Source organism: Poecilia reticulata, chromosome 10, assembly GCF_904066995.2.
Source record: "Poecilia reticulata chromosome 10, P_reticulata-male-v2, whole genome shotgun sequence".
Lineage (NCBI taxonomy): Eukaryota > Metazoa > Chordata > Actinopteri > Cyprinodontiformes > Poeciliidae > Poecilia > Poecilia reticulata.
In genome coordinates, this window is record NC_088839.1 from 13,132,506 (window position 1) to 13,276,684 (window position 144,179).

General features: G+C 39.3%; 1 protein-coding gene and 1 long non-coding RNA gene across 9 annotated transcripts; both read right to left on the reverse strand.

The window, feature by feature from the left end:
* Nucleotides 1-14,566: 14,566 nt before the first annotated feature.
* On the reverse strand, nucleotides 14,567-116,608 carry gria3b (glutamate receptor, ionotropic, AMPA 3b). Of its 8 annotated transcripts, XM_081611916.1 has the most exons (18): nucleotides 115,884-116,431; nucleotides 115,241-115,399; nucleotides 83,566-83,805; nucleotides 62,856-63,043; nucleotides 49,459-49,512; nucleotides 47,208-47,369; nucleotides 46,323-46,490; nucleotides 45,858-45,962; nucleotides 42,231-42,329; nucleotides 38,965-39,171; nucleotides 36,564-36,937; nucleotides 34,965-35,163; nucleotides 24,318-24,565; nucleotides 23,421-23,561; nucleotides 21,275-21,295; nucleotides 20,303-20,417; nucleotides 18,658-18,905; nucleotides 14,567-16,286 (listed from the first exon to the last, which is right to left on the reverse strand). In XM_081611916.1, the coding sequence occupies exons 1-17, from the start codon at nucleotides 115,960-115,962 to the stop codon at nucleotides 18,660-18,662; spliced, it is 2,805 nt and encodes a 934-aa protein (XP_081468042.1). In that variant the 5' UTR covers nucleotides 115,963-116,431; the 3' UTR covers nucleotides 14,567-16,286; nucleotides 18,658-18,659. The 8 variants fall into 8 exon arrangements, 6 of the variants coding, with proteins under 6 accessions (XP_081468042.1, XP_008418114.1, XP_008418115.1 ...); XM_008419892.3 differs by lacking the exons at nucleotides 21,275-21,295; nucleotides 23,421-23,561 and having other exon boundaries at nucleotides 115,884-116,428; XM_008419893.3 differs by lacking the exons at nucleotides 20,303-20,417; nucleotides 21,275-21,295 and having other exon boundaries at nucleotides 23,447-23,561; nucleotides 115,884-116,428.
* On the reverse strand, nucleotides 84,808-89,749 carry LOC108166648 (uncharacterized). The gene is made up of 2 exons (XR_014089472.1): nucleotides 88,870-89,749; nucleotides 84,808-85,472 (listed from the first exon to the last, which is right to left on the reverse strand). It is a non-coding gene; the product is annotated as an uncharacterized LOC108166648 (long non-coding RNA).
* Nucleotides 116,609-144,179: the final 27,571 nt, after the last annotated feature.

Below are 144,179 nucleotides of genomic sequence, written 5' to 3' on the forward strand. Positions count from 1 at the left end.
TTTCCTGAAGCGCTCCGCCTTTGAAGTTTCTCTTCTCGTCATTACCCGCCGAGTGAATGAAACGCCTCGCGTTGAGGGAAACGTCCGCGCCGTGCAAGGTGTTTAAGAGTTTTACCCCATGTAGAAACCCACGCCTCCGTGTTTCGTATTTTGATGCGAATTTGTTGGGCAAACCAATTTCTTTTGTTCCCGAATTTGCGCGGTGTCATTTTTGGGGAGCGACATCTCTCCTCTCGCTCAGACTGGTGCCACTGTCCACTACCTGTGATTGGATGTGGCTGTCTTGCAGCCTTGGCACTTTTATTGAACTGATCCCTGTTGAATAGCCCCCCTTGTCAGCGGGGGAGAAGCCGATGAAGTGGTTTTTTTTTGCCTTTATGGTCAACGCTGGAAACGACAGTCAATTTGGAAATAAGCTGATGAGTTCACTTGAAACAGCAATTCCCCTGAATTTAGATGAGAAAGCGTTTACATGACACGCACCCTTCTTTTATTTTATTTTTCTCCTCTTGATGTCGCCGGTAGTTTCACTTTAAACTACCGGCGAAACCTTTCAGTGATGTGAAAGGTTTCGGTTCAGGACAACACATGCGAAGCGTAACTCTTAGACTGTTTTTACTCTTGTTTCAGACAGGTATCACCACTTTGGGAGAATACGTTACCATAAAAATAGATTTTACCTTATGTGCTGGCATCAGCGACATGAAATGCATAGATCTAAGCACTTTTTAGACTCGATTTTTTGCATTCAGGCATGCATCCAAGTAAGTTTCCATGATTGCAAATACAATCAGTGTAAAACTGGGATATAACAGGGAAGGTGGGAAAACTAGATTTGTCTGTAGTGGAAAAAGATTTTTCACTAAAGGAAAACTTTTAAAACTTTCGCCCAATGCACCCCCCCAAAAAAACTTAATTCTCTACTCACCTTACATACCACATTAACTACTAAAGTTTCTGAGAAGAAATTCAGAAAAAAAACTGAACCAGTGTGGCTTGTTTGAAAGAGTTGACAGTACAAAAAGAAAATAAAACAACTATTGTCTCCGCAGCAAATAAGAGAGCATGATTTAGGTTTGCAAAGCTGCAGCTAAATGAACAACATGATCTATGCAACAATAGACAGATGTGACCAAAGTAGAGATGCTTGTCTATAACGCAAAGTGACATGTTGGTTAAACTTTAATCATAGGGTAATCAAGAATACTTCATTCCAGCTGCCAGCTACGTTGGATCAGGGTTGATAATTCGGTCTAGGATCTGCCCCCCCTCTAAGTAAGCAGTTAATTCCTCTGTAAATATCCCAATAATGGATCATGAACAGAACGATGATCCTGAACACAGAAACAAAACAAATCGACCAAAACAGACTAGATCACGACTCAACTTGACTGAAAGCAGAGAAAAAGCTGCAAAGCTTTTCAAATATCTATGAAATGAAGAAACTCTTAAAAAAAATTAACTTATTGTCACAATAATTGTTTAGTAATCATAAATCTGTTTCTCTTAAGATTAGGGCTCAGCTATACTTGAGCAAAACGTTCGGAGAAAATAAAAAAAAAAATAATAAAAATAAAGCATTACTCTTTGTTGGTGTGGAATAATTTTAATAGTAATTAGTATCAGTATTTATTTAGAGGATAATGTCTATTCGAAAGGCTACTGAAATTCATACAAACTTCAACTTTCAAGAGTTGAAGCCATCGAAATCTACATGCATTTCTGATCCAAGACTGAGATCAATTAGAGTGACAACTGTTGTGCTCAAGACTTCGGTTTGCGCACACAAAGCGTGACTACACCTCGTGTTTTATATATCTTGTGACTGTAACCTTGCACGTGTAATTAAAAAAGATTTGTAGAGAAACATTTTACAGTCAGGCATGTAAATAAGTTTGAGTGAATAACGCGTATTTTGCGACGCGTCCTGACCACATAAGCGGACCACACACACATGAAGTGTTGTGGAGGTAGCAGCAGTGGCAGGAACATCACTTCCTGTTCAAAGACCCGCACTGTGTCACTCATCGACTGTACCCTTGCTCCTACTTCAACCATAATGAGCACGCTGCGTCCGCTCTGTTTGTCTCATATAGGTTTGTTTTCTTTTTTTCTTTTTTCTTTTCCCCTTCTCCCGTCCTCTTGTTTAGAAGGTACATTTTATTTATCAGCTCAAGGGCTTGTCAAATTTAAAAAGCCGTGCTTTTATGCTACTGTCATTTGTGAATAGAGACATCAAACAAGCAACGCATTACATACTCTCTTCTTCTTACCTTTCATATTTGCTTACAAATGCACAAGTGAGGTGTTTTTCTCTTTAGATGTCTCTGTGACTGAAGAAAATTACTTCTCCCACTCTTTCTCTCTCTCGTACTGTCTTGGCCTGCCCCTCTTTTGATTTCATTGCCGGAGTAGCGCCAGCGTAGCATATTAAAACAGTGACAAGATGGGAGTTTCAGAAACGTAGAGCTGCGAATGAGCGATTTACAAACTCTGATACACAGCCCACACAAAATCAGAACAAATAAAGTAGTTATCTTCTACAAGGATGCATTTAGTTAATTGATTAGTCACATAAGTTTAAGATTTTTTAATTTTTAAAGAATTGCTCCTCCAATGCTGAGTGTTTATTTATTTTTTCTTCCAAATACATATTTTTTTCAGGGAGTTAAAACTGTGTCCGCTATACATGCATCTGAGCTCTTAAAATAGAACAGTACGAACTTTAAATAAAACTTTATTTAATTATGTTGCATCTTAAAGACAGTTAAGATTGGTATGGCTCATTGTTAAGGCCTGATAAAAAAAAAAAAAACGCACACATATTGTTCACAACTTACACACGCGCGCTCACACTGCGTAAGTTTCAAATATCTCTCCGCTTTGAAGAGTCTTCATTTCGAGTCTTAATATTTCTCCTTGGGTGCAGGATAGACATAACTAAGTAATTACACTAGTGAAACAAGTTTTCATCAACAATATCAGATTTATTTGTCTGCATCTGTTCACGGTTATGGTGTTTGCAATTAATACAAGACGAATGCCACCCTCACTCGACCAGCACGACCACATCCCAGGCTAACAAATGCGTCCCACCACGGCCATGTTGATCCCTAAAATATTAGCATTTCCTCTCTGTCACAACCAGATTTTCTTTCCCTTTCTGAAGAGCAAACAAGTTTGTGTTGTGAAACCATGTCATCGGTGAGACTTTCGGGAAAACGGTCTTCTGGATCCTTTCCCTCAACATTTACTTTCCAGTCTCTAAGCAAATGAGCCAAGTTTCCGTCAAGGTCATTGTCTTGGAATTTACAAACATTTCTGCTCGCCTGAGTGTGGCCTGGTACGCTCTGCACATCTTCAATAGCTTTATGAAGGAGTTTACAATGTCCACATGTCCTTTAATATTTAAGTAAAAACTTGAATATTACAAAGCTCCAAGAACCAAGTCGAGCATGAACTGGATTATCCTACACTTATTCGATTGAAAATAAAGTGTGTGCTTTCTGAAAACTATATCCTAGGAAGACAATAGGGAGACTCACTTTTCCTTCTCATCTTGCTCCTGTGAAAACCAATTTCATTTATTACAATTACCAATAAGATGTTAACCCGTGAATTGAAATTTAAAGGTTCCTAAACATTCTGATTAAACCAAACTTGGCTACTAAAAAGCTCCAGTTTGTTTATGCAAAGTATCTGTAGAAGCCAATAACTGTAGCACCAGAGATTATGTTTAAAACCGTTTCTTACCATGAGAATTTTACACACACCCTTACGAGTACTACCAATAATTATGCTGGGTGCTGTAAATGACTCTCATATGCTTGATAACTGTACTGTGTTTGTTTTAGTCATGCAATTTTTCTCATGTAAAATAACATTTACATTATTAGGCAATTTTATTACTGTAATATCACAGTAGTGGCGCTTCCATTCACCTGTCACTTTGCTGCTGGACCACCTAAATACCCCCTAAGGAACAACAAAGGAGATTTTTATTAAATCCCGATACTAAACCATATGCAGCATCACTGCAAAGCAATTCAACCAGCTTGTTTGTTTATTTATTTTTTTTAATGTTAATTGTTGAACAAGAAAACTTCATGAAATGGTACAAGGCTTTAACAGCCACACGCTGATACCCGAACATCTGAGTTACGATGTTAGAGAACATTAGTCTGTTTCAGTCGATCCTGAAAACTAGACGGGAAAAGAGCTTAAATGACCTCAACACATTCCTACAGCATGTTCTGGAGATTTAGTGTAAGCTAGAGAGACAAGTACTGTGTTTTATAGAGTCATAATATTTCAATCTCATTTTCATCTCTTCACCTTTACCAGTCAGTCTTCTATCGATTTAGATCTACAGATCTAGAGATATAGATTCTGCAAGCGTGCTAAAGACTTGATCCGCGCATCAAATATGTCGCAAGAATTAAAGTTATGACTCTGTAGCTCATGTTGGTGAAATAATAGTGTTCTTTTTCTTAGACTCCAAAAGTTTGAGGTCCAAAGTTTACCTAAAGACAGCGTGGGGTTCGCATAGTCTGCCTTCGTCCGCCTTTGTTTGCGCTTCTTACATCGCATATGTGTAAATGTATGTTTTTTTTTCTTCATCTCCGTCTGTGATCCTCCAGTGATCTCCCCAAGCTGTTCCTTACATCTCTCTCTCCTCGACAGTTGGGACTGGCTCTGTCCTCTGTGTCCCCGAACAGAATGAATTCAGTATGAGGAAAAGGATTCATTTAAAGTGATGATGTTTGATCAGTGCTTTAGCCTCGGCTTGGCTGAAAAAAAAAAAAAAAAAAACTCATTCAAAGTACTGAGCAATTACATTGTCGCAGAAGGAAAAGTTCTAAAAATGCATACATTTTTAAAAAGGTCTTTTTTTTACTTGCTTTCCGAAACTATGTGATATGCCTGAACTATTTATTTTTTTTAAATTACACTTTCTTCAGTAATTTTTACCTTCTGCACCGTGAAACTAAAAATTGCCCCGGGGCCAGTGAATGTGACTTGGAAAGTTTTACTCTGAAATGATGCTGACAGTGAAATGCATGACATCAGTTTAGCGAACGGTGCTAAAGTCCCTGGAGACCGAGGCCCAGCTGTTCAAGTTTTTAAGGTTCTAAATTGTTAACTTGCTTTCACTCACACAGAGGAGCCGTGTAGTGCAAAGGCCACATACCTCATGGAAGATAAAAGCTGCCTAGCATCATTTACGTCTCCATCCATCATACCACCATCTTAGCTCAAGGACACGAGGGAGAAATTGACATATTCAGCACAAAAACAAAACACAATGCACAATAATCCAACAAGAACCATAGAGCTGTGTTTAAAAAAAAAACCTCTGTAATTAGAGAAAATCTGTGAAGACCACCACTTCAGTAAATACTACATTTTCCAACATTACAACGACATTTTTTCAGTTTGTAAAGTGATAAAAACAGAACATGGTAAATCCATGGCAGCACGCAACTAATATGCAATTTTATTATGAACAAAATTAGCAGTGAAGTGAAAATTTATTCTGGAAGGCTTTAGGTTTCTCTCCAACCTCATTCTCAAAATCCAAGATGGCTGCCTTGTTTATTCTATTTAAAACACCCACAAAAAAATGTTTACCTACAATTCTGACAATTTGTGTCTCAAAAGAAAATTTACCCACATCATTCAATCTTCACTACTGTAGACAGCAGCCAAGTCTGATGTGAGGAACGTATTGGCAGCACAAATTGTTTCTGTTCTCTGCATTGCACCAAAAGCTGCTCCCACAATTATCCGAAAGTTGTCGGAGCTTTGAATGCTGTTGGCCAACCTTTTCAACATGGTAAATCCATGGCAGCACGCAACTAATATACTGTGATTCAACATTATCAACACAGTAGAAAGACTCAGGAACAACTTCCTGTTAAAAATGCGAACCTTAAATGACATCAGAAGTTACAGAACACGCATTTTCCTTTCTAGGGTTGTGATGATTTGTGCTCGTTTTGTGAGACAACGCTACACACTGGCCAGAATTGGACGAAGTTTTATGATATAGATTTTCATTTTTACGATATTTTCAAGACTTGTGCCACAAGATGCTATTGCACCTCTTATCGAAGGTGTGTAATGCCATAATAACAGGCTAAGTTGGTCTGATATCTTCTGCTGTGTATTGCAGAAGAGCGTGACGGTAAAATCCTTAGGCTGACTGTGGCAGCCACGTTGTGTCTACCAGAGTTCAGTTTAGTCTGGAGAGATGAACCCAAGATTTCCCAAAATAAAATTCTACTGTCCTGATATAATCATTGATATAATCATTATCTCATTTCAGCTGTCATGGAATACTTATTTTATTTCTAAGATATTATTTTTTTCCAGAAAATGAAACGTGGTTTCAATACTGTACACCCACTTTACCACCAAACCTGTATCAAAAGTCCACTGGTATCCAACTGTAGTCCTGCAAAGCTAAAATCTGGCAACTTTTAGGTTCCAAGAAACCTGAATCAAATGGCTTAATTCCCTCATCAGCACGTCATTCAGCTCTGCAGAGAAGCCGAATCATCTAAAAGCCGAAGCATGCGGCGCTCCACCGCCAAGTAGCCCAGTAAGCTGGTTCGATTTGTCATTGTGCTTCCTTTGTTGAGTAAACCCAACGATTGACGCTCATTAAAGTGAAGTAACCTAGATTATTCTAATTTCCCAACAGAAGTAGGCCGTGTTTTGGTTTGCGTGCAAACGCTATAATTCAACATTTCTCATAACGTTTAAATGTATATTGCAATGCATTTCATTGTATGCTTCTTCTCTTGTCCATTAGTGTGTGAGATTTGCTTGGTTGGTTCGGAAAGGGACAATCTGTTTGCAATGTTCTCAATTCTGTACGCCATCTTGCACTAAAGTCTGAATAAACAAAATTAAAAGAAAAGAAAAAGCCACAGGATGCAGCTCTGGGGAGCTGGACGTCGGCACGCCTCTGTCAGCTGTCTATTGAGCTCTGATGTGCTGCGGTGCCTTTTTTGTGCTCTATTTGAATGTTGTTTACCATTTTAGCTAAAAGCATATTCTGCGAGGAAAGGCTTCACTATATCAAACTAATTCTTCAGGGTAAGATTATCATAATATTTAAGACATTTTTGGGAAGCTTATGGATATTACATCGTGTGACTCACAGATGAAACAAGTTAGGAAGTGTCATTTCAAAGGGATCATCTGTTTATTGATGTAAAAAATGAGAATGTTATTTTCTCGCTGTTTAGCAACATTCTGGCAGAGGAAAAACAAGAGACTTAGAAAATACTTCAGTCTGAGTCTATATACAGAGTTGAACTTTCATCGTCGGCCAATTAGTGTTTTGTTAAAAGAAGAACCGCAGTGGACTCGTGTTTCCTTCTGTTATGATCGTAATAACATACAAAAAATATTATATTATGATGATTGGATTACACATTGGACTTTAAATGCTAACACTGGAGAAAAATGACCAGCGGTATTTAAACAAGTAGACATTAAGACAATAGATTACTTTTCAGAAACGCTACAGCTCACTGCAGCGCGGGAGCCGATGACTGATGATCATTTCACTTGTAAATATTAACCGAAGTCTGCAATATATCTGGGTCAGTTTGGAATCCTGTTGAAAGCTTGTGTTTTTGTGCCCGTCAGCCGTGTGCCAAAAAAATGTTTCTGTAAAAGCAGCCCTAAGCTGCAATGAACAAGTGCAACGTCCAGATGTGCTGTCACACCAAGCTACTTGTCAGCTCTACTGGAGCCATTAACAAGGCTCTGCAGACCATAGACCACTCCCTGTTTTCTTTTTTTTTTTTTATCTCTCTCATCCAACACTGCAAATCTTCTCAATGCCTCTCTCTCTCTCTCTGCCCCCCACATGCACAGTGAAAGTAGAAAACTACACACATGAACAATCAAAGCTGGAGTAAATCAATTCAATGCGCTCCAAAGCTCACGCACATTTGTCCAGAAGTTACACTTACCCCCCCCCCAGAACAGAGAAATTCATCAAAGGAGGGATTTAGCATGATGCTAACAGCGCACTGCAGGAGCATGCGCTCGCTGCTTTCCTGTAGCACCTGCAGATTTTTCATCCACGTTACCTGATCCGTGCTGCGAACCTCCATGGTGTGTTTGAGGAAAGATTCACCTGGCTGAACCCCTGAGGAGAAGATTGATGCCCTGCCTCATTTCTTTTTGAACAACCAGCCTGGTGGTGTTCTGCAGCTGCTTTTTTTCCCCCTGAAAATGTGAAGCAAACCATGTGAAAACTGTGTTGGTTCATAAAATGTAGGAATAAGAGGTGCCAATTTGCAGCCTCAATTAGGCTAGAAAAGAGATCATGAAGCTATTTTGTACTAATATGTTAGATACCGTGAACTACAAACAAAACAAACAAAAAAAATCAGCAAGAATTAAAGTGATGATTCACCAAAATGAGGCCAATTGCAAAGAAAATTTCAACATGATTACTATAACTGTGTCATCATCTTCAGAAAGCTTTTCAACACCATTAATCTTTTATTATGCTGCTGTTTGCATCAAGAAAGGTCAATATTTTATTCTGGATTGTACCAAATACTGGCAACTGGACGTGTCAACACGATCCTGTCCTAAAGGAAGACACAAAAAAAAGTCAAAACTTGACAAAAACAAAAACATTAACTATTTAGCAGGTGCATCGCTGAGTTGAGGCCCTAAATAATACAAAGACAGTTCTCCGAATGTGGTTCTGAACAAAACAATGAATCTTTTCAAGTCTAAAACGAGACTCGATGCCTAAGAGCCATTGGAGATTGGCGGACTGAGTCAGCGACCTTTCATCTCAGCGATGTAGTACTCCTCATCTTCATCATCCGCTGTCCCAGAAGCCGTAAACGCCTGTGAATCAGTTACAACTAACTGAACTATTACTGGCTTTGATAATGTCTTGTTAAAACAACATTATACATAGATTTATAGATTTTACAAGCACCAACACAAGAGTAGATGAGTAGATGAGGAGGATACTGTGTCTCCACAGAGCTTCACCAATCAATAATGCGCCACAGCTGCAGGTTATTTTATGGTTTGTGCAATGGATTTGACATCTGTTGTAAAATCTCCCTTTACATAACTTTTGATTCTGATACCAAATGAAAGTTATGCGCTATGACTTGAGGTATCATGCTGATGAAAACAATGCCCAGGGCATCTTGTGGGATTATGGGAAACTCAGAAGGAAGAACAATTTGTGATCCGTCGCTTATTCTCCTGATTCTACGGGAGACTTTTGATGCCTAGATGCGAACAGAGGGTTTCATCTCTGTGTGTGTTTTTTACCCAGTCAACATGACTTTCAACACGCTTAAGAATAAGAGGAAATGCAAAGAAATGATAAAGAATTAGAAATAATTCAAGTATAATTGGTACAGCAATTTATCTTTTTATTTTTGGACAATAAAAGAAAAAAAAATCCAAGTAGCTTAGACTAATTATGCTTTATTCGTGTCTTTATTGGGACCAGAAATAGATATATTTTTCAAAATAGAAGAAACCTTTCTGTGCAGAAGAACGCACAGAGATGTTCCATGAACAATTACACGTCCTTTGTATGCAATTAATTTTCTACTGTGGTATAAATGTAGGGAGCCGGCTTCATTTTTTCCCGTTTGTATTTCATAGTTACTTTGTCTTTTAGCCATGCTCTGCTTAGTTAATATGTACCTAATATTTTTTTTTCTTGTGCCATTTGTCCACTTGGCGGTTACTTAGTCTCACCTGTTCCCACCCTGGTAATCATTGTTTCAGTATTAACACTCTCCGTCTTTAGCCACTCCTTGCTGTTCCCCTCCATGTCTCTCACTGGGTTTTCCCCCAGTTGTCTTCTCCTCTCTGATGCTGTTAGTTTTTTTTTTGTGTGTGTATTTTGCTTTCACTTCTCATTAAATCACTTCTAATATATTCCTGCTTGCCTCTTTGTGCGTGGCTCCTTTTAAAACACAGTTCATTGCAAACAGATGTAAAAAACCAGAATGTCGTCAAAAGGTTCGATATTTTTTTCTTACTTCGAGCCTTTTAGTTCTCTCTTGATGAATATTTGCCTTTGAGATAATGAAAACCCAAAATTCAGTGACTCAGAAATGGAGAACATTACAAAAGATCAGTAATAATAATAAAAAAGATATTTTAAAGATCAACATGAGACTTTTCTAAGATATAATTTCTACCAGCATCTTTATAAAATTTGTCAGCAGAAGGAATGATGAAGTACTGAAGAATTATGTGTTCACTGGACTTCAGAAACCGCAGCGAACCAACACCAGCAGATGCCATGGCACAACAAATCATCGCCGTGGAAACTTCCCACTGGACTTGGAGCAATGTGGATTTTGTGCCTATTTGCTCTTCCTCCAGACTCTTAGCTTTCATCTTAGAAAAAAGACTTTAAGCCAATGAGCAAGCATCCAGTTCTTTTTCTTCTCAGCCAAGGTAAGATGCTTCTGACACAGTCTCTGATTTAGGACTGGATTCACACAAGGAATGCACCGTTTGTATCCCATGACTCAGACTCGGGTACATGGTGGTTCTTGATGTTCTGCCTCACTTCGCTCTTTGTGAAGCTCAACCAAATTCTTGAATTGGATTTTGCTTGACAATCCTCTCAGGAATGTAATTGCTGGTGCACTTTTTTTTTTTTTTTGCCACAATACTTTTTCCTCCCATTCAACTTTTTTATGGATATGCTAAAACATTACCCCATGAGCCTTTACTATGAAATTTCTAGTGTACACGCAATCTTTTTTTTTTTTTTACCCCTTTCAAGACTGACTAGAAACTTCAAAAATACGTAGTTACATTTTTGACGTGTTGTCGTAATGTTTAGGTTTTAATGTTTTACGAACTAGAACTTTATTACAAACTGGTAAAATACTTTTTAGTGTTTAGAACTATAGCATTTTGTTGTATTTATTAACAATTTACTTACAAATTGTGTTGGATTGGAAGGTTTATTCTCAGTCACTTCCTCACTCACTCTCCTTTTCCCTTTCAAAAGTCTGAATCCTGAATTTTGAGCCAGCTTAGGCTGAAGTGGGCATGAATATTTTTTCTATCCTTTACAGTCAGTGGCCACATGTGTTAAAACAAAGCACTACTGGAGGCCCCCATGTGGCCCTTCTGTATGTTTAGGCAGCCTTTGTCTGTCCCGTCTGACCCGCTCGCTTTGTTGGTGTTTTTTTGATGTCAACAGTGCTGCGTGTCTTCTGCCCTGCAGCCTGCACTCTTTTATTAGTCGCAGACCCCGAGTGTCAAACGCACAGGACTCCAACGAGGGCGGCTGTCGCATTAAATGCTGAAGCAGACACAACCGTTGCCAGTAATCACAACTTTTGTGCAGAGTTGTATTATGAGTCCTGACTGCTCGCATTCAGACAAGCACTTTCTGGATTTCTTATAGCTGTTTGCGCGGGACTCCAAGTCACAACAGAACTCCTTCATTGTCTGCAGACGAGTTTTTTTTTTTTTTTTTTTTTGGCGTACACTAGAATCATATTTGCTGTCAAATTACAAAACACTTTTATGCAAAGCAGCACATTTGAAATTTCTTGTGTGCTGGCGTAAATCACTACACTGATATAAGTATATGCCTGTAATGCTGGTGTGCTGGCGGTTTCTCTTCTAATATTCCTTTAATGTCATTTGCCAGTGCTGCCCCGGAGGCTTCACGCATGATCTATACGTGTTATCTCTCGCTACATCTCTGCCGACTATGAATTCAATTAAAAAAAATACAAAAAAAAAAGTTCTTCAGGAGCTTTAATGAAATCCAATGAGAGATCGTCGACGCTCAAAACAAAGTGCTGAAGCAGTCGGAGTCTGTTGAAAGGCTGAGCGCCTATTTATTCCGGTAAATTTGAACTATTTTTCTAAATAATAGAGCGCCCGCTCGGAAAGGCTGTTAAATGTCAGCGGAGGCTGTCGAGTGCAGGTCTCTTCAGGTGCACTTGAAAATAGCCGGAAAGCTAAAGTGGAGAAAGGAGGAAAATGGAACAAGTGAGTTGGAATGTGATTTATTTATCGTGTCCTTCAGAGGAGAGAGGAGGCGAACGGCTGCAGCGAGCAGCAAAGTGAGGAGGAACAATGAAGGCAGATATTTTTTTCTGCAGTGGTAATCAAATTGTACTTCCCAGGTCGGGTCCTTCTGCGGCCTTTTGTCTTCTCCTTCCTTTTACGCAGAGAAATATCTGACCCTCTTCTCACTTGTGAGTGAACCCGAGTTAGATCGGATTGTTTCACTGCCACAGTTCCACCGCTGGTTTCACAGTTCAAAGTGTGTTACGATTATCTGTCCTCTGGTCAGAGGAAAACGTGCTCTCGTGATCAGTTTATCTTTTACCCCTCACCTGTGTTACTTTCCAGACGCCTTATCCAAATATCTGCTTTACCCTCATTCTTCTAGGTTAGTATCTGCTGCATGTTGTCGCCGTCATTGACAGGTGAGCAAACTAATTCTGGAGAACTAGTCTCATGAGCCTCGTGTGTCGCTGCGCCATTCTTGACCGCCCCCACATTGTCTTATTCCTAGCTGGTAGCGATCCAGGCACAGCAAAGGGGGTAAAAAAAGAAAAAGGAAAGGGAAAGCGGTGAAGCAAATGAAAGAACAAAAAAAAGGTAATATCCTTTCCTCCTTTGTCAGTAATGGCTTGTTTGGTTTGCAATGTTTCATACAGCCCAGGCTGGTTCCACAGGAAGTGAATGAATCCTGAATCGCAGCAGCAGCAGCTTCCAAAAATGAAAAATAAGAACAAAAGGAACATTGTTTTTATCATGTTTGGTGGATTTGTTATTTGAGCTTTGGCAGATTGGATCTCTGGAAGGAGGCTTTCATTTCACCTGGGACGCAGACCCTGAAACCACTGACACGGTCAGTAAAAACCTTCAGATTTAGTTCAGGTCAACCATATACAAGACTCCAAAAACGGGAAGCTCGTGAAACAACTACAAACCTACCAAGATATGGCTGTTCAGCTAAACGGAAAGACCAGGTTAGGAGGGAATTAATCAGGAAAAACGGCTCAAAGTGGCCAGTAGTCACTGGAGGAGCTGCAGAGATCCACAACCCTGACAAGACGGCTATTAGTTGCAGCCTAAACAAATTGAGTGTTTATGGTAGACTGTCCAACAGTCATCCTCGTAAGAAAGAAAAAAAACTATCTAGAGTGTAGAGGTCACTGCAAAGATTTTGAACAAGGTGTTCTGGTCTGTTGAGAACCAAACTGAACTATTTTGCTACCACTGCATGGAGAACAACCAACACTGGACATCACCTTGAACACCACGCCCATGGTAAGAAATGCCAGTGGCAGCATCATGTTGTGGGAATACATCTCTCCAGGACTAATGAATGGGAAGATAAATAAAGCTAAATTTATGGGAATGGTGGAAGAAAACCTGGCTGCGAAACATTTGAGGCTGGCGTGGAAGTTCACTGTGGAGCAGAGGAATTTAGATCAGTTTATTAATGTGACAGACTGTTGCGAAAACAAACAGAATCTCAAACAAGAATGGAAAAACTGAAGCTTACAGTGCCACCATCCAGTCTGATGAAGCTTTAATTATTTTATGGTGTATATATAATGGACAAATGTTTAAGTTTGTAGGTGTGAAAAGCTGGTAGAGAATAGAGACATGACTTGCTGGTTAGGATATGCATCATCACTTTAGGTGTGGGACTGAAAACAAATGCGTAATATACTTATGATCTTTATTTTTAAGACCGAAAACCAAAACTCCACAATCGTTTGCCATTTTGCAATGATCTATCTCAATCGCTTCCAACACTAGTCCTCAAACGCCCCCATTTTTTAAGTCCTCTCCTTTCTGCCACACACCTGACTTAAATAACCGGGTGATTGACAGGATTAAACAGCAGCAGATGGCTTGCAGAGGAGGTCATGCAATCATTCGGATCAGGTGTGCCGGAACGGAGACACATCTATAACATGTAGGACAAGGGGGCTGGGAGCTGCTGATGCATCACATAAAACAGTTAAAGACACTCATGTATTTAACTGGGGCAAAAGAAGAACAGGTTTGACGGGTGTGAAGGTTTTTGGAAGACACTATATTTCAAAATTTACCCTGCGACAAAAACTTACAGAGCAGGCGGTATGCTTCCATAAAGTTTTGGGGGTTATAATGCATTATTGATTATGTCACAAAGGCTTTCGTGAAGAGTGAGGAGGGAAGAAAAAGCACACGTCAGATGAAGCTGTCAATGTAGCCCTCAATCAGTGGATACAAGGCAAGATACCAGGATTAAAGCGGATAGTGCTTACTATTGATCCAATGCGAAGACTTTTACTGACTAACAGCTCAATACTGTACTATTACAGCCAAACCTCATCCTTTTATGTGTTCATCCGTTCGAGCTCTGCTCAGGCTATTGATACACCGACAGAGGTTGCAGCGCGGTTCACCTGATGTGAGAACCGCCACTACGGCGCTCTCTGCAATCCACATGTTTTAACCTCAGAACATTTTATTCAACAGAAGGAAATAAGCACAAAGACACAAGGACCTTTCTGTACATTTTATTTACAAAAATGTATTAAAATTCTTTGTACAGCGCCTCCTTCGACGAGGTTCAGCAATTTTACGCATGCATCTTTTGTAACCACTACGACGCTTGGTGATTTCATTTGTTTGTTTTGTTTTGTTTTTTTTCTGGTTATTTCTGCAGGAGGTGACGCCTACTAAAAACCAAAACAAATTCAAACAAGTGTAAAAAAAAAAAAAAAAAAAAAAAAAAGAATTACCAGGACTTTATTTCTAGCATTAAACCTAGGATCAGTTTGTGCGTAGCAGGGCTCATCAAGCATCACTGATTTTCACATGCAGTTCTTTAGAAAAAAACAAAGTAAGGGAAAACCCAATCTCATAAAGTTAATGTAAGTAATTTTCATTTGTCTAAATGTACACATCTCTCCTGCTTACTCTTTATTTGTCTTCACATTGTCTCTTTTTTAATATAAAACTATCTGCCCATAGCTTTAGGTAATTAGATAAATATCCTCCTAAATCCTATGGAATCACAGTCTTTATGAAAGAACACAATTGATTACAGCAGTATGGAAATGTGCTAAGCTCCAGGGAGATGCCCTAGTGTCATCTTATAAAAAGTCTATTTTTTGTTGTTGTTGTATTTATATATTTTTCATTTACTAAGTAAAATCACTAAACACTTTAATTTTCATGGAAGAAAATCATTTTTGAAAGCAAACCACACAGCTCATTGGAAAATGTGCAATTTGACAAACAAAAATACAGAAAAAAAAAAAACTTTACCGCGAGCCTTTAATCAGACTAAAGTTAATCCACAACTGAAGTACCCATGTGTTTGGTTTTACTCTGGTGTAAAGAAGACTTGAATTGATCAAGGTTTCAGGGAAAGACTTTTCAGAGCATCAAAACCTCCTCGATATTTTACAAATCGTATATATTTCTTTAGCCAGACTACATAATCATTGTCATACAAAACACACTCTTGGCAGTATTGGAAGTGGGAATCGGGTCCTGCTTCATGTCGTCCTCTTCCGATGTCTTCTGGATTCCTGTCAGACTTTCCCGAAGACGACGTTGGCAGCAGCACCAGAGTTCTGAGTACAAACGACACGCATCTTTGTTTCGAGCTTGACAAGCAACAGGTCTTTCCTCTTCAAGTTCATGGTCATTTGAAGGGATTCACAGCAGCATAAAAAGCTATTATCTAAGAACCAGTGTCCTACGGTGCACTGAGTAGATCTAGTAAAATAAATTCAGCACATTGAACCAGTGGAAATCTGGCAGCAGAAGGATGAAGAGTAATCTGATCATATTGATTACAAGAAAACCAATTGGACACTTGTCATGTATTATACATTGTCTTTCTGGCACTTCAAAATGTGCTTAGAGTTGCAAATGATGGCTTTATTCTCTCCTTTATATATATATATATATATATATATATATATATATATATAATATGTGTGTGTGTGTTTTAACTCTGCATCATTCTTCTGTTTCGTATGAGTTTCAAGCAAAAAAGCATTATCGTTGTGATCGAGTTGCATTGTTTAGACTCGGAGTTCCATAAGGCACTGAGAGGCGGAGGAAACCTCATCGGCTTTTCCCATGACCAGTCAAGTCGTGTCGTCAATGCAGATTATCATGTCATGAAGCACAAACCCCGTGTGGTCCTGTGCCTTTCACAGATGTTTAGTCACAGTTGTAGATGACGGCTCAAACGTTTCGTAAACCTGCGTCAACGAACAGAGCAGAGGCAGAGATGGGAGGAGTTAAGAACGCTGCAGCAGAAGTCTGTGAAGAAGTGTTGCACCTTAACACCTCGAAGTCTTTGACCTGCTATGGCATGTGATGGTTTGCAGTGACAATGACGGCATCAATCGCCTGCGAATATTTTCGACAATTTTGACGTCAAAAGACGCGATCGGCGTGCTTCCTCACGGCTGCCCCGCTTTAATTCAGACACATCGGCCTGACAGCAACAGAAGCCAAAAATCTCTTCGCCTGCCATCAAATTTGGACCATTTGATGTAAACGACGTGTTCTGTTATACAGCTAACTTCTTGTCTAATCAGATAAAAAGAACACGGTGTGAAAAGAAATCATTGCAGAAGTCTTGGGTACACATGATGGAAAAGTTTTTCTTTTCGGGAACAAAACGGCGTATCTGTGGATTCCATTTCTCACAGCAATAAGATGTTTGGGAAAATGGTGTTCTTTTGGCATTTGAAACATTTGACATGTCACACACTGCGTGTAATGAGAACGCCCATGCAATCAATGTAATCAAAACCAAAGCACATGCAATTTTGTATTTTTAAGCGGACTGTTCCTTGTAGACGTTTTCTGGTTCCCACTCATCTGTGGTGGCTTTTAGTTGGAAATCTTAATAGCATTTTTTACATTAGGAACTTCTTTAGAAAGTCCTCAGCATGCTTCATGTGATGTGGTTTCTGTGTCTACTAAGAGAAGGGTTTCACAAAGCTGCGCTCCACATGATTAGCATTTATATTAGCATTTGGAAGAGCGACTGGGTGCAACGTGTCGGGAGGGGTTCACAATCATAGAAGTGTGGCTGCAGATTTACTCGGCCTTACAAGGCAGTTTAGTGGTTTTGAGTTCATTTTATTTGCATTCATGTTGTGCAACTTCACAGCTTTAGTCTGTTCTGGTCTACTCCAACGCTTCCAGGTATTTTCTATCAAATTGAACAAGTTATCAGCTGGCTGGTGAGCCTAAGTTTCAGCCAGCATTTTAACCGCAACGTACTTAATTATTAGCAAACGTAATCACAGTTTTAAGGATCCTAAAAACCTACTGATAATGAGATATACAGTTGATCAATAGATATTTATACTGACAGATCATAATTGGACTTGCTTACAAAACAGTTAAACATCAACAAGCCATAGATTTCAAACATTGTAATACACGAGGTCAAGTAATTAGCATCTGAAATTTTCAATTTTAAGATGTCTAACAAAAGTAGGGCAACATGTTATTTTACAGACTGAGCTATTTCATTTGTTTCCTTGGGTAAATTCTTCAAAATGCATAATTTTCAGAGGGATGTTTACAGAATAATACTCTCTTTTCTTACAAGCTGCACGTCCTTCGGAGGAGTGAGAAACATGAAACAAACGGCTGAGAAGTGAAGTGGCTAAAATTGGCTAAACAGAGCCACACCAAGATTGAATGATGAATCTTCGAACTTCAGTGTTAGAGCATGTCAAGGGACTTCTGCAGACTCGCTTATACAGTGGCAAAACTACAAAAGTCTACACACGTTTGCTAATGTTAAAATGCCACCTTTTAATGATGACCATAAAATATGAAAGGCCTCTGAAAAGTAATTTAATTCAGGTGTGCTGGATCACGGATTCATCTAAAGGCTTCCAGGGTCACTCCTGGGGGGGGGGGGGGGGGGACCCCTGATAGCGATTCAGGAGCCTGACAGCTGAGGGCCGTGGCAGTGGCATCCTCTGTCTGCATGTCTGATGTTTCGTGAAACGTCACCCTGTGACAGTCTTTCAACGAGACAGTACCAGTCCACACGGCATGCGTGACTGCAGACAGAATGGGTTACGCTGAGGGGCTTCTGTGGCCAGCCAAGTTCTGCAGTCTCGTGTAATCTGATAAAAGTGTGGAATCAGTTTAGATATCAACTCTACTGACCCGGGGGCAGAGGAAGAGGACTCACAGCAGCTGCATTCAGACCCAAAGGGCTGCCACACTTTACAGGCTCGGGTCCGTCAGGCTGTCCATACTGCTGACTGACTTATCTATTCGATGTGATACTATGATAATTCATCTCCCATTTACTGTAACATGTGTGGTTTCATTTATTGCCACCACTCCTCCATCCTGTTGCTCAACTGCTTTCCAGTTTGTGTAGCAGTTTTGTTTTTTTTTTGTTTTTTTTGTTTTTTTGTCTGTGGAAATAATTGGGTTTTGTCCAACATGACAACCATGAACAATTTCACTGGCAGCATACACACAGCTGAATAATTCACTCTGACTGCTATGGGGGAAAAAAACCCCATAAATGATTCATCTCTCCTGACGCACGGGGGACTCTGTGGAAGGTAAAGAGAGCCAACATACCTCTAGATCTTAACGCTCTCGGTTCCGTACACGTTGTAGCCTTCTCTGTATGTGGCAAAGTTCTGGGTGTTGGTCGGGGGAGCCGGCTTAAAATTCTGGGTATTCTTGGCCAATTTTAGCCGTTTGGTTTCTTGTCGTGATTTATAACAGAACTCTATCAGAGCCACCATCATAGCCAGCCCCAGCCCTCCAACCAGAATATAGAAGACTCCTGCCACATTGCTTAGGCTGAGAGCACTTGTCTTGTCCTGGGGGAAAGTGAATACCAAAGTTAAGCGTTTTGCAGTGAAACAACGTCAGCAGAGCAGAATGTAATTCTGAAACTATGCCTTAAACTACTCAAAGCTATCAACTACATCGGTATCAGCAGCTAAGCAACAAAATCCTATATAATCAGAAGCCAAGACTATTGCTTTTTGGTGAAAATATTCCCTAATAGTAGCAAAAAAAAAAAATTGATAAGGACCCTAATTATCGCTAGAAGGAGCCAGTGTGTTTTACTCTGCTGGTGAATGTAGAGCTTTTCCTGTTGTGAGCTACTTGTACGTAAAAATGGCTTCTGCACTTAACCATAAAAAGGAAGCCGGTCAGTATCGCATAGGTCGATAGCTCTAAAAAAAAAAAAAAAATTAAATAAAATTCCTGTCTTTTTAATTCTCTGAGACATGTACGTATAACTCTCACGGTAGCAATGTCATACAGTACAGTCAAGTTGATAGCATATAAATGATAGCTCAGTTAAAAGTAAAAAGTAAAAAAAAAAAAAAAACGATCTACTGTACGTGAAACCATTTTGCTGCTGTTTGCCAACCAAATGTATTTACGAAAAATTTGTTTATTAGAGTTTTACTATTTGCATTTTAACCTTATGAGCATGGAGCTATATAAAGACCTTATATTACCATGTCATTTGGATCTCAGAGGGTTAAATATCAGGTTTATTACATTCTTCGACTTGTTGTAATGCTCAAGCAAAGCATGTTAAGTCTCCTCTGTGAGTCACCACAAAATTTGGAGGACGCCCTGCGGCGCTCCCGCTGCTCAGAGAGGTCGAATTTGTGTAACTCATCACAATAAGAGGGTTTTGCTTGTTCATCACACCACAGGAGGCCGCAGAATCTAACAGACGCGTCTCGATGCAAAGTAGTAAGAACACAAACAAATCAATTTTTCATTAACAGTTTGGTAAATAGAAACAGCAGCATAATGGTCGAAGTATCATGAATGTCAAGAATGGAAATGAGCAAAAAAAGAAACAGCATTTATCAACATGTGTTAACTGCTGTCATTCTGGATCTAAAAAAAGAGGCACTTGCTTAGTTTCCCCTTAACGTTATCATTACAGTTTTCATAAAACAGTGTCATGGGTTATACTGCTTAAAAAGTGTCTAATTAAAAGTTTCATAAAAGAAAAAAAAAATCATTTGGGGATGCAGTGCCTAAAGCCACACAGAAACTGGGTTACAGTGTGTGGCAGAAATTGCAAAGTACTCTTAAAAAAAAAAAAGAAAAAAAAGAAAGGTGTGTGTGTGTGTGTGGCAAATAAACAAAATGCAAACTTCAAATGTAAAAGTTTTAGTCTTGCATATGAACAGTACGTCAAAATGCAATTTGGAATCAGTACAAAAGACCTGCAGCGACTGACCTTACTTCCAGAGTCCTTGGTTCCACATTCACCCTTATCGTACCACCATTTGTTTTTCAGCTTGTCTAAGATGCCTTGTTCACTGAGTTTCAATACTGCAAGGTTTACAGGAGTTCTTCACGTGGGAAATAACATAAATAACATTATATTATGTTATTTTATGTTATTCAACTTTTAAACTACTACATACTTTACAAAGCGATAAAGCAGGACACCTGGCTGTAGTCAACATCACAAAGAGCAGGCATTCTACCTATCACCTGTGTAACCCCTAGTGTATAGCCAGGACCTACCTAATCGCTTCGAGTAATCGGCAGATGCTGCTAACATGGCGACGAGCAGGTACTGACGGTACGATCTGCAAGTCTGTGACCATCAACCAGAGAAATTCACGGGCAGGGAGAACCAGAGGCTTATCAGCTGCAGGTCATTCTGTCAGGAGCTTTGTCTTCACTAAGCAGAAAAATCAGATTCAGACCTTAGGTTCTTCAACAAAACGCTTTTTGTCTTGGCGTAATACCGACAAGAATAAATTCTGGAAGTAAATGAGGCCCAAAAATGAAGGCGGAATTATGCGGTACGAGGTTTGCTGCCGTTTATCACGGAGGAAACCTTTGTGTTTTGACAGATAAGTAACAGACGATAGCCGCAGGACGAAAATCAAGAGTAGTGGCATATCTGTCTCATGTTTGCCTGCAGCTGCATAACCAAGTGTATTATTTGCCTTGTCTGGGATCTAAGTGATCAGACGTAAGAGAGAAGAAAGAAAAAAAAAATCTAATCTAGATAAAAGCACACATCTAGGAGCCACTTCATGATTTTTAGTCATTTGTAGTTCAGCTATATTTTTCATCAGATGTAAAAGTTCAATTAGAAGCAAAAACAGAGAACATTGATAAATGAGTGACCTGACTACTACCTCGAAACAATGTGCCCCCCCCCCCCAAATGCACTGAAAGAAGATTACACCACTGTATATCCTTCATAGCCAATCTGGAGAAACAGAGTGTGAAGACCAAACCATTGTCTTGACTTGGAAAGACATTGATTAACAATGCAATTACCCAGCAACATGCTCTGTGTCTGAAAGTCAATCTGGGCTGCGGTGTGTTGGGCCTGAGGGTGAGGGGGAACTCAGCATGTGTGTGTGCGTGTGTGTGTGCGTGTGTGTGTGTGTGTGTGTGTGTGTGTGCATGCTGCTGGGTGAAAACAAATCCGTGCATCTCTTCATGTCTGCTAACGGGACTTCATAGCCGTCCCAGACCAGGTGATTGGATGTTCCAGACACATCTAGCTCCAGGCTAGTTTAGTCTACCTTTCCAATCTTCCCTGAGGAGAAACCATGAAACAGACAGGTCGTACATTTCTTGGACTTCTGTAGCGCATCAGAGAAGAGTGATGGAAACTGCTGTATGTGGCAAGAGGGGCTTCTTGAAACAAGCAACTTAAAAAGTTAGCAGCTGCTTGGCAAAAAGAAAAAAAAAAAAAACAAAGTGTAAAAGATGAAGATTACATTGAGGAGTTTTCTTGTAGAAGGTGAGACTTCCAAGTAAAGAAATTCAAAAATTCAGCTATGGTCAGAGATTTACTTATATCAGTATAAATATGGCAAAGTAATGTTGGTCTTTTATTGAAGCATTCTGTTTTTGCAAGCTGGAATGATGATACAAAAAAAAAACAACACAAATTTAAAGATTGAATTTAAACTGGATTTTGTCAGAACCCAACAATCCTTCACTCATTCCATCAGAAGCTGCTTGTGGTTTCACACTTTGGACTACTGGCACTGGAAAAAGGTTGGAGAGATCTGGTGGTCTGAGGGGTCGCAGTTGGAAGGGATTCAAACCACAGGTAGCTTTTATAAAAAAACAAAACAAAAACAAAAGAAAAACAAAAGTGTTGTCTTTAATTAGAGTTCTCACGTTTGCCTGTAATGCTTAGTCCCCTCAAGACACCGCTGTTCCCCTTGCTTTATGGTCTGCCTCTGTCTGGCAGCCATTTTCCATTTGAGAAGAACTGGTTCCTCTTAACCTGAGCTGTTAATGTGAAGCAGCTGTGTACCCAAGTACAGCAAAGCCACTTTTACCAAATCTCCAAAACCGCACTTATGTTGACTTTTATAAAGCAGTATTGCTGACAAGCTCTTTTTTTATCTGAGTAAACTGACTTTATCAGCTATTATAACTTAATATGCACTGTGAAATCAGATGGTGATCAAAATAAGATGAACTTATGCCAAAAACTCCGTTATATTTTTCCCAATCAGTGAAAACACCAAACATTTGTGTGTGTATGGTGTGTCCGCTGACAACAACACTCTTTGGTGTGGTGTACTGTTACTGACTGAAGCCTGAAAGCAACTACTTTCAATAGTCGTAGTTTGTGTGAAAGCACAGGGAAATTGAACAAGCTATAGTAAATTTGGTCAGTTTTATCAAGAACTGCATAATGGAGCATTTTGGATTTCAAAGAGTTTAGCATTTTAAACATTTCAGATTAATACCTTTTAATTTTAATAGAAAGAGTAAATTTTTTTTGTAACATTAACTACATTAACTGTGTAAATTGCGACTAGAGAATGCTAAAGCCAGGTTAAAATGTCAACCCTGTAATTATTTTTGTCTTCGAAAATAGTAAATTATTAATCGCAATGCTATTCTTATATTTTTTTGTACAACACAGTTCTTAAAGAGAAACCAGAATCAGGTAAAAGTGTTAATGACATGCCAAAGCTTTACAAAAAACAGAATATAAATTGGCCAGAAAAGTCTGATCAATGCATCTCTATTACTCCCTCATATTGATTGACTTGCCCTTTACATCAGGGTGAGTGAACACATTTAATCCTTTCACAACTATAGAGCAGCCACATTCACCTCCAGAAGCCTCAGAGGCCGTGTACGTCTCAGCATTGTAACTCTACAAGTGATGTTTTTCAGCTAGTTAAGGCAAAAGCTCCTTATCTGCCAAATAAGCCACTACACCATCTGGTCAACCTAACACTTTTATCATCTGCCTCAGTGTGGCAGGTTGGGTTGGGTTGGTTTGGTCCGGATCGGGCTGGATTTCGGTTGCGTTCTTTGCCAACAGCTTTGCCGATTACTCTGAACTATGGTACCCGATTGTGGTGACATCGAGGCTGACCTTGGAGTCACCTCCCCCGCTGCCGCACTCTCCCTTGTCGTACCACCATTTGTTTTTCAATTTGTCCAAGAGGCCTTGCTCATTCAGTTTTAAAACTGCCAGGTTAACAGCATTTCTTGAAACGATAAAACATAACTTGTAAGAAAATGCACAGGTCCGTGAGAAATCTAATGCAAAGTGAGAATGATAATAAGTCATATTAGGAAGCAATGGTAGAGAAACTACCAGTGTCAAAGAAGGGGCTTACGCACAGACTACCGTTAATCAGAATGGTCGAGGAAAAGGACAAATTGTTTAAGAATTTAAAGAATACGGAGAGATAAAATAAGGCAGAGACAGTGTTAAATCTTGGAAAAAGGTGGCATGAAGGGTCACGTAGTTAAAGAACTGAAGTGTGCGGGATGGGGACACTTGTCATTGAGAAGAAAAAGTAACAACAACAAACATCATGCAATTAACATTCGTCACAAGTGACAGCGCAGCTTTTAAAGGCTAAATTGAAAAACCATTGAACTGTTAAATTAAAAGTGACAACACAACAGTCAGGTAGGACAGCACACGGGACAGAAGGAGAGATCGAAGGAGAGAAAAAAACAGCAGTAAGAAAGACATAAATATGAAATGATTGTTAGCGTTTACCTTTTCATCTGGATTAGATTTTTTTTTTTTTACATAAAACAGCAATTTTATGCAGGAAAAAAAAAAAAGAAACATCAAAGAACCTTTGAATCCAAGTACAGTTAGAAAGGCATGACTACCATTACCTCTGCTTCCATACAAAACAAGAGAAGAAAATGACAACAGGGGGACATCAGGGTAGGTGGAATACTATAACAACATGGGGGGGATATTGTTATAATATTCCACCCACCTTAATGCCGAGCCTTTGGGCGTCGCTATGCCGTAGCCTTTGGAGTCGAGGTTCCCTCCCACCTTCATGGTGTCGCACGGCTTCCGCTGCTCGATGTACTCGTTCATCGTGGACTCAAGGAGAAAGGCAAACTTGCCCTTTGACTTTCGCACTCGGGCGACGCCGTCTGGCGTGGTCTTAACAAACACATTGGGTTCTGCGGATTTCATGTAAGACCACATCTTCTCGTACACCGCTATTTTGGATCGCTGTGCGGAGGAGAAAAGGGAGAAAAGACTTCAGAAGTTTCAACGACTGGCGTCCACACAGGAGGATTTTGCTGGATTTTCGTGCTTCGTGATCACTTGATCTAAAGAGGCGCTGCGAAGTAGTCATAGACATCTGGGAAAGGGCGTGCGATATCTTTGAATACTTCCAGAAAATATGACCACGACCAACGGTTACGTGATCACGAGGTACAAAAATAAACAAAATCCATCTTCTCTCTGCAGAGCTAACGCACCGAAAATAATTAACATCCCAAAGTCCCTGCATGTACATATGAGCATCACACATCAACATTATTCCACTGAAAAGTTGTGCAAAAAAATTACCTGGCTCTAAAAATACTTCAATAAATAATTCAACAGGCAGTAAACAGCAGGTAATGATCTTTTTATTAAAAAACATGCACAAGTTCAGCATAATATCCTTGACGGATGTTCAGCCTCAGTGAGTGAAATAAGGTTTTGTTTGTAGTTCGTCTCCAACTTGTGGAGCTTATTACACTTGTACAGCGACATGGTTAATGAAATATCTTGAGTGTGACTCAGAGGCGTCGCGCAGAGGAAGCCGGGGAAGTGAACAACAAAGCGCCCGTGACAAAGTGACAGAGACGAGTGCTTCTCCAGCGCCGCAGGTCAGGCTTAGTGAGACTGTGAAATCGGGGAGAGTTGGACGCTATCTATAATAAGCATCAATTAAAATATTCAGCTGCTGCTGGACTTGACTTTGGCACAGCCATGTCACACATCTTGTTGTGATCGCTGTCCATGCAGAGATGAGCTGCGGTTCAAAAACGGTCCCATAAAGACTTAAAGTAAAGACGCATTCACGCTGTATAAATGCAGTAAAAATAAAATGAAAACAATCTAAGGAAGCCGAGTTAACTAGAAATTTGCTTTTGTCACATAGAGCTGTAGAATTATTTATTTTAATTATTGTCATTTAAAAAAATTGTTGAATGAAACAAAAAAATCTATGATTTAGCTTTTTTTTATTATTATTCATTTAGTTGTACAACTACATGAATCTGCACCGGATTAACTCCATTGATCAGAACTTAATGAACTTATTTACCTTCAGTAGGTTGATTTAACTGGTTTCAAACATTTTTTTTTTTAAATAACACAACCATTTCCTCTCATTTGACATGATTTCTTGCTGTTGGTGAATTGTTTCTAACATACAACCAATATTATGTCACATATAAACCAACATGCCATAATTTTTTTATTATTATTTCCACTATTGCAATGTTATTTCACAGAGAAGAGTAAGGTTTTATGATTTGTAAGTTTTCAGTGTTTTTTTTTTTCTTTTCATCTTGTACATCTTTTTAATAAAATTGTTACTAGTTGGCTAGTTGATGCTATGCGAGCAAAATATGTCATTTTCAAGAAGCAAACAACTTCAGGAATCAGCCACAATTAAATAGAAATGTGTAGATTTGTTTTTAGAACTCAAGAGGTTAAAATCTGCAACACTCTGTAAAAAAAGTTCTGACACAACCACCGTCTTCATCCCAGGTTGCTATGGCGTCGGCTGTCAATAGCATGCACCATGGCTTGCTGTTTGTGGGAGTCTAACTGAAATCAGTAGTGCCGAAACCCATGCATCTTGAACTCTTGCTCCGACTGGTATTTATTATATTCTTCTTCATCTGAGTTGGATTCCTCAGGGGTAAATCCTAACAGGCGAGATAAAAAGGCTTCTGAAGCTACACTGGAATCTGTCAAAACCTGCTTTTCTGCCAGAGTGTTTACTAATGCCAGCTGATAACTGCAAACCGCACAGCTGTCAATTGTAGACGTCGGATGCCAATTCTCACTGCCTCGAGTGATGTCACTGATCCGAATCAAACAAAGTGGAATTTTTTTAAGGTGGCCATCTTAAGTTGATTATGGTTTTATGATTTATTTTTGTGTAATTTACTTAAAATGAACTTTTCTCCCCAGTAACTTTTGTGTTTTCTTTTTCTTTTTATCAGTAAGCATGTCCAGTTTCATTAACATGACTGTTTCATTGTGATAAAAAGGCCACATTTTTTTTGTTCATTCAACAAGTTAGGACCAAAAAAAAGTCGAGCTTTTCAGTCTAGAGCAACATCTTTGTTCGCTATCATGCAAAAGTGTTACTCGTGTTTCCGTGCACCTGAAGGAATAATTGATAATTTTTACTCCAAACAGCCACAAGCCATGTTTTAAAGAGTTAGTCAATTCATTATAATTATTTAAATAATATTTTGAATAACCCCTAAACAATGAAATATTGATCATATAATCTTATTAAGTAATGATTGAAGTTATAATAATGACTTGATCCATGAACTGAGAAATTGGTTTATGGACTGATGCTTTGGTTTATCTGATTATCAGCCTTCTGACTGGATTTTACAATTAGCTACAGGGGAAAAATAAAATCAAGAATAGGCTGCTTGCAGGGTCTTGTATGTGTTGTGCATTATGCTGAAAAATAAAATCCATCATAGATTTTAAAATATTCTTCATTTCATTTGTTCAAGTACTTGATAATAGTATTCTCCTTCTCCTAGGAATGTTAGAAAATAGGCGAAAATCATTGTTTTTTTTTCTTTTTAACAGAATAATAACGGTAGATTGTCAACTGCATTGCTCTTCCTGTCCAAACATGCTGATTGTTATAGAGGGATCTCTGCCTTGAATTAGTAGGAGTCTGCCTAACGGTAGAGTATCCATCTCTAATGCATTCCCATTATTAAACAAAAGCATTAACCTTGACCAAATGAAAGTGCTTTTCTGGCTTTATGTAATCATATAGTTTGTTTGCAGGCGTCTGTCGCTGCACATCAGGCCATGGATGAGGCTAAGACGAGGCAGCGGCGTTACGCAAATATAAAAATCTGTTTGATGAATGTTCCCCCCCTGTTGAAATGAACAAAACCCGGTGCTTGGGTTATATCAGTAATAATGCAAACACAACAAACAAGGGGAGCGGCACTCAGTGAAAATAGCAGCTATTTTTTTAAATTTATTTTTCAGTTCAACAGTTATAATTTAGTGTGCGACAGCATGAAAATAAGACTCGTTCGGAGGGCATTTCCCAGAAGACACGAGGCTCATCCTCTCAGCGGTGGGGAAGCTCCTTGTTACATCGGGGGGAAAGAATAGATCTCAACATTGATCAATGACGACAGAATGTGCTGCTGCGGTGCCTTATGAAGTCAATTTATCAATATCAGAGAGGTTTTGCAAAGTGCGACTGAAGCCCAAATAGGCCGATTCACTGGAACTGAAAAAAAATCCCAGCTGAGATGCTTCCAGCAGAGAAAACGGGAAGAGAAAACGAGATTCGGGGGAGAGAGCTCAGCAGGGAAAGAGAACTATTTGATTGTTGACTGCTGGCACATTAATGTGCACGCAGACGGCCTCGCAAACACGCTCGCATTTAGGGCTGACTAATACGAACAAACATCGCTCATCTCTTTTTAAACGTTATCATTCATGTTCTTTGGTGGGCATGAGAAATTCAATTAGAGAGCAATTACCAAAGTCCATAAGCAATTAAGAGACGATTTAAGGAGCTATTAAATGCTGTTGGAAACATGGTTTTATATGTGCCGCCATTCTATACATCATATAATGATCTTGTTAATGTATGGCTGGCTGCGTCATAAATCTTTACGCCGTTTAAAATGTATTTTCATATTTCAAAAAAAAAAAAAGACATGATTCCAAGCTGCGTCATTTGCATGGATATTATTCTCCTCTTCTCTCTAAAAGTCATGCTGAAGCAATCGCCGCGCTGCTGGCTTCGTGGCAGAGTACCTAAATAGCCAGTCCTCCTACCTCAGCGACACGGTTACGTCATCTGTGTAGGTGTTCAACCAGCAAATCAACCAGAAACAATGAGCTTCCTGCCGTCTTGTAATGTAACATTTTCAAAGCCTCTGACCTGAGACGAGAAAACAGACATCATTGCCTCGGGAAAAGGCCGACTGATGGTGAGAGCAGTGATCCTTATTAGCTTTGTTTTACAAATATCTGATACTGTAAACTCTTTAGATTGGGTAAGTGCTAAACACGAGATGTAATACGTGGACCACGATCCTGAATACAAGTAGAGTCTAGATAGTATTACAGAGGCTTGTTAAAGGGATAGTTCGGGAACTTTTTAAGTAAGGTTATGATAACATTAGAAATAGAAAGGGATCAATATCTCCGAGGACCCAGAAAATCTACTCTGGAGATTTTAATGAGAGATATTTTTTCCTCAGCTTTTTGACAAAAACGTCATCTACATGATTAAATACTTGTCAAAAATATTATAATACCCCATGTCTAGTTAGCAGGTGGGAATAACTTTGACCTGATGTATTTTGAAATTTGGTCTTAAAAATGGCTGAAGCAGTGCCTTTGCCCAAAGGTTACTTGATCATTTTAGCAGTTTTTTTTTTCTCTGACATTAGACCTTTTAATCACTATTTAATTGACAGAATAGAATATTAATATCATTTATTGTCCCATTCATTAATGTTGTAAAAATTATATTTGAAGTGTAATAGAAACGGATCAGGACAAGCTGAGAACCAATTACTTTTTTATTTATTTTAAATATCAGTTTTAGTGACCAAGAAAAACTCATCTTGCAAGAAAGTAAGAGATGTAAACAAAGCAAAAAACATTAGTTTCAACAAGGTCTAAAGCCGAGTCCTCTGTAGATCATGCTTAATGTTTTCACCTCAAATGGCTTGCCTTAATATTGTTTTAATTATGATATATGTGTAACATAAATACAAAGGCTACTTTGGGTTAGCTGAGATTGATATTTTAACATTCCTTTTGTGACAGCTGAGCTTATTCTGGGTTTGCATGTTTCAATGCCAATGCTGTCAGATTTGTTGAAAATTAAAGTGAGCTGAATTAATTTTGGCTGGTGTTTGTGTTGATTATTAAATAAAAGATAACATAGCACGTAGATTTTAGCGGTCGAATAGGATTTGTTAGAGAAAGGGAAACGTAATAAGCTATAATCGACAACAGGAAAAAAGAGAAAGTTGCAGTCGACTGTAAACTATGACATTTAGTCTGAATAATACAGACTCTGGAGTCATTAAAAAAAAAGCGTGACAGAAGTGTGCAACATTTGGAGGAGAGAAGGAAGAAAAATGTAGAGGAAGGCAGGAAAGAAGAAAGCAAGAACATTATTTACATTATGGGAAAGAAACTGAAGTATGGAAAAGACATTTTCCACATCAAGAACAGAGGATAAAACGTGAATGGAGTCACATTACATGTAATTGCCTGAATCACACCTAAAGCAATGTAAAACATAACACGATATTTATTGTGTATTATTATTATTAATTTATTCCTGCCCCACTTGTTACAGCTTTCTCTTCTGCTATAAAACAACGATAAGTCCAGTGGCTTAAGTGCTGAAATAATTATACAAAATCATCTAATGTTGCTGGTGTTGTTGTAGTACTATGTTTATTTTTTTCTTCTTTACTATCACTAATTCAGAGCACAATATACCAATATATGTATGGAATAAAGGTTCTAGTTTTTAGCCTCTGCTCAGAACTGCATAAGAAGTTGAGTACTGTCCTCCTGTACTTAAAAAAGTTACTCTGCAGAAATATATTTAAGGTCTTTGTAGAAAGTGCTTACACGTCTGAATGGAGCCCTTTGAATTATCTCTGCTTTTCTGACAGAAAAGGACAGGAAGACAGGAAAGAGGACCGCCGCCGCAGCTCTGTATGTTAAAGGATCGGTGTCAAATTTAGCAGAGAGAGAGGGAGATGCTTTTCTTTTTCTTTTTAGAATCTCCATTCACGTCATTAAAACGTCTCTAAAGAGACAAGTGATTAAACTCCAAAGTCAAATAAATTGACCTCTCCGTTTTAAATAACCACTTAATCTGTATCGATTTTGAGTTATGCAGCATTTCCCAGCCCTCTGCCCGCTGGCCTCCGAACTGCAGCCTGTTTTTTATTCTCCCTCTGGCACCGCAGGGCCGCTTTCATTACAGCCTCCCCCACGTATGCTCCACTGCTTGTGCATTTAAAGGCCATCGCCGAGCACCTCTGCTACATTTCATTCAACTCAACTTCCCTTCCATTTTGTTCGTCGACATCGCCGCTTCCCTTCAATATCCTGTACACCAGGACTACCTGTATCTCAAGTAGGAAGAGATGAAAGTTGAGGCTCTGGGGTGTATTTTGTCACTGAAGTGCCACATGCTTCACCCTGAATACCAATTACTCGTCTTTGATGCTCGGTGCTGGACTCCGTCGGCTCCTCCACAGAGCCCGCCGCTGCTCATCTCAACTTCGGCAAATCCTCGGAGGACTGTACTTTTCCCTCAGAGGTTACGCCTATCTTGCAGCACGCACGGGTTTCTTTTTCATGCAAGCGGCCTCTGATCTCTGAGAGATCCTCCCCTTTACTTAACGCTGTTCTAAAACGCAAAGTGACAAGAGTCCTGGGAGTTGTGCTGCATATGATGCCAGGGCAAATCAGGGTTTGCTTATACAAAATTGCCTTGCTGTCTCTTCGCCATGCAACCCTGCTCTAATGCAGGTCTGCTAAGCACAAAGAGCTGCTTATTAAACATTGTATCAGACCATCCTGAGACAACAGTGTGTGCCACAATAGCTGAGACGTGAAATTGATTTTCATGCTTTGCAGAACGTATTGGTGCCTGCACCCTCGGTGTTGTGTCCCCTAATCTCCAACACACCTGCAGATCACTGAGATGCATGATAGTTTGCCATTGAAGCTTTAGCTAATAGGCAATCCTTTTGAGGGGAGCAGCAAACAAAGCCCCCTTACTTCCCATGCAGTTACGATTCTGTCATCTTTTGCAACTAAATGAGGTGCACAAAGGGACATTGCATTTGATCATCCAGCCCATGTTTTTACAGGTAATTAAACAACCAAGTCAACTCGTTTTTATCGACAAAGGTCGTCTGATCCAGTCTTCACAGCATTGTGCATTTCAGCAATGCAGTGAGCCATTTGGATGGAGTTTATTGACTCTCCCCGTAAGACTGTGTAAAACTCTTTAAAATAAATTGACCTTTTGTTGCACGAACATAATGTTAGGTGGAAAAACATTTGAGAAATTCAAATTATAATTCATGCTGTACAACTTTAGGTTTATCATAGTGTTTAGGATTAATCATCCATTATTTTCCGTTTCCCTGTGGTGTAATTACGAGGGGACACAGAGGCCCACTTGTTTCAGCCACATTAATCTGCAACCATAAACAGTCAGGAACAGAGTAATGGACAAGCAAACAAGTCATCTGACAGGCATGCCAGAAACCCCCCCCCCCCCCCCCCAAAAAAAAAAAAAACATTTTCCTTCTTACGATCACATATGAAAATATGTTAAGTTTGCTAAACTCTTGGTGCTTTACCTGGAGTCCACAGCACTTTACACTACATTCACCCATTCACACACGCATTCACACGCAATGGTTACACTGAAGTTACATGGAAGTAATAGTTCACTATTATAAGCTGCAAAAATGCCAAGTCTCTTGAGGTCACAATGACTCCACAGCAATCCTTAGATGATAGCTACGTCTCAGGAATGCCAGATAAATATAATTCCATCACAAATGTCAATGTCTGGAGTCTGCAACTGTGCGCTTTACTCTCATGAGGCTGAGATAGAACTTTATTTATAAAAAACTCCAAGTCAGTTTGGCAAAAAACAAAGGATACGTATGTGGGAAAAGCACCTCATGCACACTGTTGACTATAGAGGAGGATTTGTGATGCTGGGGGTCTGTTTTATGATCTGAAGTCTTACATTGCATAGTCTGAGTGCATGAGATCATAAACTACTTGAAATGCAATGAGACTAAATACATTTTTGACGGACTGCTCAAAAACTGACAACACATGTCATTGGGTCTTTTTACCTTGTTTTTTGCAAGACAAACTTTAAAACGTGGTCAGATCAACATTAATGTGATACAAAGTAGCTGTGAAATGACAATATCTTAAATTATTGGGGTGATTTGAACAGATGAGTGCGTAAAGAGACACGGGGAAAAGGCACGTCAATGAAAACTCTCTCTCTCTACGCAGGTAAATTACTTTTCTATTGGCAAAACAGGGCTGCACAAAGCTTCAACCACAGGGATGCCAATAACTGTGTCACAGATATATATACACTTTTCCCATTTGTACTTGATAAGGAGGGTAAATATACAATCAATGGTGTACCTCCCCATTGTTTTCGAATCACTGAAAAACCACTAATTGACAAACTTAAATCAATTTAATGCATTGCTGTGCAGCTGTAGTGCTCAAGTAAAGTGACCATCTTAAGGTAAAACAACAGACAGGCTAACGACCGGGGAGAGAAATGCTTCCAGGGAAGCATGGTAGTCTGGGGGAAAGGAGCCAAGAGCTGTTAGATAGCCACTGCCAAATGCCTAGAGTAATGGAGGCCTCCACTGGGCACATCCATGGGCTCCCAGGCCAGCTGTCCTAGTGGGCGGTGGTGGTCGGAATCTGGGCTTTCTGGAATATCTGCTGCGACACCCGGAGTTTGCAAAAACAATCCAAAGGATTCCCAGATGATGGGACAAACTGCAAGGAGTGTTACGGTTCTAGTCAGGTAGGAAATACTTTTACAAATAGTCAATTTGACTGGAGCTAAAAAGTGCTTTCATCTTAAACCAGGGAGAAGAGAAAAATAACGTAACCAAAAACTTGTGAATTCATGCACTATTCATACCTCCATGTCTGTCTTATTTTTTGTGCCACTAAAGCAGATGAATTCTTTAGATCATAAAAGTTTTTTTACTTGTCAAGAGAGCTTTGGAAAATAAATCAGGTGAAAGCATCAAAAATTAGAGGCCAGTGGTGTCGGATGCGATGACATGTGTCTGATTTGAAAAATTGGGCTTGATTTTGAATTTCCAGCTGGCTGATGGCGTACGGGGTCTAATTAGCACCGAATGAATTTTTTCTGAAGAAACAGATCTGAAACAGAACCTGAACTTCTATTAATCAGTGAGTTTTCTTCCTTGTCAGCCTTCTGCAGCTTTAATTAAAAAGTCCCCTGGAATAGAGCTTCACACATGTCATTTCCTATTTGAAGATCTGGGGATGTATAACTAGGACACTCGTTAGACAGAATACGGAAGAATGGGACTCCCCAGCCGCATCTCGCGTTGCTCTGTGACACAGCATACCTTTCAGGGAGTCTCCGTCGTCATTTGCTGCTACTGTGCGCCTAACGGGCTTACACCTGTGCAGCATTTTTTGATAAAAAGCAGATCAGCGACAATTTTTGTCAGATATTCTGTGAAGAATACATTTACTGTCAGTCCTAATATGTTTCCTTAAATACAAAGCATTATCTGTACTGATTTGAATCTTTTATGTCTTGCTCATGAGGGGTTACAGACTTTAATCCAAAGAATTTTAAATATCAAGCCCTGCAGACAGTTCCTCATTCTTCGCTGACTGAAAGAACATGGATTTATTTCTGGATTTTGTGGTTGCGATTCAAAATTCGAGTCAGACTCTCTCTAAAAACAGTGTGCAGCTGGTAAACATGTGTAATGTTTCTCTCCTGGTGATGAGTAATGAGGGGAGCACAAGATAAAAGGCTGTCATATTGCCTTTTTGTCATCACAGTTAGAGCAACGTTTCACGAATTTGTTTTCAGGAATGCTATTGTGAGCGCGCCACGAGCAAAGACATCTACGGATCTCAAGGCAAAAGATTGATCGTCCAGACAACACCTAGCTTCGGTGAGCTCTTGCACGGTGAGTGTGTGATTAGTTCTAAGACACTCAAATACTCACACCTCAGATTGTAAGTAATTTATAACTTAATTGCTGAGCTAGTCTCTCACGCCGGCAGACATATTGCTGATTCCTTCTGAAATGTCTTTTCGGCCGCTCTGCTTGACCTGCGGGGGCTCTTCCTCATCACACCTAATTTGCCAGCCATGGCTGCCTTGCTAATTATAACTCATGAACTGACCCTTCAGAGTCTGAGTCTTATGTGGGTGCTTTGATTAAGCCTCCTGTTTTTATCACCTCTGAGCCTTCAGGGTTGTTATCATGCTTTCTGCTGACAGCCTCGGAAGGCCTCAAGGTTGCGCACTGCAGCGCGTGCTGCATAAATTTGACATTCCTGTCCAATGAGTTCAAGAATTGATACTTCGCCAACATGACTTATTTGGGTGAATTTCTCACAGGTCAGGAGTTCTTCTCTGAAAGCACACAAAGGAAGAGCTGCGAGGAGTTGTCGATCAAGGACATAGAGAAAGGTTTATGATTTAATATTTAGGGCTCTACATGATTTACCACTTCAGCTGATAGAAAATGCAGCTGGTGCATTGCGCAAAAAACAGTTTTCTGACTCCACTCACCCTGAAAAACTCTTTTGTCGAGCCTGAGTCCAGAGTGCCGTACGCAATCTCTGTCTGCTTTGCTAGATCCTCTGCACTCTCTATAGGCGACACCATTCTCTCCACAGTCAAGAAGGCAGCCAGGTTGGCAGTGTAGGAGGAGATGATGATGAGGGTGAAGAACCACCAAACACCACCAACGATACGCCCTGAAAGAGACCTGACAGAGGGACGGTGTACGACGGGGGAAACGAAGAAATGCAATTAGAGCCTGTCGGGCTGCTAACGTCTACCAGTTGTGTTCAAGTGTATAGATGATTGGATCAGTCATTAGAATTTCCTGGTAGCTCGTAAAACCGAGATGGAAACACATTAGGGAGTTAGAAAAGCACACTTTCAAAGAAAATAGTAAAACATTTTTGAATGTTTTTTTTTTTTAACTTGCATATTTAACTTGCTCTCAAGTCTGTGTCAAAGATTACTCCAGAGCTTCAAGTAGCAAACTGTGAGACACTGTGCAGTTAGGAAAAACATGCAGGTTTCTGGTCAGAAGTTAACATATAAATCACCATTAGCATGAATGTCAGCTACACTCATAGTCAATAAAGTAGAATATTAATGAAAAGACCATGTATTTCAATAATTCAGTGCACAATTACACACAGATGTTTTGAAGCTTCTTTTTTTTTCTTATTATGATGATTTCTGGCTTACCGCTAATAAAAACATAAGATGTGTGAACTTTTAAAACAAGAATGGGAAGGACTAATTTGTAAATTTTTTCATATCAACATGGGGCTAAACTCATACATGCACCTCAATGTATGCACATACCCTGACTAATATTAAGTGAGGTTGTCTTGGGTTGGAGAGAAGCTACTGTGTAGCCAACCATAAATCCAGCTGGTATTGGAAAAAACAAAAGGTGCCATGTTGTGAGTTTATATGAAGCATCTCTGATAAAATACATCAGATGTCCCCTGTTACAGAGGGTAAAACATATCAATGGTGTGCAACACCTTTTAGCATTCTCCTTTTATCAGGTGTCACCACTTTTAAAGGAACCACCCTTGGCTGAAGTCCACTGATCTGTTTTGTTTTGGCACACTTCACAACGAATCGTCCAGCGTGTGTATTGACACAGTGCCTGGCTATTCTTTTCTGTTTGATTGCACTTTAAATCCCCCAGAGAGCTGCAAACACTACATTGCGCTGGCGGGGAGGACTAATACTTGCATATTGTAAGACGGCCAATTCAGAGCAATTACTACCTTGGTGTGCAGAGCAAAGAAACGGCAGTGTCGGGTTGACCGCGCTCCAAACAAATGGACAGAGCAAACGCTTTACTGAAAGAGGTGAAGAATGTTTGGAGGAGTTGAAAAGAGTTTCCCAAATGTAGGAACATTTTACCATTTGTCATGGAGGTGTCAAGCAGAGTGACTTTTTCCCCTGCGAGTGGCACTAGTGTTTCAAATAAAACGAATGGAATAATACAGGCAGACAAATGTTGTTCATACAACTTCCGTGCTATGCATGCAAACCTCTGACCACAATCCAAATAAAATTGTACTTTTATTTTTACTCTATCCCTTAACTAGGTGTCTACGGAAGCTCACCCACCTTGGAGAGATGTCGCAGCCCTGCTGCATGAAGGCGCCCAGTGAGAACCACAGAGAGTTGAAGATGCCAAAGTCATTGGGAGGATCGGGGGGAGTCTGGGGGTCTTTGGTTTCATCCTGCTCCTCAAGGTTCCACTCATACGGGCTGAACCGACTGACCAGGAACAGTACCACGCTCACACCAATGTAGGCAAACACTATACACATCCAGATCTCATAGGCCAGCGGGTCCAGGAAGGAGAAAACGCCAGGCTTGGATTTTTGTGGCTTCTTTATCATAATGGAGATGCCCAAGCTCATAAAGGGCTTGGAAAAGTCTATCACCTCCTCTCGAACCAGAGTAATGGTGAGAGGCGCAACGGCTATATCTGCCCTCTGGAAATAGGGACATGCACAGGGAACATGTTAGGGAAATAGGTCATTGTATGTGTGAACGACTGCAGCTGTTTAAATCTCAGTTTACATATGACTTTTAAGAAAAAAAAAATCCAGTTTTAAGGAGAGCTGTAAAAAAAAAAGGTGAATCACATATTAAAGCAAAAAGAGTAGCTGGAAATGTAGGCAAGGTCTAAGATGAGAAGCAAAAAATGTACATAGAAATATTGTTATAGGTAGAAAAGAGAAAAAGCTCAGAGAGAGGCAGCTTGGAAGCGATCCATTAAGACAGACGGGTATTTGAGCAATGTTTGACTAAATGAGGCAGAAAGTGGAAGAAAAATTTCAGATATATAGAAACAAAACACCAAATTGAATTTTTGCACGGAAGTAGAACAGAAAAAAAAACTGTGCATGTGTTTAATTAGACATTTTTATCTGCACAATGCAAAATCTTTGCTGCACATAGACATCTGAAAGCACTGGCAGTGTCTTACACTTGGTTTCCCAAACATAGCTTATTCTGGCGTTGTATTTTTATTTCTTTCTCCAAGCTGTTTCTCTTTATCTCCTTCTCCCTTTGCTCTGCTACTTCAATCACATTACGCTATCAAAACAAATCCAATGAAGGTGGTGCAGCCCTTTTTTTTTCTTTTTCAGAAATCACAACAGCTTTCTCTGTAAAAGCAGAAGAAAATAATTAATCATGTCAGACATTGTTAGTGCGTACTGTGTGTGTGTGATTAATTAAATAATGCTCCTCTTCAAAGAAGCAAGTGTGGGAAAAGACAATAGCGTCCATTGTTGCATTGTGCTGCGTTTGCCTTTTCATGTCAAAAAATGAGAAAACATCGAACTGAAGGAGCACAAGGCGGAGTGTGTTTGCTTTTTATGAGGTCGGAGCAAGGAGCGACACAAATAGAGCCAATAAACACGACTTTTTTCTTTACCCTGTCAACGCAACGCTGAGACGTGGGCTATAACCATTTAATTCCTGTGCTGTGTTCAATCAATGGCCAGGCAAACAAAACAATAAAGAGGAGCCTCGGGCCTAACCTTTTAAAGACAACTAAAATCTAATTAATTTACTGGTCAAAAGGTCAGAATGTACAAAACTATTAGGACCGGCCCACCTGCTGTGAAGGCGCAGGGCTGGAAAGACTTGACTGCAATGTGTTTGGAATCAGTTTCCCCGCCACTTTCATCTGCAGGGAGTGGACTTTTCCTATCCGAAAGATAATTTGGCACATGAAACCGAGCAAATCTCTCCAGCTGATAGTGAGGATATTGAACAAGCGAGGAGGTCTGACTCTCATGCATTTTGTATTTGGCTCCTGCTCAACTATTAGGCCTCAAAGAAAGGTGACTGGGAGGGGTCGGGATCATTTGGGAAATTCTTAAGGTGTCACAAGTGCCCACGGTGACTCTCGTCAGATGTATAACACACCGTGACCCCCGTCCTTAACGCAAGAGGTTGTGAAGCGCAGCGCCATATGGATCTTGTTGCTTCAAACCGCAAACCATCATTTAGCTGTTGATTCTAAAGCAGATTACTCAGCTGTGAATCTGGCATAATTCATCAAACACGTGAAACATTGAACATAATTACACAGTCACTTCAAAGACATACAATCTTTCATTCATCAAAGTGATTACAGTGTGTTTGCCATATGGACTCATTGTTTTCATGTACCTACCTCTGTTTCGACTGGGGGAGAGAGAGAGGGAGAGAGACAGTTTCTAAACTAAGCAAGAAGGATTAATTGCAATGAACAGCACTGAGAAATGATTTCATTTTCTCCGTCTCAAGATGATCACCAACTCCCCAATGCTTCAGGCTGCATTTGACAAATTCACTCACAGCTGAGCTTCAAGGGACATCATGGGACTTTGAACTGGGGCAAGAGCTGATGAGTTCACCGCGGGTTTGGTGATCACCTTAAGACAGAAAAATGAGATCTCCTCTCATGTTGAAGTTCCTTGCAAACTGTCATGTAATCAGCAGAATCGAGACTCCCAGTACTCACCCCATAGACCAGTTCACCCACCATCCCGTTCCACGTCTTGGTCTCAGGGTCTCGGGCTCCATACTTGCCGTCCATTACTATTGACAGTTTGTACTTAATTCCAACATGTTTGGCAATCTCAGATGCTAAATCGACGCAGTAGCCTTCATATCTGTCATTCCCCTCCAGATGCATATAATTTTTCTTGTACATCACATAAGGAGCTTCCTGTTGATTCAAACATATGCTGGTTTATTCACTCCTATGCCCCTGTACACGTTTAAAAAATACAGAAATATGCAAACATGCGTTCAAATACATGCACATACACCGAACACGTACACACTCAAACAAAAGATACACAAGTATTTTTTGACATTGGAGCTGTTTAATTTAGAGATTTTCTTTATTCCTGACCCCCGAACCTCGAACTCAATAATCCAGGAGTAATTCTTAATCCATCTTCTTCCTCAAACTTCCCGTGATGTTCAGGATTAAGGTTGTTCTCATAATTAGCACGTTAAATACTAGTATGTCCACACTCAGTGGCCACTTTATTAGGTATCCCTGTTCAAATGCTTGGCAATACAAATAGCAATTTGCATCTTGATGTGGTAAAGAAGAGGAACCTGGTCTGGGTGTTGGTGCCTGATAGCTGGGTCTGTAATTCAGAAATGGCCGATGCCATAATTTACAGGAGAATGGGCAAACGGGATTGAGATAATAGAAAGGCAACAACAGCTGAAGTAGCCACTTGTTGCAACTATCTGCAATCTTGGAGACGATTGGTGTCAGCAACATGAAAAACACCTTGTGTCACCACTGACAGCTGACAACAGAAAGCTGCGGCTGCAGTTAACACAGGTTCAAAGAACTGAGACGCTAACATGCTGCAAAGTCTGATGCATTTCAATTGAAGCTGCAAAATTTAAAGGATAGAATTTGGTATAAACAACATGAAAGCATGGATCAATCCTGCCTTGTATTACCGGTTAAACTGAAAGTGACGGTGTAATGATATGGGGGATATTAATAATTTATATCTGTATTGTACCAGTTTTCCTCTGGCTATTTCCAACAGCATGATGCACTATGTCCTAAACCTCAAATAATTAAAAATGTCTGCTGAGAGTATAATCCATAAGTAATTATTAATCTTACACTGTGTTAAAACGACTGTTGTAGTTTAGAGCTTTTCGTATTAATATCAATTAGTTTTTAATACGATGTATGTTTCCAAAATTTTCACCTAAATATGCTGAGTGTGACCTCTGCAACAATCTTTGCTATAATTGGTTCAAGAATCAATAATAATGGAAATAGAAATATTTTAGTCTTAGCTTCACACATTATTTGAAATCTCAACTTTGTTTGTCACCAAATGGTTCATAACGGATCCTGACCTCATGGCATGTGTGAAATTAGCCATAGTATGTTTCAAATTTTTAATTCTTGGGAAATTGCTCTCTATCCTTGTAATGTTTCCCTTGAAACGTGACCACAGATGCACACCAAGAAGCAAATCACACACACACAGTCCATATATTACTAGCAGCTACAGACATGTCCATGCAGTCGTGCATAAACAAATGATGGCCTGCTAATGCACAAATATGCAGTGATAAAAGCAGAATGATCACACGGTTCGGCTGCTCTTATCAAGCCTTGACAACCAGCAGACACCAAGAAAAACCAGTCTGTAGTAAACTCTATTTTAATCTGTAAATCCAACTCAGTGACTTTTTCTACATGTAAAAAATATACATTTGTAAATTTTAGCAGTCAGATTATTCTTATAATCAGGTTGGGTCAGTGGTAGGCAAGGCGTGGGTCAGCTCAGTGGAGAATGGGGATGAGAACAGGGGTGGGGAATGGGTTTCACAAGTAAATGCCAGTGACAGTAGAGGGATCAGAGAAGTGCCTCTGCTATCTCAGCAAGCACACTGCACCAATGCACTGTTAGTTTGTCATATTCAATAAATGAAAAAAGTAACATTTTGTTACATTATTAGTAATTATTAAATAAATAATTAAATTAAAAAAAAACACTTAATGAATTAAAGATAAACTATGATTCTATTAGAAGTAAGCAAACAAGCTCATAAAAAAAAGAAAAATCAACTGGTTGCTATTTGTCATTTAGAATCAAGCAGCATAAAAATTCTTTATAACAAAAATATTTAAAAGCAGACCAGGAGCGTGCCAGCTGTTTCACTCCATTTTTAAAAAAAGACTTGTGCAGCTCATCCTTCCTCTAACTGAGCACATCGTCATTACGGAACAACAGGGCTGCTCAGGAGAGGCGGCATTGTCATTACAGCCACACACAATTAGAGTGCAAGTGGGAGAGCAATGATTTGTTTGTTCTGTGCTGAATGTATCCCATCACACTGGATCCACAGAGTATTTTTCTACTCAGGCAGTCTGTTTTTCCTCCTCTGGAGATGTTCGGTTGTTTCCTCTCACTTCTGTGTGATTCTCATTCATTTACATATATATATAAATATATATATTTTTTAAGATAACTACTGCTTTTCAGAAACTTTTTCTCCATCACTTCGAAATGTTTTGTGTTGCAATAAAATGTTTCTGTTATGAGCCATCTAGTAAGCCTGACATATTTTTGGTTGAATTAAATTAGCTTAAGAATGTGCTCCATTTCTCTTAATGTGGCTTTACTAAAGTGCTTAGGGTTAGTATATACTTCAACACAGAACACATGGAGGAGCAATGCAAAATAGATTGAAGAAGTGATAACAGGGGAAACCGCCATACCAACTTATCCTTCTCCAATTATGTTTATTTTGCTTTGCCCAGCTTGTGAAACCACTGCAGCATCATTCTCTCGTCATTCTGCAGTCAGTCTGTCCCAAGTGTCATTGAACATTTACTTGAAAAGGACAGACGGGTCTACTTACGTATGCGTTTTATGTTTTGCTTTGTTTTTGTAACTGATGGAGTCAACTATAATCACTTACACCATTTATTGTGACGTCACTGCTACGACAGGCCACTAAAACATGGGAAACCAAAATGCTTTGACACCCACACGGATACAGTTGAAACACTCACCCCCCCCGCCCCCCCTTCCCCTTCCCCACGCCACGAAACCGCCACCTTCGCTTATCTGGGGCCGACTGTTTCAACATGTAGTGAGTGGGTGGAAAGCAACACAAAAAAGATGTGGTTCTACCCGTCCAGGACAGAATGTATCACTCATTGGAATCAACACCATGACCTCGAGTGGCAGAATACGTGAAACACTTAAAACTGCGTGGAAAGTGTACCATAATAGTAGTGACCACAATGGTTCGGTTTTCCTCTGAGATGTTGACCTGAGGATCCATAATATTTACAAATCCTGTGTACTCGTTCCAGCAGCCAATCTGCAAAGAGAAATCAGCCGTGAGCGACACATTCCAATACGCCGATGAGAACATGGACAGAGCCTTTCAAAAGTGTTAAAGTATGTCACCCTAATCAAACTGTAAACATGGGGAAACATGGTGGAGGTAGCATTATGCTGTGGAGTTACCTTTCCTAAGGAAGTACAGAAAAGTTTGTTCATGTATTTGGAAGATGTTTTTTTTTTTATATCCCAGGTGACTTACATGGATGTTTCAATGCAATTAAGAATAAGATACTCAGAGGGTAGGTCACTAGTCAGGTTGTGTCAGAGATGTCAGGAGCGGCAATATTGTGCACAAAGAAACTAGAAGCGATTCAACTGTTCAAGCTTCATCCAAGTTTGATCACTGATAGGCCAGAAATTAGACCTCACCTGCTTTTGAGTGCAAACATGCCACTGAGCCTTTGCAATGAGCACGTATTATACCCATTTTGAGTCACGTTTGGTGTGTTCACACCGTCTTATCCTTCAAGCTAAGGTACATGAAGCTCGAGATGCTAAAGACATTTTAGGGCTCCCGAATTCCAAGACATAATTTTCTCTACTGTCACGGTCCAACGCAGTGGATCGATGATGCAAAAAATTAAAAGGCGAAACTTTCGTTCTCTACGTGCAAACCCGATACTCAAAACAATTTGCCGCGGTAACTGCAGTGAAAGGTGTGGGAGTTTTATATGTCTATCACATTAGGTCCCAATGTAACATATTCATATGCTTTTTGTGAGATGACAAAATTCAAAAAGGATCAGGGGATATGAATACTTCTACATGGCGCCGTAGAGGGGGTATATATTATTTTGAACTGTGCAGTGATGCAAACTCATTAAAATAACAGCACACATCCCTGAGGCATGCTGCCTCCACCCTGAAGTTCAACTAAAATAGCAGCGAACGAGTGGACTACTAATTCAGAACAGGCAAACAAGAGCTCCACATTTATCCAAGAACACAGTGAAGACTTAATATTTCTGCATTCAACATATATATGAGTGCCGAGATTATAAATGTCTTTTTTTTATTTTGGTTTTGTTTTTGTGCTGGAACCAAGCAGCTCCTGTGAAATATAAACTCAAGCCCACCCGTATCCCTTACACCTTCAGCTTTGCAGGTTTTTATAGTAAATTATGGATACGCAGGCCTGCTAACTGCATATACAGTGAATAATTAAGGACACTATTCCAGGGGCTCCACAGTTTCTTTTGCTTGCCTGTTGCAGCCCGTCTGAATTCTGCTGTGCAGATGTTTAAGGCAAATCACTGTCAAGTGTTTGTTTGCGCATCTGAAATAATGGCTGCTTTGGCTCACGATGAAACGTGTTGCATATGTAGTTGCCAGCAGTGTTGCTGGCTGGGAGTTTCCCCTTCACATCTGGTGAGCATTTTTCTGTTCCTCAGATCTTTCACTGATTTCGACAAACAGGTGTACAACAGTGCATTAACTTTCTGCTCCAAGAGGAGGTGCTAGAAAACAGTAAACTTCTAAAACTTGAACTCCAAGCTGAGCTCACAGCTGTGAAAGTATTTAGTGCATTTGCCATAATAATAATAATAATAATAATAATAATAATAATAATAATAATAATAATAATAAAAGTTCTTAAATGCTTCCTTTTTCTTTTTGCACCCCCATCCATTTGTCTGACAGCTATGTTTCAGAGGTGCTGCTGCTGGAGCTTGAGGAGCTCCAGAAGGTATGTCCTCATCTCACCCCAAGCAAGTGCAACACATATCAGCTCATGCATCACTCGTGGCAGTCACAGCTAAGAACCCTCATCCTCTAGCTGTCACCGGGGTGGCTGAGGCTGCAGGTCCTGACAAAGTGCTGCCCGTCTTGTCTGATCTTCCCTCCCCCCACGTTCTCCCACTGACCTCCTTTCTCCCTCTCTCGCTATCCATCTCCCTGCTCTCTCCGCCTCTGTTCGGCTGTGTGGGGATGTCGGCGAGGGCTATGCAAAGCTAATTGAAGTGTGGGCTTTGGACGCCTGCAAGGCAGGCAGCATAATCACACATCATATCAGACTGAGCCTACACTTATCCGGCAACGGAGAAATTCACAGCTGCCTCTTGGATCTCAGTTGGGTTATGAAATAAAACCAGAGGTCATCATATGGTTCTGGTTATAATGCGAACGTTCCACTGGCAATTACCATTTTGAAGAGGAGCCAGAGGAATTCTTGGATACCTTTTACTGTAATTGGTTATTGGAATGGTAATTACTGTCAGGAGAAGAACCAAAATCATATCCGCACTATCCCACGGCAACAGGAACGCCATGCCTTTTTTTTTTTTTTTTTTTTTTTACAGCTCGGTTTCAGCTGTCAGATTGGAGGCTCGGTGTGATTTGTGGACCTTTTAATGCTTTTTACCTCATCAGTGCTGCTACCTAACAGAGGGTTCAGAAAGTAATCAGGATTATTTTTTGTTGTTAACTCTACCCGTAAGACCCACACGGTTACTAATGAAGATAAATCGACTTTTGAAGCCCCAAGACTTGGAGGAACTTTGTAAGATCACTGTTTGGGTTTCAGGCTACGCTTTAGAGAGTCAGATTACGACATCGACAGCCTTCAACGGTTTTATGCACGACTAAAGCACGACCGGCTACATTACTTTCAGAAAAGTCCATTTGAGATGAATTAGTCCTCTGTTTTGTGAACTTGTTCGGAGAATGGAGAACTTGGCTGATCATCTGGTTGATTTGTTTTATTTTTTAGAAATAATTTGGCATTTGCAAAATTATAATCTTATTGCAATAAAGAAAATTTAAAAAATTAGGAAATAAATTGACAAGACAAGTGACACAGGTATTTTTTCTTGGACAACTATATCCGATATCGATATCGATATCGATAGTCCCTTGCCAACAACTAAACCCTTACTTAGTGGCACCTCTTTAAAAAGATACATTAAGATAAAATTCATCATTTTATGAATTTTATATTCCAGTTGCATAAACCCAGACTGGAAAATTTCCAAAAAAAAAAAAACAAACAAAAACTTTTGATTTTAATGTATACATTTTGTTAATTTCACAATGAAAAATAATAAATGTTTTATAAATAAATTACTGGAGCCACAATTACTGACATCTCAAACAATTCCAAATAAATAACATGAAGGTTTTTTTTTTCTGGGGGGTCAATACTTTTAATTTCCTTTTACGGTCTGTGTAAAGAGTAAATCTCAACTAAGGTGTCAGTAAGATTTAAGGTTTTCTATCTAAAGCCACATATGAATGTTTTTAGATAAAATGCACAAACAAACCATTTGTACATTGCATTTTCTTTTGGAGGCCTAAAAGTATATCCATGTTCTGTGTCATATATATATATATATATATATATATATATATATATATATATATATATATATATATATATATATATACTGGGGATGCATAGGTGTACAGTTTTGCTGCTAAATACAAGCCAATTTAAACTTTTTAACTTTAATGTTGGCTAAGTGAAATGATTCCAAGTAGCTCTGGCAGCTGCAAAAGGTCTTACCTTCTTTGGCCCATCCTTTTTCATTTCATGTATCTCTATTGTGTAATTGGTCCTGCGGCCATAGTTGTCAAACTGGATATTCCCGGTCATCCCCTGCAGCTGGACCTGATGGAAAAACAGACACTTAGAGCGAGGGAGAAGTGGAAAGCTTGCATCACTTTGCAGATATACTGTAGCTGGCATTAAGGTGCCCGTGTCCATTTTGCAACTGGAGCGCACTCAGTCCGTTAATCAAATGATGAACTGGATACGCTTTAATAAAAGATGTAGTTTTATGGTAATGAGGGCCTGGATTTGAGTGAGAGATATCTGGAGGCAGAGCGGAGAATAGCTCTGCACTCTCTCCCCTTCTCTCTGTCACTTTCCATCTTTATCATGCTAACCCTGCATCACTACTTCTTCCAGTCCCCCTTTTTTTTTCTGTTTGGTCTCAGCCTACCACTCCCTTCCATATCCTTTCCTTACTGTTTTCAGAGCTCTCTCGATGTCTATGCCCTGGCTCCAGGGTACGGCAGGATTCGCCAGACAGTCTCCTGCGCTGCCTCGACGAGAAACGTCTACGCGTTGGCGCCTCAGGTACCTGAATGCCTCGGCTATCACTAGGATGGCGTCGTGGGTCAGGGCAGAGGTGTACTGTCCAAAAAGAGAGTGATAAACACAAACAAGAGAACATATGATGCTGAAAAAAATGTGCTGTGAAAACAAAAAGACTTTTTATTCTTTGACAGGCTGTTAAATTGAGAGAAGCCAGATGAAAAGAGGCAATTTGTGTGCTTCAAAGCATTTTGGCGTCTGTTGGTCAGTTTGTTGGTCAGGTTTGTATGTTTTGGGGTGAATGCAAACTTTGACACCTTGCTATCGGTAGGTTAAGTGCAACTTAAGCTATCAAGGACTTATCTAAATGTCAGGATCTCATCCAAAACTTTATTGCGGAGTTAGGTGGTGAATAAAGGATAAAAGTTTGATTTTTATCTCCCACGTACTTACCCTGCAACTTCTCCTGACCTTTTCACCACCGAGGGGTTGAGGCACTTGTTTGTTGACCACCACACCATGGCGAAATCTAATTAAATGGCATTCCAAATCCATTTCTTCCTTGATCATTGTTTAATTAGATGTAAATTGAAGCTGCAATATAACCTTGGCTTGCACTGCCTATCAATATATTGATTGCTCTGAGAAATGCAAAGCAAAGACGCCACAAAGAGCGAGGGAGGGTAGGCGAGAGGGCAAAAGAATGATAAAGGCAAACAGGATGAGAGAGGAACAGCTGATGGAGATCACTTCAGAAGGAACGGCCGGCGTGTTCTGCATGCACAATGTAATAAAGCCCCGCGAAAGCCCGACTACCTTCAGAGGAGCGTTGCGAGCTTCTGGGAATTCTCTTTCATCCAGCTGGTCCCATCGCTGTTTGAACTGCTGCACAATCGGGTTCTCAGGGTTGACGATCTGAAACCCTGAAATGTTGGCTCCTCCGGCGATGACTTTGCCCATACTCACATTCGAAAATCCCTAAAAATTACACATGAGTGAAATGGGTCAGTGATGTCATGAGAAAAATATACCAGAGAGATTTTGAGAAGACTTCTGGAAAGTAGACACAAGGCTTTTTGCTCTATTCAAAAGACAATTCATTGATTATTTTTTTTCCTCCTGCATCACACAACACATCGCATACATGACTACAAAAGAGATTGGATTCAAGTTGCAATGTTCACCTGGTAGCTGTGTTGGATCGAGTTTGGATCATGTTCACATAAAGAAATCTCTGCGGAGCTTTTTCAGTCCCCACACAGGAGAAATTGCTGTGTTCACATTTACACAAATGAACCATATCAAGGTGGAAAAAGAACCAGAGTTTCAAACACACTAAACACCTTCAAAAACATAGCATTGTGTCTTTGGACGTTAGGCAAACATGTATCTTATTCAGCTGTTTAGCATCGTAGAAAGGCAGCAGTCCAGAGTCTGTGCTGCATCATGTAAGACAAAATATTTGAGCTGGCTGCCATGTTTGCTTTCCAGTATATAACGGGCCTAAATTCACCGCCTTCAAATCGCCTTCTTCACCCAAGAACCATGAAAGTTAGTTCTTTTCAGGGTAAAATTGATGTTTTCTTTCTAAGGCCCAACATTGGGAGCTCATGGTGTGTGAGAACATGTTTGCCTCCTGCATAATCACATCTTCTACAGTCAGAGAAACAGCACCAAGTGAGAGCAAGCCTTCAATTTATAAAAAAAAAAAACTCCCCTGCTAATAACAAGCTGAAATTAGCTATTCCTTCCACAGAGTGTGGGAAAATAAGGAAAGATGGTTAAAAAGGCTAAGTCATCTTTATCTAATAAACCATTAGCATGCTCAGTGACTGTGCAGTGTAATATGACAGCAGGGTTTGGATTTTTAATCATGCATTTTGAATTTTCCTTTTTCAGGCGGGAATAATTACAAAATACCACCTCGATGCGTTTTCACAACAAGTCCCGGGTGCAGAAACTTGAATTTGTTGTAGATTCCCATTCATCACACATAGTGAGAAATGTATGTGAACTCCCATTAATGTTTGGATAAATACTCAGTAGCAGATTGCTAAGCTTCTGGCAACTTGCTACACTTGAAATATCTTTTTTCTTTCTTTTTTTTTCACGTTTCATCTGGCTATGTGCTGGCTGAAACTGAAGATAAAATGTTTTTTGGAGATGGTCCTATTTCGGCAATATCCTATCCACTTTTTTTTTTTTTTTTTTTTGCAGAACACCAGAACCACCATCAGCGGCCATCATCACCTTGCTTGACAGATGGCACAGTTTTCTCGAGTTTCAAATCCTCCAAATATAATTCCTGTCATTGACTATGAGAGCAGCAGACTCAGTGGCTTCCCTTAAAGACCTGCTAAAAACACATCTCCTTTTTTTATTCTGTGATTTTTTTTATTTATCTTGGAATGTACTTTGTAAATACAGTTTTACTTACTTACTCGTTGGATTTAAATAACTCTAATCTCTCATTGCAAAGAATTTCCCAGACAGTAGGTGGATTGTTCTCGTAAGCTGCAAAATTTCAGCTGAAGATTTTGGAGCAGGGGCTCCTCTAAATTTTAGAAAGTGCCAAAAGACATGTCAAAATCTTGCTTAGCTATGGGAGTTTCAGATCCCTGCGCTATAATCTTGTTTCGCTTTACAAAGACAATGGATGACCAACATGAAAATAATCCCAAATCTACATTAAAACTCCTTATTGTTTGAGAAGGCTAAAATTAGGCAATTCTTCTGGAAGTTTGTGAAACTTAGTGATTACCCAGCTAACTTACACATTATATATATATATATATATATATATATATATATATATATATATATATATATATATATATATATATATATATATATATATATGCACAGGTGTGTGATTCTATGTTTGGGCTGAATACATGTAAACTTCTGACCAGAACAAACAAAAAATTACAGAGAAATGAAAAACATGCAGAGCACTTTTGTTTCCCTACTACATACTATGAGTATGCACATTTTTTTCTATTACATGTAGCGAAAAAAAAAAAATAGTTACACTCCTTCTCAGGGGAGCAGCATGGCTATTACTCACAAGATTGACCAGAATGTAGTGGTAACCATGGCTGTTCTTCCCCGCGGTCACAACCTGTAGGAGAAAAAAAACAAAACATCAATACAGCAAACCACCCATGAGATGAGGAGAGGGGGGGGTCGCGGCTAATGTAAGTGGGTGCAACAATCTCTGTAAAACGCAGCGACGACCCGCGCGTGCACCGGACGTCGCAGGAGTTTAAACAAAGCAAAGTTCTCTAATGGAACAGGAGAAAGCGGGGAGGCAGGAAGCGTTCATTAAAGAGGAAACGATAATAAGACAGAAACAAGAACAACGCAGAGCCTCGTTGAATATTCAGCCGGCTTTGAAGTCTTTCACAGCGCACGGAGGAATCTTTTACAGCTGCTGGTCTTTAAGGTGGAAATGTGGGGAAAAAATCTTTCAAAGAAATTTACAGTGAGGCAATAAGACGTGGATCACACCATGCTTTGAAAATATCACACCTTTGGAGCAGAACAGCATGTTTCAACCTACGCAGCTTGTCTGAAAATAGTGAGCGGTGTTTCACTCTCATTGCAGTCGTAAAAGACCATATGCTATCTTTTTTTCTAATTCCCCTCTGTTGTTTTTGTCTTTTTGTCTTATTTTGGTGCGTCTGTAAACCCGCCGGCAGAGCCTTGTAATCGCCTGGCTTTCTGTGCGCTGCTCCTGGACAGACTGCTCAGCCAGGGCCTCGTGCCGCCTGTTTCCCACCCCCACCAAGTTTTCCGTCTTCTGCCGATTGACTTCTGAGCGAGAGAAGACCACAGAGATGAAGTTTGTATAGATCAAGGTTTTCTTCTTTACAAACACAGCAACACCAGTTTACACCAAAATCAGCATGTTTGCACATGTTTGGCTCAGGCTCCGTCTCTAAAGCAAACTGTCGGTTTATCATGTTTGAGTTTGCGTGTTAAGCCGAGGACACAGGATATTTGTTACAGGGGATAGTTTACAGCATTCCCACAGAATGGGAGCGAGTGATGAAAGGTGCCCTTGTTTCCCTGCAGCTCGAGTTTTCGCTCTCGTTTCAGCTGCAATTACAACATTTGCCTCAGTTCCGACAATCTTAGCAGATTTTGGACATGCTGGTATACAGTAGCATGAAGCAATTTGAACTTCATCCTTGCTTAGGCATAGCAACCTGAAGGATAAAATAAACCACTTGTCTGCCTCCCTGTAGACACCAGTCAGTTGTTAACAACGGGGGAAAAATGTCAGCGGCGCTTTTCAAGAACGGCACATGAGGGAGCACAACCACACAAAACCTCTCACTCAGCCTGTATCGATGGGTCAGCACTCTCTGACAGCTTCCTCATCATTAAGGCTCTGTACCTCCGACGGCGCATGATGTCAGACAGATGGGAACAAACCAAAGGAATGAAACGGAAACAAAGAGGAAATGAACTGATTACAATGCTGAAATAGCAGGAGCTGGCTTTTAGATCCCATCAGTCTCATTTCTAATGAATAAGTGACAGAAAATGTCATGGAAATGCATTTTCGGCAATGCTTTTAACGATTTAGATGGAGCAGTTAATCACATATCCACCTCGTGTAATAATGTATTTCAAGCACTGCTGCATTTTTGCAGCCAGAGCCCAGGGCTCCACACTCCTTTCTTTGTGTGCTAACCTTGACTCTGGCTGTAAGCCTCCTCACACCTTGCTCTGGAGCAGAGTGTGCTCCAAGAGCACAGAGTGCTGTGGAAAGACTTCACCGCCTGCATGCCTGCAGCCCACAGCCAGACTGGCAACAGCTACATAAGGCAACCTTGGGATGACGCGCAGCAAGACACTGATGACAACAGAAATACACGGCACCTCCAGCCAGGACGCGCAAACCTTTTCCCTCCACTTATTTTAATAAGCAGCCAGCAAGATTTGACTCAGGCTAAAACATACACGTTGCACCACTAAATGACTGGTCTAAGTAATATAAAATCATTAAAGAACCATTACTAAACAAACGTGTGTAAGCAAAGAAGCTATACTTATTTCAGCTTAAAGAAACAGTTGTTGTTTCAGAAGTAAAAACGAAAACACATTTATGTTAAGACGCTCTTAAGAGTTAATAGTAACCAATTGTTTTTAAAGTGGCTGCTACAGGAAGGGTTAGTATCTTAAGACACATTAACAGTCAGCACCCATTCAGTTTGGATAATGAGGGAGTAATTCTCAGTGAGCGCTCCAGCTAATTCTGCCGGTTCTAAAGTGGATTTCAATTAAAGCGGATTTGCCGATATGGCAAAAATAATGCACTCCCCCCCCCCCCCCCCAAAACCCCCGCACACAATCCTTCCAGACCCTCCAGGTCTTTTGTAAAGGCATTTTTCTCATTTGAATCTATTTACTTTGGCTTTATGTTTAAGCTAATAATTATTTATCATGTCCTGTTTTACTTTAAAATAACACTAATAACAAACACAGGGAACACAACACATGATCAAAAGTTTCAGAGAGAAACCCCATCATCCAAAGAAACATCTGTGATGTGTTTCTGATTTATTTTAGCAAGTATTACGTTATTTGATTTTATCGGTGTCAAGATTCTAGATGTTATCACACGTACTTTGATATATCTATTTCTATGTTCTGTTTATGTTTTTAGAGTTTTTACTTTTTTTGTTTAACTGTTCTACATATTTTTGTTTTCTTAATCATTCATTCTCTCAAACAACTACAATTTTCAACTTTTGTTTCTTGGTATATTTAGTTTTATCACTTCTAGTGTGTTTTTTTTTTTTTGTCTGATTATCTGCTTTAGATTTTGTAAAGCGCTGTGCAACACTTGTCTGTATGAAAAGGGTTCCACAAAAAAACAAAACAAAAAAAAAACAAGTTTGATATTGGTTGACTGGGCTCAATGAATGATCACACACTTTTCACAGTTTCCCCATGCAATAACATGGTTCTTAGGAAAATGTAATTTCTAACAGATTTTGTTTGTGTAATCTTACAAACCTGTGTCAAATTCAGTTATTATTTAAGAAGCAGTCATGACTCAAAGCATGTTCACTCTTACACCGTTCTGCCAAATTAAAACTATTAAAACTAAGCCTCTGCAAATGTTCATTCTGCAATAAATATAGTCACTCTACAGAAAAACCAGGTTATGAAACTTTTATTTTTCTTTTTTTCTGCCCCGTATCAGGTCCAGCAGTGTGGGACTCAAAATTGTTGTCTGAGTGCCAAGGTGAGGCCCAGCAGATTTAATTTCACAAGCAGAGCGTTACAGCAGGTGTAATGCTAGTTTATGAAGCTAATGAAAAAGGATTAAAATAAAACTGATTTGCCCAGTCGGGAGGATAAAATCTGCAGAGAACGCTCTGCTTTAGCAGAACTTCTGTACATCCTAATATGTTCTGATCTACTGTCCTCATATTGCCTAACCCTAATCAAACCTTAAAAATATTGCTTCCAGCATACTCTGTTTTGTGGATTTGTTTATTTTTACTTTTTTTTTTTTTTTTTTTTTTTTACAACATAACGTTCAAAAAATGTAGTTGTACTTTTTGCGATAGCTTTTTAATGGAACATTTTGCAATGGAGCTTGATCAATGCTGCAACAGAGCCGGTCATCAGGGTAAATGAGCATAGATGACTGGCAATGCAACGAGAAATTAAAGCTGGTGAAAGAAATTGGATGATTTTATGCTTGACTGGCCCTGATCTGTGATTTGAAACTAAAAATCTAACAAGTTTTTGATCGGTGATTGAGCTGTGCAAAAATGCAAACAGATCTTCCTAATAACACTCAGAGTTGAAGTTGTTACTGAGGGTTGGAGTCCAAGTTTCCTACTTTCAGTGGTAGTAAGTTAAAATTAAAAATGAAATCAGACTTTTTGATACATTTAAACAGGCAATGTGACTTTGCCCTTTTTCCCTGTTTTAAGAGTTTAAGTTCCTTCTGCCATGGATCAACCTAGATTACAAAACATTTACAGTGTTTTGGAAATTTCACTGTTGAGGTAAGAGTTTACTACCTCATCAGAGAATACTGCTGAGGTAAACAGACTTAGATATAGATACTAACCATGCTAATCATTCAAGTCATGCCAGTCTGTAATTTAACACACTAGAGCAAGTTTAAAATGTTATGACTGTAATCATTTTTTTTTTTTTTGTTATTTCACAATGCTGAAACAATGTGTGGTCTGTGGTTAAGACCATTCCATGTATGTGAAGAAAGTCAAACATAAGTATTTGTTAATATGGTTTACGGTCAAGATAGAAAAATTGAAACTGAATGAAATTGATGTTCGCAGGTCAGAGCTTCACAAAACTGCTGATAGACAGTAGGCCATAAAACTCTCTCATCGGTTCACGTCTGCAGATGTCTATGTACGTAACCGTTAACTGATTGGTACTTTAGATTTGAGCTGTTTAGCCGAAGATGATTCCAGAAAAAGCCGAAAGAATCTCTCCCTTACGCTTTGTGAGATCTGTTATGACGGTCTGATTAAGATATTGGCTCACAGAACAGGAAAGGGTGCTTTGAATTCTCATGAGATGATTGATCGCAATTCTCTAATTTGATTTAAATTATTGAACTTTTCCTGGAATAATTTCTTTTGCAATCTTTAGCACAATGCAATATTTACTAGAAGCAAAGACGATTTTAAATTAGCTTACACTGGGTCTTTGTGTGTCTTGGTCATTATCTTCCATCATCCTATTACCTCTCAGGTGGTCTGTTTTGCTGTGGTCTTTGGAATGCAAACATAAATACACACCACCACGAAAGAAAACAAAATCCTTCTGTTTCCCAGAACGATTTTCCTCTTTCATACATCGATCCAGCAGCTTTCTCCACCACCTTTTGTTCTGCAGCTTAAGGAGACTTTGCAGAATTCGAGTTTTCTTTCAAATCTCAAGAGGGAAGAAATCTCATCTGACCTTGACTTCACCTTCGTTCGGCCATGAATGGGACCTATAGTCGACAGAAAGAGCCAAATGTAAAACTACAGCTTCAGAATTTTTTTTATAAACGTTTTCCACAAAGTATGACCTTTCTACCGCAGACTTAGCAGCACCACAGGAAAAGGCAGACTGAAATGATTCCCACAATCTTATAAATATTACTAACGTGGGCGAAAGATGAGCGAATAACAACGTCATTAGTTTAGGCCACCACTTGAAAAATTAAAGAAACCAAAATAAAATAAATTACCAAACTGAAAAGGAAAATCATAATACTGCTTCAGCTTTTTCAATTTCTTTTTTCACATAAAAAACACAGATCTAGTTGTGTTTTATTGGGATTACGTACAGTAGACCAACACAAAGTAGTGCGTAATTGTAAGCAAAACGATCATAAACTTTTAAAGTTTTTTGACACCTTCTACATCTAAAATCATTTAATAATAAGTGCGCGTGTCACTTTACAAAATAAGTTAGAAGCAATTGTATGCAGTCAGACCTCAGCAGCGTGTAAAATTCAGGTTAAAATAAATAAATAGCTCTGACTTGTTTAACAATTAAAATGTCAGTGAACAAACAGAATCATGAAGACCAGGGAACACACACACACGCAGGCACGCGCTCGCACACACACGGACACACACTCTTATGGAGAACCTTCGTCTCCATAGAAGCTGCAGATATCCGCTGCTCAGGTGGGAATATCTGTCATGCAAACCCACATTTTTCATAAAACACATTAAGGTTTATGTTCATAAAGTGTAAGGTGCAAAAAGATTTAATGAATCCAGACAGTTTTGCAGTCACTTTATATATTTTTTTGCATACCAACTTAACTGCATGGTAGCATTAATAAGCAAATTATCCCAGTCAATTATCTTGTGTTTAGTTTTAGCAGACGTTACCCCACCTAGTTTATGAGGCTGAAGGAGTTAATTTGTTTCCACCTGTTACTTACACACAATTTGTTCGTGTTAAAAAAAACACCTCTGTTCATTGCATGTAGCTTTAATCCTGGCCCACTAGTGGCATCTTAAACACAGATAAAAAATTTTTTTTCTATTTTATATGACTATCTTTACTGATGAATAAGACAAATAATGATGTCTGATGATGATTGTCATTCCTCACAGTGGTTGCTAAGTTCAATAAATAAATACCTCTGACTTGTTTAACAATTAAAGCTCCTCTCTGGTTTGTCATTTGAAGATAATTTAACATGATACACAGGGCGTGAATGCGTAATTCTCCACACGATATTCAGAAAATGTAAGCAGGCTGCATCACGGGTTGATCATTGCCAATGTTGGCTAGTTTTGATCTTGGCTCTGCGGGTCTTAACCACTCTGATCCTGCTTTCATTTCAGTAATCTAACAGCATCACTGCTCTAACAGGGCACTCTGATTCAAACCCATTGAATTTAAAGTATGATTTATATTTGCATTTTTAAGTGTCCATAACAAGCCATCCTGACTGCTATTTCATTTTGCTCTGCAGTGAGCTACCAAAGTGAAGCACTCAACACAGTTTGGGACAATAGGCTGAATCTGATCTCCGTAAGCCTTTGATGCAGAAGGACTTTCCTCTCTTCGGTCTCTATTTTTACTTCAAGGCTCTTGCAGAGGTGCTCTTGCTGGAGTACTCCAGCTTAATTTACAGCCGGCTGTGGCTGGGATGCTTTTTTTTTTCCCCCCCCTGGCTGCAGTGATTTATGCCCCTGAAGACGGTGGCAGAAGCGTTGGCCTCCCCCTCATTGTAGAACGTTTTAGATGCACATGACTTGTATTCAGATAACATCTCGGCGTTCCTTGGAGATCTAAGAGCAATTTGGTGTGGGACGCGTTGAAGGGAAGAAATCGTTTGACACCGCGGCTCATGTTTGTGTGCCAAAACTTTGAAATTCTGAGATAGCCTATCTCGCTTTTACTGAAAGCGATCTGGGTAATTTTTCACGCCTGATAACGTGAAAATAAGGGTTCCCCCGGTGTCACGGGCTTTATTAATTTACACTGTGTTCCTGTGCAGTCCTAGAAACATCATAAAATCTCACAGAACGGCTCATTCAAACGTCGAGTCAGCGGGTCACTTTCTCTTTGATGATAACACTTTAATCCTATTTAATTCCATAATCACAGTTTGTAAATGGTCCTCAACAGCGGAAGTTACTGCAAGGGACTTTAAAAGCAGGTTGTACCAAGCATGAAGGACTCATCCAGAGCACTCCTCAAGAAGACAAGGGGGAGGTAAGATAAAGTTAAAATCAAAAGTGCTTTTCCAAAAGAGGCATTAGGTCGGAATCTTCCATTTTTCATACTTTTCAGTCAAGGTTGCTTCATCAGTCTCCAACAGAAGAAATTTGTGCTGTTAAAAGGGTCAACTAAGACATTTCAGCAGTGCGTAAATGGCGACAAAAAGTAATAATCTAAAAAAGAAGCAAGAATTGAACCATATTTTGTCATCATGCTGTCAAATAATCTGGGTTGTTTATATATCAAACACACTGTAAATCTTAAATTCAGCTGTATTTTAAAAATGTTAAAACAGTGGAAGGATGAGTTTACTTGCTCCCTATTATGGCTAATGCAAAGAAAGTTATCTTTTTATCTGAATGGCTGAAAGGTTCAGAACCATCTTGTTAATCTGTTTACCACATTTCTAATAATACCTACATTGTAGGTGAAAGTCAATTTATACTTAACATGACAGTCAAAATAATGATGCAAAACTTTATGCCTGAAGCAGTTTGATGAGGATCTACTTTGTCAAAAAAAAAGTCAGTGATGCAGATGAACTGATGTAGCAAGTTCATGGCAAACTTTCACAATACAAACTTAAATATATGTAGGCTTCTGCAACTCATAAAAGCACAGGATTCAGAATACTGGCTGGATTATGTGTTCCTGCCCCAGAATGTTCCAGAAATATGAATGATGCAGACAGGAACAAAGCACTTACATGTTCTTTCATTTATTTATCAGAATCCTGTCTTGCACACTAAACTGTGAACAATTAAAATATTCTGTAGTGTTTATGTCACTGCAGTTAATATCAATGTGTTAAAAGAATGTATTTGAGGATACATTGAAATTTAATGTTTCGTTGTTTCTTATACATTTATAGACTTGTCTAAATCTTCCAACAAAATTATGTAGTTTAAAACAGATATACTTTAATACAAAGAAAAAATGTGTTTTTAGTCAATACAGGGCAAAGTTAAAAGCTGTTACTTACTACTACTAGTTTACTTGTATTAAAAATGATGGGACATTTTTAATACAAGTAAACTAAGTTATGATGCTGGGTGTTTGTGATGTTGCATGATGAGTGTGCAAAAATGTGAAATGAGAGAAATGTGTTAATATGTTCACCATGTACTGTTGTTTTCTGTCTTTTACCGTCTCTGATTGAAGCCATGGTGACTTTAAAAACAATAATTACTACATTGTTCATACTCTACTGATGCCCTCCAGTTAATAATCTAATTGATTGCAAAACAAGCTGACTCCCCCCAAAAATGTGCAACTTGTCAAAGAAAGCAAACTCGTTTTTCAAGTGTTGAGAATAAATAATTCTGTGTTTTCCTTCTATCTCTTTTAGCTAGTTGCTAAGCTAAAGCTAAAGGAAATGACATGTTAGGAAACGCAAATGAGAGCTAGGGTTAAAGGATATGACACACTAGGGAACGCCCGCTTTAGGGCATAGCTTAGACAGAGGCTAACAAAGGAAATCACAAAGTGTTCTTGGTTGTCCTGCAAGCTCCTAAAGGTAGCAGGTGAAATCAACCAGCTGTATTTTGGTATTAATAAATGGAATCCATGGATTCAACTCACTGACTCTTTTTCAGCCTCATACATCAAGAACACAGCATGGAGAACGGATGATTCTCCACACAAGCAACTGAAAAACCTGACATTTTTAACGTTTAAGGATGGCTTCTTAAGATGCAAAATGACGACCGATCAATGGACCAGGTTACAATGTACTGCAAGGAACATTTGCATCCAGTCAGTAGACTTAAATACATGGAGTTACAGAATACATATTATGATGCTCATTTCAAATGTTTCAGTGTACAGCTCCTATTCATTTTATACATTCTATGCATTTTCAGTGCAGAAATATCTTAACTCTTGTTTGCTTAGAAATAAAATGTAACAGTCTTGTGCAAGACAAGTTAGTGTTGCATCTGTAGCACTGCGATTGTGGTGTTTTTGATTTTGTTTCATGCACACCATCACATCCCAGCCCATTCCTTATGACCACACTGAAGCCTCTACAGGCAGCAGAAGGCTAGGCCAACAAATCCCCAGAAGCACCTACTTTCTTTACATTCTCTTTGAAAACCCAGTTCACTTCTTATTGTCTTTTTTTTCTTCCTTGCATTAAAATACAGCTTTGTGGCTGGCACAGAGCTCATTGTCTGCCTTTCTTTGAACAGCTTGCTCGCCCTGGGCTTGTCCTCAGTTATTATTTTTTCTTCTTTTCTTTTCTTTCTTTTTTTTCCCTTGCCTTTCTTTACAGAAATGACAAGCAGGTTGCTGTTTCTGAACAGGCTCCAACACATCAATCCCTTGAGGAAAGTGGGCCAGTAAGGGACCATCTAAACAGACATGAGAAATCTCATACATGCTTCAGACAGATGTGAAAACATAGAACACAGCTGCAAGAGAACAATCTTTGTGTAACCACTTCTTAATATATACTCAAAAATGCTTCTTGTTTACAATCCATCTTTAATGTCGTATTCCCGCCACTTAATAATGTCACCGACCTCCAAGATTCAATAAGTGGGTTTCGGGAAACACGGCCGTTAGGGTAATTTATCTGCAGAGCAGTACTGATGGAGAAGTCCTGCAGGTGATAAATCCTAACTGGTTGTTACAGCATAAAATGATAATGGCGCTGGTGTAGCTTTCTGCTCGGCATCCCAAAACACATTTACGGGGCAGCTCACTCAGCTCTTAAAACGTGGCCTGACACAGCAGTATGTAAATATGTGTCTTGGTACGTTGTTACATCATGCCAAACGTAAAAATGGAGGCAGTATAAATAACGCACAGGCAGATGTGCTTGGATTTTAAAAGAGGCAATGTTTTGTGTACAGTGAGCGTGATGAGCCCTTCATCATCTTCAGAGCACAAACTAAAATAACTAATTCATTAAGGTGATTGGCCCACCAGAAAATCAATGAGCCACAGTTTTAATAATTACTTAATCAGAGTCATTAGATGAAAATACCAGAATGCCCGCTCTGCATTTGTATGACGAAGAAAATGAGCAGAAATGAACACAAGTTCATTTTTGCAGAGTTTCACAATACATTATGAATACTTTGTGAGAGGGTTCGTCAGAGATTATTGAGAGTCACAGTTAGTAAGTCTTCACATCTGTCATTCTGCTTAGTCAGCTTAGTGTTAATTTTGGAAATATAAACGGAGTGAATTGTCCATGCTTTTTAAAGACAAATGTTTTGTTTAAATTGAGCGTAACCTGACGTCAATTATTTGGTTTCAATCATTAACTTTTTGCCAACTGACTCTTACTTTCTTTCACATTTTCTAGGTGCTTGGAAAACATCACACACTCAGGAAACCAACAATGCATTTCTTATTATGAAGGGAAAACATAATCTTAAAACTCTACATCTTTATCCCCAACATGTTTGCTGTTTTCCTTGTGCGTCGTGTTGTTATTTTATCACATATGTTCTCTAACAAAAATATGTTTCTTACTGTTATCAAATTACAGATTGGCAAGTTAGTTGATGTTATTCACTAACTTGCCTTCTGAAGGCAGATGGTTGCACTGCAAGTTAGTCAGAGGTATCAGAGCAAAGGTAGCTGAACACAAATGAACATCACCATTTAAACGCTCACTTTCCAAACTCTTTAGCGCCTGCAGAATTTTTGGCAGGATACCAAAATATAAAACATGCAGCATCCCAATCACTGGATAAACTGGTCATTCACACAGGTTTTTGTTTCTGCTGTAGAACAATTGTATCAATTTTTTGCAAGCTCAAACTTGCCTATTCAACACATCCCCACATTCCACAAGCTTCAGCAGCTGACATAAAGACATTTATTCTGCAGGGGGATTACTTACAATTAAATCATAAAACTAAGCCACTGAGAACATTCTCTTTTCGCTCAGCAGTCGGGCTGCTGAATCCGCACCGCCTTCTGATTCCTTCTCAACGGGCAATGACCTTGACGGAGTAAAGCGACAAGTCAGCATTACGGCACACGGACACTGAGATCCCGGCTGCTCAAACCCTCTCACCGGTCTGCCACCGATGTATCTGAATCTGTCTGCAATCGCTTCTCAATAGAGCCACAGCAGCAGGTAGAAGCCACAGGTCTCCACGTAGATGACAGTGGGTGCCATTTTTGGTGTGATTTCCCTAATGGGACACAGTCCATTCCTGACTTGGAGTATAATGGTGTGGCCCGACAGGGGGGGGAACTACAGAGAGAAGTCCAGCAGCTTCCCTGAATGCCTGTGACTCATTTATATTGGCAGAGCTGGACGGATTATTCCAATTAGCTCCCAAAAAGAAGGGTGGGGAGGGAGCCCCCATGCTGAGGCTGTCGCAGAACGAAGGGGCAAAACCAAGCACACAGCTGCTTTGAAGGTTAGCTGCTGCAAGAACGTCTCTTTTCATCTCGGTGTGCAAAAACAAACTTTAGAGGGGAAAAAATTTGCGATGACAATGGTTGCAAAGAAGAGCAGCGTTCGCAAAGAGAAAGCGATTTCATTATTAACGAGTACACCAACTGAAACGGGAGCGCGTCAAACAGATTATTGCCCGGCATTGTAATGGTTTGCATGATAGAAAGCAGTTAAACACATTACTGTTAATATGCATCGCATGTGATTTCTAATGAACGTTCTAATTCTGCCTTAAAAGCCCAAGCTTGTTGTTAACACAAACCAGGGGGGGGATCAGTCTGTTCCCAGGATTGTTAGGGGAAGGAAATCTGCAATTCGAGAATTAAATTAGACACAGCAAATTAACACTATCAGCAGTTCTGCTTTTAACGGTGGCTCTGGGATCAAATTAGATTCATAAGAAACAAGTGAAAATAATGGTGGTTGAGGGGATATTGTGAGGTAAACACAAGCCAATGTCTAAATGAATGCTAACCAGCAGAATCCAATTCTGGAGCTGATTGCCTCATAACCCAGCAGAAGCAAGCAGTGAAGGATGGAGTGAGCTACGCAAATAGAGGAGATGCAAGAAATAATAGCCACTCATCTATTCATGGTAATTGTGTTTCCCTGTACGACAAGAACTGGTGGACCTTTCATTTGTTCCTCCGGCAATTGATGTGATCGGAGAACGAGCGGGTTTCGGGTTTTCAGAGAGGGAGTAAGCAGGCTGTGTCATCTGTGGTCTCTCCAAATGGCTGCTCACGAAGAGACCTCCAGGGTTTAGGCTAAAAGGTGTTCATCAGTCATGCAACACCACCCCGATCTTCGACAGGTAGAATTAGTGTCTAATCTGACATTAGGCATGATATTAGGAAGTATCAAAACTGCTACAAAACATGTGCAGTGATGCAGAAAGTCCGCATGACTCTGTCATTATTCTGCTAGCACCTGGTGCTGCTTTCTAACCTTAACTTAGATGGTGTTTGCCTTTTTTACACAAGACTGCCTTATAAAGAGTCCTGTCCTATACTTTAAGATATGTCAGCTGAAACTCCCCAGAATCAAACAATTAGGTCATAATAAGACTCTGCAGGGCTCGACTGCATGCTGAGGAGGCAGTCAAGCTATTTGATTCAGCTGTGCTGGACCATGAACACACATAAAAGCCGCTGGACGCCAGCCCTTCAGGACTTGAGTTTGTGACCGCTGCATTAAACCAAAGTAAGTGACTCCACTCCTTCAGCTAGGAGTACCACAGATTCTAACGATACTTTTGCATTAAGCTTTCCTTTCTGGTACAACTCCGTAAGGAACACGTAGAAAATATCCCCAAAGACTGGGACCATGGGCCTTTTTTCTTTTTCCATATTTTCCTAGAAGTAGCACTACAGAACAGGCTTGAGCTGAAACAAATAGAGCCAGCAGTGATCTAAAAACAAACAAAAAAGGATTTCATCATGAGAAATGTAGGAAATCGGTACGGTCAACTATAAAATCTCAACCGTCTGCAGATAGTGCGCATGCGGGTCACAGAATACGTACAGTACACCAGAGTAGAATCAAGATGGAAGAAGGATTACAACTGTGTGAAAGTTCTGTACATGTCCTTCATGTTCATTCAACACGGAGTGTTTTCTTAATGTAGATCTAACTGACTAAAGAGTGACCCCTTTGTAAAACCTTAATTAAATCATCTAATTTTGTGTTTTACACACGAGCACAACAAAAGATTTGGGACTCTTTGGATCTTGTAAGAAGAATTAGTTGCAGTATTCTGATATTTGCCACATCAGAATATGAATCTAAATTGCGACACCCACCTGTTCCAAGATGGTATCGATGCGGTCCACCTCGCAGTCGATCACATAGCGCTTCTCCTGCCTCCTGTCCATCTCTTCAATGACCTGCTTGAACTCTGTTGCGTTCGTTGTGCTGCTGACAGAGCGAGCAGTCACCTGCCAGTTGTTGGCCACTGCCGCCTCCATGATAGCCTGCAGGATGGAAAAACCTGGAGAGGAAGACAGGATGACTCAGTGGATTGAAAGAAAAGAAAAAAAAAAAACACAGTCGGGGTCAAAGAAATAATTATGCAAGGGCAGCCTGACTTCTGAAATATTCTGGTGGTTAATAGAGTTTAAAAGGCCATCTCGTTAAATTAAAAGTATTTGGACTTCTGCAGAGCCTAAATATTGTCTATTGTTTGGACAAGTTGTGTGCAAAATTGTATGGAATTTTATGTGCATGAAAAGGGATTGTATTTCCACATCATTGAAAGATCAGTAAGTGGTTTTATTGCACTTGGCGTCTATTAAAAGATGGCATTTAGCTCAGCCACATGTTGACTTTGACGTTCCTGTGAAACACTCTGCCGTGTCCCTTGTCTCCTCAGAGGATTGTGCCTGAGCATTTAAAGATAAAGACAATAAAAGATTCATTCAGGCCAGTGTTAAAGAGAGGGAGAGATCATTATGCTATGAGAAGAATGGGGAATGAGCCCTTCTAATGATTAATTCACACGTGAAATATTTTCATTTAACAGTGCGCTCAGAAACACTGCGGTCAAATCGCACGCCACAGAATGAATAATGTAGCCCTAATTCTGGGGCGATGAATTGCATGTAGCACAAGCTGGAATAAAAATGACTTAACTCATCTCCAGTGTTGAACAAGTGACAATGAACATGAAGGTTATTCATGAAAATCAAACACACTGCTGGTAATTCATTAAAAACCAAGGACAGTGAAATTGCAAATTGAATGTCAAATAAGCCTCTATTCAGTACCTCCGTTCATTTTTCATAGTTTGACATGTGGGTAGCTATTACAGAAAGGGGGGAGGAGGAGAACAATACCAAATTTCTGGCATGCACATATAGATTTTAAATCTTGATTTATATAGTTTGGTATGCAGATTTCCTGACACACTATGATAGGCTGTGGACAAAGTAAGCACTTGTCTTTTTTTTTTTTTTTTTACTCCTGTAAGCACTTTCTCTGGGCGAGCAGATCTCCACATTGACCGTGAAAAATGTTAAAGAAAGAAGAAAATAGAACAAATCAAAACAAATAATGTTAAATGTCCTGGTCAAGAAGGTTGAGGCTTGGGATTGCCATGAGCCTAATCCATGGTATGCATCTATGACATCTCACAAACCGCATTGTCACCATGTAATCTTACGCCATGCGGCAGAGGAAGTCGTGGAGGCAGACAGACTGTGTCATCACTAAAGGGTCGAGCTGCCTGGAGGCTGAAGGGACTACCAGATTGGCAGGTTTTAAGGCTGAATTGATCAGTATTTGTTGCGCAACACAGTAAACACTGTTTACTGCAGCCCTGGGCAATTAAAAGCCCTGGTGAGTTTGTAGTACAAGTGGATCCCTTTTTTTTTTTTTGCACAAAATGTGGCTTATATTTTAAAAGGCACCATAGCTTCCTTAACCCTTGTGTTTACAAAATGGGGTCCAACCGACCCCACACTTGTAAAACCTGTATCATTTGTCACAGTCCTCCACGCACAAGGGCTAATATCATAGATGCGTTGATGTGCCTCATCAAATGGGTGGAACAGCTTTCAAGAAGTTAGCTCTGAAAAATTCATATATGCATAGTTTTCAACAAGGAATAGACATCCACGTATTTTTCTGCCGAAATTTACCATAAATTTGCAAAATTTACAAAAATCATGTGCAAAGCAGCAGATAGAAAAAGCCGAAAACAATCAAGAATCACCAACATTACGACAGATTACAGAGGCTAAGTGGAAAAAATGTCCACAGCAAAATATCTATATAAATTATACCCCTAAAAATTTGACTGATGGCTAAATGTCTTCCAGAGGATCAAATAAACTTAATGAGCATAAAAATGTTGAAGATAGTGGGGGCTTTTTTTCTCACATACAACACAATTTGAACATATAAATGAAAGAGAAAATTAAAAGTAAAGCAAAAAGAAATATATAGAGTTTAATATGATTATAGCATGACCAGCCAACGTAGCTCGTCTGCTATAGTTTCTCAAAACTCATCCGCCTAAAACCGAAGTGACAGGATGCAGGTTTGAAGAACATGGATGCATTATTCATTGAAGACATGCGCTCCGAACCTCACCAATCATCAGCCAGCTGAACAGCATGGCAGTTTTCCCAGCAGTAAAAGCTTCTCACGTTAGGAGGCGTCATGCAGATTAACTGGGTCAAAATGGTCTCTGTTGGTTTGGAAATGTTTAAGAAAGCTCGGCAAGGTAGAAAATGTCAGTGAGCCATTCAGCACGCTGTAATCACATCGGCGGTATGAGATGATAAAAAGATGTGAGTTGATGTTTGTTGTGGGTTTACAGGTATCTGATGGCTGTAGCTGTGCAGCTTGACAGGCAATATTATGTATCTCAGAACCTTAAGGAATAAAAGACAAAAAGACTCTCATGGGAATGCGGAGAGGATTTTTGGCTTATTTTATGCGAGTGTCAATGGTGGAAAATATATAATGTTCTTTTGTATGAGGTTGGAGGTGCCAAAGAAATAAATATAAAAAAAAAATGTCTCCAGTGCGGAGGAATGAAACACCGTTCCGTCAATCAGATTCAAATCATGGAGGCCTTTTATTTTGAAATTGCTGATTTGTACAGCATTTGTCTCCTCGCTGCCGCTGGCAAACGCGGATCTGCTCAGGAACAATTGGATTCATTTAAGATTCACAGAAGATTCCAGGCCTGCAGAGTTTTACATTTGTATGGAAATGAAGAGATGGAATCTGTTGGCAGTAAATAGTCTGTCCGGAGAAGGATTATTTCTGCTCTTATTCTTTTTTCCCCCCAAGTCAGCAGAAAAGTTTGTGTTTTGTGATTTTGACTTAAAAATCTACACAGAACTGAAACTTTTTTTCATGATGCATAATGGATTTTTTCAGTAGCATCAATACCTATTTTACCATTGTCAAATGGACCTACAGGCTTAAATGCATTTTATTGGGACTTTATGTGAAAGACCAACACAAAGTACCTCATAATCGTGAGGTAAATGAATGAAAATATCCATTATTTTCACTTGGGTTACATATAAAAATCTAAAAAGAAAAATCTGGCATGAATTTGTATTCAGCCTCCCTGAATCCAAATTTTGTAGAACCAACTTAGATTGAGCCAGAAAATTATTTCATTCTTCTAAATTCTTTTAATAGGCCTCATAAATTATCTTAAGCAAATATGTTTTGATATAAATCCTCCCACCGTTGCTCTAGTTGAATGGTTAGGACCAGGGTCCTGCTCAAAAGTTACATTTTAGGACGACGGATTGAACTGTGCTCTGGGGTATTTTCTAATCTTGAGATAATGTTTTAAACACCAACTCTGCTTTAAATTTATTTCCATCCCTGCCCTCTCTGTTGCGTTCATCTTCATGGTTCTGTTCCTCCACTAATTTTCTACCAAACGTATGAAGTCTTTACAGAACAACCGGACTTATATTGAAATTAAATTAAATTACACTGTGGATTGTAAATTTTCAGTTCAAGTTTAGTTGCTTTGTGTTAGTCTATTTAAATCAAAACCATTTTAGGAAAAGTTCACTTGCAATTAAGCATTGTCCATGCTTTTAGGACACAGTTGAGGTAGTCAGTCACTATTTTTGCAGATGGAGTATGTTTGATCCTGAGATAGTATAAAATGTCATCCTTCTAAGCCACCCTAGCGGGCCTCATAAATGCTCTTCATATTGGTATTTATTTACAACATGGGAAAAAAAAGTTGTAAATAAATGCAGGTCTTAGCCAGGAACTCCACAGCTGTGCTGCATCTGAAAATATAACACAGTCAACTACATAAATTATGGAAGACAACAACAGTTTCCTTATCACCTCCTATAAATTGCCGCACTACAAATGCAACAGCGTGCAGCAGCTTCTGCTGATCAAGCTTCTCAGTACTAATCATAGCATGGAGACAAGAGTATATCTCTATAAATCCATTTTCATTACCTCTCATTGTGATCGCTCTTGCGTTGGGTACAGCATTTCTGGGAAAATGTCTTCCATGCGTCCGCTTTTGGCATCTCAAATAGTGAGGCAATGTCACAGTGACCTCCTCTCATGCTTCATTTTGGTTGTGATAAAACACGCAAGTGTTTCTGCAACATAACGTTGCCAGGATACAGAGCAAAAGTAAAGGTTAACTTTGATGCCTGCGATTGCGTTTAGAAAAGAAAGCACTTGCTCACACGCTACTGAAACATGGATGGGTTAGATGCACATCTAAATGTTCGACAGAGTAAAAAGAGCTTGTAAAACATTTTTTTTGTATTCAGCTGCAGTATTTATCTTTACAAAAACGTATGTTCGGGCTGAGTTGTACAGTCTGCAGTTGGGGTGAATGTATGACTCAGAGCTAATACGAAGGAACCAAGCTGAGAGACAAGTGATGTCAGTGCCAAAGGCGTAACTAATGGCAGAGAGACTTTGTTGGACAAAAGTTGGTTTCTGAACATGTAAATGGGCTGTTTTCATGCCTGAACAGGGTGCTAAGTTGCTTTTTAATCTCCAAATGCTCTCTTGGAACAACTGTACAGTTTGTGGAGCAGTGCATAAACAGCTGCATTGGATAAAAACTCAATTATTCCGACATTTTCCTGCTATCAAATCCAGATGGAGCCTAAAGACGCCGTGTGTGCTTATAAAAGCAGAGCTGTTGCGAATGAAATGTTGTAGCAGCGCAGCGTAGAGTGGCTGAGTGAGAGCTGCAGCCCTCTCCTTCGTCTCCGAACCGATTCCTAACAGGATGAGTTTTGAAGCGTCACCCGTGGAGGCTCAGCAGTAATTGAATTGAGTTGCATCTAATCTCATTGCCCAGCTTCTTTGGTAGCCTGACTCTCATTAGGCTTCATTGCTAGACTTCCATCTCGCTTTCTTTCCCCCCCCTCACACTCCTCCACTCATATCTTGCAGCCAATCTGCAAACTCTGTAATTCAAAGAAATACTCTAATCCCTCTGAATCAAGCACCTTAGCATTAGCTGAAACATGACTTTCAGCTTCAGAACCACAACAACACTAGTTACTCATTTTGCATTGCTGTGTTATTGCTTGCCTTTCAATAATCTTAACCCTAAATCTAGTAATCTAATGAAACAGCTAAGAAAATACGGTCATACTCAATTTCATATTCTGTCAATACAACCACAAACTTCCATACAATTTTTTTTTTTAAAGTGGTGCAGGAGTTTTCAACTTTTTTCACAATTGCAACATCTAGAATATGTTGTGTTTTATGACAAGTGAAGTCAGGTATTTACTTGCTAAAAAGCAAAGCATCCATTTTTAAGTCTTTTGCATAGACTCTCACCAAGATTTTAGTATGGAAATTGAGTAGGCCATTCCAAGTCATTAACAGGCTTTGATTCACAACTTGTATCTGTACGTTCAAGGTTGTATCAACTCTGACATCAACTCTGACCATTTTTGCTTTCCCTTCTTAAGCAGACCTGCAGACTGATGCTGCCACTACCATCTCTCATCGTGGGGGATGGTATGTTCAGGATTATGTCCAACATTTTGCTCCACAGAGAGTGGCATGTAGGTCAAAATAGTTCATGTTTTGGTTTCCTATGACCAGAGCATTTTCTTCTATGTTTGCTATGTCATCTGCGTGGCTTGTGGCAAACTACCAATTGGAAATCTATTGGTTTTTAGCAAAGGACAAGACAAGAATGGGAATTCTTGTCATATTGACATTGAAATTGTCAATATGAGCTGCACTACTTCAGATTTTTTATTTTATTTTAAAGACGTTTGAAATAATTATACATGACATGTGACAAACATGACATGTTTGACATGACAAACTTTGGTGACATTAGAAAGCAATTGGTTCCACTGGATTTTATTTATATGAATCACAGTATAGGGGTTTATTTATTTCAAACAGACAAAAAGTAAAAACAAGAAAAAAAATTATCATGCTCAACTGACATGAAATTTTACGTGATCTGTTTGAAAAGGAACAGGAAGAAGATACAAGATCTCATACTCTACCAACAAACATTGAAATCGTCAATATGAGCTGCACTACTTCAGATTTTTTTTATTTATTTTAAAGACGTTTGAAAACTATTTACCGTATTTTCCGCACTATAAGGCGAACCTAAAAACCTTCAATTTCCTCAAAAGCCGACAGTGCGCCTTATAATCCGGTCCGCCTTATATATGGACCAATATTGAGCCACAAAAGGTCTAGCAACCGACTTCATTTTCGCCAGTAGAAGAAGAAGCGTGCGATGCATGCTGGGATAGTTGTCAGAACGCTGGTTTGTTAATAAAGTTTGACTGACCTATCTACCTGCCGACCTGATAATCAGGTCGTCTGCAGGTCATTTAGCACCACGTTCTCCACCAACATGCTGTGCGCGAATGGAGAAGGGTGACCATAGTCCGGCCACGCCCCGGCCCTGTCTCGGAAGGCTCTCCTCGCCGACCCGAGTCGGACTGTTTTGTTGACATCCCGTTTAGACCATCTAGTGGATGCATAACGTAACTCCAGCCTCTCCTGTAGCATCTATTCTATGCGCCTTACAAACCGGTGCGCCTTATAGTGCGGAAAATACGATATATATTTTTCACTTCACAAATTTGCACCGTTTTGTGTAATTATTCAAAATGCAGCACAAATCCTAATAAAATACAGTGACGTTTGCGGTTGTAATATGATAAACTGTACAAAAGGTCCAAGGGGTCTAAATACTTTTGCAAGGCATTGTAAAAAGAAATGAGCCAATGATACCCTGAGAGCGTTACTCAAAAAACAAATTAGTTCACAATCAGCTGAAACCAGCAGCCCAAACCAAATAGCCTGAACCTACTTATGATGGATAAAAATCTAAGGGGCCACACATGACAGACATGGAGCCAGCACTTATTGATAGCTCTCTGCTCTAATGTGCCAATGCTCTGGTAAATGGGGGTCTCTGGCAGCCTGAAATGCCCTGTTGAGCACCGTCCCAGGTCTCACATGGAATCAGAAACAACTGAGCTGAAAGCACAGAGATAACATTTTGTAAAAGTAGGGTTGGCCTGGTACATAACCGAAGAGAGATGGGGAGTCTGCTTTGCAGAGGTAATGCTATTACAATCTCCCCATAGAAGGTATATTACCAAGAAAAAGAAAGAGAAAAACGGTCAGGTAAAGATGAACTCCACATGCACCGTGTGCAAACCATTTACTGGTGTGTGGCCAAATATATGACTTTCTGTGTATCCTTCCGTTTTGGATTTTGGAAAAGCATTTTCTAAATTTGAAAGAAATTATTTAATTCTCAGTTGTTTTGCGGTGGCAGAGAGAAAATTTCTAAACCTGGACTGGAACCAATCGAGTCATTATTAACAAACTAACATGTTTGTCTGAATACATTTTTTTTTAACTTAAAGTAAGGCTAAAAGAACTGGGTGACAACACTGCTTCATTAGGACAACCAAAGTTCAATGTAAAATGAAGCAATTCAATCAAAGCGTCAACATGTGCAATTTGGAAGTGGGGAGATTAATCAAAAACATTTGGAAAGTAAAAAAAAAAAGGATTTCTGGTATAATTTCTACATAAAAGGAAGGCCGCCAACGTAGCCCAAAAGTATGCTGCCAAAGCTTCGACGTGCTACTTACAGCAGGACTGTAACCAGAACAGCTTCTATCCAGGGTGTTGTTCTAATCAACAAGATAGCAGGTGTAAAATCAAACAACAAGCGTGCTGTCTGTTTCTTTTACATGCGCAGGAGAGATGAGAGTAGCACTTTTCCCTGGTGAAAATCCACCCACCGACTTTGGGTAGCTCCTCAATATTTCCCTGGCAATTTTTGTTCCACTTCACTTACTACAAACTACGCCACACTTGTGTACAGTAAGCATGGATCTTGACAAACAGACAGAGTTGTGTATGCGGTTTTTTGTTTTTGTTTTTTTTTGGAAGGGACTAATTAGGTTCTGCTCTGAAGTCCTTGCACAGCTGAAGCACAAAGAAAAATGTAAAAGGAGAGGAAGATTTTTTTTTTCTTAGTTTGAAATGATTATGATTTATTGTTTACTGTTTAGGATTATACATACGTTTGTTCTTTCAGAGAAACAAATTGGCCCAGTGGCATACAGTAACATCAAAGCAATCAGCCTTCTCTATGGCTGCTTCGAGAAAAGGCCAGGGCACTTTGTTATAATGAAAAAAGGAAGCTCCCAGCTGTAATTTCATGGCTGCTGAAGCCAACACTGGGCAGGTGGTAAAATAGCTTTATACCAGGTTCAGTTAAGAGGACACTGGAAAAGCAGAGAGGTTTATTGTCTGCTTATTCTGACAGACGGTGGCTCTCATATCATGTTTTTTTTTTGCTCAGTTACAGGTGCTTGACTCGTAGTTTTTCAAGAGGTTACTGAATTAGATGGTTGGCTCTGCAGCTTTGACACTGTTTATTGGGCTGTCACTTTGGCAGTGATACCAGTTTATGTGTGCAAAATGAAAAGAGAAGGTGAATGCTGGTGATGCATCGCTTCATCCATATTTCTTTTATATTATTTTTCTAGTGCATTTTATGGCTTCTCTGATGTGCCCTTTCTTGTCAGCGTGTCCAAGCTGATTTATTCTCCCGATGCATGCATAATTTAGTTGTTACGAATTCGCCAAGAAGGAGAAGTTCACTAAAGCACAAAAGGCTTGCGTGCGTGTGTGTGCGTGTGTGTGCGTGTGTGCGTGTGTGTGCGTGTGTGTGTGTGCGCGTGTATGCACGCATGCGTGTGAGGGTGTGTGTCGCAGCTGGGTGCAGCTGAGGTGCTATTATTGTTGCTGAGATGGGACCTGAATGTTGAAGAAACAAACTGTGTATGACACAGACACGGCTGCTGTAAGCGGCTGAAATTCACACTTATTACCTGACTGGGGGCAAAAAAGGATAAATCACCTTTTGTGGAGAACAGGGTTGCACTGTTTGAAATTATTTGTGTGAATTAATGTCAGGGCAGGAGCAAAATAATTGTTATAACAACTAGGAAAGCGGAAAATACGCTGCTGATTTGCCTTTTTGTGAAAGGCATGTTTGGGTTTTAAAATGAAGCGAGGTCAAAACAAAAAGAGCAGCGTCCTTTGATACAATCTAAATGAACTCCACCAATTATGCTACAGGACATTCAGCACTTTGAAACCCTTAAATAAAACCTAGCATGCCAAATTGCAGGGAGTTCCTTAATTAGCTTACAGAGCTTATCTGTGTCTCATGTAAAATCAGTATAAGTTCTGGACAAGACTATTAAAGAACAATAGTGAACAAACAACATCCTGAGGATCAGGGAACACAGCATACAGGAATGAGCCAGAAACTGGTTTCAAGGTATACCACGATATGAAAAAGTCACAAAGTGTGTGCATCCCTAGCGCTGCAAGTTCAGGCGAGTCCCCTGAAATGCCCCCACCGCTCTGTTCAGTCGGCTATGTGGGAAAACTTTGACAACCTTAAGAAGACAGACGGCAACTTGGAGGAAGAAAGTGGGTCTATGTGCACATCAAACAAGATAATACATCTAGGAGAGCAACACCTATCACTATGTGCTAAAAGGTTTATTTTGTCTTGAAATTAACAAGCTACCATTAGCATCAGCAATCAGTGAAAGAAATGTCAAAGTTTTGCAGTATCACTGCTTTATGACTACACTTCTAAAACGTGTTATTTTACACAATTCGGACAGATATGGGAAGTTAAACAGAGTTTCAAAATTAGCCCTCCCACCATAATCTCTGTAGTCATAGTCAACTTCAGTTCTCTATGGAAGCTGTTTTAAATTACATGTGTGATGCTGAAATTTCATTCCCCTTTAGTGTGCGAGTTCGTACTTGATTGCTTGATATTTGGCACACAACACAATTAAGCTATACTGGCCATCTAAACATCTAATATCATAAATACGCTTCCACTGCTTCCATCTAAGACAAATCAGGTTATACGCGACAATAGTCATCTTTTTATTGACGCATTGTGTCATGTTGGGAGTTTTTATTGTGTTTTAGATTGTGATACAGAGTTTGATGTCATGATAATATGTCTATATCATATGCACACAGAAAGGAATCACAAGTTTGAATGTGTGTATACAAAATGTGTGTCCAGCTAAAGTCTAGCTTAGGTAAAGCTACAGAAGCACTCTGTACTTCCGCCTTTCAATTAAACTTACTCAAATACACAACCCAACAACTCCAACACATTCATGCAGACAAGTGAGGCTATCTTACCGTTATCATTTCAGACCGGTCCGTGCCTGGTCGTGGATAAAGTTGCAGAAAGCTTGGTTAGAAAATAAATCAACACCTTGCTTTGAGCATTCCTCAGAGTAACTTTCAATCCATTTAACAAAGTGTAAAGAGTATAGCACAGCTGCAAACTGACCAAAACATGACCATCCACCAAAACTGACAGGCCAGGAAAGGGGAGCATTAATCAGACAAGCAGCCAAGAGGCCCATCGTAACTCCACTGGAGCTGCGGAGATCTACGGAGATTTTGTTAGCAGTACAACTACAAGTCACGCACTCCACCAATGTTTTTTAATACCAGAAACCACAACTAGTTGCATTTTCCATTGTCACGAATAATGTAGGGGGACACAGTGAGGAAAGTGCTATGGTCAGATGGGACCAAAATGAAGCTTTCTGGTTTATATGCAAAAGACTCTGAGTGGTGGAAAAACTAGCACTACACATCACCCTGATCACATCTTTAATTATGCTGACACACACTGGAGTAGGAATGCCAAACCACATTAATCTAATTAAAGATCCGACTTCATTTGAGTTGCCATCCAAGGCATTCGGGAGATAAGCAGGAGGTATTTATTGTAGGACTCTTTTGAGGAACAAAGACAACTGTCTCTAGATAGCCAATTAGAGAGGATGCTAAAGGATGGGGAACAAAGTTCACTTCAGATATTTACTCCCCCCTGACCTATATCTGTCCTTCTGTTCTCCTCTCTGCTGCACTGTAGCCTGACAGAAAGCATACAGTTTTAAAATCCTCTTTTGTGCAAAGGATCCCAGAAGGTATGCAAAATCAAAGTAGCTACTTGTGGTCACCCTGTCGTTCAAAAGCTCTTCTTTCATCAAAATATTTTTTGATAAATGTGAGATGGTCTTTTTCAGTCCCTTGCTTGTTGAATTGTGAACACTGACCTTAACTGAGGAAAGTGAGGTGTGCTTTTCCTTAAGGTGTTGGTCTGGGTTTTAATGTGACATTCTCAAGAAATTATTAATGCACTATTGGAAGAATTTGGGCAAGAACTTTCACCACTTTTCCATTATTTCTACTTTTGCGAATCGTCCCTCTTACCGTGGTTCGCTGAAGCAGAGACAGTGATGGATGTTGCGGACCTTAATTGTCATCTGATCCTGAACTTATTTGAATCGGGGCATAACAAGTTGGTCTTCAGAACATTTAGCCTACTTCATCTTGAAAGAAAGATTTCTCATTGTTCGTTTGGGGTTTTGTTGGGAGGGGCGGTTGTATGGCTTGTAAAACTAAACACATCTTTCAAAAAGACATGGTTAATCACAGTCAATTTAAAGATTGAAAACTACTTTTTCACACTGGATCAGGCTTGGTCAAGATAGTGCACCTTAAAAAAATTTATTGGATTGCCTATTGCATTTCTTATTTTCTTTTTCTTTCTCTCTCTTTTTGAGAGCACTAACATATAGAAGTCTCACCCTATCAAATTATGAAAAATGTCAATATTTTGTGAAATGAATATAACTATTTATGTGGTCAGTAGAGACTTTTTTCTGCTTTTAAGTGTATCCTAACTGTTTCTGCAAATTAGATAAATTGATCAGCAAAAACGGTTCTACGTCAAACACTAGATATTCTAGTGTTAAAGGAAATGTAGTTAGATGCCGTAAAAACACATCTTAATGAATTTAGAGGTTATTTGGAGAGTTAGAGCTTGAATAAAATCAAACTGCGGTTACATCTTTTATAATATAATCTCACCTTCTCTAAAACAGACATACAAGTGGCTTTTTCACTTTACATTTTGTCTTTCCCTGCTTTTATTTCTCGTTCCTGCAAGTAATTTAAACACATTCTGTGCATGTTTAAACTGAACATCCGGCTGCATTGAAAAGAATCATTCTCTATTTTTTCCATTGCCATCATTTATTTGCTGTTTTAAACAGCACAGAGTTGTCATTGCTTACATTGTGCAAAACCCAGATTGACTTGTTTGATTTGGGTTTATGTAAAAACTGTTCTCCAGAAGACAATAAAGGAGCTCCTAACAACCCTCAGTGCTTCTTATACAATGCAAACACACTCCTCCTGTGCAAAGTTTGAAATGTGAACTTTTTTTTTTTTATTGTTCGACAGCTTTATAAGGCATGCTTGTAGAATATCATTGTTGGCCGTAACATTTCACACATCAATTTGACAGAAAGTGCTTTTCTACTCTGTAGATATCTGCATTGCCATCTGAGACCGTATATTGTGAAAATTGATTGTGAAATCCTTATTCTCTACACATCTTGCCGTTTCAGGTGAGTTCACTGAAAAAAAAAAAAGCATGCTCTGAAAACGGTTAAAAATTAAATAAGACTTCACATGGCACTGCTCTGTCCAGATGCTATAATGAGGTCGTGACATGGTTGAACTGTCACCACTTGAAAGATAAAAGCAAATGATCAAAGCAAAGGGTCATGTTAGCTTTCCTCTGTGCAACAGGCAGTCATGTCCTGAACTGTTTTCCTATGAGCTGCATCACACTCAGAGTATTGATTAATGGTGGGAATGATGAAAACAGAGGATACATAGCTCAGCATTATTCTTAATTTGTCTCCAGTGCCTCCGTGTGCCAAGTGATATTTTGAGACAAGCCTAAATCATTTTTATTACAACAGTAAGTGAGAAGGTGGCAACTCCAGGCCATTGCCAAAAATATAAATAGAAAAGCCCTCCGGCCCTGTTACTTCCACAGTTTAAAAAAGAAAAACACACATTCTCTCCAAAATATGCTGATAAACATTATTGGCTGGCTTTATTATGTGGCTTCATTAGTTTGCAACACTACTAACTGTACTGCTTACTACTTTTGCAAAAATAGATGTTTTGGTTTTTTTGTTTTTGTTTTTTTAGCTACGCTGCAACATATGATTTTTTTTTTTTTTTTAACTTTCTAACAACAAATGAATAATTAGATCATTATAATCAGAATTCAGGGACACTGTCCGTTGACTCAGCCTGTGACACTGGATCTTCATTTTTACTGCTTCATTGTTACCAAAGATTCAGGATTACGGTGCATTGCAAAGGCAACTAATGCTTTGTTACATTACAACAGCAAATGTCAAAGTGGTTTCAGTGGGACATCTGTAAACTATATCTGAGTCGATACATTGTGCATCCACCTTTTGCTGTCTTAAGGGGACAAGTGTTTTGGGGGTCTGTTCATATTTAGTTCTATAACATATGTTATATATGAATCTATGGACTGGGAGGCGATAAACAAATAGCATATTGAATCTAACATCCTCCCTGACTGAGTATAAGCCACTCCACTGCAGCTTTGGGTATATGTTGATTTTTCATATCTTATTGGAAGGTGAACCTCTGACCCAAACTCAAGTCTTTTGCAGCTTTTAAAAGGTTTTCTCTCAGGATCGCCCTGTATTTAACTCCCCATGTGTTAGCTTTTCACAACAAAAGCGTAGGCTGTTGCATAGACTATTTCAAGCTCTGCCTTGGCTTTTCAGAAGGAAAAAAAAATCCCCCTTATTGAAGACGTAATACATCTTAAAATTGTATGTAACGCTTACAAAGATGTTTTAGCAGTTTGTCGTAGAAATATATCATTAGTTTATTTGCTCTTACATCAACAGATGCCACTTAAACACTTTTGTGAAGTCTGCTATATTTCTAAGTTATTACAATTTCAAAGTTAATGTCTCTGCTAGTGAGCCAGTGAATGTAGTTTGAGTAATGAAAGGAGGAGAACTGCTAAAAGCTCAGATGAAATGTGCCTGTAACATTGAGGCAGCCGTTGCTCTAGTTTTACTGCAACCATGTTAACAATTCCCAGCTAGGTTCAGTGAATGCTCAGAGTGACACAAATACTATCCAAGCAGGGATCCATCTGTTTGAATGTTTCCAGCCATTTGCCCCACATTTTGAAAAAGATGGTTTTTTTCATCAGGAAAATGTCTTTGAAAGGTCTTTTTTAGAAATGGAGGAACGTTTTCATGACAGAATATAAGAAGAAAAATTATTTTAAATTATGTAAAATTATGTTTTACATGGCATGTTTTAAAGTAACATGCCATGTAAAGAATTATGTTTTAAAGTAAATTGAAAATCTGTGTAGATGTTTTTGCACAAATCATGCACTTGAATGATGCTCTTCTTTTAAGAGTTGCACATCTTCAAGAAGTCAGCATCACATCATGATACTTATTTTGACTTCTCTAAACTTACATCTCAATTATCACAGTCAAATTAGCACACTTTCATCTTGATTTATGCCAAAACGTTTCACCTGAAAAACATTTGGTTTGTCCAGGCAGACAGTCAGAAATTTCACCTGAGCTTTTAGGTGCAGATTTTTGGTTCAGCGCACTCTCGCTGCATGGCACTAACCTCACTAATCTGAGGTGGGCAAATTGGGATTTTATTTGATGTTATGAACAAAAAAAGCGCCCCAAATCAATATGGAGTGCCTACGATGAGTACACACAGACATCCACCTGGCTCTTTCTCATTTGTGAATCTATCCTGAAGACAGACTTTTAAATAATGTTTTTCTTGTATTGCAACTTGTTTGCCTAGTAAAGTCAAAGCTCTTTAAGTTAAGTTTAATTGTACCAATAAGCAGCTGTTGGATTAGGATTATGAGTTTGTGCATGGGGCTGAATGTTAAAGACATCTTTAAGAAGTTAACAAAAGACCCTGTTTTATGGTAAGTAGTAGCTTAACAGACAGTTAATGAGTTGGATGCAGCTGAGGCAAAGACAAATGTTGTCAAAATGTTCAGTGCAAGAAGTGCTTTAAAAACCTCAGCACCGCTTCCTCCAAAAAATTACTATGAGCTGTGCGATGCTGATATTCACATTAAGTGATCCGGAAAATTCAAATTTGTTTTTGGACGTCAAACAAACGGCACATTCTCTGACCCCTTGTGATTTGTACAGCAATTCATCTTTTTCCAAGCACTTTGCTGCCGTCGAGGAAGGAAAGGTTGTGACTGCTGTGCAACAACAATCAGAGTGAACACAAAGACATACACTTGGGGGGGAGAAGACATAAGTGAAAGCTAAAAGCACATAAAGAAGAAGAATGGGGGGGAGGAAAGAATGAGGGAGAGTGACTCATAAATCAAGAAAAGGTGAGATTGCTGAATCAGGGTTGATTGTGCCTGGGAGAGACAATAAAGCCTGTAATCGTCTGTCTCTGCTGCACAGACCTGGCAATTATCTGCCCATACCTGACCGCAAAAACAGAAAGGGCAGGATCCATCTACCTTCACCCGATCATCCCATATCGCTCCAGTTTTTAAGGGGAAATATGATGATGCACACTGTAAGAGCAGGGCAATAGCGTTCCCCTTCACAGGGATATCTGTAGAGAGAGTGTGTGTGTGTGTGTGTGCGTGTGCGCGTGTGTGTGTGTGTGTGTGTGTGTGCGTGTGTGTGTGTGTGTGTGTGTGTGTGTGTGTGTGTGTGTGCGCGCGTGTGTGTGTGTGTGTGTGTGAAGAGTTTCCTTCTGCTTATTCGTTCAGATATTAATCAAAGAAGAGGGTGGTGATAGTTGCTTTGGCTCTTTCATCTCTCTCTATCCACATGCATATTAACATGCACACATAAGGAAGGTTGTCAATTTATTACCACAGATAAGAGGAGAGCAGTCACTTATTATGACGGTGTAACACCGCCTGCGCAAGCTCCATTTGCTTCAGCTGCTGCTCTTCCATTGCGACATCTGCTTTCAAACGGCTGCCGCATATTGGCATTTAGGATACAAATTTCCCATCATTTTTCTCCAATACTTGTGAGCCTGAAGCGTATGGACATCGCTCTCTGACTGAAAGCACGGCACAGAGGGCTAAAAGCATTTTTTTGCCTGTCCAATAACAGTGCTAAATGAATAGTGTGGCTGTAATTAATCTTTTTTATCGACTGAATAAAAACCTCTTGGTACTACTCAGCTGTTTTTCCCTCTCTGTATTTTTCTCTCTAATAGGAGAGTTTGGAAAATAATTGCAAAGTTGCTGCCAGTGTTGTGGATGATCAAATCTTTTATCAAACACAAATTAGAAAGCAAAAGGGAAAATATATTTCAACAGGTGATTAGTGTTGCACATTCCGAGCACAGGGTCATTTGCAATTCTCATTTATTTATTTATTTATTTAACCCAATGCCTGTGTTCAGCACATCATAAATGCAGCCTCTCATGAAAAGGGACTGTGTTATATTTAGCTTTTATTGTTGTTTTCACCTCTGTCCCCTCTGACGATCTTGTACATGGAAATTATTTTTCTAAACACGTCTCCCTAATTTAATTTTTCAAGAAACATTTTGAAAGAATAAGCAAAAGCCGTGTTTCCATCAGACAAACAAAACACCAAAACAAAACTGCCTGGCAATAAACTAAAGTCGTGCAGTCTCACATTTTCAGCAGGGCAAAGTTCTTACATAAAACCTTCATTTTGTTGCTAAATTATTGTCAGGTGTAGTTTGATTCAAGATGGCATCTAAAATGTGATGATTGTATGTTTTACCTGGAGAAAATGTCACCTAAACAGGTAAGAAAGAAACTTTTACGCAGCCACTAACACATGAATAAGGTCGGGTCAGAATCAAACAGTCAACAAGCGATCACGTACAGGACGTTGGTTTTTGCTCACACCCTTAAAGGGCCACAAGACACACCTAGCTGAGTTCCTGTGAAACCTCTCCCACTGCAACATCATGGTGTTTTGTGTGATTTACAGCTAAATACTAAACACAGCAATCATAGCAGAGAGGAACAACTATTAGAAGTTCACAAATTCAGAAGAAGAGGAAATAGTCATTGACAAGCTGCAGTGTCTCATTTTATTTTCCATGTTGTGGGAAAAAATAAGAACAGAAGGCATCAGTAGGACGTTCTCCTGCTGCACAGGACCAGAACCGAGCGGGCGGAGCTCGGTGTTTTGGGCCGACGGTACATTGCCTCAGAAAATTGTCATCCTGCTCTCAGCAGGCTGACAAAGCTTCTGGCAGGTGAGCAGTCAAGGCTGTTTTGCGCATAAACGAACACGGCCACAAAATTCAGATCATTCACACAATAGCTGTGCATGCAGAGAACGAAAAGTTTGCTAGGAGGGTTGTGACAAGATGGGACAGACGATATGAGGCCGAGAACAAAATGATGCGATTTTTATCATGCAACTGCAACCTTGAGAACCAATTTCCGCAAGTCGGCCCGACCATACGGAGCTCTTTAAGAGCAGAAAAAAAAACAGAAAAAATACAATGTGGGGAAGTCAATGAAATGGCAAAGAAGGTGGTGGTCAATGCATATGGGAAGAATGTTGTGATTTAAATGATAATAAAACAGTAAAAAATGTTTTTGTCACTCTTTTTTTTTAGGAAGGGTAAAGTTTCCAGGGGGTCTTCCTTTATTTGGTTGGCCAAGACATGACAGACTTCTAGGTTTTATCTTTGGACGGTTTTATTGGAAGCAATGATGCTTTGAACAGGTTTGAAAAGAATCACAGAGCAAATTAAAAAAATCTCAACAAAGCTTTGAAAACAGAATTGTTAAGAGATTGTTGCACTTTACGATTCCCGGTCTCAGGACACTTGCTACATGTCTTCAGTTTCTTACAACTCTACCCTGTTTCTTTAAAAAACAAAGTGACTGTTCAATAAAGGTCACAAGTGTCCCAAATATGTAAAACATAAGTGTTGTACACTGATCAATATGGATTCTGTGTTTTAACCAGATTTAAATGTTTTGCTTTATATAATTTAACCCTTAAAACCATTTAAGTTTAAAATACAGACGCAGAGAAATAGAATAATAGACAGGGTTTTTTTTAATCTTGCCCTTTCCCTAAGATTTTTGTTTTATTTTTGTTTTAGTTTATCAAACCAAGTCAACATTTGACTGAAAAAAACTAGAATTTGTCCGTTGTGGATCAAAGTGCACATCTCATCTCTTTGAGTGTGTAGATAATGTCGTCATGAAAAATCTGATCAGAATAATAGATGAAAATCATTTGAAAGACTTTACTTGCAACGTATTGAATTGTCTGCCAGTTTTCCCCTTCCTTCAGAGCGAGTCTAAAAGGAAAACATGCACCCTTGAAAGCAGCTTCCCCCCCGTCACTCCTTTCTTGCTTTGGCCAGCAGTCAGTGTCCACGATGCCAGGGGAGCTGCACTACCTGATAAGCAAAGGTAGAGGCTCTCTGACACATCTGTCTGCTTGATGAGCCAAGTGTCAAAGCCCCCCAAAGTGCTGGATGAAGTGCATCAATAAACGACTTTAATCCCCTCCTGGGGCCAATGTCCTCCCACTAATAAGGGATCGTTTTACACCGCTGGCTGTAAGCAGAGAGGCAAAAGTGGCTTGGCATGCGCCTCAGCACGCGGATGTGCTCTACGCTGGGAATTGTCTGTACACAGGTAACAGGCTGTAAATCACAGGCGCCTGCTGTTGCTTTAATTGCCGGACTGAATTGGTGTTTGCTTCCTGTTTGTTTCTTTTCTTGTTTTACCTCCCTCTGTTGCCCCCTTTTGCCATTTTGGTTGTTTTTTTTTAAAAGACCATGTCCATTTGTCATCACTAGCTCTCCATCTTTCCAATACTTCCTGCAGTGTTGAATTTCAGGCCATTTTCCTCTGATATGACTCCAGCTCTATCCCAGAAAGTTTCAGACACTACAGAAAGTAAAATAAATAAAAAAAATTTAAAAAACAGAAGCACAGGGGCTGAGCAGTATTAGTTGTTCTGAAGGACATGTGGGTTGCTTGCATCCGCAGGGGAGATCCAACGAGTGTCCTAGTCAGAGTGACCCTAATTAACCACATATTATCTACAGGCTGTGCAGAGGATTAAGGCCCTTAGCTGTGGACCGTACAGGCCTGGAGACCCAGGAAGAGAGGACTCCGCATGAAAACCCACTTCATACTCTGCCTCAAACCTGAATTTAGATAAAGGTGGGAACGTGAGACTGGACCTCAAAAGATCCAAGTAAGGAGGCAGAATGCGGAAGAGAAATGTGGCTGGGATTAAACGGTTGCATAAAATTGAAACATTTGCCTCTGTGTTTTCCATTCTTGCCTTTTATTAAACCTAAATATTGTGTTATGAGGCAAGGATAACTCAAGGAAATACAAAAAAGCAATGATTAAAATGATAGTTTTATATATATATCAAATGCAACCGTCCTAACTAGCCTAGCACCATGTGAAAAAGTAATCACCTTCTTGTTAACTTGTTTACTGTGGCTAAAAAAAATTGTTTTCGTTTTTATTCCTTTAGGAAAACTAAGTTCAATTTCACTAAAGCTGCCAGATCTGTACAATCAACAAAATGTTCAAAAATAACATCTATGACAACATAAATAAGGCCTAGAGGTCTTAAAATATTATCTCCTTGTGTTTAAATTTATTTTAAACTGTTGATGAAAACGTCTTCATGGTCTTAAAACGTGCGACAAAAAAAGCTAAAAGAATACATCTGTAGAGGATAAATCCTTTTTCACAGCACTGGATCTGCTGGTCAGGGCTTTTCTCTATAATTACTAAATATAGCAACCCCAATTCACAATGCACGTTCCCAGGAAAACACCGTTTCTGGCACGCCTACAAAGAGGAACAGATATTTTGACTTCGTCTGTCATCTCCTGGAAATCTCCCTCTCCCCCCGGCAAGGTGATGTTTGAACAAATTGAAGCTACGGTAGGAGGAGAGGATCGCTTTTCTACTGAGAGATAATGAGCTCATTTCCCCGCCTGACATTAGAAATCCAAGAAATTAACACTTTCCTGTGTTGACAGGTTGTCATGTACACAGCATCCACAATGCAAGGCAATCTGGGGACTTGCACAGAGACCCCCATTGAAGCAACACAACGAACGGCTCCCGCAGGCCGCAGGAGAGTCTGACTTCGGTTGGAAACACTTTAGTAGCAGCTGTGACATCCTCATTTCAGTTGAAAGACGAGCCAATATCAACAACACGATTAAAGAGGAGATTAACTGGCATCAACCAGTCAACTGTTGGATGGAATCAAACGCTATAGCTCATAAAAGTGCTATTGCTTTTAGAGGGGTAGAGTATTACAAGGGCGATGCTTTGCAAGTGAATGCATTTCATATTTTCATAACACCAAAATATTCTATTAGAGAGTTATAACAGTGCAACTCTTCATAAGGCTCCCATGGGGTATTACAGAGCAAATTTAAACTTCCATTATCCTGCTACACGCAAGCTTTATGGAGTCACTGCAACTCAGTTCTCCGCTGCAATTCCCGGCTCAAAACTCTTCAACTTACCTCGATCGGTGTCGTAGAGGTAAACAAACTTCTGCCACTTGTAGTAGGAGAGCAGGCTGAGCACAGCGCCCCTCAGGGTCGGCCGCATCTGGATGACAAACTGCACCTCGTTATCGGTGGGGTAACTGGGCGTGACAAAGGAGGTGTGCAGAGCGCCGCAGAAGGAGGTCAAGGTGTTCATGGACTTCTTGTCGTAGAATCCGAAGATGGCGTACACCCCGCGGGAGAACTGCGAGCAAACTGCAGGGACAGCAAAGTGCAAGAGGACACGCGTCAGCAAGTTTTCACTTTTGTGAGCTTGAGCGTCGTCACTTCAGGCTGGAATCGTTCTTTATGTGGCAAACACACAGCAGACTGAAAAAAAAGGGATCATCTGCATGTAAATGCTCTTTGTGCGATTGATAACTCAGAGACGACTAATGAAAAGAATGGAAGTAAATAAACACACAAATGTAGACGCTCACAGCATCAAGCTGTGACATTTTCCTTATTTTATTTTTAATGGCTTTCAGGATGCATGTGACAATCTACAGCGTCTTGAGAGAGTATTTATGCCTCGATGTTTTTTTTTTTTTGATCATTTCTCACATCCCAATCACAAATTTCAACATGTTATATTGGAAATTTATGTGACAGACCAATACAAAGTAGTACATAATTACAAAGCAGATGGAAAATTATTTTCAACATTTTTGATTTTAAAAAAAAGTGTTGCACATTTGTAATCCCCTTTACTTTGCGACCACAAATAAAATTCACCATTTAGTGAATAGAGATTGCCTGTAGTTCATTCTCAGAAGAACTGTTTTGTGAAAGCCTCAGAGAATGACATTTAGAGCAGGCTCATGTGAGAAAACACTGCTTCCTTCACTTTCTAAAAGTGGAAACATTATGGCTTAATAGCTAACAAAAGTTTTACTGTTTTGGTCTTAATTCAACATAGCATATGTGGCAAAAAACAAAAACAAATGCTGCACATAGTGATAAACACTCCCTCCCTACTCTAAAAACGGATATGGGTTTGTCATAATGTCTTTTTGTTGCTGGCCACAGAAAAGAGAACTAAAAACAGGGAATTATCACATGAAATTCCTGTACTATAAAATGAAACATGTGGCTATTGAAAAATGTGACACACAGAAAATTGAGAATACTTTTTTTGCAGAGCATTATAATCCCTAAAGAGTGCCGACAAACCTTTTTGTAATTAAACAAGAATCAGTGCTACAGATGATATCAATATGATGAGTAATATCTGATTTTATTTTCATTTTTACTTTATGAGATTTTCTAAAGAAAGCATTCATCATTACACCGCAAGGACTTGAAGAATCTTGGCTGAAAAGACTAAAAACTCACGACGACCGTTTGATGAATAAAACATTTCATAAATCAGCCTGGAAATGACAGCACCAAACTGTCACTCTAAGAGAATGCAATATAGTTTTGAAGATTCACATTTGTAAGTGAATTCTGTAAGCATAAAAAGATAGAAAACTTTAGGTCATTTCATAAAAATAAAAAAAAAATAACAAAACAATTTCTTAAATGTTTAAATGCGCAATGCAATTTCAAGCACTGGTGTATAGAAAACTGAGGTCAAAAGTCATCTGGTGACGTCCAAATCAGTGCACTGCGTCCAAAGAGACAGCCCGCTTTCCCACAGGATCTGTTGATAAAGGCTGCAGCTTGTATGTTGGGAAAGTGGCAGGCAGCGGATAGAAACGTCACAACATTCAGTGAAAGCTTCCAGCTCCAGCTCCAAGCTCCCAGCAGTTATCTCTCTGCTCCCTCATCCAAAGTGAACAAGTCACTGCAGTATTCACAGCAGCTGTGAGCGCTGCTGCTTCCTGTCCCCGCTTCAGTCGGCTCCCTCCAAAAGAGCTGCGAACGTCAAACCTTTTCACCTCCAGTAAAAAGAAAAAAAACACACACTTTCAGCAGTCTCGTAAATAATAGCTTTCAGTTGTGGCAGGTTGTGGCACGTGTTTAATGTAACAAGTGTCATCAAATTCAAAATAGCTTTTCTTTTTCTTCTTTTTGTTACACAGGCCAAATGAGTTTGGAAAAAAACAAAAATCCCTAAAAAGTAAAAAACAACAACAAAAAAAAACGATGCTTAATTGTGTATTTACTTTCAGAGTGAGCATAACAAATATTTTATTAGTTTTGACGTCTGGAAAAAAAATTCAAGACAATCCCGGAATTGTGCAGCTCAGTAAAATGATCCATTTTCTTCATCAGAAAGATCTTCTGGCATTTCTTCAGAGACCACAAAAAAAATGGTTTGCGTATTCATCTTGCACTCTAGTGAGACAACATAAATTGCTAGGCTTGAACGGCTTCCATTAAGTCAGCAGCCATTAAGGTGTAAACTAATATTAAAAGCTACAGGTGTGTTTTGGTTGCCTGCTCGATCATAAACATATTCTGATTGACTCTCCAGTTTTCCCGCTGGGTAATCAAGCATTCTCATCACTCTTAAACACTTTGAATATTACAGTTCAGCAGTTCAGTTGACGGGGGGGGGTCTGGGGGGAGGACGGCTTCATCCAATCCTGTTTGATGGCTGTTTCAAATATTTGTTTCCGATTCCCTGATGGATATTCAGTTAGGCTACGCTGTGAGATATCGCTTCGACTCCTGCCTTAAATAGGGGGGTGTTAGTAACAAACAGTCACAGAGGTGACAGTTCTTATTTTATGCCCTCTAATCAGGCTGACGATACTTCTTTATTCTCTCCCCGTGGGGGTTTTCAGCCTTTGTGATTGAATGTGCAACCCCCCTCTGATGCTCAAAGAACAACATGATGGTGCTCAGATATTTGGCTCTTAAGCAGAGTTGCTGTGCGAATGAGAGATCTCGTCACTGGTGTGATTTGCCTCATCTGCTTTAATTACGTTCCCTTCCCATCTTTGCTCAGACAAGGACCTCTTCCAAAGTATTCCGGATCTCTGTCTTTCTCTCTCTTTCTCACACACGCACACACAACAAAGCTTCTTGATAAGTGAATCAACAACCGGACTGCGGCATTGTGGGTAAGGGCTGCAGGGTGAGAGGGACAATCTCCCAAAGTGAACGGGAGCCAGTGAGAGTTGCAGCCCCAGTCGAAACCCGTCTTCCTCTGCACTTCCTCTTAATTTGGGCGAGCACTGACATAAGACCTGTCCTACGGGTCTAGATCCAGCAGCTCCTTTATCTCGGCTGAAGCTGTCCTGTGCTTTTAGGGTTAACCTTTGAGCAAGCCCAGACGTCGTTACCAAATAATCCCCTGTTGAAACCCTTTGAAACCCCTCTCTGAGACGCACTTATTCTAGTGGAAATGTTTTGGGGGGCTGCTGTGATTCCAAGAACAATGCAATCTTGAATAATCTGAGCTCAATAAAGATTGTCTCACAGAGGTGACATTTGCACAGACGCATTCTGCTTTTGTTTTGCGGGCTTAACTCCGGTCGTTTTCTTTCCAAAAGACATGCCTGCACCCTCTCCTCCTTTTACGCAACCCATACCTAACTATTGCTGAAGGTAGTAAACAATCTTGTCTTCAGAATCTGCCGCCGCACCTCCGCCTTTGGAGTCAGCCTTAATGAACATCAATTGTGCCTGCTTATACAGCACCAGGGGGCTTGTTGTTGTAGCAATGTGTATATGTTGCGCTATAGACCCCGCTAGAGTTATTCTACCACTACATACAATTAACGGGAGCAGCGATATTGATTTTTAGTAGAGCACTTTAAGCTTGGTGCAGAAGGCTCTTGTTTTTTCTCTCTCAATCACTACTGGACAAGTTCCAGTTAAAAGCAAACATATAAACGGCCGTCTTCAGGGCTTTGCTGCTTTTGCTAACTAACAAACAAGCAGGTGCATGGATGGAAATGAAAATAAAAAAATGCATCCTTCATCCAGCTGAGGCGGCTTGATGTGGGCAATGGCTTTCTGCCAAGAGAAGCATGGCTTGGCAGAGAGACATGACGCAAGATAAGTTATCTGTCATTGGCCCCGGAGCTAGTTTTCAACTGCTTAATTGTATGTCCAGTCAATGGGAATGGGCGCTCCCTATTTAATGCACAGTGTAAGCACCTCAAAAAAGTAATAACGATATTGTTTTGCAATGCAGGTGCCTGATAATGTTGAAGTTAGTGCCTGATTAGAAGCTAATGATTTGCCCCAATGATAACAGACTGATGCTTCGAGTGCATTTCACCACACCTTGCTCAAAATATTAAACATTTTGCCATTTCAGTCATTACCTAAATAGGCTTACACTGAAAATAACTTGAACATGATTTGAGATTTGTGAAGTCTATTTGTAATATCACTTTCAGCAGCAATTGCAATATATTCCAAATGTACCATTATCATAGCATGCAATGACTGCCCGTGTGTTAGCAGTTGATCATTAAAGATCTGCCTTTGTCATGTTTTAAAATGCATAAAGTAAAACTATAATTCTCTACTTCTCTCATGTTTGGTTATTGTTGTTGCCTTTGATGTTTTTACAGCGCAGCCTTTGGGTGGAGCTCACGCTGACACCCCAGAGTGAAAACCACATGTCTGCAGAAAACCATCAATCTTTTCTCATTTGTAGTGATGTTAATCCATTCTTGTCTTCAAAGTATCCAACTCATGGAAACAATCAGCAATACTAAGTTTTTGTTAGTCTGATTTACAGCTTTCTTCTGTGACCGATTTGCTAACAGGACCTATTTGCAGCTTTTAGGAGATGCAAGCTGGTTTCTGGTGATGTCTAGAAATTAGACCACACAAGAAGCTGAAAGGTGTTGGATTTTTAATCAGGTAATCAGGTTGATGGCTCGGGTGGTTACCTATAAAAAGAGAATTATTCCAGATTAGTCTATGATAGCTACCAGTAGTTTATTTTTATGTCGCACAAGAAACGGATAGTAAATTGTTTATGCTTTATGTGGGTTTTAACCTGATGGTCTTGTATCTTTAGCACTGTAATTCCTCCAGGTCTGAATTATTACCCAACAGGCTGAGTTAATGTAATGTTAATTTATCTCAGTCCTGACAGAAGGTGTGCAGGTCATGATCTACGCTGAGTAACGCTTTATGGGATTATGGACTTTCGTAGAGGAGGTTATGTCATTTCTTTTCTAGTTGGATGCGACAAAAAGAGGAAGGTTGCTCTTTATTTAGGGAAACTGAATTTAGAGTTGTTACATTTGACTTTCTATGGCTCTCCCCTCGCTCAATCCTGTTGGTAAGTTATGGACCGTATTTGTGCCGAACGCTCTCCAAAGCAACTTAAAAAAACGACACAAAAATAAATGGAGGACTCACTCAACTCGGCTTTCTGTGAACATTACGGTTTCTCATGCAGCCTCAGTGGAGAAAAAAGACGGGGGCAAAAAGTAATGCATCTTTAAAAAGCAGTACCTCACTCTGCATTTAGCTGAATTACTCACCTGAAACAACAACACTGCTAGGGTACCAGAAACAAGTTAGCGGACGTGACGTCATACGGCTACCTGCAGCGTCTGAGGAATCTCCGCTAATGAGATGCGGGGTTGGGGGGAAGGTTTCCCAACAACCGTGCATGACACATTCAGGTACAGCTAGAAAATTAGAGTTTCTAAATGTCAAACAACCCCAAAGTGGTTCAAATACGTTTTGTTGTGAAACATGTTGTATTCTAGCATTTCTAAACCATTTTCTGTTAATATTATTGCATAATCGATCTATCCACACACAGGCAAGGTCTGGTTAGTATTTTTTTCCAAGTAAAAATAATAATTAAAAAAAGCCGCTCGTGCATTTCTCCATAACCATCTTCTTTAGTCACAAAATATTTTAACAGCCTCACATTTCTACTGTAATTACTATAACCTACACCTTTGCTAGATTGTTATACATAATGAAAAAGTATTCCTACCTTAAAATATTTTTCAGTTTTATCCAGTTACATCTACAAACTGTATTGAGATGTCATAGACCTTCCCAAATTCATTCATAATGGTGAAGTGGAAAAAAAAAAGATACAAAATAAAAATCCACAAACTGTGGTGTACATTTGTATTGAGCACCATCTACTCTGATGCCAATAAATAAAATCCAGTACAACCTACCATCTTCAGAGATCACAAATAAAGTGCATCTGTAATTTAGTCTTAGTGATCTAGTTGTTCTGAAAAAGCTTCAAAAATTTCTTAGAGAACATTAGCAAAAAGCATCATAAACACCAAGGACCAAAGCAAATAGGTCAAACACAAAGTTGTGGAGAAGTTGCCACACTTTTCACATTTTTTTATTTACAAAATATTTTAAAAGCTATGTATCCTTTTTCTTCAATTTTTCAATTTTGTTGTAACACATTTACAGTGTATTTATGTTGGTTTAGTACAGAAATATCCCAAAGCAATGCAGTGAATTTTGCAGTTATTACTTGAAAAAAAAAGTGAAAAGTTTAATGGTTATGAATACGCTTGCAAGGCAATTCAAATGTTTTATAAATTTCTTGTTTAGAAAATCGGAGATCTAAAGTGCATTAGATATTAGTGCTGTTCTTGAGATTCTTGAAAATGTAATGTTAATTTAATCTTAAAGTCATGTATTGATAATCCCTAAACGGTTTTGTGCTTCGACAGGTTGTAAAAAGCAAAGCTAGTCATTTTTGTAGACGTGACTAGCTACGGCATTTTAATTAAAACTCATACAAAACACTATTCATTTTGGTGCCAGAAGTAGCACACAGATAATCTCAATGAATGTATGAGCAGGTAATTTTACTGTGTAATTTTGTAGCATTACTTTCACCAGCAAGAGGGATACTGATCTCGATTAAATACTGAAAAATGTGATCTAATCAGCAATTAATCTTCCTTAAGCTGGTGGGCTTAATTTTAAAAAACCGGCGCACGGAAATAAAGATGACCAATTTGCTTTTACTCGGTGCTAGTGGGAAAAGATAAAGTGCTGGCTATTAAAACCGTGAATACTTGTAAGAAAAAAAAAGAGAACAAGGGTTGCTTTTTATTATTTGAAAACTTTGTACCTTTTTGTTGTTACATTCATTTGCTGCATCACTTATTTCCTACTAATGTGAATGTATAGAAGAACATAGGAAGTAAGACTGAACTAGAACAGAAACTTCTTTCATTAATACGAAAACAAAACCCCTGAGTAATGTATTATATGTATATGTATAATCATATTGTATTATCATATTTAAAGCAAATAAAAGCATGGATCAGAATTATTATGCTCCGAAATGTACACTGTTTAACACTTTATAACAGAGTTGTCCTCCTCTGCTGCACTGACCCTCCTTCTCTTCCATCACTTCAGCATCTCCCTCTTGTCTCGTCTTCTTTACCCTCGCATCCCAATTTGACCTCTTATTTTTTTCTCTCCTGTCTTTTGGCCATCTGGTCATCCCCCAAAGCACACATCCTCTTCAGGCCTGGCAGTCTTTCTCTCCACCTGAGTGCCTCTCACTTTTCTCCCTCTCTCAGATTGTTTCCCCCATAATATCGCTCGGCTCCCATCAGTGGAGCGCAGATTCACGCCGGACTTCGGCAGAAACAAAAAAAAAAAAAAAATTGAGCAGCGCGGTGTGGTGGAGCAGAAGGCGCTGTGCAGAAATGCCCTGGCCTCAAGTTTCATCTCTTAGCAATTAAATAGGAATGAAATAAATGTTACGCTCCGGCTGGAAATAAAGGCAGCCGAGTTGCTCTCCAACTCTGAAGAAGTTATGTATCGGCTAATGTGATTCCGGGAGCATCACCTGGAATTTCAATAAGGCTAATTTTATTTAGGTCGGACAACCATGTGCATGCAGACAAAGTCATTACAGAGGCTTGTTTTTGACTGAGTGGTAAACAACACACCACATATCCCTCTCATCTGCTCCTTCTCTTTTCTGTTCTCCTTAATCCTATTTTTTTCCTCTCTTCTTTCTCTGCAGCTAAGTGTGGCTCTCCTCCCCCCCTCTTCCTGCAGCAGGAAACCATGCATCCCATCTCCAGTTCACTGGTCAAACACACAGTGTGCCGCCCTCATTCCCTTCTATAATCAGGACACTCGGTAGCGTACGGGGATGTTACATTTCCAATGCATCACTTAAGATGGCTGACCTGCTGTGCCAGTTCAGAGGGAAATGTGACGTCTTCCTGGCACTCTGGGCTTATTCATGAAACAGATTACGAATTAAATAATGGCAATCATTTCAAAAATGTATAACTTTCCACAGGCTCATGGTAATTGGGCCTCAATGCTCTCTCTGGCACAAAAGAGGCTTTGGTACTGGAGCCAGGAATGGTTAATGTCAACGATGATTGTATGGCATTAGCTGTGTTTCTCGCCACAAAATCCACGTTCTCACTTTCCCTCTTTGGCTCAGCTCCTTCCTTTCTCACGTTTCCTCCATTTTCTGCCAACGTCTCAGTCTCTTTCTCCCTCTGGTCCTCCTCACTGCCGGTTTCTCCCACTCTCCCCGCTGCTCCCATCTAACTCGCCTACATCAGGGCCCGCCATTGCTGCTCTGAACTGAAGGAGGACCGCTGTCACAAGGAGATCTCTTGTAAGTGCCCAAGGGGATTGCATCAGCTCTTGTCATACAGAGACATGAAGTGCTTCAAACTGTTAACTCAAATGGCAGACCCAGATTCAAGAAGTACTCAACGGCCACGATGCCGTGAGATGATAAAGGCAAGCTGTTCCTAGTCCTGCTGAATCAACTTTGAATTATCTGATCTGCAAAAAAATCACACCAGCGCAAAGGCCAGGACAAAATGTGGGAATGTTAAGAATAAAGAATAGCTTAGCTTTTATTATCTTGTACCTTTCAGGGACATAACAATTTGTGATTATGATGACACTTATATTTAGCATTGATTAAGGTCAAATGAATTATGCCTTTGGATAAATGTCACACAATATTATAATTTAAAAAAGTATGGCAAAGCTGAGTTCTATCTTTGATTGCATAATCCATCTCTTTTACTTGCAAAGTCAAATATGTCCAGAAATGTTACAGTATGGACGATCACTGCAGAGCCTATCACACTATAATAACTTTACACATGGTGGTGGCAGCAACATGCTGTGGGGCAGTTCTGTAAGAAAACATGTTTATAATTTTAACAATCTTAAGTAAGGTGGAGGACTTGTGATGCTGTGGCCATGTTTGTCTTTCAAAATCCCTACTAACTCCTTTTAATTTAATTCAGCATAGTGACTTTATGTATCATGGTCGGCAGTGTTTGTATATTTTATTTTTTATTTTTATATTTTTACTTTTTTTTTTCTAGTTATACTAACTACTCTAAGTAGAGCCAAATTTACAACATGCATATAAACACACAATGCACAGTCTGATACGCATCTATAGGTTAGGATCAGGCAGGAGGCTGGACTCAAACATTTTATCCAAAATCCAAAAGTGTTGTGCTTAGGTCACTTTCTGATCTTTTTTTTTTTTTTGTCTTGCCTAAATTCCGACAATTAATGGTTAGAAATCGCTGTTCTTTGGACTTTTGGTAATAAACATAAAATCAAAGCCAGCAGATGTTTTGCAGGTGATCGCATCTAAAATTCACTTTGCTTTTCACAGAAGCTCTGACTCCGTACAAGAAACTCTGGATTTGACATCTGCCCCATGTTCAAGCTGCCAGGTTGTGAATTCCCAGAGCTCGGTGCCTCATCTGCTGTTTGGGTTGGAAAACAAGCACAAGCAAGTCACTGGTGTATTCACATCTGTGTCTGCATTTTTTATTTATTAATTTTTTTTGCATATATGCAAGTGCTTGCCTGGTGACTGTATATTGGACAATAGAGTCTGGCCTGGTAATGCTTTCAAGCTGCAGTTTCTTTGCCCAGAAAACATGAAGGAATAGTTACTGTCAAAGTTGAAAGAAACTTACAACGTACTTTGGGCAACTTCTACGTAATTTTGTGTCGTTTTTAGCCAAATTAACTTGTCACCAAAATAAACAAATGAAATAACATATATTTGTAGAAATCTGACAGCCAGAAAAGCTTTGAAATTGGTTTCCACTATCTACAATTTTGTTCCTATCTTAAGATTTTTTTTAAATATATTTTTACCTGTTTGGCTGAATGAAGAAAAGAAAGTACTTCTATCCATTACATGTATCATGAGAATCAAAAAAAGCACGACGAGAGACAGAATTAATTATATTATAATCTCTTGTTTTCAGGCATGTAAATCGGCAAAAGTACAGATTTTCAACATTATCATCATCATTAATTGTTTATGATAGCATATAATGTAATATTATAAATAGCTCTTGGCAGTGATTATCAATAAAATGTAGAATAAAAATAAACAAAGACATTTTGTTGGTCCTTCTGCCCAAAGTTTGATTATTTTCTTTCTTTTAAAATGAGCTAAAAAAAATGAAGGAAAAAAAACATAGCAGTGTCATGCCAGAAACATCAAGATGCCTATTTAATTGAACTTAAAAAAAAAAAAACATGTCTCATCTGGTGTTTTATCACTTTTCCAAAAGAAATGATGTGGAACAAATGCTCGTTTTGAGTCACTGTGGTCCTATAAGCAATCTGTTCAGTAAATGGTTCATGCTTGAATTAAGCAAAAGGCAAACACTTGCACTTTTCCTTTAGGTGTATCATAAAATTTCCAGCATTAGGTCTGTCGATTGTCTGCGTGTCAAAATCTTTCGTTTTCATGATTAATGCCCCGACACATCAAAAGTTTTCCCACTTTGAGTTGGAAAAGACAGAAAATGTGCCATGAATGCGAAATAGACCTGTGGAATTGAGACACAAAGGTCAGCCTATGTGCATGTATATCTCAACACACAAGACTTCATTTCCTATTCTCTTTCCTGCTTTGTGCCTCGCAGTCCTTCAGCCGTCAGCCTCCTTGCCTCTCCATCTGCCATCTTGCCGGTACAGTCAGGTACAGGCGTCCGCTGAGCAATCCTCAAGGGACTCTGTGACTCAAGTCCGTCTCCTTCAGACAGATATTTTCCCCTCTGTGGTCTTATAGTAATGTCTTTGTATAAAATGGCTAAAAACACTGCATGACACAGACAGCAAGTAAAAAAAAAAAATAGAAGATGTTTGAATAAGGGTGCACCTCAAACATTTAAAACAACAAAACCACTCCAAAAGCGATGTGGTTGATCTGCAGAATAATCAGTTTCATAAGACTCCACTGATACATTCTGCATGCCCCTATTCTCTGCATGCCATCTCCTTGACGCATGCAATTAGGACTATCTGTGTGAGGAGATAACAGACCTCACCCCTTTGGCCCTCGCTTTACCTCCGCCATGACACACACAGAGATCCCATCCTATTACAGAGTGCAAATAACCTTTTCTTCAGCAGGCTCATGCAGTCCACTATTTGCTGCAATGCAGAGGGGGAGCGGGGGGGAGTTCTACTGAACTTGTCTCATCCCTTCAAAGTTGATCACTCTGCTCACCTGTCATCACAGTTTACACTGAGGATGGAGGCTAAACACTGACCTTTCCGGTTTCAGCGGTGTGCATTTTTAAGGAGGATTCAGCAGGGTATGAAACATGTAAGGCTTATGATAGTCTGTAATTGGATTTCCTGGAAAAGCTGGTGACAAAGTCCCTCACACACCACTAATCCTCCCAATCGCCACTGCAGGCGCAGAGCGTCCTCTTCTTTCTAGATGAATGTGGAGGAAGTGAAGAGAATGATCCACGAAGTGAGGAAGAGCACGGACGAGGGCGAGGGATACGGGTAGCGGCACAACTGCTTAAGGGCAAATACTTTTCTGAGTGTCGCAGGAGTCAGGCTAATCACCACCTATGGAGGTGGAGGAGAAATGATCAGAGGAAGCGGAGCGCCGAGGTCCACGAGAAAAGGCGAGGAGTGAGACGAAGTTCAGCGTGTCACGCTAAAACAGCAAACATTCAAACTGTTGCTGTCAGAAGTGTTGCTGGCCTCTGCCATCACAGCAGGCGGGGCAGATGAGCTGCGCTGAATCATAAGAGACAGTTCACCTTAAGGCTGCCTTTGAGAGTAAGAAGATGCAAGGGGGAACAAATCTCAGCCCCATCAAAGAGATTAAAGCAACAGCTTAACAAGATGACACTGAAATATTTGATTCAGCTGTAAGACTGTTGATTTGAGCGAAAGGTTCACGCCGGTATTTTTTCTGTGCAATGTCCTGCACACAGCCGACTTGTTTTGAATCCAGTTCATCCAATAAGAAGAATAGCTGTCAGGTAAAAAAATGTAAAAAAAAACAAAAACATTTAAAGCAATGGGACTGAGGAGAAAGAAAGATGAAAGTAAATGCTGGTAAAATGTCCCTAACTTGCCTAGTTTACTGACTTCCACTCCAAACTAGTACACACTAGTGCTATTTGCATATTTTAATTCAGTCAAAGCTTCTCAATTTTTTCTTTTCTCCAGCAGCAAGGCAAACTTCAGTCTAAATTTGATACATGTTGAGAAATTGTTTAAGTAAATAATTGGCAGGCTGTGGAAGTAATATTTTCATCTAATAAATCTGGATGCTTTCTTTCTAAACCAAAAGTTTTTTTTTTGTTTTTTTTTTTACAGTTTACAACGACATTTACAGAGAAAGAGAGAGACTGCATTGGCTGCTGCAGCTTCTTGTTTACTTTACTTGACCTACATCACCCAGACGGCTGCTGTGCGTCTTTTCAAAATGTGGAATTTGAAAAGACGTACAGGATTCACACATGCCACATTTTGCAAACTCGATTATACAAACGCTCAGATGTCAGGTAAGTTGTTTGTTTCTTCAGCATAAAAGTTCAGCAACAGCTACTAGAATAAGACTGTCAAAGGATGGCAAAGGATATGTCTGGAAATGCTGATGAAATAAACAGAGGTTTGTCACAACAGCTGTCCTGCTGCACGACATTCGGTAAAATTCAGACGTCGCCTGATATTTGTCACAGAGCGGCTTCAGTCTTCACCGTGCTATTTACTGAACAATCAGCTCAAAAGTTAATGGATAACTTTTTTTGTTGCAGCTATGAATCAAGGCTCAAATTCACATCTAAAACATTGTGTCTACTGCACAATGACATCAAATCAGGAAGAAGTATGCATCAATCCTGCCACTGACAACATTCACATAAAAAAAATAAGCAAGCTACATGTCACTGAGCAATTTTCAACCTAAATCCCGGTGACAAGGCTGCATTTTAAAACAGAAACCTTAGAGGACCGTTGTCTACCCCGCCATTTGTCGCTTTGTGATAAATCGCAGAATAAGTCAAAGAGGATGGTAGATGGGATCGCATGTTTAACCTTGAAGGCCTCACTTAAACATTTCCCTTTTTTCTGTCTCGGCCTCAGCGCAGGCGTGGTTAAGTATGTAGAGTCCGACATCACTTTCCGTCTTTTTAGTGCCCTCGCTGAGACGGTGCGCTGTTCCTGAATGATAATGCTTTAGAAAGGAGGAGAGAGATTGAAATGGAAAACAGAGGACTTACATGGCCCTGTGACAAAGTGACTGAAATGTAACCTCTTCACATGTCGCCGCCCCCGATGGCACGCTCTTAAAGCAGATTTCATTCTTGCTTGTTAAGATTTTCTCAGACTAAATGAATCGAAGTGAAACCCATATTAAAACCTATACAAACTCAGACATCTAACAGAATAAAATATTGTTGTGTTTTTGTTTTATTAGCGAATAAAATGCTGTATTGCAGGTCACTAATGTAAAATAAACCTTACCGCTAATCACCAGCTCTTTGAATCCCTAAGATGTAACTTAAGAGGATTAGAGGTGTTTTTTTTTTTATATCCGCTACCTTCAAACTAAAACATTGTTTTCTCAAAGCAATCTTTTTTTTTTCAAGCTATAATTACAACATCGGTATGTAGAATAATAGTAGTGGGGCGTTAGTTGAACTCAGCAGCTCATAGACAAGAGATGCTCCAGAAACAAAGATGTGATTTACATCAATTAGGGGTCTATGGTGAAAAATAAGAGGAAACCCCTTTTTAGTTGTGAAATATGTTACTTTTATGGTTCCATCAATCTGTTTAGTTATTTTCACTGGCATAGAATAAGTGTTACCCTAACGATATCTTGCCAGGTTTGTCTGTGTATCTTTTGTGGGGATTTAAACATGGCCAAACCCTAAAGCCTTGTCAAATAAAGTGGAAACTGGATGTTAATTTGCAGTGTATAAAGTTGCACAAGTCATGTGTGCCACCAAGGTTCAAAATGAAATACTTTTTAACCAGTTAGTGTACCACTAAGAGTTTTGATGCCACCACCATCTCAGCCTATTCAAGCGTTTGTAATACAGAGCTGAGTGAAACGTGGATTAAGTTGCGTTCAGAAGTCAGATTAAGAATGTTTGTAAAGTGACGTTTTAGGCAGGTTTAAATTTCAACTTTTGGTTTTTGAAACATGGATGTTTGCATGTATGGCATCTCATGAAGAGAAATGCAATGCTGGACCATTATTTATTTAAAGTATTTTAATATCTTCATTTGCTTTTATGTGCTGATTGATAGGCATTTATGAAGTAGTGTCATGAAAAAAGTAGGTTTCCTAAAATCGAGTTGTAGTCTGGCTTACGAGAACAACCTTTCCTATTTTCAACACGTTTGTAACAGAAAGAAACTGTATCAAACTACAGGTATGTTCTTGATATGTCACTTAGGCTGGGATATTTTACACTTATCACATTGCCCTATTACAAATTCAGTCACGAACTAAAAATGTACAAACAACACCCCGGACATACGTTCTTAATATCCAGGAAATCAATTAACTTTGTGGGTGTTTATTATAAATGAATTATTTTCTATCGTGGTACTGATGGAAAGAAATCTGAAAGGGACTATTAAGGTTCTATGCAACATAGCTGCTACAGATATTTTGTTGAGATTAGCTTTTTATTTCCAGCCGCAGTCGACTAATGACAGGATGCACACAGGACCAAATTTGAAAGTGTGAATCAGCTTCCAAGATGGAGCTTTTACTCGAAATAAATAATGTGTTTTGTCATTTTTGCAGTCGCCTTGTTTTTGTCTTATAAATGGGCTTGTCTAACCCAAGGCTTTTTGTCAACATGTACATGGGCTGACTTGGTTTGCTGAACTATTGGGTTTATTTTTAGAAATGCAGCTGTGCGCTCAAAGACTGCTGAGATGTGTTAGGATACCAATATAACTGATGACCTAAAGTGACACCGCAACAGCTTTTTTCAGGGGCATTTGCAAAATACAACCTTTAGGAAGGTAGAAAATGACTTGCTTTCACAGCTCATTATGGACTTTGGATGTAAAAAAAATACACGCTGGCTGCTAAACAACCACTTAAGTTCTCTCATGGAACAAAAGTGTTCATAACTTGTAAATATTTAATTCAGCTACAGGGAGTCCCAAGGCTAAAAAAGCATTACTTAGACACAAAGCCCTAGAAACTGGAAGCCCTGAAATGTCCCCTAACTTTTTATAAACTTTGGCCTCAAGAGAATGATTTCAAATTTAGGCTTATTTATATACAAAACACACAAAATCAATCCCAGTACAGCTCAGAGGTGGAAACAGACAGAGAAAATATGACCGCCAGCAGGGAAATTTAAAGTCAATGGAAAAATCATAAAAACATATATAGTAATGGCAGAGTAGATGTTTGAGAAATGTACAAGACTCTGAAGAGTTCTTGAGTGATGATGTTGAACAAGAGTTCATCAGGCTGTCAGGTACTCCCCAGAAACACTATTGGTTATCTGACTTATGTTTCAATAGTGAGTTTCATCAGCAGATAAGCCATATGTTGCCACAGATTTTTTAGGAATGGTAAAAAAAAAACCTCTGTGGCATGAGCATGACAGATCTGAAAATCACCTCAAGCCGCATCCAGTCCTTATTCAGTCAAGTTGCCTGAGAGTTAAGATGGACCTGAATGGATTGCAGAGACACTTATGCAATATTTAATATTATGTTTAGCAGCAGCATCATCGGTACTTACTTTGTATATATATATATATATATATATATATATATATATATATATATATATATATATATATATATATATATATATATATATATATATTAATAATCAACTCTATGCTAGGTTAAATCTCTAGGTTTTAATCTCTCCTTACTTCATTATCTGCTTGACAGCAAAAACTCTTTACATAACATAATAAATACATTGAAACATCAAGGGGATGCAAAACAGAAATCCCATTTGGTCGAAGGCACTAAAAGGTTGCAGACCAAAATATATATTTTCTATAATACTCACTGGAACATTTTGACAAATGCAGCCCATAATTTTGAGCATATTTACTCAATGAACAAAAGTATCTCAAGTTAATCTCTTTATCTCGCCGCCATGCTTCTCTCTCTTCCTTTACAGCCATCACAAAGCTACTGAACTTGTGTTGCTTTTCATTGTGTTCTAGCCCTGTTAGGACGGCAAAAAGCCATTGACGTACAAGAAACAATTTCCACAAAGGCCTTTGGAATGGATCCACTCCAAGTGGCGTTTTTCCCTCACTTGCTGATGCGTATTAAGTCTGTCACGAGTCCAGATGAGGTTCTTCTTTCTGATCTGAACTCGTCAAAGGGAATAAAGCTGCTGCAGGACAAAGAAAGGCATGACAAATAAAACTAGGGGAGGGGATGGCTGATTATAGCATGATGGACAACTTCAATATTTTATCACAACAATCATGCATGGACACGCAAACACGGACAGCGGCCTAAGCGCATCCACCCACGGGTTTTATGTAGCCATGTGTGAAAATACAAGAGCCACACCACTGCAGCCTCTTTGAATTAACTTTCAGAGGGAGAAACAGAGGATGGTAAAGGTAGAAAAAGCACATCATGTTCACTTAATTTTCTTTCTGATGGGGTGGCCAGTGAGCACTAAGGACAGGAGAGCAGCAGTAAAAAAACAAACATCTAAAGCAAGGCTGCCCACATGTACATCATCTCAAAACAAATGATGATTCTTCGGTGACCAAGCAGCAAGGCGAGTCGAAACAAAAATGGAGCTTTATAGTCCCCTACAACAGATTCTAAGCATATTACTCATGGCTGTTTGGATATTGTCCTAGTCTTTACAGCATTCATGCAGAATTGATTAAATCCATGCATCCTCCGTGAATCAGTGAGCAATCTCACTGAGCTTGCTGCAGTTTACAAACCCGACTACAGTGATTTCGAAGGCTCAGGTTCTGTTCCTCCTCCTCGCCGTAGAATATCTCAGTTTCTCTATCATTAGCAGTTTAAGCCACGGCAACAACAAACCTCTTTGTGACATCGCCGAAGCCTTTTTTTTTCTTTTTTTTTCTTTTTATCCTGCTGCAGCCACAGTTGCAGGAATCTCATGAATTCTACCCCCATTGCTTTGGATTACGTCTTTTATTATAGAAATAACGTTCAACGTTAACCGTGGAGGCTATTCCTGGCACAACTATCTTATTTGCATCTTTGTACCACTGCAAGAAATATGCTAATATTTTTCCCCTCTTTTTTTTTTCCCTTCTTTCCCTCTGTGGTAGAGCGCCCAATCGCTAGCTTCACAAGGTTATGATGCTTCAGTGGCCCGGCGACTGTGAACTGTCACAAGCAATCACTTATGATGGAGCCCTTGTTTCTGCACAGACATGCTGCTCTGGCAGGGGCTTAGCCAGCGACTGGCTCTCTCGAAACAGGCCAGAAACGTGCAGATCAATCTGCTCAGCCGGCAGATGGAGAGCTGCAAGCTGGAAGCCCCCGTCGCACCGTGATCCAATATTTACAAGTTGAAGAACTACATCGTGACACTCCCAGTTGGTTGCTTTGTATTCATCACAACACAGCCGCTTCAGTTTTGGCTGCCTTTAGCACAGAAAGCACACAGCTCAAAAAGGCAAAGAAAATCGATAGGCTGATGATGTATAGGCCAAAAAGATTAGAATGTGTTTTTTTGTTGTTGTTTTTTTGAGATGTTTGGAAGAAATAGGGTTGAAAAAAAAGCTCCCTGACCTTGGTTAGGACGATGCGGTCTGCAGCGTCCCACTGAGGAAGACAATATAAAAATTCCTCTTTTTTTTTCTTTTCTTTAGGGCTCAGTGAAGTCAGAGCAATGCAGTAACCTCTAATGAAGCACAATGCGCATGTGTTGTTCTGACTCAAGTAAAGGATTACTGATTCAGTGATTACGGGTATTGTAGTGGAGTTTAGCATGGGGCCAGTGTGACTGGAGAAAGAGGACATGTTAGTAACTATCAGATCTGAGATTCGTGGAGTGTGACTATCTTGAGTAAAAAAAATACCATAGTTTCAAAGTATCACAGATTTTAAACAAAAAATGTAAACGGCCTTGTATATTATAATCTATTTGCTTTCACCTAAAGAAACAAACAAAAAACAAGTATATATATATATATATATATATATATATATATATATATATATATATATATATATATATATATATATATATATATATGCCTATATCAGCTTATCCTTGCAGGGATGCAGGGGGCCTGGTGACTAACTCCAGTAGTCATTGGGTGAGAGGCGGGGTTCACCCTGGACCGGTCGCCAATCCATCACAGGGCAAATATCTCTAACATTTAAAAGTTATTTTAATTTTGATATATATAAACTGAAGAAAAACAATAGAAAACTCACGACATCTTGTTGTTTTCAAACGGCTTATTGTTCAGAATATTATACAGCTGAATTTACAATTCTTCTTAAACATGTGCAAAACACAGTAGCCTTCATTCAGGCAGTCACACATGCAGTGGAAAACCATGACAGACTGAAAAACATCGTCTGTTCTGATGGGCTTTGGTTCAAACTGCAACATTCAGATGCGAGGGTTTACGTGAGCATTGTTCCTGGACATATGCATCAGTTTAAAATAGTGTCTGTACATATCTACTTGTGGCTACATACAGCAGGATAATACACTTTGTCACAACCCTCAAATCCTCTTAAACTGGTCTTTTGAACGCGACATTGAATTCCAGCAAGCACCACAGTAGCCAGACCCTAATCCAACAGAGCACCTTTGGGATCTGGTGGAACAGAAAATTCCACCGGAACTTTCTGAGATTCTAGCGGATTCTCACCAGAATCCACCAGTCAAAAAATAACACAAATGTGCAGTCGAAAAAATCTGGGGTAACTTTACATTAAGTCAACATGGATCTCTGAATGTGTCCGACACCTTTCTGGACACATGCCACTAAAAACTAAGGCAGTTCTCAAGGAAAAGAGGATAAACCAAACACTAGCAAAGGTGTATTTAGTAATATGATCAGTAAGTATATATCTACATATACAGGGTGAAGTGGGGGCACATACAGAAATAATAGTAAGTACAGGCAGTAATGGGTAAAAAAAAAAATGAGCAGGAACACTGACTGGAAAGAGTCAGGGTTTTAAAAAATGCTCGTCTTTCACTCTCTTTGTACTTTAGTGCCATTTCAAACCTGGGGCGGGAGGCTAAATGACATACTGAAATAAGAAATTTTCTCGGTCGCAAGAACACAACATACTGTGCTTGAGAGGTTTTGCTCAGTGAGAAAACAAAATGGAAAGCAGCCATCACACATATTCGGACAGCTGGCGTGAGATGAATAGAAAAAAAAAAAAAGCTGCTTGGCCCTCTGTTCGCTTCACTTTAAATGCACAAGTGGCGTTTGTTCCTTATCAGAAGCAGCTTTTTCTTTGCACAGAGAACAGCGGCAAAACCTGCTTAATGCGCTGCAAGGATTTTGTGTCTCTCCAGCCGCGTGGCCCCCCCACCAGTGCGTGTTGCTGCTTTTTCATATACTCTGCCTGCTGCTTTTCTTCATCACAGGACTGTGTTGATATCATCTTCAATAAGGGAACATGGACTTATCCTGTCATTGTTGACTTATAGTTCAGAACCCACCTCGTTATTTGAACAGCGGTGTGCAGATGGGCAGAGCAAATATGGGCTGTCATGTTACATCATGTCTGCTGGCAAAAAAGGGAACTTGACGTACACTTGGTGTAACGCCGTTGCAGCAAAGCTCAAATATCCACAATTTTTCATCATGTCACACCTAAGTTTGCTAATTTCTGTTTTTTTATGGTAACATCAGGTATTCAAATGAGGCACAAATAGCTTTGGACACTGGGATGCACATGATGTGTAGCGTTTTATCGATTCCGGAGGACCCCAAAGCACTTCACTTTACATTCAGTCATTCACCCATTCACACACACACAAACAAGCTGACGGTGGCAAGTTATTGGATTGTAGCCACAGCTACAAAGAAGACCTCTGGGGAACATGAGGTCTGTAAAAGAGGACCGATGAGTCTGAAAACTGAGAAATATTTTCAGGAGAATAGTCAAAAATCCCTTCATCTGTATGTTGCAAACTTAAGAATTATTTTTAGAAGAAAACTAAATACGTTGCACAAAGTATTAGCAGTAGAGGTGCTAATAATTTCACTACTAGGGTTTTTGTTCAAACATGTACTTCTTAAAATTGAATATTTTTCCCCCCTTGACTGAATAATTATACTAAAATTGACATTTTAATTGTTCATCATTTTTCAAGTGTGACTTTACGCTGTTACAACAAAAGAGGAATTTATTTTTAGTTTTTCCAAAACATCCTTGCCAGTGCTGTTGATAATTTTGCCGTGTAACTGCAGTAAACAGCAGTCCATTTTTGATTAATGTCGGGCTGCCAGGACATTTCACATTAATTATTACTTCTTAATCCCGTTTAATCTCACTTGAAATTCTGTGACATTTCGTTCAGGAAACCGAGCAGAAAGGGGATCAATGGGGACTCCTGCTCAATTGGCATGCCTACAAAATGTTTTAAAATTAAAAGATACGATGATGTTAACTGATCTTTAAAACCAACCATTTCCCACTATACTGTTTTCCAGTCAAACTTGATAGCTGCTGAAAATGGCGAAATGCCCAGCGTTTGTAAGAGATGCGCAGAGAATTTGAGCCAAGTGCAACAGCAAGAGAGGAATAAACGTTGTACCAAACAACATCTGCCGGTATCGCAGGGTCCAAGACAAATAACTCTCCGACAGCAGCACTTCTCCTTAGGTTGGGTTCAAGAGCATCTTTGATATTCTGATTAAAAATTAATTGTGTTGGATCTGCCTAGGAGTGTGTGCCGTGTTTTTGTATTTTGAATCTCATTACTGCCTCTGTTGTGAGCCTAAAATTAAAAAAATAATAATTTAGAAGAAATGCAGCAGAGGGCATCTCATGGCCAGTAAATTAGGTCAGAAATATTGTTTTCTTTGGAGGCTTGGTCCTTGGGGGTGTCTTTAGTCTTTTATCTGTGGAGCTCAAGAAAAAAAAAAAGAACTTTCTCTAATGTGACCATATAAAGATGCAAGAATGTTTGAAAAACTTATGGCTAATTTTGAATTGGATGTTAACTATTTACCTAAAACTCTGTGAGACGTGAGGTTTTGCTATAAATATAGTTGCAAAGCTGCTTATGTGCCTGGTTGTTCGTCCTGTTTGTCCGTGTTCCCCAGTGATCAGGGGCGGTCTGGCGTACGGGACTACCGGGAATTTCTCCGGTGAGCCGATGGGTTGGTGAGCCGGCGGTTTAGCCGTTGAGCTCACGCCATAGTCAAATACTGTGCTGTTGTTTTAGCGGCGCTGCTATTTCTCAAACTATGCCAAATCAAAAGCCTTCTCGACCTCTCCTCCGCTCCATTCAAGCTCGTCGTAAATCAGCTAAGTGTGTGGCAGTAAAACACATGAACGAGTGCTTCGGAGCCGGTCAGCTGACATCAGGAAAATAATCGTTCCACGAAGCTCGGCCTGCAAAAAAAACCTAATTTGTCCCAACTAGTGTCACGTAAATTAAATGTACCTGTTTGTCCGGCTCAGAGATGCACAGTGCGGTGGCTCTGGCTCATCATGCAGGGCCAATGTTGTACGGGGGCTTGAGCAGAATGGGATTTTGAGAACCCTCTTAAAGAAACATCATCAATGCTAGCTTCAATTGGCCAAGTGTAAAAGCAGAAAGTGATAATTGGTCATTATTTACTAAGATGTAATTGAACAAAGTGACCTCAAACCCAAAGAAACCGATAGCACCAGATTGTAGCTATGGGAACATAATAGTCAAAATACATTGTGATTATTCTTTGCACTTTTAAAAACTTAAATGTATAACTATTTAAACTATTTAAAATCTTTTAATTGATCTTTGATAAAACTTTTAAACTTTTAAGCAACTTTTAAGCATTCCATTCTCAATAAATAAATGTTAAAATTCTAGCTCTACGCTTAATTCAGTCATTTATGGTGGGGGCCTCTGAAGGTCTGCTGCTTCATTCACTTTGTTTTGGACAGCTTTGTGATTATATCTGTTCTCTACGGAACATAACCTGACGCCATAAGGAACATTAGAAAAGTCCACATTAGCTTTGCAGCTGTAGCAGGGAATGTAAGGTACAAAACATGAAGGTGGTGCTGAAAGATTGAGTGATAGAACAAGAAAAACCTCCCTGTTTGGTGGTCCTGCCTCTAGTTCTGGGTCTGGTATCTCCGACCTGACATGTAGTTAGATTTGATGTTATAGCTAATATTATAGGCTATGCACATATAGGTTGTACATTTCTCATTAAAATTTCAACAGAGCATTAAAGGGTGGGGCCAATCTGTCAAGACAGACAATGGACACAGTGGTCAGTAAGCAAACAATTACAAATACAACTTCCACAAACTGAATTAATTGGTTTTGCAAATTCAGCAGAGGTTTTCACAATCTGAATTTGTATCAGGAAAAAAAATAAATAAATAAAAAACAATGCTCCACTTATTGGATCTTTTGCTATCTGAGCACTGTTGTCAGTGATGTGCTGACATTGTGCTCCTCTCTCAGGCTGTGCAGCTCCCAGAGCTTGTAACCTCGTCCCAGATCGCTACTGTACCACTCATTTGACTGAGACCCACATCAAGCCACCTCCAGAGGCCCCTGAGATCGCCTGGCCTGCTGTCCTCAAAATCGCTCCGTCACTGTGCTGTTCATTACAGTGTGCAATATGTTAGATCTAATCTGAAAAGATAAATATGGAGGTGAAATAAATTGTAAAAATTCTTATTTTGGAAATTAAGTGACACATTTTAACTGTATTGATTTATTTATTGGGTCATTTATGTTATTTCCTCTTTTATTTTTAATTCTGTCAGTTTTGGTCCTCCGTATATATAGTTTTTTTGTTTTTTTTTGTTAAAACGACTCGTTTCAAAGCCGTTTTATTGTAAAATCTCTCCTCAAGTTAAAAAAAATACTAAAAGAAGTGTACATATTTTCAATGTAGATTAAAAGTCACTATTTGCACATGAACCAGAAAAAATTTGTTATTTTCATAAAATTTAATTCACAAAATTAATATTTAAAAATGAACCTAAATGAATTTTCTTCTATTTCACATTTTAATCAACTGCTGTGACTGCAATATTTTTGGCTTTCAAGAGACTTTCCCTCGGGGGAAAAAGAAATGTGAGCGCGTGAAGCGTGAAGGACATTTGAGAACATATTGATATATTTAAAAGAATTTGACAGTATTTGCGAGAGAGCTTAACAGTCTATGTCTGAGAAATGGAAATCGTAGTGGCGCTTGTGAGAGGGCTCGGTTGTCTTTCTGCAAGCGAGCGGTTGTGTTTGTGTGAGAGTACGTGTAGGCATGTAAGCGCGATAGTAAGTTTTGCCTCGTGGGGTCTCTCATACGTCTGCATCATAGCCACACACAAACCTCCATCTGTGCCTCCAACACAGCTGCGCTGTGATGGCATGTCCCTGTACAACCTCCTCCCACCCCCATTGCCGGGAGAAATCTCTCTCTTAAACACAGTCATGCACTCACGCAAACACACACACTCTGAGCAGCTTAAAAGAAAAAAAAAAGAAAAAATACATATATATATATATATATATTCTCCTTTCTTTCACATACCCCAGTTCCTTTCTCAGCCCTCACACTGCTCGGTTTACCTCTTTTCTTTCCCCCACGTTTGCCCTCATCACACCTTTCAAGCTGAGCTATGCAAGCCTCCAAGAGCCAACACTGTGGCATTCTTACAATCACCTGAGGAGCCTCTTCAGACGACAGCCTGTCCCTGTCAGTGCTTGCAGGTCACACGCTGCAAAAAACATGCCTCCTTGTCACTTCGTTTACAATCTCTTCCCACAGGACCAAAACAACAGCATCTCCAAAAGCTACACTTAACAATGCACGCAAAGATTTGGTGAAGCACCCTTTTGTCTGGGCTCCGCAACATGTGCCGTTTACCACCTGCGCTCTGTCCAAGTGTGAGCTGCCACATCCCATTCAAGAATCCGTTGGTGTTTCTGGGCACTATGAGGAGAAGCACCTTTCTAAATGGGCACAAATATGTTGAAACAAATCATGACTGCAGGGCCTCCGAATCTAAGCAGAAACCAGTTCTTAGCTGCAAGTAAATCTGCATTCAAAAATCTGCTTTGATCGACTTGAAACTTCAATTCGTCCAGAATTCCTCCTCGTGACTAACCCGCGTCACGGTGCAAAACATAAATGCTATGTTGTCTTAGTTTTACTTGCCTCAAACTAAACATGACTAACATGCCACCACATCTGACTAACCAGCTGACCAGTCTCAACAGCTGGCGGTTAAAGAGCGGGTCATTTGGGAGACACAAGTTGAAATGTGGAGCTGCTGCAGAATGTTCAGCATTGAAAATATATAATTCTTTTCCAACATTGAAACATCACCAATGTTAGGAATTATTAATTAGTTAAAAATCTGTTTGTTTTTTTTAATGTATGCAATACAGCATTAAACATTCACTGGGCTCTCTCCTCTTTTGTTGAACTGAAGAAAATTGATCTAACTAAAAAAACTGTTGGATCATTTTTTTGTGATCTAACACACAAAAAAAGATTTTTTCACCTGTTTATAAAGCACATGGAAACATTTTCTTCCGAATATTCTTTTTTCTTTATAAACTCACAGTGATGTAAAATCTGCCAAATAGAGGGAAGGGAACTAATAAAGACGTTATGTATTCTGTCACATTTTTTTTTGTTTTTGTTAGTTTCTGTTAGTTTTCTGTGGGGGAAAAAAACAGCAAAAGAAATTTTCCAAAACTAATCTAAAGCTTTTTTTTATTTTTATTTTTTATCTCCATTGCTTTTGAATGTATGAAATTATATTCGAGTAGCTCATATGCAGAGGACTACGAAGTCAAGTTTCACAATTAGGTTAGGCTCTAGTTTAGGATTAATTACATAATATTCTCTCTGTTTCTAATGGGGGAACGACTGGATGTGGTGTAAAGTGCTTTGGGGTTCTATAAAAGTACAGCCTACTTACTATCTCGCAATATTAGGCTATTAACAATTGTACAAACTCAACAAACAGTACCAATGTCTCGGTCTCACATTTCAGTTTTCTCCTGTCGTTTTTTTATTATTATTATTTACTTCCTTTAATATATGTCTTTATCAAGGGAAAGTTTAGCACATTTATTACCTTGTATCAAATATCAAGCTAACAGCCAGTTGGCTCACATAAAATGAGGAAAAACAGCTGACCCGGCAAAGCCCAGAGGTAGCTAAATTCATGTGCACAACTATAACTCATTGATAAACACATATTATATAATTTTTTTAATATTTGTTTGAAAGCCAGAGCGAAAACTTCCTGGTGTCTCTGATGGATCATAGCCAACTAACTACAGCACATGCATCATCTCTTATATTCATTCTGGTTCCTTCAGTTCAACAAAAATCCAAACTGTTGGAATGGGACAGCCTTCGCTGCAGTCAAGATCAGCAAGAAAAGGCGGACGGACAGAGCAGCAAGGAAGCACGTGATCTTGCCAGAGTTTAAGGACCTCAAGGATTCAATAAAAGAGGGTAGGCAGATGTAAAAAAGGCTGGCAAAGGGGACACAGACCATTAGCTTAATGACAGAATGAGGAATGAGGAGCGGTGAGATAAGATTCAAAAGCCAAGGAGTGCAAAATTGTCTTTTAACAAGAATCAAGGTAAGTAATCTCATAAATAGCACAGTCAGAGATGTGCAGAGGATTGATGTTTTTTATTTTTTTGCTCAGGTAAAGGAAGCAAAGAAGAAGGGTAAACAGGTAAGAAAGAATGGCGGTGTCATTAAGTTGGTGAAGCCATGACTATCAGCAACATTAATGCTGTCTGCTCTGCTTTTCCTCAAACGCGGAGCCTTTCCTTTGAAGCACTTTTGAGTTCTCTGTGAGCACACCTGACTTCTAGCTTCAGCAGCTATTATAGAGCCCGAGCTGGTAATTACACATTTCACAATTTCTTATGTTACTTCAAAGCAACAACAGTCTTGTCACCAAAGGACACACCATGCCGCTGTGGTACAAAGCAAAGCCCCGGGGATTTTTTGAAGCCACGCATTGTTGTTCTAAAAGTCGCTAATTTCATTAATAGCACACGGCTTTAAAGTTGCCTAAAAGAAATCGAAACGACAGAAAACCAAGCTTTTATTAAAAGCAAGGATTGTCAAGTTTCATTTTTAAAAGCCAATTGCAACTTCTTTTGATTTTGAGTGAGTTTGAACGTAGTGACGTCCTACGGTTCTTAGAATTAACAGCTTAAAGGATGCAAAAAATAATTTTTTTAAAATAAAAGGTACCCTTTTCAAAACATTTACAAAGCACACAGCAGGCGTTTGCTACTGCTGTATGCTGAGTCATTCACAGGAGCCAAATCATTCCAGAGGAACTTTGGATGTCCGGTAAATTAACGTGACAGTTTGCAGAACAAACAAAACAAAGCAATAAACACCTGACAAATGTAAAACTCCGAGCACAGGCGGTCCTCACTCACTAAAACGTACAGACCCAAAGGTCCGTAAGTCAGCAGAGAAGTGATATTTAATAACCTCTATCTATATTTTTGCTCCCCATACTGGAAGAGAAAATGTATAATGCTTGTGGACTATCGTGAGCTCAACGTGAGCTGTCTTCAGTTTGCAGTCTCAGCTAAGAATATCAAGGCACCTTCTTGACAAACACCACAGAGTGCACAAATTACATCAAAACCTATGAACTTGTCACTGGATATATTGTGGCCACTTGCAGGTAAAATGAACAACACTGATTACATTTCCATCATGACATCTGTTACTGAGTGGCATATACATAATATACCTTCACACATAAATGATGTTGAATGATAGTCTTAATGCTAATAAGGTTCCACAAGGCGTAGGATTACATTTATGTGAATGTCTGACCATCCTTATGACATTTGAAAGGTCAATGCATGTATATAACTTTTAAAAATATGTTTTTCCAATATTTGTTCAAACTGTCACCATGCTGAGACAGTATAGTACTAGACAGATAGTTTGTGAAAAGATTGAGCTCCTCCACCTTCTCCCTGAACCGCTGTTGCTGTCTGAAGAAAAGCACCGCTCCTGACCAAAAAAACACCCAATCAGAGCTGGGAGGAAGGTCTCAGCGCAGCCAATCAGTGCTGCTCAGAGTGATAATGACGGAGAAGCAACTCGACGTTCCAGAAAATCTGTTTCTCCGCAGTCGTATAGAAATATTCTAGGGAATATTGTGTCCCCGGCCCCAATATTCATGTGGTGAGTGGTGAACTAGCTGTAGAGTAGCACAGAGCAAGAGGGGGGTTTGTGTGTATGAATGTGATTGACAGCGCTAAGACCCTCCTCCTGGCTGGGATTGGTTATTTCTGACTGAATGATGTATTTCTGCACTGAGTTATAATTTTACGTCTTATTAATTTCAACAAATGCTGCTGAACACTTTGGAAACATCGTGTTCCCAACATTTACAAGCAGGACAAATGAACCCAAGGTAAGGTTTTAGGCAAGTTTGACAAAGGCTGAATTTTGATGACTGGATGATTGGGTCAAAAGGGAAACACTGCAACTTGGGTGTGTTGCAGTAAACAGGGACAAAGGCTTGTCCACTTGATCCAGTTCAAGGTGCTGCACCTAAAGTTGTGGTAATGCATCAGAATGAGCAGCACAGTGCGGGTATAACCGCAGACCCAGTCAGGAAGCTCATGCTAGTCATAATGTTATGCCTGATACGCCTTGGCACAGTTTAAGAACATGCTGTGTTTTAACAAAAACTAGATACAGAAATATAAAATAATTCTGAACATTTTTGAAAAATGCAAATACGTCAGTAACTGACTTTATGAAGTGTGTTGATAAGGTGAGTTTTAATAAGAACACTGCATATAATTTAAATTTAAATATTACATCAGACCAGTAATATATATACATATGTATTAATAAAAAATTTAAACAGAAATGAGGGCTTAAAAAGGTATATGTAGCACCTGCTTAGCGGTTGCTAAGGTACGTTCAATCTGTAACACAAGCCTCATTGGAACACAGAGTGTGTCCTAATTTATTGAAAATGGCTGCACACATTGGCTGTCGAATGCACAACAAATGATTTGGACAGTGTCGCAGGTTCCCTCCCTACTAACAATAACATTCAGCTCATTAGCTCCTCGTTCGCGATGCCCAGGCATGTTGGCTGCAGGTCTGGCCTATTTTGGAATAAAGACGCAAATCCGTTCTGTAAATTCAAGCACATCTCTTGCATTTTCTTGAGCACATCACTATGAGGGCGTTCTCTTTCACATTCAGATCGAGCAGATTCTGAGACCGTGTTAACCAGGTAGTGATTTTGATAGGCTTTTATTGTCTCCTCAGAACTGCATGATCAGAGGGACAATTAAACGTCTCATAAGTATCCAGCTTTTTACGGTATGAAACTGTGTTTATGGCACGTTGTACTTTAGTGGCAGCAATAGATGCATGTAGAGAGTCCACAATTGGCACAGAGGAACGTCTGCATCAAGAAGACAGTGAAGGTTTTTCTAAGAAAGATGGCTGCATTTGGAATTAGATTTCCTCTGCGTTCTGATATTCTGAGAGGCAGTGATGGGGGTGCAGCTCGTTTCGTTTGGCCCTTCAGCATTTAGGACGTCTGTAGATTTGATTTCATATCTGACTTCTTTAGGTGCAAACGGGAGGTGCCTGCTGTCTGGACTTTTGTACAAACCAAGCTTAAATTTGTACCTACATTGAGGACATTTCATAATGACTTTAACATCTAATAACTTAAAGCAATTTCTTATAATTTGCTCATATTCTACTGTCAGGAAGTGTGACTTGTGTGACTCCAATAAATACTGTCTACCGATAGCCAGGTTTCTTCCAGCGATATTTAGCTCTCATGTAACGTCTGACTTAACTGGAGCTAGTAAGTATTTGAAGATAAACCAACAAACATAACATGTCCCAAAAAATAATATTTGATTAAACTGAATTATACACAATATAATATATACAAAGGGGTTGGGTTGACCAAGTGCCCAGTGGTAGACGAACCCCGAGACGTTTATTACATTCCTTGACCTACACATGAGCAGCTTCTGTCCTGCAGAAGAAGCTTTTCTAAGCCAGTGGATGTGTGTTACAAACCAGTGTTTAAGTTACCGGGGATCCTCAAATCGAGGATTCGGGGGAAGGCGTCCAGCAGCTTTCAGATGAGTCCCTGATCCAACACACCTGAATCAAATGGCTGAATTATCTCCTCAGTATGCAGCCAAGTTGTCCAGAATCTTGCTAATGACCTGATTGTTTGACTTGGGTGTGTTGAAGCGGAGAGACGTCTAAAAGTCACAGAACACAAGAGTTGATGTATTACCACTGATGTATTACCAAATGGCTGCTGAGTGTCGTTGAGGATTTGCACAGATGTTTCGTTCACATGTGTTTTTTCTGGAAAAACCCCACCTGAGGTAGTGTTTTCTTTTTTTTCCAATCTGCAAAGCAGCAGCAAAACATAATCCACAACTTGAGGCTCATACCAAGGTATTTTGTTTCAAACGTATATGATTTTCCTGCAGCTGAACGCAGCCCTTCAACACCAAGGCGGACTACTAGTAAGGGCAGCTAGAAACAATGCCGCTGCTCCTTCGGGGTGAAAAATCCTTTTGCTAAAACTCTGCTTGCCTCTGTTTTTAATTAGATTCTGATATCAGCCCGTTCTCCTATCCTCCCCTTCCCTCTTCAACATGCGTGAAATTGAACGGCATTATCTATTATTTATTCACCCTCTTTTGCTTATTGTTTCTCGTGGATGCCTTCGTTAAGCCACTTGCTGCTCTGCTGCCTGCGATATGATGCTCTGCTTCGACTGCCTCACTGTTTTCGGGCCCACCTCCTCTGCAGGTCTGAGTCCAGCTCATTTGCTGGCGATGGTTGGGGAGCTATGGATTTTTTTTTTTCCCCCTTTCACCCAATGACAGCACGGCGAGGTGCTATGAGGGCTGAGTGCTAATGAGCTGACTCTGCAATGCCGGGGAAGACGCTCTCCAACAAAGACGGAGGGGGGGGGGAATCATAGGACAGAGCAGTAGGCGATGCTCCAGCAGACAGGGGAAGTCAAGGGGCCATTATGATCATGCCATGCAGGGGGTTAGAAGGACACAGCTGCAGCAGTCGGTCGGATAAAGCTGTGGGCCAACAAAGTTAGCTGTTTCACCAAATGGAGGTCCTTGTTTATGATTAACAGCAAGGAAATTGTTGCGCTAATCTCTTGTTTTACCCTACACAAAGATGATTTTTTTCCCCTTATCAACTTTAACGATATGATCATAAACATGCAATAAAGAAAAAGAACAAGAAAGAATTTTCCAAAAAGTAAGTTCAAGTTTTCTTACTGCCAATTAAATATACCATACAATTATTGACATTAACCAGTTTTACAGAGGTTTTTTTGTTTTGTTTTTGCAGATCAGATCACTTCTGCAAGAGGACTTAGTAAGTGTGAGGGAGGTGCTGTCTTGTTTTAAAAGGGGCAACATGACTAATCATACAGGGCGTCATGGATCAGGGGCGGCAGGAGAGCTTAAAAAAAAAATTATCCGTTAAAGTTGAGACTCCAATTTGGTGGTAAACTAAAGAGCTATTATACTGTTCTTGAATGAATCTGATCAAGATTTGTGCAAAAATATTGGTCAAACTACTTACACAACACTGAACGGCGATTCTTTAAAACCCAGATTTTTTTTTAGATTGTGCTGTTTGTAAAGACACAAAAACAGTATTTCCATATTTGGGGAGGCATTAAAGTAACCTCAAATTAAGATAAGCACGAAAAAAAATAAAAATAAAAACTAACTGGATTGACTCTGATTCTACTGATTGCACAGTTGGGATTCTTGAAACATGTTTATGGAAAAACGAATAAAAGAGATTCTTACTTTTTTTTTTAACATTCCTCTGAACCCAAAATTGCATATTGTATGTTGAAACTTGAAGGAGGGGCTCGTTCATGCAGGTACTACCGCTGAGTGACTGAGTGATGTAATATTACAACAAGGAATAAGTGTGCAAAATTATGTGACGTATGCTTTGAATATGTTGCGTTTTATAACAATAAACGCAGTCTAAAAATAGATTTTCATGGTGAGAAAAGAACGTGTTTGCACGGGGTTGTTATTTCCACTGAGACCTTCTGAATCCAAGAAGAAGAGGCGACAGAAACTTGTCTGCATGCCCGAAACTCAGGCTGCAATCTCCATGAAGCACCTGGATATAATTCTTGCTCGTTCTTGGCGGACACCAGAAGCGCACCGGCCGCTCTGGACGTGAACCGACAAGGAAGCAGCACACTTACATGCATGGGTGACCGAGAAGCTGTTGGACGACTCGAGATTGTCGACGTTGTAGTTGAGGTGGAAAGGTTTCTCGGTGGTGTTTTGGTTGGTGTTGTAGAGTTGGACAGCGAACCTGAACGCGCTGTGCTCCTGCACCGTGGACCGCATGAACAGTCCCCCTTTGGAGAGATTCAAAACCAAGATCAGACCAACTCTTAACGGCGGTGTGCACAGTTTTATCACCAGCTTTCACCCTCGTCCTTTGGTCGGATCGCGAGGAACTCGGCGTGAACAAAGAAACTATTTGTTATTTACAGATTAAGTCATGCATTACTGATCGGTGCGCCGGTCTGGAACTCTTCGGAATTGAGAGACGACAAAAAAAAAAAAAAAAAAAAAAAAAAAAAGAAAGAAAGAAATGTTGCCCGTCATCATCTGTAATCATTTCTGGTAGTTTTTGGCAAGAAGCCGAAGCTTTATTGTAGTTTTAAAACCAGCTGCTTTAAGAATGCAGCACTGGGAGAAAATAAATAAATAAAAAATCAAGTTAGTCCGGCGTCATTGCGGAGAGCTCCGCATTAAATTCCCAGTAGAAAGCTGCAATCATGCATTATATTACGCAAACAACAATCAGCAGCTCGCCGAAACGAGCGGGACACTTACCGATGTTAATCTGATTCGGAAATCCGGCTAAGGACTGGTCAAAGAGCCACAGCAAAAAGAAAACCACGCGTTGTGCCATTTTCTCTCCGACCTGATCTTTTCAACTCCTCAAAAGCCTCTGTCTAAGCAGATTCATATGTTCGGGGTGGATGCCGGGAGTAAATGGAAATCCAGTGGGTAGATGATGGTGGCTCACAGTGCACCAATTCATTCATTGAGGTGCAGCCCAGCTGCAGAACATTTTTTCCTTTTTTTTTTTTTTTTGCAACTAAGAAAGAGAGGCAGAGAAAGAGACGGAGAGGGAGGGCTGGTGGGGGAAGATGAAGCTGATCTGAACTCTGATTGGATCCGTCGCGGCAGGCCAGTGTTGGTCAAACTTGATCTGACGTTAAATTAAAATAATAAAAATAAAAGAACAAAGCCTCAGCTTGCTAGATTACGACACCACGGGAAGAGCGCTGCACTTGTCAATATTAGCCCCATCCGCTGACCGAGTCAATAAAAAACAACAACAACAACAACAACAACAAAAAAAAACACCGCAATCTCAGACGGCCGATGATTCTGACTTGACTGGCCGCTTCCAGCTGTGACAGCTGCTGCATTGTCAGGACGCACAGAGAGGCGGCGTTTGCTCCTCCAGCAAGAACATGTGTAGCTGTTTTTACACAGGGCGACCCCCTCCAGGTTACAAAGTTTGGATCACATTGGAGCTCAGAAAACCACGAAGTTAAATCAGCAAAAGTGATTAAGGCAATGAAAAGTGTCCAATCTATATTGAAGCAAGTAAAACCAGGCCATTCAGAACTTCAGAGGAGAGACGAAGAAGAGAGCGAGGAGCTGTCCATGGTGCTGAGAGCAGGCAAGCCAATGTTTTCTTGACGTGGGTCAAGAATATATTGAATCAGATCAGAACACAGACCCTGACTAATGGGTTATTTTCAAAACAGCATGTGTTTTACCACATTTAATTAAATTATCACTACATATTAAATAAATCACTTATAATAGATGTTATGTGTCAAAATCTCCAAAATCGTCTGAACATATAGCACATAGATAAGATTTTAGAAAACCGTATTACACCGTGCCATGTTCCCTTTAGTCTGTGACAGAATAGTTGTCGATTTTAAGGATTCTGTGGCATTTTCCATTTTTTTTTTTTTTTTGCAATAAAGGCAAGTAACATGCCTTTGCATTTTTGTCATCATACTACTACAATCCTCAAAGTTTTACTTAGGGATCATAAATGATAGTTTACCTCAGAGCAGTGCATGTATTGTGTAGAAGAGGTAATGGGTTTTCAATATATTCTCACAAAAAAAATACAAAATTGAAAATTGATTCAGGCCCCCAGAGTCAATAGAAACCCCATTTTGCTGTGATTACAGCTTTAATTCAATTGGCCAAGCTAGGATTTAAGAAAAGAACAGAGCTCACAGGTCTGGTAGCTTTAATCAGAATATTAATAACATTACAGTTAAAACAATGGAGCACAAACGTTTATTGTTAAAGATGTTTGTTTATCACATTGACATTTCAATTCTGAATAGCACAAGAGGTCATTTATTTGAAATAGTGTTGTTAATCATCCGAGGCAATGGACTAATTCTGTGATACGACTTAGTCATCCAGGCAGCGGAGATTTCCTGACCCAGTCGGGGGTCAGAGTTGGTCAGTTTCTATAAATTATTACATCTCTGGGGTTTAATATGCTGTGAGATTACATTGATTTTCTTGTCACATTGATATCCGTGTGTCAGAATTAAATTATATTGGATGCTCAGCTATAGAGACCAAAACTTTAGTTTCGGTCTCTATAGCTGAGTGGTGTCGGTGCAGATTGTGTCATTATTTTCACACCGTCGCACCACACCACTGGTTCAAGTGGCCACACGAAGACGCCTTTAAAGGTGACTCAAAAAAAAAGTTCATTCAAAAGACAGAGTATGCTGATTCCTTATCACGACATAGGGTAATGAAAAAAATTTTAAAAAAAAGGAGAAAATGATTCCCCATGAAAGGAATCCACGGAGTTGAGATAAGGCCTCCGCATAATTGATTTTAGATTATGGTGATTGCACTTTGATATTGGTAATTAGGGCATTTTTGCAACGCCGCATTATAATTGTTATCAGGGCTCAGTCTCGGCAGAAACTCCATCCTCTCAAAAGTGCAAACATTCACAGGTATTATCTGCTACATGACAACAAAATATTATGTTATTTTGAAGTCTTAGCTCTTTGAAAACACACAAATGGATGTTACCTAGATGAAGGCTCAATAAAACGACCAAAGATCGGCGTAGGGGAGGTTGCCTTCGTGCCTGAAGATGACGACGATTCGCAGCCTGTAGCTCAGGCTCTCACCAGGAAGAATGAATCGTTTGCTCCCTCTGATCGCCTCCCAACACGATAAAGTCTCCATCTCTGCCTGTTAGAGGGGACATGAATGAGTATAAGTTTGAGGCCAGTTCAACATTCACAGAAGAAATGACAGTCCCTGCCTCCATTGCTAATCTAGAGGCGATGAGTGCCATTAGTTTTAGGCTTGATTCGATGATGATTACCGGACAATTACTTTGTCATTTTGACATCTGAATCCTACACTTTCTCGTAAGCACAGAGTGATCGTGACAGTTGTGGGGTGTAATAATGGATTTTTGAGGCAGATCCTGTCGTTCTCCTTACGGGGCTGAGCATATTTGAAAAAGTACAGAACTATAAGTGCCTGTAATTATATAAAATACATCACATTAGGAATCCCTAAAAGAAGCTTAGGCTTGCTAGTGCTTGTTAGACACATCTATAAATATCTTCTGTTCACTTAATCTATAGTAATGTTTCTACTTGCTAAATGTATGAAACAACCTTTAACAGGTTTATTTGTGACATTTGCAAGCAGGGCTGGCAGAAACTCCACATATTTTCCAAAAGAATAAAGTTTCTTAATGCCATTGTCGTGCTAGAAGGTGAAAATCTGCCTGTTTCTTGAGTCTTTTGCCATTAACTGGTTTTCTTTAAGCAACACCCGGTGCATGCAGCTGACACAAAGAGATATGTGCACATATGTTGTCACGGTCCGAAGTTAAATTAGAGGAAACTTCTCTTGTTTTAGGCTACTGAGAATTACCAAAATTATTTCTATGTACATGGCTCTATTAATGTAACGTTTTACTTTTTACAAATTAAGCAACTTCTGAAGGCAGCTGCAGTTAACTTTACTTAGGGATATCTGACTAAGTTATTCCATACATACCACACATTTTAGAATTTAAAATTGTAAAAAAGTTTCATGGTCAGCTATTAAGGGAAATGACTTATGGGATGTACTCGCATTAATGCCACACCACAAAAAAAGGGATTGTATTTTAAACAGCATCTTTAGACTTTTGTACAAGCAGGCAGTAATGAAGTGCTAACTTTGCAATATAGAAAAAAGTGATTTTAAACAAGGTAATTTCCATTTTTCTGAAAAATGTTTTCCAATTTCAACCAGAACAACCAAACCCTTGAAACATATTGTAAAGGGCTTGCAAAAAAACAAAACAAAACAAAAAAACAACAGAATCATAAGGATTAGTAAAGAAGATTACAAGAACGTCAGATTAGTGGAAACATACTGTCATGAAAAAACAACTGAGATGAGTCTCCATAGCTTTGCTCTCTCAGTTTTTCTACATATAAAAATGACTGCCCAATCAAACAGGTTATGTGAATCACGTTTTTTTTTGGGTTGGTATTGGGTGGGGGAGTTCAGTTTATTTATTGGGTGTCTCATAGTTGCTCCTGTGTCACACATCTTTACAAGGGCATCTGTGTGGGGTAGATGTGGATCTGTAGTACATTTTTTTATTTTTTATTTTGTTGAATCTCTGCATGCTTCTCGCTGTAAAGTCAAAAGAAGCAGCTGGCAATTCCATGTGAACCGGAGACGGCACATGGCTGCGAACAGAGCTGGGAGGCAGCTCAGTGGGCCCTGCGGTACATGAGGATGTGACCAGTGGAAGTGGGAGAAAAAGCTGTGGTTTTGTCCGGGCAAAAAATATTTGTGGTTGCAAATTTTCTTATTGTAATAAGAGAAGAAAACATGTCGAACAGACATAAACAGTTTTTTGTCTGTGATCAAAATAAGGCAGCATGTACCTGCATGGCAGACAGCATGTACCAGCATGTACCTGCATGGTGAAGCGGGTCGTTTCACCAAAAACGACTCACTGCGGTACATCCACTTCAACCCTTTTTGTGTTTAACCATACTTTTGGCAAGTGCTTTGCAAACACTGCACCAGGTGTTGAAGTTGTTTCCCCCCCCCTCCCCCCATCCACCCATCAAGTGCAGATTACCCCAGAGTTTTGAATTAATAAGCTGAAATGCGTGATGACAGGACGGACGGGAGGGATAATTTCCCCTGAAAACGGCTTTTTCGTCTCAGTGAAAACTTCTTTCAAGCAAAGCTTTAAAAGCTTAACATCTGGCAAATTTGATATTTATCAGTCTTGTGCTCTTTGATCTCGCCACGTCACGTCATGTTTCAACTCCCTTTTCGCTCACGTGTGACTCGACTCACCTTTCAGCCTCGTTTCTCCTCGCCCTTTTAGACGACTGCCTCCCATTAATCCTGTCCTGTTGAGGAACTAATTTCAGTAATCATAGAAATGGGTTCCTCCGGTGAAAGACGCGTAATGAGAGGGGCTGAATTAGCATTGTAGGAAGGATGCGGTTAAACAAGCATTATGCAGCTCAAACTCAATGATATTTGGAGAGCGCTTCCAAGAGCCCATCAGTCTCAGCCAGATGTTGGAGGCTGATAAGAGAGTCCGCTCTCCAGGAGCTCTTCTTTATTCTGTCAGTGCCTCATTCAGTGAGAGAAACTGTGGGTAGGCAGAGAGGTCTAGGGAGATAGAGACGCACATAGCATTGTGACAGAGTTGCAGCGTTGTGAAGAAACAATGGGTCGAGCTGAACAGAAGATGCGAGAAATCGCAGAGTACGAATTTATTATTTTATTGACAGAGCAACAGGACGTTCTGATGGAGAATGTGAATTACACACTCCAATTCAAGTGGCTAATATTCACCATCTGCATGCTAACGAACACGCGGCTCGTGCGCCTTTTGTTGATATAAACTATCATTACCTGGGTTACACAGAGCTGATCTTATCAGCTGCTGAGATTGACGGGCTTAATCCCAGAACCACAGGACTGCAGCGGTAAACTCGCTGGGCAGCAGGAATCGTCACCACGTCACAATCGAAGCTCTGACATTGTAGAACAGCTCTCCATCATCCTCCTCCTCCCATCTCAAACACAAATGTGTACAAAACTAAACGTGTTCAAACACTATTACACATATTTACAATGTTTGTGTCTGCAGAAGATGAATAACCGCCCCTATATGCGCAAACAGGCACATGTACTCAGAGGATTGAATCCTTTATGGAGAACATGAACTTAAAAAATCAACGTAGTGTCACTGTTCGACAAATTAAATAGAGGCAGAAAACATATTCTGCACATAATTCAAGGTGCTTTAATATAGGGTTCCACAAATCTGCTCATTTTAAAAACAATCAAAACAGATCTGTAGTTGCTAGAGGAGGCAACTGACTGCTCACTGATTTTAGCAACATCTACATTACACACTAATGAACCCTATCATTACAACAATGAACTAATTAATAAAGTTAAATGTTTGCCTCGTGGCTAAAACTAATTAGCGTAGCAAACAATCAAATAAGTCACTGAGTAACCTTTGAGACAGTGGCTTGTTTGAGTTTTGAACTGCACCTTTCTTACTTCTTGCAGCAAACGGCTGCGCTGCACCGTTCATGTTAACTTGAACACGAACAAAGTGACTGTATCAGTTTGGGCTCTACAGGCGCAGACTCAGAACTACAGCGTTCACGTTTAAACCGACATCTCTTTTATTTTGTCGTGTTACAGATAAATCTAAAAACAAATAACTGCGACTGAACAGTTTGGCTATTGTCTTGATAATCAAGTCCTGCTCCGACTTGGGCACTACCTACCAGTTTTATTAATAATTGCCTTAAAGCAGTTACTGTCGTTACTCAAAGCCAAATCTTGACTCCTACACCACAACAACACTTTCTAATCATATATATATATATATATATATATATATATATATATATATATATATATATATATATATATATATATATATATATATATATATATATATATCGAGGATGTCTCCAGCTGGCACTCACTGAGAGCGTCTGTAATCAGAGCTGTGACTATAATAATAATAACAATAATAATAATGAAGGAAGTTGGGTTGCGGTCTGAGAGAGGAATGATTGATTTTTATATATATATATATATATATATATATATATATATATATATATATATATATATATATATATATATATATATATATATATACGTTAATTAATGTCTTGTGATTAAAACAGTACTCTAATTTAACATGATCAGTTTTACATTGTTGAGGTAAAACTGAGTGAAATTTATTTGAAAACATATTTTTATATGTTGTTGAAAACTAAAAGGCAAAAAAAAAAAAACTGCCCTCATAAACATCGATTTAGTTTGTTAGGACTGATAAGATTCTCTAATCAGGTCTAACTTTAAGTCTCTTTATTCATGCTTAATTTGGACAGACTTCATCAAAAAGGACGAATTTAAGCCTAGTCGACAGAAGTCTGCCTCACTGCCAAAAACTGGGAGCTGGTTCAAGGGGAGAGGAGCCTGACAACTAAAAGACGCTCCTACGTTTAGAAACTCTAGAAACCACCAGCAAACCTGTCATCTGAGAGCAAAGTTCTTACTTTGTGCAAATGAAATATGATCTGTAAAAAAGAGATGGAGTTTGATTATGCGAAAATCTAAATGTAAAGGAGAGAGTTTTAAATTGCTTCCTGGATTTAACAGGGCGCCAGTGAGCAGAAGGCTTTTACATAATCGTTTGGGCTTCCCCATTTTCTGGAATTACAATAGTGAAGCGCTAACAATTGATAGATTTGTCACACACAGCTAAATAAGAACACTGGCAGGCCGACGTTTGTGGTCAGGCAGCTGTTTTCTAAGAGTAAAAACTAAAAACTCTACATTGCCCTTGGGCACATAGATGTCTGGAGATAGGGCTGAGTGTAAAGGAAGATGTAAAGTATATTTTTTCACAAAGCAGAGGATGAAAGAAAAACCTAAAGTTATATAGAATACTAATAGGCACAGGAATGGTGTGTAGAAGTAGAAAAAAAAAGCGCAATATGTGCAGATTCCTATGACCCAGTCCGTTCAAAACTCAAAAAGAGTGACAAAGGTTGAGCAAGTTACATTGTCAAAGAAAAAAAAAACTAAAAACAATTATTCAGCAGCAGCAGAAACGGTGACAACAGCTTCGATTCCTATGTCTAACAAATAGGAAATCAGGTTTTTCTATTGAGAGGTCAACTGGAAAGCAGCCAGTAATAGTTTGTGATATTTTTAAGTAATTACAAAAGTGCCTTCTGTGACATGTTTCACTAATTGTGAAATTATGCCCATTACTACAAGTCTGCTAATCTGAACAAGAATTAGTTCAACTATCACATTTGTTGATCGCTTTTATTCTAAGAGTAAATGTTGAAAATTAGATAATTGAAACCGGTGAACTTGAACAGAACTCTTTAATGAGGTTTTGTGTAGGCTAAACAGTGAGCATGAGAACTGCATGCAAATCACAATAATAACCGGGGGCAAAAATATAAAAGCAAGTGAAATATTTATCTTTAAGTAACAGACGTACATGTTCTCAGGCACATGATATTAGCTTAATGGCGCTCAATCATGTTTCCATTTCCAACAAATGGAAATAAACACAGAATTCAAGGTCAAGCTTTTTTTTTAAGGAAGCAACCCACTGAAGCTTGAAGCGCATGATAAATGGCAAACATCCTCTGGTCTATGTTGTACCTCTTAAATGGAAAAATTTTATGCAATATTAATTTACTGAGGTAATTAATATTGCATGTCATTTAATGACTGGGGGAGAGGGGTGGAGGAGGGGAAAGTGGTCAGAAGGTAGTAAACATTTTTTAATATTCTGCTGCTTCGTCTGCACCGAAGCCTTCGCTGTTTGTTGATCCCACACACGCACACCCACGCACACACACACACACGCACACACACGCACACACACGCACACACCGCTATGCTTCCCTTATCCTATTGTTAGCTGATTCTGCCATACCTGCAATTAAATTTCCAAAGTCGGCAGAGCGTAGCTAATTACTGCCAAGCAAATGGTCTAATTTTTTTTTAAATGCAAATAATGCCTCGGTGTGCTTAGGAGGCCATAATACAGGGAACTACTGGAAGCACACACTGTCAATCAATATGAAATTGGATTAGTAATACAATGTGATGTCAGCTTCTTCTTCTTTGGCACTCATTTGACAGATGAAACTGTAATCAAGCCAACGCACTGCACACAAGGGGGCAGGTCAAAATGACATAACTATTTTTTTTTTCATCTGAATAAAAAAAATAACAACCCAAACGTAACTCAAATGCAGCATTTCTCACTGACGATTCAGAAAAGTGCCAAAACTGGGCACAAAAAACCCCCCCAAAAAAACTGAAGCGCTTTTTAAAAATCACCTCCTCTCCCTGAAAATATGAATTTTAATATAAAATTCCCTCAATTTCGAGACACATTTGACTGTTTTCGTGTGGTGTGCTGTCAGCGGCTATGGTGGGTGGCATTGGAAATAAGAAGCAGCGCTCACTTTGGCATACGAGTGCTGCTATAATTAGAATGCCTGCGAGGCCTATAAACATCACCTGTGGGGCAACGAGGCCTTCAAAACTACCCCTGTGTGGTGTGACTCTACAGTGGCTGAGCTACAGCTGCAGGCCAGGTCCTAAAAGGTTAAGGTGTTTTATGAGAAACAAATTGTAGAAACACACAAGAGCATTTTCTAAATGGTTGAAATTCTTCCTAAAAAAAAAAAAAAAAAAAGAATGCAGTGTCTTGCCCACACACCTTAAACATTTCACACTTATTAAATTGGCATTTAAAAACACACACCATTATTTCATGTGGATTTGTTTGATACATGTTCAGTCCCTACCAGTTTTTGGCATAGGCCACATAGGCAGTTGCCGTAGCACCTGCTACCGAAGGGCCCTTTATTATCCTGTTTGTTTACTAAAGGTTTCTAAATTAAACTTTCAAAGAAGAGCTGAATTTAAAAAGTGAGAATAAATTACAAAAAGGTGCACTCTGGAGGCGATTGTTTACAATGGATTTCATGTAGGGTCATCAGACCGAAGGGGTCTGAATAAAAATGCACACTTAATATTTTTATTTGTAAAACAAACTGAAATCCATACAATGTTTTCCTTCACCTTGACAAATTGTGCACTGCTTTGACTTGGTCTAGCAAACAAAATCATACTGAAATACGTTTAAGTTTGTAAGTGTAGTGAAAGGAAATCTGGAAAAACTGAGTGGGCATGAATACTTCTGCAAGTCACTGCAACTAATCTGAGCACTGAAAATGACAACGCGTCTAAAACGTTAGAGCTCAGGAAGTTTTAGCACTTTTGTTAAATTGACTCCAACAGAATCATCCCAAAGTACTCATGCTTTCCCGTTTTCACGACGTTGCATCACATTTCCTTTTAAAAGCTCCGCGCACGTGTGGTTCTGAAAACCAAGAAGCCCGACTTGCTGCAGAATGAAATATTTTCCCGTGCTTGCTCAGAGCTCGTATTGTTTCTAGACTTTGCATTTCAAAACGCAGCCGTTTTTTTTTTTTTAACTAAACGACAGAACGAAGAGCTATTGCAAAGACATGCTGCAAATCCGTGACATGGTGACTACTTCTTTAACACGATTATTTCAAAAAAGGACTTTTTTTTTATAGGTGGGCAGAAAATGGTTACGACTAGCCTCAGCTGATGGTGCTGTCATAGTTCTTGCCGATAAAGCTATCCTGAGTATAAAAAAACAAAAAGGCAGTGGACACATATTGTGATTGATTTGTAAAGTGCTCCCATCTCTTTGTGGCGCAGGATTGGCCTCTCTGCATACATTGAATGATTCAGATATTGAGTCAAGCAAGAGATGCATGACTCTTTTCCTGAGGTTAGTAGCAGAAGCACAGATGCTATTTCTTTTTCTAAGCGACTCCAGAGAAAATTAAAAGATTTTTTTTATTTTTTATTAAAACCCTACACATTATAGCTGAATTCTCATATATCCATGATGTGATTTGTTGGAAGATTTTATTTTATTTTTTTTACTCATAGTGTGACTTTAAACCGGAAACACGAGAGAAGCTAAAACTTAAAGAAGCCATTGCCGTGGCAAAACAAGACTTTGAAAGCAATTTATTTTGGTTTATTTTTAACAATCCATGTTATAGTGACATTTCTATACACAGTCCAGTTTGTCACATTTTTTTTTCTCCTTTCCTGAACACCGCATTCCTCTTACAGTCATTAAATTTTCACATGTCTTCTTTTTCTTTTTTCTTTCTTTCATTCCTTACAGAGATAAGTGCACTGGATGTGTCATCCGGATGATCCAATCCACTTTGACAGTAGCCTTTATAGCTGAGCTGGGCTGGCTCTACATGTAGGCATGTCCTTGAAGAATGCTCTGTATTTTTATTATTATAATTTTTTACGTTTATCCTGACCAGTGGTGGAGCCATGACACCAATGGCAATAAAACACCTCATTTATTTGACATGAAAGGCGATGATTAGTAAAGACAGCTAAAGTGGTGACAACAAAGGCAGAGGAAACCCACAAAAGAAAGGTGGTGGAGGGGGGAGTTGATCCGTCACAGATCAAACAAATGGGCCTGTCACTGAAAGGGAAAGCTGTACTTTATTCTCCGCTGTCCATTCAGTTAACCCAGATTCCTGTTTAAAGTTGCTTAGAAATATCCAGCTGGGTATAAACTTATTATGACAGAGTAAGAAAAAACATCCTTGCAGGTGGTTGGTGGAGCAACACGTCTTGATTGGTGTGTTTAGCTGCGTGGGTGTGGAATTTCCAGTAGAATATCTAAGCTATAACAAATTGCCCCCAGTCATAAGATTCATCATTGTCAGATGCTCTTTTCTCCTCCTTTCTATAGGTCATCATCCTTCCCCCAAAACAGGAATTCTCTGAGAATAAGGCACACTTATTTTAAACCTTCCTCACCTGACATTTTAAAAGGTTAAGCTCCTTGGAAAGGCCAAGCTAATTAAATAATTTCTCCTCAAAGAGAAGAAAAAGCTAGCTAATCACCGCCGAGACATGTCCCGCCCATATTACATGATCACTTAGACGCACTTCAGAAAAGGCTGCGGAGTGTGTCAGATTCACCGGAGTTTCTGTTTCCTACGCTTTACCTGTTGTCATTAAAAGTTCAAGCAAAAATAAAAAAGATTCCCGGATAAGGTAATTAGACTGAAAGCTAAACAATGATGAAGACGTAATCACAAATCACCCGTTCGTTAGCTTTGGTAACCAAGACGACATGATTATAAAGGTTTAGGTTTTTCTAAACGCAAAAGTAATGAAAGTATAGGTCAATTTAATAAGTGACCTGTTAAGTTCTTGGCATATTGCTGTTTGTGTGAAATAACTATATATATATATATATATATATATATATATATATATATATATATATATATATATATATATATAGTTATCAGTATTGAACCAAAGAAAGCAAGGCAGATATAAGTCTTTAAAATTGTGACGCTTTTTATAGGTCAAATAGACTAAGAAAATTGTAACAGCAGCTGCGCAGGGGGGCCAATCAAATTTTTTGTCAGGGGGCCCAAGATTCATCCCAAGTCCTTCAGCTCCAGGAAATAATATCTTGCATACATGACAGTGCTGATAGAAGATTCCTGTTCCTTTGAACATTTAATTAATTCTATCTTATTCTAAATATAGATAATACTTACTGATGTAACTAGCTTGTAACTAAATTGTTCTGGTTTCATAATTCCAGTTTCAGTCACTGAACCCGGAGTAACAACTGTTCAAAGAAAAACACTATCAAAGAAAACACACCACAAAGACTTATTCATACATGCAGTTGAATTTATAACTTTAAATGCATTTTAGTGGGGTTTACATAAGATGGATCAAGACGTGGCAGTGAATATGGTGTTGACAAAGTATATGGAAAAAAAATATTCTTGCTTAATTTCATCCTTCACCTATATCCTGAATACATCATAGAGCTGGTGAGACATTCCTGTTCCTCTGAATAATAAAAAAAGAAAGATTACTACTCATATTACATCAACTTATAAAGCAAAAAAAAAAAAAGATTAGTATCACATTGCTGTTTCTTCATTCTGTCTGGAAATAAGGACTTTGTGTCAAAATGCTAACCACCACAGAATCTCCCCAAAAAGAGAGAGAACTATCACTCTTTCTCCAAGTTTATCAAACTGTTCCTCATCTTAATTGTTGGACATCGGCAGTGCTGCGGCTGCTGATGCGGCAAATTTGCCAAAGAACCCAATACGTGAACATGATCTCGATATTTTCACCACGACATTGTGTCCAGCCCTTTGCATAATGGGATGCATTAGCATGATTAGGATCAGGACAGGAGCGATAATGCCCAGCGCGGCTCGTGTGATTTCAGAATTTGACACAGCAGGTTATGATATAAGACTGTATCCTATCAGACAGGAAGGAGAGGATGGACAAGGCAGCTGCACTAATGCAAAGTGACACTCAGTCCCTCAGCGGCTCTTCTAATGGCCCACACATAGACGGGTAACACAGGGTAGCGTGAAGGGCAAAGGGTTGCAGGTTCACTTAACCACTTCCTCTGGTCAAGACGTGTTTCATTTATTCCAGTAACAGTACTAAAACATCAGGAATGCATTAAATATAGCTTGGCGTTTTCTATTTAGCATTATACAGTACGTAATTACTCTCTGTGTGTGAAAATCCTGAGTTATCGTTCTGCTTAAGAGTGAAAGAGCTCCTCGCTATTTTGAGCCCTGCAACCCCACACGCACAGACAGTAAACAAAGTGAAACATGGAACCGCAGAACATGACTGCAATAAAAGTGCAGGTAGGTGTTTAGCCGAGTGACAGTATTCATTTGTCATCCTGCAGACTTCTGTCGGTCGACTGTGGGGAGCTCAGGAGCACGGGTTATGTGCTGTTGTCTCTGTGCATTTTCAAGGAAGCACAAAGGAAAGAGACTGCTTGTGGCTAAGATGCTTCAATCTAAACCCCCCCCATTCTGCAGTAACACTCAATAAAGAGAAATAATGAAAAGGAGGCTTTTATCCGTGGCCTTGACCTGAAGCCATCTTTAAACATCAGAAGAGAACTGGACGCCGTCACTTTGCACTTCATTAAATACAAATGTCAATAAAGAATTAAATCACTTTTTTTTTTCATTCAAATATTTTGCATGCACTGAAGGCATTTACTTTCTTATAAATCTTTGTTTTATTTGTTTCTTGTTGGTCCAGTCTCATAAAATATCACATTCAATCTATGTTAAGGTAGCACCACTGAGACTATTCATGCCTTGCTGTAAAGTACTCAGGTATTATATAATAAGCCCCTGCAGTGGCCGTGAGCCCCGATGAGACTGATGCTGCATTTTGAAATTGGGCACTTAAAACACCCAGGAACTAAAAGAAGACTTTTTTCCCCTCCAATTTAATCGTTTGATGTGATGCATAGAGCAAGGCTGCATCGAGTTATTTGTGTGCAGACTGTGTATTCAGTAAATTTATTCAATTTCATCCTTGTTTTGCTAAGTTTAATTACCTAATTCTAATGTTAGACGTTAAAGCTAGTTAGCTGGTTTTTTTCCCATTAACTAGCAGTTTAGCAACAAAAAGAAATAAACATTGGTAGGCACTGGATATATATGCATATTTTTTTTACTGCAAGATTTTATAAGACGTACAAACTGTTACTTTGGTAACGTGTGCACTGAGATTGATGATGTCACATGAGACACCAAGAATTCACAGTGAGCCAAAAGGTTGGCAATCGGCTGGTCAGAAGAAACATTGCAGGAAACAGGAAATAATCGACATGGTATTTGTCAGATCGTTGTCCTGAGGACACCGTACAGATGAATAAAAAACACCATGAAGATTAGACAGATCAAGTGTGTGTCGCGGGTGGTTCGAGCTTTTTATACTGTGGTTTAAACATTTCCATCTGACCAGTGTCTTTGCATGCTTGCCACCCGTGTTCACTGGTATTGCATTAATTAATGAATTCAGTGCATCCAACTCAGTTTGGAATAGATATAAATCCAAAAGGGAGAATACAAATAGTGAAAACTTTATTTTTTTTTCTAGCTGGATCGGTGGGCATTTTTGTAACCATTTACTTATTAAGGTACATTTTTTTTGCAAACGATTTAAGTGTTAATGTGTCTTCATGACGGCACAGAGCCTTGAATGAAGCAGGAAACACTGAACAAGACCAAATAGCACCATGTTTATTCGTGAGAGAGGCACGTACAGGTAAGAGAGAGAGAAATGGACCTATGATGTAACTGTTTAAAAAAAAAAAAGTGTGGCTAGCATGTACACAATGAAACATGAAACCGGTGTTTTGATTTTCCACTTTCGGTCCCAGTCCAGTTCTCGAAGGTCATTACCCTGCATCTTTTCCATACGTCCCTTCTTGAACTCACCTGAATTGAATGAATAGCTTGTCAGCAGCGCTTTGCAGGGCTGACAGACTGATGAAGGCTGATGAAACAATTCCTCCTCATTTCATTCTGCCAGAGATGAAGCTAAAAGTTTAAGGAGAGAAGCTGGTGAGGACTGGGCTTGGGCACCAGCGATTTATTCTCATCCCTACGTTGTGTATTTTCATTAAACTTCTTATTTTTAATGAAATGTATATGTATATGACCAAGTCAATAATGAGGCACATTCTGGGTTAAGACAGAACAAATTACAATTCAGCTGTCAAAAGAGTGCGGTGGCTATGAAATTATAATTATTTGTAAATGAAAAATAAACTATAATTCTTACAGTACCAACTGTAAGAATTACAACGCACATATTGTAACGGCACCAGATTTACGTTTTTTAACTTTACCTAGACTCCTTAAATCTTGAAGAATGTTAAATAAGCAGTAAACAAAATGTGTGACTCCACAGCTTTTAGAACAAAACCTGTTACATTATTCATTAAATAAATCAGTCTGATTGTTTGCGATTCATAAATGGTCGCCATTGTCATGCATGTCTTTTCAGACCCGACGTCTCGGTCAGGCCTTACACTCAGTTGAAAAATGCCTGCAGGGTTACAGTGTCTTCAAGATATCACAGATCATTGGCATAAGTGCATCTAAAGTGGAGACTTTTCGTTCCCTGGACGAGGACGTCTCTTTTTGCAGCACTTCTCACTGTGTCTATTTCGGTTTGTCACCTGTAGATGTTGTGAAGACGGTAAACAAGGAGAACCAGGCAACAGCACAGAACCAGCCTGAAATCATTCAAAGACTAAGGTTTTACACACTGAAGCAATGTAAATATGTGCATTTTATATTTTATAACCAACCACATAAGTTTCATAATCTGCAGCAGATCACATCATAAAAAACAAACATGCCTTATTTTTTGTAATTTTTTTTCTCTCCCAAGTGGGCATTTTGTTTTCATCAACTTCTTTTAAAATGCAATCAGCATTTGCTCACTAGTCAGACTGATTTATCCCCATACATCTGGATTTTTGCTACTTAGTTTTTCTAGGACTCCCCCCCCCACTGCCCCCTTTAACTGCTCCTTCATGTTTCTGTCCTAATTAAGCAGAAACTGTAATTTTGCACAACAAGGGAACACCAGCGACTGTTATTGTTGAACTCGCTATTGTTCCACTTTATCTTACAGAAACACTTGTTTAACAAAGGCTATGTTTGTGCTCATGTTGCGGGAAACGTAAGGCTCATCACAGCACTTTGTAAACTCTTGTGTTGCACTTGTTTGCAGATTTGGAGGCCTCGTTGACAAAGACCTTCCATGTGGAAGGGTTAAAGAAGCTAATGAATGATTAAGGTCTCAGTTTTGTCTATATAAATAGTGGAAACTTTGCATCAAGCCTTGTTGTTTTAACCTTCCTAATGTTTTAAACTGTCCCTTTTGATCCATTCGTATAACAGAGTTTACTGCAGAAGGCAATCTTGTCTATTCATCTCTTAATCACTTTTATTAAAGATTTTGACATCTATCAAAGTCGTCTAGCGCAGCACTTGTACAGGATTCCTCTTGGCCTTTTTTTTCCCAAATTGTTTAAGCCACGTTGAATTATTATTATTTATTTTTTTTCCCAGTCATTTTAAGACAAGTACTTGATAATTCTGACCATCGTGGCAAGATAATACCCCACAGCATGAGCCACTGGAAAACTCAGACAGTTGGCTGATACTTAGATGTCCAACCAATAACTACAGAGGACTGAAAGAGAAGCGCAGAGGCAGTAATAATGATTGAATGGGTAGGGACTCAACACAAGAACAATAGAGGCTACGGTTTACCATATCAGACAGATACAGGATGTACAAAATGCTACTAAAATGGCACATACCAAACAGTAACCAAGTGGCTGGAAAAGTGTAAAGACATCAACTCCTGTTTGGGATCATTATCTCCTCACTCTATTCTTCTTATCGCTTTTGCCCACCATCACATTTGGTTGGGTCTGGACCTGGATGGTGGACTAAAATGTCACACAGACAATGATATTTGATCCAGCATTGTGTAAAATAGCATGTTGTGGCATATGTATGTTTCTATTTAGGCAGGGACCAAACTGATGTCACATAAAAGATAATAACATTTTAACGGTACATTAGTGTTCTTTTATATTCTAGCAACTTTATTGCCAGATAAATAACTGAGGATTTAGAAAAAGGCATTTAAGAGAAAGCGGCACAAAATAGCCCTTCTTCTTTTGACAAAGCTGCCTTTGTCACGTCTGCTTACAACAGGAGTAGCAGCAGATTAAAGTGCTTCCATGTCAAAATCCACCTATTTAACAGTCGCATTTTTCATCCTTATCCGCGGCTTATACATCATTTATTACAATGCAGGAATTTTGGTGCCTCTAGTAGAAGGACTCACTTTCTAATTCCTGTTTGAAATGGAAAAGAGAGACTCTTATCAGCACAGGAACAAAACTGCGAGGCGCAAATGTACATTTCCTGGTTGTGAACCTTATTAAAAAAACCAAAACAACAACAAAAAAAAAACAATCAAAGAGCTCAGCAGTACATAACATCCTCCCTGCTGCTAATTGGAAACGTTTCACCATGATTTTTGTCATATTTTGCCTTCAAGCTTACCTTAACAGCTTTTGTTTTCAAGTCACTGGAAAGCTGAAAGCAGAGAACAAATATGCCTGACGGTGACTGAGACAAAGAGGGGCCATCTCTCATTTTGCCACCGCTTGTTGTAGCGCTGGTGTGACTAACAGCGGGGCTGAATGTCTTTTGTCAGTAAATGAGACTTTAATATGTTGCACCATGGAGATGGGACGTAGAGTGTGCGGTCCCTGCTGTTTCCTTCATCAGCGCCTTGCTTTGTCACAGGCCGCGCCACATGGCTCCACTCTCATCTGCAGCGACAGGAGCCTGGAAGATCACAAACCCCAGCACCTTTGTGACAGTTTCATGAAGTACTATTTGACGCGCGTTCACAAGGAAGCTTCTTTATCCAGTGTTACCTAAAGGTAAAGTATGCAACGACATTCATTTAAACAAAAAAAAAAAAAAAGTTAAAAACTCGCATGATGTTTTCCATATCAGGCAGTTGTATTGAATGCATTGGGGCTTTTCCCGTTACGGGACGTATTCTTACAACAAGAATCACTCCCAACGGGTCAACCGCAAATAAAAAGATGAGTACATGGAAAGGCCCCTCATCCCCTCTGTTGAGTATGTTAGGTGATCGTTTCTGCCCTGAGCCTTGTTCAACTGCATGACAGCTTAAACTTTTGGAAGTACAAGGATGTGTAAGTCTTTCAACAAAATAATGAGACCCAAATTAAACAGCAAACCCGTGGGGACCATTGAAGAAAGGAGAGCGTGAGATAGGACACAGGACTCTGGATGATATAAAAGGAAAATGATCAACAGCCCTTCTGGCCTAACTTAGCAAAATGTTATAAAGAGACTAAGTGCTGTTTTATCGGCAGAAAGATTATTACCATGTTTGCCAGTGAGTCCTGCACACAAGATTGCATGTAATATGGTAGATACCTTTATCACAATAAAAAATCTATATAAAAATACATACTGAATTTAGTTATCATTTATGGTTAATTGCTAAATATTTATGTTTTATTGACTTTTTTGCTATTAGCAATTTTAGCAATCATTATGTTATCTATTTAAATGTGTCATTATTCATTGTTTATCACATATACCAGCATTTATCTGTTTTCCATCTTTTCAGCTTTTGCATTTCATTTTTTTATACTTATGTTGTGTTTCTTCACTTGTCTGATCTGCTGTAATTCCTCACTTACCCATCCTCAAAATTGTATCTATTAATTCAACGTTTTCTGTACATTTATTTACATGATTAAGTCAATTCTAGTGTGGTTTATATGTTTGCCCATCTATTTTTTGATTAATTGATTGATTGATATCCCTCTCCACCCCCTTTTTATCTGGATGCATGTTTACCTTTGAGTTCTTCTTTAAAGTTAGTAGCGCACACAGTAAATATTGTTAAAGTGCTCATTAAATTAGCTCATCACAATGTCATATTTTTAATGCCGTATTTCAGAGGGACGTCCTTGCTCCACAACTCAAAAGGTTAAACAATAACTTTAAAATCCTCCACCTAAATTAGCTCACTGGGGAACCGGCGCCTTATTAACAAGTCAATTGACTAATTTGGCTCTCGCAAATCAAATTTATTCATCCTCATCTTTCCACAAAAGGGTAAAAATTACAAACGCTGAAGCTAATTGTATGCTTGCCATTTTGCTGCGCCGGCGAAACACTTTTGATAGCCCACAATATCTCTCATCTTATTCCAGCTAGCACTGGAAGTAGTCGGACCTGGTGAGGACTCGTCAGAGGAGATGCAAATGGGCTTGATTTTCTGAGCAGTGATTGACAAGAGCTCCGAATGCCTCAGGATAGTCGGTGCTCCTGGCGTACCGGGATGATAGGATTGAACGATGGTCTTTCTCTCTCGTCTACAGCATTTTACTTATTAATCACATTGAGAGTATGAAGCGTGAAATGAAAGCCATCCAGTTAGACTACTCTAGCCTTGACTAAATAAATAGTCTTGTGAGGAAATAACTTTTCATGGGATTGGTTTGTTGGCAATATCCCAAGACGATGCAAAATACCCCCAAATATGTTGTAAATCACAAACACACACACACACGTGCACACACACACCCCACACACACACACACACACACGCACACGCACACCCACACACACACACACACACACACACACACACACACACCCCCACACACACACACGCACACACACACACACACACACACGCACACACACACACACACACACGCACACCAGCTTCAACCTTATGGAGAATTAAACAAAGCTTTTGCCTTCCTGTCACTTTTAATCAGCTGTAAACTGTGTCACTGCACTTTTTGATTCTTTGTTTGACATTGTGAACATATTTTTGAGAAATGTTTTTATTCGGAGTGCTTGAACCAGGAGCAGTCATTTTGACAATTATTCTAAATGTCAAAAGAATGACTTTAATGTTTCTAAAAGATGATATGAAAATGTGTTTGATTTAAGAAACACTGTATAATAATGTATTGTCTTGTCATGGTAAAATAGGTGTAATTGATAAGAATCCTCTTTCGGTGGCCTTGCCTTAGAAGGTCAGTGGTTTTATTCCTGGCTGCTTCTGTCCTTATGCTGATGTGTCAAATCGACTCTAGACAACTTATATATGCAACATTTCCTCTTCAGGCCTCGTTGCCTGTGTGAATGTCAGGGATATGCATTAAATGAAGAGAATGCATTAAATGTGCCATAAATAATTTCTGAATGACATAAATAAAGCCATTTTTTAAAATGTGTTTAAGAAAAACAGCACAAGTGCAGTTTTAGGGTCGGATGTTGGACAGTGCTCGGCGTCAGCTGTGCTGCGTTGTATGAAAATGAGTCACTTGCATCTTTTGAGTCATTTAAATGAGCTCAATGAACTGTGGAAAATGTTAATTCTCTTCCTGGGGGCCTTTTGTGTTCAACATCCCTTAGGAAATGAAAAGAACATTTTTCAAAAGTTAAACAAGCTCAAACTTCGGTTCAAATTTAGTACTGCTGTCACTCTCTGGGCATAGGAAATCCTCTTTTTATTTTAGGATTTTACTTATTCCTTTCCAGTCCCCCACACAGAAAATGTTTTTCTTCTCTTCAAAAACACATTTTAATGTCAGCAAATAGTGGTTGTCTGACAAATTGCAGTTTCAGATTACACTGTAAATTAGACTAATTATCATATAATTATCATAACCACTTCATGCTTCAACAACTACACCTAGAAGCCAGGTGACAGACGATCTTTGAACCGGTGTGACAAACGAGTTCAGTCTCATTACAAGTGGTCTCCCACTTATACTATTAAAAAAAAATAAAAATCACAAAAATAACACTTAATATGGTAAATAAGAAGTTTGTAAGAGAACTAACATCTGAACCTTTTAATTAAACGTGTGCTCTTGAAACTTGACACAAGTCTTGGTGATAAAGCTGCTTTATATTTGTGGTGGTAGATTGAAGTTATGACAGAAGAACATTTTCTCTGCCTTTTTCTCATCAAACATGCACATTGAAATTTCACTTGGAAATACACTCTTGGGGAATTATTGACTAAATCTGAATGTCATGTTATTTTTCTTGTCTAAGTGAGGCTTGAATATTGTTAAAGTTTATTCCACAAATTGCCGCACAACAAAAAACACAAGTGCAGCTTTGCTTTTCATGTGTTTTTCTATATACCTTCAATAATGGCTCCTTCTCATAAATTGATTCAAATACATTGTTTGTTAATTTTTCTATTGATTTGGCTCCAATAAATCAGCAAATATGCTTCTAAAAATGTTAAAGCTATATAGTAAAGATAGTGTTAGAGTTGCACAGCTCAGTAAACAAGTATTAGTAGCTGTATGCTTGCTTCCAGTGGAAAGACTCCGGAGTTTATGTGATTATTCAGAGTTTCTGCCATGCTACCCTTCGGCCAAGCAGCGTGTTTATCAGCAGGAAGATGTGAAGTTCAGCTGAAAAATCCATCCACACCCATCGGGAATGTATGCATGATTAATACGGCTTGTGTATGTACAGTACACTCACCATGTAACCAATGTTTACCATGACTCATACAGCCTATGGCAGGTGAGACAGTAACCATCTAATTTCTGAGATTTGCATTGCTGCCATCTGCTCTGCTCTATGATTTTTAACTTTATGTGGTCACCAGTCATTTTGATTAAATAAGACCTTGAATATTCTCTGTGGTTAAAATATTAAATTGAACTTTTTCTATCCATACCGTAAAAAACTAAAAAAAAAAACTTGCTTTGAAGTCTAGGCTGTCTCCTCTTGGCTGTATACAATATTAAATACTTATGAATAACCACGATGCATGCTACATGTGGTGATGCATGTAGTATATTATATAGAACCGGTTTTAAAAGTTTGTGTGTGTTACGGAGAGAAAACGCAGTGCTCTCTCTCTCTTATGTTTCATTCAGGGACTTTGTGCAAATGTCAGCAGGCCTCCCTGCAACTCCCAAGCAGTCTAACTGGAAATGGCAGAGAGGCACAGCTGACCATATGGCTCTTGTAATTAATCGTGCCGATTAATTTTTGGCTCGCCCTCAGTGTCTGCACAGACACTTACGTGATACCAGAACCTGGTGAGGAAGCAGCGCCGCCACACTGTCGTGCTGCAGGTTCGAATTACGAACACAAGGTCACATGGTGCTCAGGTTATCACCACAGAGGAGAGCAGTTCTTCTTTTTCTTTTTTTTTTTGTTTAAAGAGAACATGGGTGGAACAGTGATGAGCAGCACATTTCCCTAATTGCAAAAAAGTCCATAAAAATGTATGTTTCTCTAATTTCCTCTTATTTCTAAGAACATGCATGCTAGTATAACTGGTGGTACTAAATGTTGATTGAAATTTGTGTTATTGGTATTTTTGAGTACCATCTCTGATGAACTGGTGGCATGTCAGTGACATATTTTATATTTTTCCCAACAACTGATGCATAGCCCATTTTCTTCCCAGGGCCCTGAATTACAAAAGGAAGTAAGAAACATGAGGATTAGTAAATGATTCTTTTGTTTATTATAGTATCAGGAGTTTAAAAAAAAAGATGTCCTATGTCATAAGCTTTTCTTGTGCTAGCCTCAAATTGAAAGATTTTTTTTCCCCACAGTAAAAATTTTGTTTTACTTAACCCTAACCCTTTACAGCTCTTAATAATCTCATCGATTAAAAAAAGTGACAATTGGCTGCTCAAACATAAAACTGAACTATTTTAGCACAGTAACACACCATCAACAGCAACTTCGCACAAACACTAGATTTGGAAAACTATTTCCGATAGAAAATAGCTTTCCAAGCCTCAATCAACCGTCTTTAAAACTTGGCCACGAAACACGGTGTTCTCAATCAAAATGCACAAACTGGACTTTATTTTTACAAAGAACATCAAAATAGGAGCTTTTACAAAGCAAGTGACAGATGGAACATTTTGGTGATAATCGAGTGAAAGCAGTCCCATCCATTTCAGAGTTCACATGTAATACTATAGTAAAATTGTTATTAGCTTTTGAACAGCTTTGCATATTTTATTGTGACAGTGAACTATAAAGATGGATGATGAGAAAGTTTAAGATCTGGCACAAAATGAGGATTTTGGAAAGACGCTATGTCTCCTTCTATCTACCAGTTTGGGCCATGGAAATGACTGCTGGCCCAAACTAGTTAAAAAAAAAAGTGCATGGAAATATATTAGTGTTAAACTACACATCCCAGTCTCACTATTCTATACAACCTCCTTATTAAAAAAACATAATGAAAAAGTATTTTTGCCCACAAAACAAAAGCATCTCAGCTTGATTCTAGGACTTGCTAACTGCTACCAAAGGCTCAAGGTACTGAAACGTTTAAAAGAAATGTGGAGGGTTACTGTTTGTAACACACAAACCTACAGGGGAAGAGATACAGTAACAGCAGCTTAATTTGATATAATTCACATAGCAAGCTAACTAACATGGGTATATCAAGCTAAACAAGTAAGATAAGAACTCAAAATGGCTTAGTTTTAATGTAAAATAAAACAACCTTTTGATTAGCAGTCTACGAAAGTGCAGAATATTTATTTAAAACATGTTTTAAGGTTAACTAGATAAACACGTGCTTGTGTTGGTTCCACTTTCCTCTCCCACAGCCTGGGACACACAGCATTTGCGAGCACACATGACCTCATAAGCTGACACACTTCAGAGTACAAGCATTACCCAGTATGCGGTGTTTACCACTGAGATAAGATATTGCTTCTACAAAGAAGGAGGGGGAGGGAAAGCCTGGGGGGGCTTTTACTCCAACAGATGTTCATTTATAAAGCAGAATACATTCACCTTTAAACCACTCGGATGCTTCAAAGGAGCTCTGCTTGTTTTAACCATTCAGCATACATCAGATCGGACAATGTGCAGGGCTGTTTTGTGTTTCGGTTTGAAGGTATTCAGGTAATGCTGACTTTGAGATAGCCAAAGACAGCATTTGTGAAAGTTTGCGCCCAACGAAATACGTGTTCTTTTGTTGCTTTTGTTAGGGGATTTGTGTTGACCTGCATCCATCAGAACAGCATTGTCAATAATAATAATAAATACATAATAAAAAGTCAATATTATTACAAGAAGCCATTAGCTCTCGGTGTCATCGACTGTCTTATAAGGCATCCTATAATTATAGTTGGATTACAAAAGAGCATTAGTTGTAATATTTCTTTTGAGACATATTAAAGTATTGGTTCAACCATATAAAGGGGCATTTCGGCATTGTTGTCCAGAGCCTGAGAGACACAGGCTGGTTCGTTTCCCAGTATAATTATAATGCTTCCTTTTGCCTCTGCTCTGGGATTGATAAGACATCACATCTCCTACAGCTGTACTTCTCTGCAGAATAGCACAGTGATAACACACCTGCAAGAGATCAAGCTTTTATCTTTGATGCAGACATCTGATATACTTGGTAACATGTATCAAAAAGGTACAGAGTGTCCAACAGTGTAAACCACAGGGTACAACATAGGACAAGATACAGCTGTGCAAAGGATGTTAAAATTGAGAAAGTAAACAAAATTCTGCCAAAGTGAAAAAAAACAACAAACAATAACTTATAAACCCCACTTCTGAATCTGGTCAAACTTCTTATGCACACAGTGGCACTGGTGTCTCAGGCCCTCCTCACAGCGGAAACACATACAAGAAATCACCTGCAAAGATGACAATCTTCTCGTGGTCAAAACACACGTCGTCTCGTTTCGTCTTAAACCATTAAACTTCAAACGTAGCTGAAAATGTTTATGACTGAGAGGAAAGGGTTAATTGCGACACAAAAATCATAAAGGTCAAGCAGTGAGTACCAGATACGTGTGAACAAATGTTTTTAACGGGCCATCTAATTCATTCCTTTTGAATGAATGACAGAATATATACTGTAAACATACTGAGGCACTTTGTTCTCCAAAACTGAGTTAATTTTCACTTTAAAAGAGGTTTGTGGTCCTCAAGAGTCAGCCATAAAATGGAAGGTTGTACCTTATCTTTGCCTGTGCTCTCTCGCTTTTATTATAGAGGTAATTTGCATTTTAATTTGGAGCTTGAGCCTGTGCTTAATAGAATTATACTGAAAGACACATTCACATAGTTTTCTGACCCCTTCAAGGCCTGCAAGCACCATAGGGGCAAAACCGCTGGAAATGATTGTGAGGTTGGAGGTTGACCCCAGCCGGGATAAGCCTTAAAGATAAACACCGGCCCCCATAAACAGCAATTATTACTATAATTTTTAAACTCCCTGCAGATGCATTACATTAAGTGGTAAAACAATATGTTATGGCAAAAAGCATAGATTCACTCCATCTTTTGCTGCAGCTCTTACCACAAAAACATTTGTAATTTTTTATTTTTTTCCAGAATGTACAAGTTTGGAAGGCCTCGCAGAGGAAGCAAAGCAGTATTGCGGTTTTCTCTTGCGTTTGTGGCGGCACTGTGGTTTGTTTTGCAGTAATAACTCCTAGGCCTGTATCTGTGAAATTGGAAATGGGCATGTCAGACATTTGAATGTTTACCACAGCTTTGCATTTCCTATTTCCGTCAATATTAGGTTAGGCTATGGAAGAAATAGCTTGAGAGTGGGAAGTGCTATGAAGCATGAAAAGTCTAGCTGTCAACCAGTGAGAAAGAGAACCAGAAAGGATGAAGTTTGGCATTTTATAATAAGAGACGAGGGGCCGGAGAAGCAAACAAAGCGTTTCAGCCAAGATTAACTTTAAACACAACAGGTGAAGGAATATGAAGATGTGACGTGTTCAGTGAGCAGCATCACCTAAGCAGGTGCTGGTTGACTTTATTATGTTAACAGTGGATCTGTTATCCCCGGTGCCCTGAGTGAGCACCTGCATTTGCTGTACCATACTTACCTCACATGCACCCACTTCACCACTGACTACTCTTAAAAAGTGTCATTTTGATGTTGCGTATTGTGTACAAACACAACAAAATCTTTGGAAATTTTAATTTAAAAAAAATAAGTGTATAATTATTCATGTAAGGTTTGAAAGGCCTACGTACGGGCAATGAAAAAGTATTTATCTACCAATGGATTACTCCTTCTTTCAACTTAAATATTTCAGATCAACAAAACAAAACAAAAAAAAAAATCTCTTTAAATTTCTTTTATCTCTGAAATCTGAATTACATTTAGTGATGGCAAATGGGAGTAGTTAATTCATTCTTGAGGTGTGATTTTAATTTTTTTTTATCGTAAATGTGCACTCACAAGAAAATGATTAAGCAACATTCTTAATATTACATATAGCAAGATGTCCCATGTGAAAATAGCTTTTTTCAATGCGAGTAAAATTTGCAGATTCTTCAACGTTTTGCTGGGGGGTAATCATGCAACATTAATGTCTGTGCATGGTGGATGGAGCATGAAGGTCAAGATACAGACTACCGTCAATTTTATTGGCTGTTCTGTTTCCCATAGATAAACAAAAATCATGCAACTTTATGGCCCTATGGTTTCCCACTTTCTCACTGTGTCCATGATCAACAAAACACTAAGAGGATTTCCAGCCTGTGCATGTTTGTCCCCAACCTCAACATACCAATGCCCAGCTGAGCCAGAGGCCATTTCAACAGATTGATAGTCTCCGTTTCATTATACCCAGATGAGCCCACAGCCCGTAACTGATCCAGGGGATTGCTGGATTTGACATCATCTACCTCCAGTCTCTCAGCTACTCATACAGAAGTGCAACAGTCCAAATCAACTCCTTAAGGCATGCCATAAAGTATACCATATCTATGTTTTATACCCCATAAAATGAAGCCTTAATTAATTTTCATATACATACATACATGCTGCATGAGGTTTTTTCTGCTAAGATTTTTTTTTTTTTGTTTCAAGGAACTGATTTTCCACCATGCCTGACTTGAAGGACAATGCAATGCCAATTAAGTCAGTTGCTGATTTGGTTGTTTTTTGATCTTCTTTTCTTTGACCTATTAAAGAAAGTGTCCTGTAATTCTCTCTTTTCTGAAGTTATTAAGTAAAAGGAGTTTTATTCCTGCCTCTTAGTTTGCCTGAATTGTGGGACCTTTACAAGAAGTTCTGTTGAAATTAAAGTTTATGCCATAAACTTCACATTTATAGCATAAAGTTTGTCTCAACACATACTTATACATTAAGATACACTGTAAAAAATTATTTGCAGAGGAAATATGTTGTAAATACAGTTTCTTAGTTTGTCAAGTAAACAAAGTAAAAAAGTTAAGCTCATTATCATGAGCACAGTAATTTTATGTATCATATGACTAAAGATTCATACTTTCACCTTACGATACATAAGGAATACATGTCAAACACAAAGGTGCTAATGCTAAATCATATTGCATTAAAACTATGCTCAACACATCTAAAAACGTTGTTTTGAACTGCTGACCTCGACCACAACATAATACAAACACTGTAACCCAACACATTTCTCAGGCCCAAAACGCACCGCTTGCATGATTTTTCACGCTTCGATCAAACTTTCACCTGACACACAGACTTCAGTTCGATGCTCCCGCTACAGACCGTCGGACTCTCGAGAGCGAGTCCAAATTTGCAACATTATGTATCGGACAACCCGTCAGCATAAACACAGACTGGTTTGGCAGTCAGCTCAAAGCTGGAAGCTTATCGTTTCCCTCTTTCATCTTTTTCTGTAGTTCTGAGTTCCTACCATGACTAACTACGTTGTTTTTTTTTTCCCCATAAGCAAAAGATGCAGACACACAGACATGAACTGCTGCTGCATCAAGTTTTGTACCAGCTTGGGGACAGAATATACTGTATATAGTCACTGATATATAATTGATATGGCTATTTCTAACAATATTTTTAATACTGATTTTACTTAAATATCATGTAGTTTCACAACCTTACTTGAATGTGGCCAGATCTTTCTCTTTTTTGAATTCGAATACATTCAGGACAGCTGTGAATTATAAGATGGGGCTCACCACAGTGTGATTTCAATTTCCTGGATGCAGTGGACCTTGTTAGGTCTCTTAGCTACAACTTGTCTGACTTCAATCTCCTCACTTGACAAATTGTCATATAAATCCTTGCATTTGAGCCGTCACTACTTTCTTCTTGGGTGGCCTTTGTGTTACAGAGTGATACCCAAATCTGGGGTCTTTGCTGATGTCCTCACCCTTCAGCATATCATGGTTAGTGCTTAGCCTTTCCCATACTTCATTTATTTGACAATGTATTTTTTCCTACAGATTTTGACTTTGCCTATGTACCCCCATGGATTTACTTGGGGTGCCAAAAAGGCTGCAATAGTTGTTTAGAAGCGAAAATCAAGGATACACCTTGAACAAGTAACTTTCAACACATCTGACAAGGAGCCCAAAGACTGTACGTGTAAAATGAGTTAAAAACAACAATATTTACACCATAACTTTATGGTTAATTCTACTTATTTGTAATTTGCTT

Bases quoted from the DNA above. Each gene is read 5' to 3' on its own strand.
- gria3b (XM_081611916.1), bottom strand. From the start codon at position 115,962: ATGGCACAACGCGTGGTTTTCTTTTTGCTGTGGCTCTTTGACCAGTCC. The intron at 45,963-46,322 runs GTAAGGAAAGGA...TTTTTCCATCAG, and splicing joins TCGAGAGAGCTCTGAAAACA to GTCCAGCTGCAGGGGATGAC. The intron at 21,296-23,420 runs GTACCATAGTTC...CTGTTTCTCCAG, and splicing joins CTCGATGTCACCACAATCGG to ATTGGCTATGAAGGATATAC.